Below are 144,179 nucleotides of genomic sequence, written 5' to 3' on the forward strand. Positions count from 1 at the left end.
TGAACTTATTTTTCAGTCAAGCAAGATACCAAGAAAATAAACCTTCCATATATTCTTTCTTACGAGGCTTTTGGAGGATGTGCTTAAGCCAAGGAATGGATTAAGCGAGGTACAGGTTATGGAATACAGGAAAGGAAAGATCTAGGCAGAAAAGTAGCAAAGCAAAGGGACACCTGAGGATGACCCTTTTGGATCTATAGAAAAATCGGTTCAGATTTGAGCAGGACGAAAGAAGGCTGAGAAGGAAGGTCTCTGGGAAAGTAAATGATATTGATAGTTTGACATATTTAAGCATTTGAAAGTTATCTGCCACATATAGATATATAGGTATTTGTCATATCTCTTGGTGCATTTGAGAAAAAAAAAAACCCAAATTGATAAAATAATAAAAATGGATAAAACTTTAAGAAAAATTTATGAGAAAGGAAATAATCAAGGTACACTATTTGGTTCAGTGGTGAACAATCATCTACATGACCATAAAAATGGAAGCATTTTCTATTGACTTTACATAAAAATTCTATGGTGAGAAAAAGTGTGGGATGATGGTAGTGTAAAAGAACAAAATCTTCATTTTTAAGCATCATATCTAAAATTGATGTCAAAATTGTAGTATAAGCAAATCATTCAGAGACAAAAGTAGAAAAAAGCAGGTGATAGGAGAATTAAAGAATAGGGAAGGGTGAGAGGGTGAGGCAGGGATTACTGATTATAAATCATTTAGCATTATCTGACTTAAAATTATGTGCATGCATTATTTTTACAACAATAAATTAAAAATTATATAAGCAGATAAAATACCCAAATATGATGAACATAATTTGAGAGCACATCTATAAATGTTATTTCTTTTCTAAATGTAATATATTGATACTCTCCACAGACTTAAGAAAACAATTAAGTCAATCAGATATTTATAATATTAGCAACATTGTCAATACCAGTTAACAAGCACAAAACTCAATGTGACAGACACTGTAAAAGACAACTTAGTGAGTTTAAGATTAATTGCAGTTAATTGCAGTTGCTAACAATTTTATTGGAAAACCTATTTCTGTAGAAATTAGAATCTGGGGTCATGGGCATGTATAACTTGGCGAAGATACTAGATGCAACTTTCTGGTGGCATTTGTAGCCTGAATTACAAAATTCCGCTCCATTGATTGGGTATGTCTAAAAATGTGGATTAACGACCACATGGATTGTAGACATGAATCTGCTGCTTAGACTCTCATGATCTCCCTCACCCTGGCTGGGCTGCTCAGGTGGTTGGCGTGTCCTGCTGTGCACTGAAGGTTCCCGATCCATGTTTCTCTCTCTCTTCCTTCCTCTCTAAAATCAACAACAACAACAACAAAACATGCCCTTGGGTGAGGGTTAAAAAAAACTGTGACCCCTCAGTAAATTAAGAACATTTTGTTCTACCCAAAAGTGCAGCCCTGAAATTAAACAAGGGTTAGGGATGAAGCATTTGCGGAGAAAAGAAGAAAATCAGACTGGAAAGAAATATTAAGAACAGATGGCCATTGATATGGAGGAAGATTGCAACTTGATTGTTTTGTTCCTAATATACTGAGGAGTAAAGAAATTACTGTCGTGTCAGTGAGCAAGGAGATGCTAGGCCATCCCCCAGGAGGAAAAGAGTAAGAGTTCTGATAACAAATAGTTACTGGACATGGAGTTCCAATTCTGATCTAATGCTGGTTTTCTGAAATAGGAAATTAAGATATTATATAGAATTTATAAGTTATAAAGAACTACCTGATGATACTTTATGACATTCAAAGTATTTCCATTAACTGACAGATTTTGAAACATGTCTACATGGTTTTAGCAGAGATCAATTTGTTATAGGCATTATTGAAGTAGCGCAGAGGAAGGTGTACAATTACTGTGAGCAACTAGAATGTTTAGGCAGTTTATAGAAGAAAAGTACAAGGATATTAAAGTAATAGCTTTCAAATCGACTCCACATTACATATTTACTAACGGGAAAAAGATGACAACTTTGTAAATGCACAACTACATTTTATAAAAGTAAATTTTAAAGAATTAAAAAGATGTTATAAAATATTTGTTCAGCAATTAAAATTCTTCAATATTCTCATTAATAAGGTAGATGAATTCTGTGATATTGCTGTTCTTTACAATTTGAATATAACTTGTACAAGCAGGTTTCAGTAAAAGTCTACTTCATATTTATGTGTGTGACAAAGGTAACATGTGCTTGTTGTATGTAAATAAGTCAATGTACAGGGGTGTAAAAAAAGGCAAATATTTTCTTCTGCCCCATTCAATATCACCAGTCAGTAATCTTTTTTAAGATTTTAAAAACTGATTTTTAAAGAGATGAGGGAGAGGGAGAGAAACATCTATGTGAGAGCAAATATGGGTCGGCTGCCTCCTGCATGGCCTCTCCTGGTGATGGAACCGGCAACCTGGACATGTGCCCTGACCTGAAATCCAACCAGCAACTCTTCAGGGCACGATGCTGCCCAACCAACTGAACCACACCTGCCGGGGCAGTAATCTTAACACACCGAGTGTGTCCATTACTTCATATAAACATAGTGCAATTATATAGCATTGTTTCTTTTTTTTCTCAAAAGGGAGAAAATAGGGTGTGTGTTTTTTGTTTGCTTGTTTTTCATCCTCACCAGAGGATACGTTTTTTTAAATTGATTTTTAAAGGGAGGAAGGGAGAGAAACATCAATGTGAGAGAGAAAAATCGATGGGTTGCCTCCTGTGCACACCCCCACTGGGGATAGAACCTGCAGTCTAGGTATGTGCCCTGATGGAGAACTGAACCCAAAACCTTTTGGTGCATGGGACAACACTCCAATCAACTGAGCCACCTGGGCAGGGCACACTATGTGATTTTTTAAAACTTTAGCAATATTGTAGAAATCTCGATTATAATTTTAGATCACGTGAAGTCTCCGTAACATGGTTGTGTCATAATTTTTAGACCACTCCCCAATAGCTGGGCATTCATAGCATTTGTTTAATATGATAGTATTAAAATAAACTTCCCTTTATATATATCTCTCTACATATTGACTATTTTGTTCTGTATATTCATGAAAGTAGAATTTTAAAAATAATGCATAAAATTATTACTATTGAATACATAGCATGGTAAGAAAAAATTCCATTTCCTTTTATGCTTAAGCAAACAGAAAAGTTTGGAGAGTCTGCTATCTAATATATACATAAACAGCTCAGGAGGTTGGGTTATAATCATTGGTTAATGTATGATTAAGTACTAGACAATATTCAAACTCTGGGTTTACCATGGACATTGAATTAAAATGTGTGGAAGGTTCTTATTTCACAGGCATTTAAATGGATCAATTCTATTGCTTAATAGATTTTAACCTGGAAATTGATATTTTATAGATTACAGACTACCAGATTTTCAAAGAATATGTAGACCATTTAATTTGCAAATTTTCAATCTTATTGCTGTTTTTTTTTATGAAATAAGACTTTGACAAGATGAAACCAGAGATAACTATTTGGCTTCTAACTAACTAGCCTCATGGGGAAAGCTTAAGGAGTTGCTTGCATAAAACAATATGCACCCCTTCCTCCATATTATGACAATGAATCATCACTAGAATTAAACAGATATTTGAATTTTCTCTGATGTGCACCCCTTGGCTAGAGTAGTATCAGGCACATGATAGGGTCTCAATAAATAAGAAGTCAAAGACATTGACTTTTATTTATTTTTTAAATGATTTTATTGATTTTATAGAAAGAAGGGAGAGGGATAGAAACACCCATCGGCTGCCTCCTGCATACCCCCTACTGGGGATCGAGGCTGCAACCTGGGCATGTGCCCTGACAGGGAGCTGAACTGGTGACCTCTTGGTTCATGGGGTCGAGGCTCAACCACTGAGCAACACTGGCTGGGCAAAGACATGGGCTTTTAAACATTTATTTTAGCCCATCATTCCAACATTTAAATGAGCAGTAAGCATTTACTCTAAATAGTATGTATATAAAACCATTCAAACATATTGGAGGAGTAATTAAAGTCATGCCATACATATCAAGTGCATCCCATCATAAGTCAGTACTATTCTACTTTCCAGTTTTAGATTTCACAGGGCTAGGTTAGCAGCCTGATCCTGGGAGCATCTTTGCACCATGACATACCATATTACAGGTGTGTACTACAACTCAATTTACACAGAAAAAAAAAGGAACTGTTATGAGACTCAGAGGCGCATACATTCAATTGGTTTACGTTTAATAAAGATTACAATGGGATTCTTTAGGAAAAATGAAGACAGGTCTCTGGTGGGTTAGATATTAAACTGGAAGCAGACGTATTGCCTGTATTTCTTAAGGTCCTTTCTACCATTTTGATTCCAGGAAAAAAAATTTATTTTACAAATCTATTAATTTTTTTGCCAAATAGAGGTAAATAGAAGTTAATTTGACAAATAGAAGTGGATAGCCCTTAAAACTATGTAAAACTACTAAAAGGCAATTTTCAACTTTTATGTTTTTTGGGTTTTTTTGCACCCAGTGTCAAATTAAGGACATAGCAAATCTTTCAGAAACCCAATAAAACTTATGCAAATTAGGTCCATCTTTGATAACTGGTATTTTCTAAAAGTAGAAAATGAAAACGTTTCCATTTAAAAGCATTGATTAAGCTTATTTAAATATTACCTATGTAATTTTTGTAGAAAAGGACTACCTATATCTATGATGTAATTCTTACTAGACAGACTACATGCTTTTATATTAGGCATAAGAATGAATAATGCTACAAAGAGATATACCAGGGAAATAAAGCTCAATTAGTAAAATTCTGTTCATCTTTTGGAATTATGTTATTCACTCACAAAACAAAATGTGCTTTCAAAAACTTCTGAAACAAATTCTCTTTGAAATTTATTTCTAAAAGTCACAGAAACAAAACTTTAAAGGCGACATTTATACTAATACATGCATGAACAAAAAAAAAAACCAAACAAGCACGAATACAAAAATGAACATAGTAAAATTTAATGGGTACAGTATTCTGGATACAAGCAGAATACCACTAGGTAAGAATTATATTTACCTCAGAAGTCTATGACAGTATAGATTCAGATAAATCAAGGTTTAAGATAGCCACTTCACTATTCACATTTTAATCAGAGCTGACCAGATGCTAAAGCAATTTATTTTAGGATAAGACTTTCAATGAAATTATAGAACAAATCTTCCATTTAATGAAGGTGATATGTACTCATTTAAAAGCAGTTGGGGCAAGTCAAACCATGGAGAGCCCTTACAAAGACAGAGCACCAAATGGATTTCCTGTGGCTTTCATTTAGAGCCACTTTAAATTTATTTTGTTTAAATGTGTTTTCCATTAACATCCATATACAAATTCTTTCAGGCAAAAGTTTTAACATGGAACTTTCTGCTTAGAGATCTTGCCAACTGTTACTTACAATAGTTTTTAAGCAATAAATACTTCAGAACAATCCCAAGCCAATACTTAATTGGTTACAATTCTAAGATGCAGAACTATTTCTTCAAAGGTTTTTGGTCCCTGAAAATTCAGTAGGGCCAAATGCATTAACTGGAAGTAGCATTTGTTTAAAAATAAACCGTGTAACCCAAAAATGATAATGAATAAAATAACTATTTAGGCTCTCACACACAATCTTTCTAAAATTTCACCCTGTAAGAAATTATTACAATGTCCTTCAGGCTTGCTATATGCCCCATAGAATCAAAAGAAACCAACAAAGAATTTAACATTTCAACTGGCTAGGAACTATTTACTGTGAGCATAAAGTGAAATTCTGGAAGACATACTACTATACTTCAAGAAAACACTATTAACAGTTAAGCATGTGTTGAAGGCAGTTTATAAATGAAACATTACAAATCTTATGTTTATGCATACAACTTATAAAATAGAAAATGCTATTTTCCCAAATAGTATATCATCACACTAACACTATATAGTTAAGACTGAAAGCTTCTGTACACACATGTCCACTATACCTCGACAGCAGTATATGCGCCTCTTAGATATTCTCATTTGTTAACTGACATATGCCAATCATGGTTTCACAGATCTGTACGTTTGAGCAGGCTAAAGCAATTATTCTGCTTTATCTATTTAACTATGAGACAAAGTTAACCATATTTAGGGAACAAAAAGTTTTATAATCAAGTAAAGGAACACATTAAACCTCCACAACAGGATGAAAAATGCTTCTATGGGCATGATATAATCCTAGCAGAAAGATGGACTATGCCCCTAGATATGGTGTGTGTGGGAAAGGTTTGGAGCCTGGTAAGATACATTAAGATATATGGGGCCTAAATGATCATCAAATCTATAATAACTACTAGAAACTCAAATGTGAATTATTGGTATTTTTCCAGTGGAACGTCATCCAGTTTACAGCTTGGGACTACTCAAAACTGTTCTGCCACTATAGGTTTGCTCTCAGTGCAAATTAATATCCAAACAATAGGGAGCTGTCTGAATCACATGGAATTTTGAAAAATTAGAATGATTGCATATCTAACCTTATTTTTGTACCCTAAAAATAGTGCTATAAAACTCAATTATTTTCCCAGCTTCTTAGACTTTTTATCCTCATAGATAATTCAAATTAAACATGGTTGCCTGCAAATTCTTTACTAAAAGACATAAAAGCAAAGTACATTTTGGTTATGTTTTGCTGCTGGTCTCCTCATGAATGTGCTTTATCAATGAGAGCACTACTCTAGGCATTTATTGTGCTACTTTTAATATAACTGAACATGAGGAAAATTGGTAGTTCAAATTTTCACAAATGATTTTTTTTTGGTGGCAGGCTTATTTTAAAATTAAAAAAAAACAACCCCAAAATTCACATCAAATCTAAAATCGGATGGACACTTTGACAACCTGAACTAGGAACTTAAGAAATTTAGACATGGAAAGCTGTTTCTGAAAAATATAAAATCTAACTTTGCTCTTATTCACTTTGGCTTTTCTTTTATAAATGAAGATTTGTGGTAAAATAAGCTTAAAGATAACTCCTGCTGTTAACATAGGGCATCATTTGTCAGTGCCTTGTAATAGAAATATATTTTATAAGTATTTTAACTTGAATGCTTTCAAAGAATTTAAGTTTTTAAAGCTCTACTTCAAGTTTTCAGCTGTTTAGTTTTTAAAAAATATAATTTGGGTCTCTGATAACCTTAAATAGTGAGGTTCAGATAGGGATCATTTCTTAACATGGTTGACCTCTAACAGAACTGATTATTGCCTCACCCAAACAGTTATGCAGAATTCTGCCAGATCTCCACTGCAGAAATCTTGCCAGTATTTTTAGACAACTGTTTACTATCCATTTAAAAACTTTGTACCACCAGAGGCAAAGCACATAAAAGTGAAAGTAATCTTGTTTCTAGTCTACTTATCCTAACTAAACTCTTACAAAACTTTATGGAAAAATTAAGGTATAGAAAGTAATTTCCTTATTTTCTGATCTGTCAGCCAAAATATTACTAGTTTTCTGTAAAAACAGAAAGCTCAATAATAAAATGTCTACCTGTTTAAATTAAAAAGATAATCCTGAAGGAAAAAGTTTACAAACTCAAGATGATGCTTGAAATGAAAGCTATGGTTCAAAAATGTGTGTTTATGGTAAGAGACTAAAATCGTGTCACTGCAAAATTCCCTATGGCTTTTGGCACGGACATGAAAAGATTTTAGTCTTTTGGTCACCTGAAGCTGTTACTAAATACAACAATAAGCCTTTAAAAAGGGGGGAGAAAGACAGTGAGGAACTGAAGGATAGTTAAGGTAACTACATCATATACAAGTAAAGCGTAGTTTGAAGTAAACAGTCATTTTCTGCTAAGGATCTGAATATACAAGAACAGTTTACCACTATTACTTCCATTTTGAGGAGGACCCTCTAATCAGAAAGAATTCCTTTAAGTTACTGTGAGTGGTGTTGCCTGGCAGCAGCTTCAATTCCCTAGGCTAGTCTTCAATCCAAGTAATTAAGTACTCTCACAAGGAATAATCATACATGGCAATAGGGTAAAAAAGCAGGGCAGTTCTTCCATGCACAAACATTTCAAGAGAAAAACCTTCAATTTTAAAGATAACCATCAGGTTTAAGGTATTCTAGCACACTCTAAACCCTAAGTTTTGTTTTATACCATTGGTGACTAAAATTAACAGTAAGTTTTATGGTGAATTTTTTTTTGCCTGCAACTATATACACATTGAAAAACTATTCTTCATCACATGATTTTAAACGAAATAAATATAAAAAATGAACCATACAATCAATACATAACTTTAACACTCCACATTATTTATCTTGATCACAATGGTGGTAACCTCCTGGTCAACAATCTTGTGAGTTGAGGAGCTGATTCTCATTCTCATATCCATCAGGCAGATATGCTCTCCTCAGCTGGTCTGACTTAGGTATGGAGCCTCCATTCTTCACATGGCGAGACAGGAAAGCACGGACGGCCGGGTGATCAGCCTTCTCAAGTGGGATGTTGGCTTCCAGGCACATTTTCACAAAGTCCTGGATAACACTGACTTTCTCTGTTTGCGCAGTACTGTTGCACTGAAGGGATGCAGTTAGGGGCCTTTGCTTCTTTCTCACATTCTGCTCTTCAAATTCTGCCTTCCTCTTGGTATGAGTCTTTGACTTGAGGTGGTCACTAATGGCAGACTTGCGAACATGATTCAGAACCACATTGCAAGAAGTACAGAAGAGTTTTCCTCCATCTTCGTGCAGCTCACCTCCAAACTCAGTGACTCGATCCAGGGGAGTCACATACAAAGCAGTCTTAGACCGGTTTCGAGCAGGTGGTGCTGTCACTACAAATCTTTCCATTCTGACTTTGAATAAGGTTCTTCCAAGACAAGAGAAAAGATAAGTGTTATAACAACAGTTCACCTGGGAAGCAACTAATAGTAAAAGAAAAGTTTAAACAATTTTAAGATTAAAGATTTCAGATAATTTAAATTAAAAGACCGTGTGCCCATTAATAGTAACAACCACATTAATTCCTTGAATTTGACGAAATTCAAATAAATTAGAACTATGAGAAAAAGAACTGCACCTATCTCAGATGTCACTATCTTTGAGAAAAATCTAATCACAGGTCAATATTTAGGGTATTATATTAATTTCATCCAATCTAGATATGTATTCAAGTTTAACAGAGCTTCTTTTCCTTCACAGTTCCAGGGTAACACAACCATAGGGAATTGTAAACAAAGTTTGTTCAAACAGGTGGAAAAATAAACTGGCATAATTGTATATGAAGATAAATATAATTTCCATTACTGCTCAGAGAAAAAAAGTAAAACCCAAGAAAGCAGACTAAACATATCAGAAATATTAAATTTTAAAGCCAAAATAGAATTCAAAGTAAATAATTTTTAATGCATATATACCTCTACTAAGTTTTCCAAAAGGTGATGATCAAGATATATGCAAAGCACTTTTTCTAACACTTTTTTCCCTTTTTTCCATTAAAGACTAATACTTACATTTGCTAATATTTATTTCATTTGTTAACTAGTAAGTTAGAACAAAACCAAGAACTCATTAACTTAGTGCCTAGTATATGACAGATGCTCAATCACAATTTGTTGAATAAATAAATGATTTCTTCACTATTTTTTCAACTATTTAATTCAGAAGCAGAATAATTTCTAAATTTATCCTAATAACAGACATTTATGATTATTGCCAAAACCATGGACACTGAAAACTTGAGATACTGAACAAACGTTATTGGTGGCTACCATTTGTTCCCTGGGGCCATGCCTTTGAGTTAAGCTCTTACATCAACCTAGATATAAGAAATTAAAATGAATTTGATATAATTCAAGAAGGAATTCTGTTCTATATAAATATCGTAGAGATAAATTAAGTGTGCTCTGAAGAACTATGCTTTATAAGTGTAATCAGAAATAGTGGTGTTAATCCACACTAGAGAATTCATAGCTGAATAATATAAAATCTCTCCCAAAAGAACTTTAAATTGCCAATGTATTAGACACCTACGGACATAAACTCAGAGGACTTAATGTTTCACAGAAATTCTGGAAAGTATTTTAAAATTTTGGTTCTAACAGGTTTAATTTTTTCTATTAAAAATCTGTTTAATGTATGGCTTTCATGTGACAAATACTGTGTTTGGCTACAGATTTTCAATGGCAGGTAACGCAGATCATTCCTGCCTAATAAATAGTGAATTACCACTACACGTCTGAACTTTAAGTTAATGATTTGTACTTTATACGTCTATGGCAAATCAGTCCCAATTACTAATGGCTCTAAACTAGTTATAAAAACATTAAATATCTGTGCCCAGTAATGCCTAAATCTTTCTATGTGAAAAGTCTTCAGTCTTTAAATAGTTGAATTTCAAACTTGAAAAAAATTCATGTTCCTTTCTCTCTGAAGCAAAAAATACTCAATTACTTGGGAGATAATATGAAAGGCCTATACATTCCAATGTCTTGTAACTTTCAAAAGTCTGCTTGTGCTACTGCAGAGGCAAATATCTACCCAGTAGAGGATGCTCGAGTTTACACATCCTAAGAACAAAAGTGTTTTCAACAGAAGGTAAAGATATTTTAATGCGGAAGTTAAAAACAGCAGGAACTACCCAACAAAAGAGAAGCGGCAAATCACTTACTAGAGCAAAATAAAAGTAGTTTTCAAGTTTAAATGTTTACCGGATTAGTTTCCAGTTTTTTTCGTCTTGATACTTAGTAGTAAAGGGCCCCCAGCGCAAAACCAGAGACGCATGAAATCCTGGCACTTTCCGTTTGTTCAAACCCGAGACGCTTTCAAATCAGTTTTTCAACAAGTGGTGGTGGGGAAATAGTTTCTGGGCTTGCACCCTGTTTTCCCTGAGGTGCTGGGAAGTCATGCCTTTACTGTAAAACACGAAAACAAATGGAAAAAATGGGGGGAGGGAGAAAAAGAAGGGTGTATGAAAATGTGAACATCAACTGCCACCATGCAGGCGGCTTTAAAACCTCTCCCTTTAGGAAACTCTACACCTCGATTCTGGAGCCCAACGTTTTCCCCCAACACTCCTCAACCCACTCCCTTCACAGCCGTCTGTCCCGTTTTGCACCTCGTCGCCCGCCCCAGGCCCCAGGGTTCCGGAGATGGAGGGAAAGGCGGGGCGCGGGACGTCCTCGCAGTCTAGACTCCCTCCTCCGGCGCCAGCCCCTGCACGCCGGCGCCCTAGCGCCCCTGCCCCGCTAGTTGTGCAGGGCCGAGTCCCAGCAGCCGGCCGTGGGCCCGGAAACTCGACGGCCGACTCGGGAGCAGTCTCGGGGGAGGAGGCGGTAGGCGCCTGACGGGGCGGCCGCAGTCAGGCTTCCCGTCTCCTCCCTTTTCCTCCCGCCGACAACGACGCCCCGGCTCCGCCCCCGGCTCCCGCTTCGGGAAGGCAGGCCCCGGGCCCACAGCCTGCACCAACGGCCGGGCCCACCCTCGGCCTCCCTAGCTTCTCGTTACCGTAGGATCCGGGTGGCCTCTAGGGGAAGTGGACGAGACCCGGCCAGAGAGGAAAGAAGGAGGGAAAGAAAAAAAGAGCAACGGGGTGAGGGAGGAGGAGGACGCGTCGTCGCTGCCGCCGCCGCCGCCGCCGTTGCCCGGTCGAGCCCCGCGGCGGCCGCCGTGTCCCCCACCGCGCCCCGTCCTCCTGCGCCGCCTATGGCAAAGCTCGTAGGCGGTCCCCAGCAACCGCCGAGCAGCAGTGACCAATTGACAGCGGGTCTATCGAACCGACGGCCCACTTGGCCAATGGTAGTGGAAAGGCGGGCATGTAAATGATTGGCGACTAGATTTCTCCAATAAAAACTGGGGGCGTGGGTGGGCGGAGCCGGAAGTAGAGCCCCAGACGAGAGGCCTCAGTGGGCCTGGGGCGGAGAGAAGGGGGAGGGAACTAGAGGAGGAGGAGGAGGTTAGCCCAGGCTGCTACAGCGGCGGCGGCGGCGTAGGGGCTGGTACGCGCTGGGCGGCGAGAGCCTCATGGCGGAAGAAGAGAGCGACCAAGAGGCCGAACGCCTCGGAGAAGAGCTCGTGGCCATTGTGGAGTCCCCTCCAGGCCCTGCGGGGCTTAGAGTTGCGGGCGACGGCAACGACGGCACTGGCGGCAGCAGCTGCGGTGGCGGCGTCGTCGGGATCAGCAGTCGGGATTACTGCCGACGCTTCTGTCAGGTGAGGCGTCTGTCGGCCGCTCGGACTTGTCACCCGGGTTCTGGGCCTCCCTGCGTCTCCAGGCCTTCTAGTCCTCGAATCAGGGCTCTGTCCGGTGTTTCCTCCGCCAGCCCAACAAGGAGAGCGAGGGTGAAGCTCCCCCCTCCACCTATCCGGCTTGGGTGGGGGGCGGGGAGCGGGACGGGGGTGACCCGCGGGTTTAGGGTTGCTGAGAAAGTGAGAGTTTGTCGGGGGCAGGGGGGCTGGAGAGGAGGGTCAGCTGGCAGGAAGGCTCTGTAGTACTGACATGCCTCCCCTTCCCCAGACAGACCCCTTTCTGCCCGAGGGTCCCGCCTTCTTGTGCTTCCTACCCAGTTCCTTCTCACTTCATTTGGAATCTCTGGCAACATTTCCTGCCTCCCCTTCTCCGCCCCTTGTCCCCCGTAGTCTCCCCTTTTTCGGAGATCGGAGGCATGCCTTGTCTCTACCGCTCCCCCGCCTGTCATCGCCACCCCTCCCCCTTTGCTAGGGTCTCCTGTCATCCCTTCGCGAGACCCCACTGGGCCAATTCTGTTGGTTTAGGCGCTGACCCACAGTGATTTAGTTACTTCTCTGGAGGTGGGGTTAAGACAGTGTGATTGTCATCTTTACTTTTCTTACCCCCTTTCCTCGACCGAACAGTGACAGCAAATTATTTACTTGGTCGACTGTCACTACGATTTGATTTACTTTAAGGCTTTTGACCATAATTAAATATTATAGCACCAAAGTACTTGTCTCGGGGTAAAAGTTGTGTAATTTACATTCACATCTACATATATTTATAAACATTTTGTTCTCATTCATAACGGTCTTGTTTTGCAAACTGTTTTGGAAGAAAGTTTTACTCTTTTTCTCACCCCGCTTTTTAAAAATTTGTTTATTATCTTTGATGTATAGAGTTCAAATCATGTCTGTACCACTTCCTAGTTGTTACCTTGGACAAGTTACTTAACTCGCCGTCCCTAGTTTCTTCTTCTGTCAAGTAGGGATAGTAATTAAATTAGAGAATATATAAAGGGTTTTGACCCTTTCAGTTTTAATTCAGTTAGTTATTTCACTAAAGTTAACAGGAAGTAAGCATCATCTTTGCTGAAATTTGATTTTTATGCCTTTCCAAGCATTGGAAGGAAAAGGATGGAGTTGAAAATTTCAGGTAAGTTTTTAAATACTTTAAATTGTCTTTTGTTTTTTATTTCATTCCTTCTCACCATAAATAAGTTGGCTTGAAGGTGGAAATTGTCTTGGTATAAAGGGTGTGTGTTTTTTCTTTAGCATTGCTCTCTAGTGACTTTCTTGAAAATGTATTTTTTGCTTATTTATTTTGATATTGGCATTCACTGGATTTAGAGGTTCAGTGTCTTTACAATACTTGTTTTCTAACTATGTTTTCCATCTAGAAACCATGTTATTGGTAGCTTTGTATCTATAGGAATTTTAAACTTCTGAAAATTAGGTTATAATTGATCTTTTTAATTTATTCATAGGCCGAAAGTCTTTTTGTTTTATTTTTTCCTTTGGTTTGCTTTTGATATCATTAATGAGCAAGTTGGTTTTGGTTACCTTTAGTTTTAATTTACTTAATCATATAACCCTTAATTGCTGAAATGGCATTGAAATTTTATTTGAGGGCCAGAACATTTTTGGAGAACCTTTAACTACTCTTACTCTATTTCTTGAAATCAGTTTTAAGAACAGATAAATAAATTTAGCCTTTGAAATAGGCTAAATAGTGTCTGAACAGTGACAGTAAATTATTTTATGAAGTTAGCTATTTTAAAAAAACTCCACTACCACCTAAATATACAAGGAAATAAAACTAAACTGGAAGAACTTAACAAACTTTTATTTTTACATTGCTAAATTATGAGTTAAGTTATACTAACATACTTTTATGCTACCAACTTCTGTGTGAAACCTCATTACATATTTTATAATACTCTAGGTTAGCAATAGATCTGTTCTTAGGGATCCTGTTCTGATTCCACTCTACAGGTGAGCTTTGTGAAGTTCTTTATTGTATTAAAAGTTTTAGAATAAAAGATTACCTGTATTGTTGAATTTTATGCATTGATTAATAAATTCTCACAATATAGTTCTATTTGACAGTAAGGGAAGAAGTGGATTATGTAATCTAATTCCCAAATATTTTTTTTTCTTCTTTTTAACATTTGGTTTCCTAATATTTACTAAGGGTAAGGTAATATTAAGTAACTTGCACTCATTAGTAAATGACTTAATTGTGAGTAATCCATAAAACGGATAATAGGCACTTGGGTGGGTGACAGTTAATGAAATATATGGCTTATACGCACAGTCTTGTGCACTGAAAAGAAAGGCTCCAATTTATCTTCCTCCTTTTAGAAAGAAATCTGAATAAAAATTTCTTGGCTGCTGGTTGTTTGGGTGAAGGGAGAAAGGAAGGAAGGCTTCAAGAGAGGTTCTTGTGTCTTTCACCACAAGGGAAAATAAAACAGAAGACAATAGATAATATAAGTGATAAATTATGCATCCATTCAATGCATTTGAGGGTATACTTCCCTATTTGAGAAACAATACCAGATTTTACAATTTCAAACTAAGGGAATAATCCCTTAGGCTTGAGCTGATTTTTGTGATGATGGATTTGGGAGATTTTAAGTGTTGATTTCCAGATAGTTACATGGTGTAATGTCCACTAACTGCCCCTATCACATCCTCCCTTGATTCTTATTAGTATACTCTCAACAAATGCTTAAATAGAATTGGCTCTTAACTGACATTTAATTTACTTTGAGGATGAAAGGAAGGGGAAATTAATTTTTATTGAGGGCCTACTAATACTCACTCTTAAGGCCTTCAGATAGGCTCTGTTATGCAGGTTTTATAGTTGAAATTAAGGCCTGAACAAGTTCACTGGTCTTCAGTTCTGGTAGGTGGACCAACTGGGATTTGAACCCAGACTTCAATTTCTACTGAAAGGCAGATTAAAATTACAAATAAATTCTCAAATAATTATAAAGTGAATTGTTTATGGCAAGTTGTGCAAAGGAGAAAAATAGTTACTGGATGTACTCAGGGAATCATGGATGAAAAAATTTAAAAGTACTCTTTCATTAGGCCATAGTGTTCAAAATATTTCAAGAAACAGTCTGATTATTATTTCTCTGATTGTTAGTTGCTGTGAACATTTCCCCTATTCTTGAAGACTGTAATAATTAAACTTATTTTTTTGCTAGATATATTGAAATGTTTTGATTATAAATTGATTGTAAACTAAGCAAGTTAAGGTACTTTCGTTTCAGTTCAGTGCTAGAATGACTACAGTGAATGATAAGTATTTCTGGAAACACTTTGATATGTTGATTAAAAGACTTAAACATTGTTTCATACTAAAATGGGGTTAATAGTCATCCCCTGTGGATGTCATGAGTATAAAATGAGAGAATGACCATGAAGTGTTCAGTACTATACCTAGCATGCAGATAGGCTTAAATAGACAGAGGCTGTTAATATTTCTCATGTGAAATCCTTTGAAGGTTTAAGAGGGACTTTTAGAGATAATCTAATCTGTAGGTCACTTATTGTTTGTATCCCACAATAAACATTAGAGGATATTTAGAAATGTTACAATTCTAAAGTTCTGTTATTTAACCAGAAAAGTTAAATGCTTTTGATAAAGCACTAAATGATTTGCAATAGCAGCTACATTTTCTCAGAGATTATGTTTCCTGTAGGGGACATTTGGCAGTGTCTGGAGATATTTTTGATTGTCCTAATTGAGATAGCTTGCTACTGGCATCTAGTGGGTAGAAGACAGGGATGTTGTTGAACATACAGTTGAACCTTGGTTCTTATATGTCTCCCAACTAGAACAGTTCAGGTCTTGACCAAGTTCACAGAAAAAAATGTCTTGGTTGTTGAACAAAACTTTGGTTCTCGACCTGACAACCCTTTCATTCTACCTGTATGATCAGTCAGGCGTCTCTCAGGTGACAGACAAAAGAGAGAATGCACGAGTATGAGTCAGCTTACTGCTAAACCTCGTTTTGTTAACATCTAAGGAAATTGTGCTGTGAATATTTTTGTGGTTTTTTGCTTTTGTTGATGCTTATTATTATTAAATATAAGCCACCACTGACTGGTCCTAAGAAGGTTAGGGATAGCAACAAAGTGAAAAGGAAAGTTGTAAGGACAACGATAGAGCTTAAAAAAGAAATAATTATAAAGTATGATAGGGGTGTTCGTTTGTCTGATCTGGCCACGGAGTATGGCTTTGCGAAATAGATTATTAGCACAATTTTAAAACATAAAGGGGCCCATCAAGAGTGCTGATGTTGCTAATGTGTGAAAGTGCTCATGAAACAACCATCACAGGCACTTGAGAAAGGTTAAAACAGAATAATTTGGAGGTCTGGAATGGGTTAATTTAATTTACATTATTTCTAACGAGAAAAAAGGATTTGGTTTTCGAACAAATCGCTTCTTGAACAGCCTTCTGGAACAAATTAAGTTCATTTAAAACAATTCTTGCTATTAATTGGAATTATTTTAAATTTATTTTTAATTTTTATAAATGTTTTATGTATGCTTAGTTTAAAAAGTCCTATAAGACTTAATGTATTAGGAACTGCATTTTGCTGCTAGTAGAGACCTGTTTTAAGTAGCTTAAACATGACTTTTTACTCAGTGAAAAGTCTTGAATAGATAGTATGGGGATTTTATGGTGGCTTTATCCTCATTGTACCATCTTTTACTCTTTCTTTCTTATCAGTCATCCTTGTCTTCTTATCTCAAGTTTGTCTCATGATCCAGAACAGTTGCTGGAGTTCCAGCCATCACATCTGCGTTCCAAGTAGCACATCAGGGCTTTTTGGGGGGTAAGCCAAAAACATCTTGTTCTAAATCTTAGTAGCTATCCCTATCTGCGAGGAATTTTTTGTATTTTTTCCCCTGATAAAAACGTCTATGATTCTGTTAGTAAGGAAGGAAGGAAGAAAACAAGAATGGATATTGTAGAGACAAACAGTTCCCCCTCCCCACAGCTTATAGTAAAAAATAGCAGTTCATACACTGTTCCATTCCTTTCCCACATATTCCCCAGAGGCAATTAATTGCAGCTACTTAGCTCTTATGATATTTACCTCTGTGGTTATAAATAATTTTTTTCCTAGTTGTAGATATGATCAGTTAGTCTAGTTGATGGAGGAGGTGAAGACTGCTTTACCACCCGTCAGTATGTACACTTTGGTTTTACCCCGTGTTCTCTATATTCCCTTTCCTTCCCTCCAACCCCTTCTTTTTCTGCCCCATTATGAGTTCAGCTTCCCCAGAGAATAGTTTCCATTGATCTAATAGGGAAGGGGATCTGGAAGAGATGTTCAACTGACCTTTCTGTTTTTGACTCTACTTTTACCTCCACTTTTAGAAGTCTGCTGTTTCAGATTTCTGAAATTTTTCTGGAGTTCAGCACAAATCAGCTTGTTCCTGAACTCCCTCCCTCCTTTCTTAAATAATAGCTACCTAAATGTTGTCTGTCATCTCTCCTTTTTCATTGTTTTCCTCCTTAATGGGTTTAGATCTTTTAAAACAAAAATAATTTTTACTGTTATTTTATTGGAGTTTTTGAGTAGGAGCAGAAGTAAGTGTGTGTTCAATCTGCCACAATTAACTAGAAGTCTCAAATTAGTGTTTTAGCTCAATAAAGAATGGTACATATGAAAGATAATGAAAAGTATTGAAATTAACTTATAGTGATTTATTTACTTTTGAAAAAAGAGCATCCTACTTCCTGATTTACTCTGTAATGAATATTTTGAGCTAGAAATAATTTCATTACATGAGTATATGTGTTCCTTTTGTTGAAATTATTTTTATTACTAGATTACAAGTTAAAATTTTATTTTTGTAAATTGTTTTCAGAATTTGATACATTCGGTATATTTCCAGTGTTCGTGAAAGGGTAAATTCTATGGAAAGACATTTACTTATTTGTTATAATTAGGAAAAACAAAACAAAATGAACCTTAGATCTTGATGGCTATATTTGGGGAGCTAAATGCTTTCTTGTTGCTTAATGATTTTTTAGGTTGACTTTCAGAACTGAATTACACTAATTTTTTACAGTGATATTATTTGTAATAGCAAATTATTGCAAATAACCTCAATAACCAAAGTTAGGGGAGTTGTTACATATAATGGAATCCTGTATTCTCCTCCTAACGATTGTGTTTATAAAGAATATTCATTCATATGGGAACCTGTTTGTGGTGTAACTACTGAAAAGACACAGGAGACAGGTAATTTCACTTTTGTAAATAAAATAGTCTGAAAAGATACATACCAAACTGTTAACAATGGATAACTTCTTAGTGATCTGTTTATAGCTGAATTTTATTTTTGTCTTTATACTTATTTTTTGTATTTTCTTGATTAAAGCCACGGCCTTTATAATCAGAGGAAAAATAAAGTACAATCAGAAATACATTTTATTTTTTTCTCTCTATCTCAGAGATTGCGTATTTTCTGTTAATAAATGTGAGAGTATTTTGAGTATGATGAAATTTTAACTACACCGTTTCTTAAAAATATTTGAAATACGTTTTGGTTACATGAACTACAGAAGGTTATTTTTAGGTTAACCAATGAGATCCTAAACTTAAGTAACTTATTTTTAAACAGTTTTGCATTAGCTATATGTCCATTATTGCTTTCTAATTACCACCCTTACATTGGCTGAAAAAAAATTTTGTGCAGTTTTAATTTTGTAGATGAAATAGGAGGCGAAAATATTTTTAAATGAAGTTCACTGCTTTTAAATTTCTTAATGATACTATCATTTTGCAGTTCTGCCAAACAGAAGTCAGTCACTAGTTGTACTATTGCTTGCCCTAAATCTTTTTCCCTGCCAAAATATGGTAAACCTTAACAATTACAAACAGAAGCAAAGAAGAGAAATTTAAATTAAGTTTTAGAAAGCTTTGGTAAAATATGTATCTGATGAGATATTTGAAAAGATAAAATATGATCAGTAAAATATAGTCAATTGATATGCCATTTAAAATGTATATTAATATATAATGGTAAGGATATTAGGTCATTTAAAATCTAAAGTAATTTATTTAACTAAATATTAATTTTAGTTATGTTGTAAATCAATTACAGTAGTCTAAATTGGAGAGTATTTTTAAGTTTTGTAATTTCTAGTAAATCTAAGATAATCTTTAGTTTTCATGTAATATATATTACATTGATTTCTTGGCTCCCTGTTTCTTTGACAGATCAGTAGTATACTCTGTTTAGAATGGATCTGCTCTCTAGGATGAGACCCAATCATTGTCATATGCTTAGAGCCATGGTGGAACACTGGTGGCAACTAAATATCAGAGGAGGTCAATCTGTATAATGTGTTCCGTAGGACCCTAAAGTCCATTGCATTAACACTCTGTACCAGACACTCAGTACTCTCAACTCCAAAGCAGTGGTGAATATGCAAATTGCTGAAAGACTCATCTAAACAGTAAGAAAAGGTGTCGTTGAATGTTAGGGTTGAAGCTTTTTGGTTTTATAAGGCATTGGGCATGTAGTTGTAAGCAAACAGGCATTGTTCTTGTTTTCGTATACAGTTATAACTTTGATAAGTTCTATAAAGAAAAGGTGTACAATGGAGTAGTCCCCCCCGCCCCCTTACCCATGGGGGATACATTCCAAGACCCCCAGTGGATGCCTGAAACCATGAATGGTACCAAACCCTATATATACTGTGTTTTTTTCCCTTTATATATGTACCTCTGATAAAGTTTAATTTATAAATTAGGCACAGTAAGAGATTCACAACAATAATAATGAAATAGAACAATTATAACCGTATAATATAATAAAAATTATGTGGTCTTTCTCTCAAAATATTCTTATTGTACTGTCCTCACCCTTCTTGTGATGATGTGAGATGATACAATGCCTTTGTGATGAGATGAAGTAAGGTAGATACACTGCACAAAGGGATGGTCCGGGTACCGGTGGGAAGGCCCGGGACTGTGCAAGATTTCATCATGCTACTTAGAATGGTGTGCAATTTAAAACTTATGAATTGTTTATTTCTGGAATTTTCCATTTAATATTTTTGGACCACAGTTGACTGTGAGTAACTGAAACTCTGGAAAATGAGACTGTGGATAAGGGAGTCTGGGCACTACTGTAATGTACAATGGAGGCCAATAAAAGACTTGTCTATTTTTGGATTCTTGGGCAAGTTGAACTCTGCTAAGATTCTTTGGTTTAGTTTGAACATGTCGAATTTAAGGTAACTTTCCTTATCCAAGGAGAGATCTTAAAGCTGGGTCTGCAGAATTCAGAGCTTAGAAGTGAGGCTTGTCATCAAAGCTGTGTGGATGCTATTTCAAACCATGTGTGTGAATGAGCTCACATACAGAGAGATAATACAGAGTGGGAAAAGAATACCTAGAAGTGAAGCTTCAGGAACTCCACATTTAAATGGCCTTGTAGGAAAAGTTGAATCTTCAAATGAAATCTGAGAAGGATTAAAGAGGTTGGAGAGCCCAGCTGGCGTGGCTCAGAGGTTGAGCATTGACCTAGGATCCAGGAGATCGAGGTTTGATTCCTGGTCAAGGCACATGCCTGGGTTTGGGGCTGGATCCTCAGTAGGGGGCATGCAGAAGGCAGTGGATCAATGACTCTCTCATCATTGATGTTTCTATCTCTCTTTCTCCCTTCCTCTTTCTGAAATCAATAAAAAACCTTTAAAAAAAAAAAAGATTGGAGAAAACCAAGGAACCTGTGGAGTTAAAGAAGACATGGGAAGGGAATGTTTCAGTATAGAGTGAATGGTAACTGGCATCAAAAGCCATTGAGATTGAACCATTGAATTACACGGAGTTCTTTGGCGACTTTAAGCAGAGCTGTTTTGATGTAGTGATGGGAGCAGGAATCAGACTGGAGTAGTGTAAAGACTGGGAGGCAAAGAAATAAAAACAGTAAAGGAGAAGGGAAAATATGGATGGGAGATGGAGAGGTTGTGAATTGGAGGTGAGGATTTAAAAAAAATTGGTGAGAATTTGATATCATTAAAATCTGATGAGACTGATTAATTCATTTGAAAGGATGAGGTAAATCTACAGAAGAAAGAAGGGTTAATGTATAAAATTTTGAAAAGGGAAGAAGGACAAGAGTTAAAGCACAAATGGAGGGGTTGCTTTATATTGGAGCCTTGAGGTAGGAGGAAATTTCATCTGTTGAGAGTACCTGAGTGTGGGTGGAGATTTAAGGTGAATGGAGGTCTAAAATGGTAGCTTCAGCTTCGCCAGGCGTGGCTCAGCGGTTGAGCGTTGACCTAGGATCCGGGTGATTGGGTGATTGGGGTTTGATTCCCGGTCAGGGCACATGCCCGGCTTGCGGGCTCGATCCCCACTCAGAGGTGTGCAGGGGGCAGCCGATTGGTGGCCAATTGGTGGCTCTCTCATCATTGATGTTTCTCTCTCTCTCCCTCTCTTCTCTCTGAAATCAATAAAGATATACTTTAAAAATAAAAATAAATAAAATGGTGGCTTCATAGATAGGTGGATTGAATTGACCTACAAAACCATTTGAGTGTGCTGATTATGAATGTAGGATGACCACTAGTCTGTTCTTTTGTTCAGCAGTGTTTATCTATGTAGGAGAAGGCATGGAGAACATGATGAGTTACAGTCATTCAAGGTTGAACAGTATACTGTAATTGACCAGGCTCATTTTCTGGTAAAACATAGTATAATACAGAGAAATAAAAGGAGAAAAGATAGAGAAGAAAAATAAGTGGTTCTATCAGTAGATATTAGTAGATAGGTGCACAACATTGCTTTATGTACTGTGAAAAAAATGTGTGTATATATATGGATATATATAATGTCCCAATAAATCATGTACAAAGTTTATTAATATGTATTTCATAACGAGTTTACTAAAATTAACCAGTATATATTTTGGCTACCCCAAAGCTGAAATGTTCTAAATGCTCACTAATCACTGTTCCCAGTGATTCATTGTGTGTGTATGTTTTTAATATCTGGAAGATTATTTTATTGGAATGTTCTGTTGATGTATATAACTCATATTTTTACTGTTTTCCACATATCAGGTATGTGATAAGTCCTTTACCTGTTTTATCTCATTTAATCCACTACCCCACAGGATATGTGCCATTGTTCTCATTTTACAGATCAGGAAACTAAGATGAGAGAGATTAAATGGCTTGAGTAAGTAAACATAGCTAGGATATGATAGTCAGATTGGAGTCTGGCCAGCCTGACTGTCCAGCCAGTGTACTTAGCTGTTCCAGTATACACACATATCATTTTGTATCTAGGAATATGCATTTGGTATCTATTGGAGCATCTGTGCATATCTATTAGACATATACTAAAGCGGTTATTGACTGAGTAGAAGTGATTTTAAAAAAGACTCAAGGCAGCAGAAGCTAAAGATGTTCATGGATGTAAAAGAGAGAGAGGAAAAAAAATCAAATTTCAGCTATCAGAAGTTCTCTTAAGAAGTGAGTCTCAACTGCCCCCCCCCCCCCAAAAAAAAACACTTGAATGGGATATACATACTTCTCTCAGAAGCAGTGGCTCACTATATGGTTATTCTTAAAATACAAGAGTTATGATAATTACAAACCAGTAGAAGTTTTTTATGTTATTTATCTTGTGTTCTTGAAGAAGGGTTTGGCATATATTTTAGATGGCTGTCTTAAATGATTAAATTTTAAAGTTTCAGTCTCTCCATAGTATTTAGATTTAACCTTGAAAATCTGGGAATTTTACGAATCCAGAGTACAGTGGATGTACATTTTTAGACTTTATTATCCTTTCACCATGCTTTGAGAATCTTGCCAATGATCTCTCAGGTTATGAAATTCATTAGTAAAGTCTAAAATTTATATTCCATGCTCATGAGAGTGTGGTGAAATGGATATCTATTTTCAGCGGGTGGGAATAAAAATTGCCACAACTTTTCTAGACCATAATCTATCAAAATATATTAGAAGTGTTAAAAATAATTTGTACCTTTTGACTTAGTAATTTTTCCTTATACATTAATTTCTGAGGAAATATAAATTTGGGCATAAAGCTATATACATCCTAGCATTAATTATAATTAATGAAAGGAATGAACTGAAAATGAAAAAGCAACCAGAACATCTAAAATAGTTTAAAACTTCTCAACCTTTATGAACTAAAATGTTATTCAGCCTTAAAAATAATGTTTTCAATGACTAGGTAATGACCTAAGAAAATGTAATAGGATAAAAATTAGGTGGAAAAATGTGTTTGTAGCAGGATTATACAATTTGAATTTAGGCTGGTCCATTCCCACTGTACTCACATGTGGATTTTAGAGGAGGAAAGTGCTGTAAGGAAAAATCAAATGAGCTGCTTCTCCAGAAACAGGATTTCTTGATGATAATCCTTAGGAGCCATTCATATACTTCTGGAAGTCTGTGAACTCTCTGAAATTATTTGCAAGAAGTTATATTTGCATTTCCTTGGTGAGCAGGGCTAAGGTTTCTTGTTTGTTTTTTGTTTTGAACAGAGTTTCCTAAGAATTTCAAAACTTGCTGAACAAACACAACCCAACAATCCAAACACTAAAAGATTATGGACCTTTGCTGTAAGCTATTGTGATATGAATAGCGCTGGCTGTTTTTGCAAATAAAATTTTATTGGCTTATACCTCTTCATTTTTATATTTTCTATTACTGCTTTCAGGATACAGTAGGGCCGAGTAGCTGGGATGGAGAATGTATGGCCCATAAGCTACTTTCTGGCCCTTTAAGAAAAAGTATGTCAGCTCCTGTCCTAGATTCTAATTTTTTACAACAACTGTGTGAGATAGGTACTATTTTTATCTTCATTTTATGAATGATGCATCTGAGACTCAGAGAGGTTAAACAACTAACATCAAGTTACACAGCTAGAAAAGGGAAATACACCAAGATGATAATAGTGGTTATATGCGGGAAATAAAATGATGGAAGATTTCATATATTATTCAAATTTACTTAGTTTATAAGTGTACCTAACTTATAAACTAAGAGGGGTGAACATTATAGAAAAAAATAGGTAGAACTGAATTGTGAAAATCTTAAAGCTTACTCATGCTTTCTTATTATTTTGATTTCCTACCATGTTATCTGTTTTTATAAACTTAGAATATATATGAAATTTTTATGTCCCTTGTTGGCACTTAACTCTTACTATTCAGTGCCTTCTTAACTCTTGATTTTATGAAAAAATAAGAAAGTATTCTATTTATAGTTTCTATAAAACTTTCTATATTAACTGAAGCCATTTTGTCCTTTAACTCTTGAGATTCCTTGTTCTTTTTTATATTTTGAAGTTAATGTCAACACTATTAAGTGCTAATTATTTAATAAGTGCTTATAAATGCTGCATATGTGTCTGTGTAATTTATGTTTTCTTAATATCAGGTGAATTATTCTTAATTATTTTAGGCATAGATCTAGATAAAGTATGATAAAAGTGTTGTATAAGGTAATCCCAAAAGAAAAATCTGATGTACTATGTGAAAAAATTTGTCCTAATCATTACAGGTGATTTAGGTGGAACAGATCACAAACCCCTGCCCTCGAGGAGCTGAATCATCTAGTTAGGGAGAAAAGGCATATCTGACTGCTGCATTTACTGTTAAGGCCTTGATCCAAACCACAGTCATCTATCCCTGGATTATTTTATCTCCTTGCTTCCAGTTTTTCTCAGTTTATTTTCCACACAGCCAAAGTGATCCTTTTAAAGACATGAGTGAGATCTCTTCTAAACCTTCTGTGCTTTTCTATCTTAGACTCAAAGCTCACATCCTTAAAATGGATAGCGGGACTTTTTGATCCAGCTCCTGATCTAGCTCTTTGACTTGTCTCCTATTACTCTTTGCCTCCAGTACTTACTTTCAGTGACATTAGCATTTATTTCCCCCCTTCAACTTGAATGAGTATGCTCCTGCCTCTTGACCGTTGCACGTGCCTTTTGTTTGTCTGCCAGAAACACCTTTCATTTGGATATCTGTATGGTTTGCTCTAGGACCTTCTTCAAGTATCCTTTTATAAGAGAGATGGAGGCCTTCTCTGAACACTACAGATGAAGATAAAGTAGCATCCCACCTCTAGCATTCTCTTTTCCCCTTACCTTGTGTTGTATTGTTTTCCAAGGTACTTATCACCATCTAATATATATTTTTTACCTATTTTTCTTCAACTAAAATTGAAAGCATCAGGGTATTTGGTACATAGTGAGCACTCAAAAAGGTTTGAATAAGTGAATGAGTAAATATAAATAAACCCTAAAACAGGGAATCGGTGATTAGTTCCACTAAAATAGTGTATACTGATTCCTCTGAAAGTTCACTTGGAGAGATTACAGTACTTCCAATAGAGATAATTTGGGAAAGTTTTAGTGGATGAGATAACATTTGAATTGAGTCTTAAAGAATTGTTAGTGTGGCCCGGCCGGGCATGGCTCAGCGGTTGAGCATTGACCTAGGATCCAGGAGATCGCGGTTCGATTCCTGGTCAGGGCACATGCGGGCTCCATCCCCATTCAGGGGTGTGCAGGAGGCAGCTGATCGATGACTCTCTCATCATTGATGTTTCTCTCTCTCTCTCTCTCTCTCTCCCTTTCTCTCACTGATATCAATAAAGATATATTAAAAAAAAGAAAGAATTGTCAGTATTAAGATGTAGGCATGGAAAAGGAAGTGGTGTGGGTAGGAGGACATTATAAGCAGAGAAGATAACTTGTGAAAAGGTAGATGGCATGGTGTATTTATGAATGGGGGTACGTTAATTGTCTAGAGTTGTGATTCTTTAAAGTATGATTCCCCCGAACAGCTGGAGCATCACCTAAATACCATTAACAATGTAAATTCTTGGCCACACTCCAGACCTGCAGAATCTGACACTTGGGCTGGGGCCCAGCAATCTGAGTTTTTCATAAGCTTTCCAGATGATTCTGATGCATTCTAAAGCTATAGAACCACTGGACTAGAACATATATTCAGAAAAGTATTTGTGGGTATTAAGATTTAAAAAATGGACTGGTCCAGATCTTGGCTTAGGAATTTTAATTTGTAGGAAGATCTCCAGGTTTAAGGGCAAAGCAGTGACATCATCAATCTTAAGAAATTGTTTTAAGATAGAATAAAGGAGGTAAAGAATGAGAGCCTAGACAAAAAAGGAAAGTGATTGGAGTATTTCAGAAAATGAGCAATTGAGGGCCTGGCTGGGTAGTGGCAATGAAAATAAGAGATACAGGAACAGTTTCAAGAAATATGGAAATGAAGTAATTAGCATCTGGTTGAATATGGAGACAAGGTACAAAGAATTTTATGAAATTGCATTAGGTTTCCAGTGTAAATGTCTGGGAATATGGTGGTAGTATTAACAGTAAATGGTAGACGGGATCTAAGTAAATGGGAGTTTTGACTATCAGATTTGAAGAGGTAATGTATTCTAAAAAAATAAAAAGAACAGAAATTGCTAATCATTAGCCATAATGAACATTTTTATTAATCTTGAGGATACTCACCCCCATTTAATACCAGTGTATTTTCAGGTAACTGATGAAGAAGTTGATCAACATATAGAACTCAAAATTTCTTTCCTTTTTTTAGAAATACTTCAGTACTTAGAGTATAAGGCTTTTAAATAGATGCTGCTTCTGTGTTTGAGAGTTAATTTACCTATGATAGCTTTTAAGTTTAAAATGTCCGTTCAGGTTCTAATTTGGAGGCAGGGGACCAAATATCAATAAAAGTAATAGTCTATCTAATTTGACCAAATGAATTTCTGCCATTATCAAGTTCACAAAGCGAAATTAAAATCTAGAGTCCAAAGAGGTTAAGTTCCCAAATTCCTCCCTTCCCAGGATATTGCTTAATCAGAGCCAATGGGTTTGTCACATGCCTCTATGGTTATAGTTGGGGATTTTCCAGGAGCTGTAGCTTGGGTTGTTTTCCTTTGATTGGGAGTGGCTTCTTTTGTACCTCTAAAGGAGAATTATTTGACCCCAGTCTGTTTTGTAGCTTGCTTTTTTAAGAATCAGGAAGGTCAGTAGGATAAACATTTATTACTGTACCCAGCCTAGTACCCATTAGATTTAGAAACACTAGTAATTCCTTGAACTTAAGTACATAGTACAGTTAACTCACATTATTATTGCCAATAGGTTTTGGTGATATTAGGGAAGGTGGGGGCACAGAAAACGTTACCAAGTCAATTTTGGTTTCAACCTCACCAGGGTGCCAGTAAGATGTGCCAGCTGCCAAAGTCTATAATTTGTACTTCAGTTTTACTGGGAAAATTCATCAAGTGGTTAATTGTGCCACTTTATGTTTGCCATATTTTTTTTGGGGTGGGACCACTTCATCTAAATTTATCTACTTCCTTGAAAGTTGTATCTGAATTTCTGTCTTGAAAAGTGTACAAATTTCCGTGGCTGGCAGCCTCAGGCACCATGTCTTACTTCATGTTTCCTCCATTAGATTTCCTTCGTGTTAAAAGGTTTTAATTTCCATTTCTTCTGTGTTGTCCTGGTACTCCTGTGCTGCAACAAGTATGGATTCTGTTTAGTGCTCCAGCTTCTATACTGCCTCTTGCAAAGAGTATATCACTTACTTCTAGTGTATAAAGCTCAAAGCACAGTCTCCACATCCTCATTGTTCTGTCCTTGTCTGTCCCTCAACCTTTTCAGTCCTGTACTACCTTGGTTGTTGCCATTCCCCCTGAAAATTTTAGGCCTACTGAGCTAAAATCACTCCTGTTATGCCCCATATTTATATAATTTGGATAATCATAAGCAGGTACATAAAATAAAACTGCTTTTAATGTTTCTGATGTCCGCTCTGAAGGAGCCCACTGAAGGCAATATCTCTTCTGCCGCTAGTGCTAGTTTTTTGTTTTTTTGTTTTTAAATTCTGCTTTTAACTGTTCTAGGCCTTGCATAATTCTTTCTACTTCTTTGACAGTGTAAATATTCCTTTTTGTCACATTTCTTTCAGTAACAATTTGATACACCATTTCAGATAAACATAACTTTTTTGTTTACATTTTGTTTTGTTTTTTGGTGGTTTTTTTTAGCCTATTCTTAAGTTGGACTCTCCTGTCTTCCTTTTCATTTCTCTTAGCTTTTAGGCCCACGTTTTAATATTCTTCAATTATCTCATATAAGATCTCCTGTAATGTCAGAGATGAAAGTCAGGGAATTCTGAATTCATCAAAAAGCATTCATCAGCAAGCAGCTTTTGCCTACTCTCATCTCCCTGACTAAAGAAAATCTTGCCAGCTTAATATCAAACCTAGGATTGACCTCCTTTTTTTTTCTTCAGTGGGGCATTTCCTTAGTCACACCCAGAGGCCTAACTTTGAGTTCCTGGGCACTTTGCTTTGTGATACCACACCATACCATACACTGCCCTCTGTAATAACCATAGGCAGTCCCTGACTTACAGTGGTTTCACTTACAATTTTTAAACTATGTGACAGTGCAAGAGCAATATGCATTCAGTAGGAAACCATACTTTGAATTTTTAATTTTGATCTTTTCCTGGGCTAGTGATATGTGGTAAGATAGCCCTCTTGTGATGCTGGGCAGTGGCAGCAGGCCACAGCTTCCAGTCAGTCATGTGGTCACAAGGTGAACAACTGAAACCCTACAGTCTCCTATGTTGCCAGTGCTTTTGGATATTGTGTACTTTCAGTACAGTACTCAGTAAATTACATGAAGTATTCAATACTTTATTATAAAATAGGCCTGTGGTAGATGCTTTTGCCCAGTTGTGGGTTAATATAAGTGTTCCTGAGCACATTTAAGGTAGGCTAGACTAAGCTATGATGTTTGGTAGGTTAGGCGTATTAAATGCACTTTTGACTTACAGTATTTTCAACTTACAATGGATTTAACTGGATGTAACTCCACTGTAAGTCAAAGAGCATCTGTAGTAATTTGAAATGCACCTGAAATGCTTCACGTATTTGAAAGTAATCTTCCAGTTTATTTTTATTCAAATTTGTACAAACTTTGCTACTTTATATAGCAGTCTCAGTTTTCAAGGTGTGGTTTTTCACTTGCTGCTGTTAGGGACTTTCTGTTTATTTTTTTAAATTACTTTTAAAAAATATATCTTCATTTCAAAGAGAGGAAGGAAGAGGGAGAGAGAGACACAGATAGAAACATGAATGATGAGAGAGTTATTGATTGGCTGTCTCCTGCATGACCCCTACTGGGGATCAAACCTGCAACCCTGGCATGTGCCCTGATCAGGAATTGAGTCTCGATCTCCTGGATCATAGGTTGATGCTCAACTGCTGAGCCACACCAGCCAGCCTCTTTAAAAGAGCATCTTGCCATAGTTAGATTTCCATTCTGGTTCATTCTGAGATTTCTATCCTACAGTTACCTTCTATTCCTCTGTTAGGTAGCTTTGGAACCAGTCACCCTTCCTTCCTAATGAGTAACAACTAAAATACTCCTTCCCTCCCCCGAATTTCATCTTCAAGAACACAAAAATTTCTTTTTTAAATCTATCTAGTCTAGGTTCTTAGAGTGAACTTATCTTAAGGGACCCCTTCTCTTCTGTATTATTCAACATAACCTTTTTTTTTTTAACTCTCCCACTGTTATTTTAATTGTAAGTATATCATCTTTTTAAAACAAGTTTAGTTCTATTTTAGGCTGATCAAACCCAGTACCTAAAGTTAGTGTTTGAGGCATAGGCCTTTTAAAGTTCCCATTTGGTCTTTGGATTTGCTATAATTTCATTGAGTTTTTCTTCTGCATAAGAAACTGACTTACGCCTATATAATAATATGCCCTTCTTTATCCGTTCACTTGATAAAATCCACTGGCCATCTTTGTTGAATTCAGATAAAATCTTGACATCTACAGCTTTGATTAGGTTTATGTTTTTATCAATCTCAGAAACTACTTGAGACCATATTATAAAAGTGACTCTAGAAGCCTTTGGACAAGTCACATGAATCTACACTTGATCTTAGCCAAAAGGCCAAGAAGCAATAAGTCACATGAATCTAAGAGCTGCTCCTTGAGTACAAAATTAAGAGAGGGACAGAATTAGATCAGCTAATCTAGGACTGATAACTAACAATTTAAAGGCTAGACATTCACATACTAGTGTTATAAGAACCATGTGGAACTTGATGAACTTTCCAGTTTAATCCTCTGGCTTAGAATCATTGTTGAAAAACAAGACAGAAGGAACAGAACAAAAAATTTCCACCTACCAGTGTCTTAAAACCTATATGACTGTAAGACATTTTAAAAAAATCAATAATATAATCAATGCCTCAGCCATACCTGCAATACCATCTGTGGCCAGGCCATTCTAAATTGAAGTTGGAGGCAGAGTTCTGCTTGGCTCACCCTAGTTAAGATACTATCATGCACACACATCTGGATACCACTAGCTACGGGCACACAAACAGATAGGTTCACCCCACATTTTGATTTGATGTTCAGATACATTTCCTTATGCTTACATTTTGGGCTTCCCTTGTCTATATGTCAGTTTTAATGTTTATGAGGGAAGTGCTTGATATATTACTCTCCCTAGTGAGTTTGGAATCAAATGAAAAATTTGGGATCAAAATTTATCTAAAGCCTTTAAAAATGAGCCTACCACTTAACTTCTTTGGACCTACTTCAGAGGAAAGTTGGGACGTGAAGCAGATACTCAGGTAGTCCATGGGAGATCTGCCTGCCTCACACCACCATATGGATGCAGAGAACTCAAAAAGGAAGTTGGAGCCTTCTGGGAGTGATATTCTTGCCATGTATGGCTGGTAGTTTTGACTAGATAATCATGAAGATTCCTTTTAATAATAAAATTATTGGAATATTAAGATTTGGAGATGCTTAGTTACTTCATTTTCCATTTTGTTAAAGGTTTAGTCTTACTACATTTACAGAACCTATTAAAGACCTTAATCTTATAGAAATATTAACTTGAGTATTGAGCTGACCAAAGAATATGCTTTCTTGAGCGCCCAAAAGAACTGGGTTTTAGGTTGCTTGCTACTAAAGATTAGCTCTTTGCAGATTTCAAACAACCTGAACTTACTAGAATCGACTTCTAAATCATCTTGTTGTTTTTTTAAAATATGGCTTTAATTTTAGAGTTTCTTTATATGATTATCCTGATAGAAAAGGTGAAATGACAAGTGACTCTTCTTTTTTCAAATAGAGCTTTTCTTTATCATCTTGATTCTCAATGGAAAATGTGTGTGTGGGGGAAGAATCCTCAGATATCTGTTCAGGCATGAAGCATTTTATTTGTATTGCTGTATCTAGGCTATGCTTAATTTGTCAGTAAGTATTGAACTAGTTGAAATACATCAGTAGCTTTTGAATAGATTTTATTTGGGAGTGGCTGGTCTGCTTGCCAAAAATGAGTAAAATTTGTTGTAATTAATCATACTTGGAGACAAGTAATTAAACAGTTCGGACTGATGCGATGAACGAGTCACCAAAGTAAGCTTAACCTCTCCATTTTCTTAAAGTATACTGGTAATAATTGCTCTTGTTTGTTATGTGCCAGGAATTACCCTAGATTTTAATATATATCTTACTTAGTTCTTCAATAGCTCTGTGATTAAAGTGATATTAAATTCATTTTATAGGAAACTTAGACTGAGAAGTATAATAACTGTGCTAATATTACACAACTATTAAATGACAAAGCCAGGGCTGTTTGATTCTAAAACCTATACTCTTTCTACAGTGTTGCCAACCTACTTGCTTTGTTTTTCATCTGACTGTTAAAAAATACCCATAGGCAAGGGTAAATCTTGATGAGTAGTCAGGAAACAAAGTAGGGAAAGTATGTGTAGAATTGTGCTTATTTTATAAAATAGCCTCCAGAAAATAAATGAGAACATTGAAATTTGAGGTAAAGGGTTGGAACAAAATAGTTTTGTTTTTAAATAACTTTTAAAAATTGAGATAACTTTATACTTAATAGAAAATGGTACAGTTGTCAAGAACAGGAAAATAACATTGGTGCAATATTCACTAAATTATATACATTATTAGAAATTTATCAGTTTTTCTACTAGTGCTTTTTCTGTTCCAGGATGTTATTCTAGATCTAACATTGTATTTAGCTGTTATTTCTCTTTAGCCTCTTCTAGTCTGTAACAATTCTTCAGTTTTCCCTCATCTTTCATGATCTTGACACATTTGAAGAGTACTGGTCAATTTTCTTGTTTAATATCATTCAGTTCGAGTTTGTCTTATGATTTCTCATGATTGGAATGAGTTTTATGCACGTTAGGCAAAAGTACCACAAAAAATGCCATTGTGTCTTTCTTGGTGTATCACATCAGGAGATTTATGATAATATGCTTTATTATTTACTGGTCATATTTACCTTGATGACTTGGTTAAGTTTGTGTCTATTGGATTTCACTACTCCTGAAGCTACTATCTTCCTCTTTGTAGTTGATAAATGCCTTGGGGGAGATACTTTGAGATTACAAATTCTTGCATTTCCTCAAACTTTCACCCACTAATATTAGCATTGATCCAAGGATTTTGCCTGCAACATTGATTACTGTGTATTTGCCTAATGGTGAATCTTTTTCTTTTCTACTCTATTTATTGGGATTCTACTGTGAGGAAGAGCTGTCCCATCTCTAACATTTATTTATTTATTTGGTTATTTGTGTTAGTGTGGACTCATGGATATATTTATCTGGTTCCATGGATTAAAGCCCAATATTATCATCACTTATTTTGTTGCTCAAAATTTTCCAGGTTTAGCCATTAGGTGCCCTTTCGGGCTGCCTCCTGTGTTTTCATATCCCATCACTTTAGTGTTTTGTTACTTTCTGGTACTGCAAAATGTTCCAGTTTCATCTTATATTTTCCCTGTTCTATCCCTGCTAGAGGAGGGCTTGAGGAGCCAGGGCTCCTTGTTCTTGAGGAGCCCAAGTTTATTTTTTATTTTTTTAAAATTTATCTGTTGTTGAGCATATTACAGATGTCCCCCATTTTCCACCCCTGGCCCCCCTCTACCCAGTTCCTGCCTCACCCCAGGCCTTCACTACACTATTGTATGTGCCCACGGACTATGCATATATGCATATACGTTCTTTGGTTATTTTCTGCACCAAGTTTCTTTTTATTTTTGGAGAATAGTGTTTAGAAACCAAGATTTGGGTCCTAAATGTTGCTATTGGAATATCATTGCTCCTAGGTCCCCTCAGGGACAGAACTAGGAAATATTAATATATATATAATAGCTACATTACAATGAATAACATAATCTTATTGAAATGGGTGGGGGAAAACTGAATGTTTATTGCAGTGTTTATTTTAAATATTTAGAAAATTAGCAAATTTACTCAGTGCATAGATTGCACTAATCTTTGTTCAGCAAATTAATACAGGCATGTATACTAGCCATTTTTTGAATCTCTTACAATGGAAGGTAATAGTAATATGTCTTCTGATTTGTTAATCAGATTTAGAAAGTAGATGGATTCACTATATAAATAGTCAATGAATTAACAGTGAACAGCTTGACTGACACCTGGGAACTGTGAGGTGTCTGAAACATTAAAAGTTGATGAGAATGGGAGACTTCAGGTAGGAAAACAACAGGGTTGTGAATGGCCAACTAATAGAAATAAAGTCATGCTTGATATTGTGTTAATGATCTAGTCTAGTATTACCTGGATTTAAAAATAAAGAAGATTGTTTGCTCAGTGACAAATTTGTGTTTGGTAATCCTCATTGTTAAGTTAGAAAAAAGAAGAGCTCAGTTAAGAAACATAACCATATTTTAATTACCTTATGTGATATTTTGGAGATTCTTAAAATGCTACATTTGTATTATTTTTTATACATTTGTAGATTAGTCAGCTCCAGTTGCCATAAGAAAATACCACAGATTTGGTGGCTTGAACAATAGAAGTTTATTTTCTTACAGTTCTTATGGCTGGAAGTTTGAGATCAGGGCGCCATTGGGTTCTAGTGAAGACTCTTCCTGGTTTAGACAGCCGGCTTCTCTGTGGGCCTTGCCATGGCCTTTCCTCAGTGAGAGAGCCCTCTTCCCCTCTTACAAGGCCCACAATCCTATCTGATTAAGACCCCTTCCTTATGACATTATTTAAACCTTAATTACCTCCTAAAAGTCCTATCTCCAAATACAGTTACATTGGGGGTTGAGACTTCAACACATGGATTTTAGGTGGGACACATTTCAGCCCATACTAATTTGGACGATGTATTTTAATGTTCCTAAATAATAAATGTAATTTTAACTTAATAGGTTTATATTAAGCCTGTGTTTTGACAGTTTTGACAGAGAATGAATCTGTGTTCATTCTCACAATAATTTGCCTTAATAAATTAAGATATGGCAGTATATAGTATGTGCTGTATCCCTTACAGAGCAGGGTGTATATGCTCCTTACGTGGGAGTGCTGCGAAAGTGCTGTAGGATCATTGAAACCTTCCAGCATCTTTCTTTGACAATAGCTCTGCTCTTCTCTTCAACTCCTCTTATGTCGTGGCATACTTTTGGCTTTGTCTCTGATTTCTTTTAGCAGTTTTCTTATAGTTTCTATAATTTATAGTAAATTGCATTGCAGTGATGTTATGCCCTTCATAATGGAAAAAAAAAAGGTTTCTACCAATCCCTAATGGACCGCTGATCTTGCTCCTCTGCTTCTTAGATCATTTTCTTAGAGAATTTAGAGGTGTAGTAATACAGTTGATTGTAAAAGTCCAGGTAAATAACTCTTTCTTTGTTTGTTTGCAGCGACTTTACTAGTATTCTGACTGTTACTGATTAGAATACAAAAGAAAAAGAAAAATGGAATATGTGTTGCTTACTGTACTATGGTCAGCTCAGCTAGAGCACATTTAGATTATGATGTTGTAGTATCAGCTCTCGTTAGCCAAATGCTTATGATAGCACTTACAACACAGGAGAAAAATTCAAAGTAAAAGGGCAATGTAATGTATATAGTATTACATATTTTAAGGAAAATATGTAAAAGAAAAATGGTGTTATAGTGTTATGTTAATAGCAGTATCTGACATTAATTAGTGTTAGAAGATACGTAAATTTCAGCCAATTTTGTTTATGTCTCTTCAAGGGTATTGTGGCAAACATTGGAGGTGTTGCCCACAAGGACTTTTATTGTGTTAGATTTGGGCTCAGCAAAATCAGGCAGGGTATTAGTAGCTGAGTGTTGGTTAATGAGAGAAGCTCTAATGAGAATAGAAGTTGAAAAAGTAGAAAGCTTCTCTTCCAAGGAGATAAATCCAGCCCATAAATAGAAAGTGAATAAGGTTGTAAGTAGATATGGATTAGGGCAAACTATTTGGGACTAGGAACAGGAAAAATGTGAGACTGTCAGGTGCCTATTTTTTATGTGATACAAAAATGGTGGTGTGGTGGCCAAAAAGAGGCAGTAAAACCGGTCAAACCCTCTAGTAAAGAAAAGAAAATTTAAAGCCAGGCAACCACTGTTAGTATCTAACATATTTTTTTGGCCTGTGGTGGTTTAGGAAAGTCTGAGTTAGTAGTAGTTTTTTCTTTCTAGCTAGTAAGGACTACAAGATCTGGAAGGGATACAAGTACACAGAGATAATATCCTCTGGCTTTCCTTTTTATCTTACATGGTCCTATAAACATTGGAGACATGTGCTAGCTACCTGATATTGCAATTTGGAATTGTCAAAGAACTGTGAAGGGTCTGAGAGTTTATCTAAGTCTGTGACAGTTTCATGGATGTTTGCAGAAACTCCTGGATTAGAGATAAAGGACTTGATTACTCATGGCCCAGCAAGCAACATGAGCTTCATGTTTATGATGGTCCTCCTTGCCCCTCAGTCTCACAAAGGTGTTTTGAGTAGCTCAGGTGGATCCTGCACTCAAAGTAGGTTTTCACCACAACCGAGGAACCCAAAGTTTAGAGAACCCTTATCTTTTATTATTATTATTATTATTTTTAATACATCTTTATTGATTTCAGAGAGAGGAAGGGAGAGGGAGAGAGAGAGACAGAAACATCAATGATGAGAGAGGTATTGATTGGCTGCCTAGCCCGCAACCCGGGCATGTGCCCTGACCGGGAATCGAACCCTGATCTCCTGGATCCTAGGTCGATGCTCAACCGCTGAGCCACGCCCGGCGGGGCACCCTTATCTTTTATAGTGGTGTGACAGCATGTCTGCCTGACCTTTGCTCTAGAGGGAGATGACATCATGATTATTACTGGACTTAGTAAACAGGCTCACTGATCTGGAGGAAGACATCATCTCTACTTTTTAAGGTCATTTCCTATAAACATATTTGAAAGAATAAAGGCTCCAGAACCTCTTTTTGAAAAACTATAGAAATACAAGACACCAATGGAAAATTGTCTCCCAACAGGAAGTGATTAGTATGAAAAGTCCTTGAGCTCTGAGTGTTCTTGGCTTTTTTACTCTGCACTAGTTTTCCTAGCTTTTAAATCAGAGTTGGAAAACTTTCTGTAAAGCGGCATGTATTAAATATTTTAGGCTTTGTGAGCCAAATAATTTCTGTCACAAGTATTCTATTTGGCTGTTATATTAGGAAAGCAGCCATAGGTAATACATAAATGAATGAACCTGGATATGTTTCAGTAAAACTTTATGGACATTGAAATTTGAATTTCATATGATTTTCACACATCACAAAATACATTTTTTTTAGCCATTTAAAAATATCCATTCTTAGCTTGTGGGTTGTACAGAAAACAGGTTGCAGGCCAATTTTGGTTTGTAGACCATAGTTTGCCAATCCATTTTATATGATAAATTTTTAAAATAATGCCCGGCCGGGCGTGGCTCAGCGGTTGAGTGTCGACTTAGGATCCAGGCAATTGGGGTTCGATTACCAGTCAGGGCACATGCCCGGATTGCAGGCTCGATCAATGACTCTCTCATCATTGATGTTTCTGTCTCTCTCTCTCCCTCTCCTTTCCTCTCTCTGAAATCAATAAAGATATATTAAAAAAAATATATATATAATACATTGTTTTAATACAGCAGTCTTGTATATGAATAATAATTTTATATAGATTTATAGATATAGTATATATAAATATTTTATAGTAATTGATAGTTCTAAAATGTTTTCTCATAAATTATCTCAATTTAACTTCAGAGTAAACATGCAAGATAAGCATTAGTATTTCCATTTTATGGTGAGACAAGTAATGTATAGAGAAGGAAGATAACCTACCCAATGACAGAGCCAAGACTAATTATATTCTGAACTCTTTTCTCCATATTATGGTACAGTTTCAACTTTGAATAGTCAGAGCATCATGCCACTATACCTTTAATACTCATTTGTTGCCAGAAGGCTTAGAGTTCAGTCTTAAAAATAAAGATACTAATAATGCATACTCATTTTTACTTTTCTTCATTACTAAATTCTGCTGTGTAGCTATTTTAATATTAATTGGTATTTTGACAAAAGCTAGATATAGGAGGTGAAGAGTATGTGTTACAAAGTTTGGTAAATATTTGGCAGCTGAACAGTAGTCATTCATATAATATATTTTTCACATTTTCAAAGATAATAGTTAATTTTATTTTTAGATGTACACCATGAAAATAAACAGTAAGGAACCCTTCTCCCCCATCATTTGTATTCATGCTTAACTAATATTTTAATTTATCTACTGTGCTATTCAGATTTTTAAATTGGACATGTTGAGAACATTTTCTATAATGTACTTTTTGGATTGCTACCCTATCAGGTGGTTGAAGATTATGCTGGAAGATGGCAGGTCCCTTTGCCACAGCTTCAAGTTCTTCAGACTGCACTTTCCTGTTTTACATCAGCCAGTGCATCATTCCCAGATGAATGTGAGCACGTACAATATGTTTTGAGTAGCCTTGCCTTGTAAGTACACTTTACTACTTATAAAAATATTACTTATCATGAGGTAATTGAAAATTGTTTTTTGGTTATTTGCGGAAGGCTCCTAAAGTCTTCCTTCAAAAAGAAATTGCCATTTCTTCATTTAAGTATTCATGTTTAATTTTGAACATTTAACCACAATTTTATTTTTAGTTTTACTGTTAAATGGAATTGTTTATAGATAATTATGTCACTACCAGCACTTTCCTTGTTTTTTCCCCTTTCCTTTTTAATTCCCCAGATTGCCTTGGCAAGCTGTAATGGTAACTCCCAGAATACATCAATTAGGGCCATTGTAATTAGCAGAGGGACCTTAAATTAGCCAGAAAGAGGTTAGGAAACTCCTGGTATTAAAAAATACTTGTAGAGGACTTTGAGTTAAAGATCAAAGACTGAGGACTTGCGTTTATCCTTTTTACCCTCGTAGATCCTACTCAAATTATAGTAAAGAAGTATAAGAGAAAAATACAGTGAAAGGAAAAGAGAGAAGAGTCATCAGTAAATGAAAGATTTCAACGGTTTTCTGAGGGACAGTAAACCTAGATGAGTGGTCATTGAAACATGACAGAGAAAGTCACAATTTAATTTGTTTTTTTGTGTGCCTCAAATTGCACTCACATCACAATGGTGGGTTTTTATCAACATTACAAAACACAATAGAAAATATGAGTACGTCTCATAGGACAAGTTTTATTTTGTGAAAATCATATTTTTTTATATACAGAGTGGGGCAAAAGTAGGTTTACAGTTGCGAGTATGCAATACCCAAAGTTTATTCGTATATTTATTAATTATTGTATTAGTTTCCATACAAACAATTGTAAACCTACTTTTGCCCCACCCTGTATTTGTTTTTATGCACAGTCATGCACCACATAATGACGTTTTGGTCAATGACAGACCCTTGTATGATGGTGGCCTCATAAGATTATAATGGAGCTGAAAAATTCCTGTTGCTTAGTGTCTTAGCAGAAAGGTTGCAATAATCATCAAGGCTGTGGTTGAGATGGCAAACAACTTTAACCAGGATGTGCATGAGAATGACACTGAGGAAGTCCTAGAGGTGGTTCCTGAAGAATTGACTAATTAGGAGGTGGAACTGGAAAAGCAATGTATAGCTAAAGAAGAGGAAAGAGAAAAAAAAAAATGCAGAAGAACAGGAAAAAAATTCCCAGTACAGGATTTAGCAAAAGCTTTGGAAGACCTCATCAGGCTTCTTAAAAGTTTGAAAACCTGAACTCTCAACACCACAAGGTTTTCATTAATAGAAAGGAATGTTCATGGTGCATTATCTGCTTACAAGCAAATCCATGAGGAAAAAAAGAAACTGCCATGGACATATTTCTGAAAAGAGTGAGACCTCAAGAAGAGACTCAGACAGGTCTTTCAGGAGGTGTTCCAGAAGAAGGAATTGTTATCATAGGAGAATACAGCTCCATGTGTGCTACTGCTCCTGAAGACCTTACAGGGGGGACAAGATGTGGAGGTGGAAGACAATGATATTGATGATCCTGACCCTGTTTAGGCCTAGGCTAATTTGTATGTTTGTGTCTTAAGTTTGTTGGGTTTTTTTGGTTTTTGTTTGAAATATGTCTTTATTGATTTCAGAGAGAGGAAGCCGGGGGAGGGAGAGAGACAGAAACATCAATGATGAGAGAGTCATTGTTCAGCTGCCTCCTGCATGCTCCCTACCGGGGATCAAGCCCACAACCTGGGCATGTGCCCTGACTGGGAATCAGACCTTGATCTCTTGGATCATAGGTTAGTGCTCAACCACTGAGCCGCACTGGCTGGGCTGTGTCTTAAGTTTAACAGAAAAGTATAAATATTAAAAAAAATTTAAAAATGCAAAAAATATAGAATAAGAATATAAAGAATATTTTTGTACAACTGCACCACATGTTTGTGTTTTAAGTGAAGTGTTATTACAAGAATTAAAAAGTTAAAATTAAAAAGTTTATATAGTAAAGTAAAAATGTTATAGTAAACTAAGGTTAATTTATTATTAATGAAAGAAAAACATTTTTTAATTAATTTAGAGTAGCCTAATGTGTTTATATCTACAATAATGTACACTAATGTCGTAGGTCTTCACATTCACTCACTCACCACTCACTCACTCACAGCAACTTCCAGTTCTACAAGTTCCATCCAAAGTGAGTGCCCTATATAGGAGTTCCATTTTTTATTCTTTTAACTGTACCTTTTCTATTTGTAGCTATGTTTAGATACACAAATACTTACAGTTGCCCATAGTATTCACTACAGTAACATGCTGTACTGGCTTGTAGCCTAGGAGCAATAGGCTATACCTTATAGCCTAGGTGTGCAGTCAGCTATACCATCTAGGCTTGTGTATGTGCATTCTGATGTTCACACAATGCCAAAATCGCCTGTTGACTCATTTCTCCGAACGTATTCCTGTTGTTAAGCAACTCATGACTTATTTGTAAAACATTTTTTAAAACTGCAGGTACCAATTAAAACAGAATTATCTTCTGCCTTAAAAAATAGAAGGAAGTCATCTGCCCTTCCTCCCTACCCCCAGAATCCTAGAGAGGTGTAGAATTTGAACATGCAAGGTATGAAATAGAGAGTAAGGAATGAGATACTTTGGGAAGATGCAGATAAAGGTGGTAATTGCAGTTTTTCCTTTACTTGGCCAGTTACCAGCCTTAGGGCCAAGAGTAGAGTGGGAAATGCTATTGCTACCTTTTTTTTTACATTCTGGCAATGCTGTCTCTTTGAGACAGGTAGTCAGTTATCCTAAAAATAAAACCTCACCAGTCACCAAACTCCCAATTAATTTGCTTATGGCCTTATTATTCAAACAATGTGTGTGGCTGTTTTGTTCTTACTGTATGTCATGTAGATTATTTTGTTCTTGACCTCATTAGAATGGTGGGGTTTTCGTTCTTTTTTTTTTTTTTTTTTTATGGCCTTATTCTTAAACATTAATATGTATTCAGGAATTATCAGACACATGAGGAATTCTTTCAGTATGAAAAAATACAATGAAAACAAGCAAACAGAAATTCTGGAATAAATAGTGTTAGTATTGAAAACAAAAAAATTAAAAGAGAAAAAAATCTACATTTAGTATTTTCAGAGAGAGTTGAGAAAATACGTATAATGTTAAAACATCAACATACCCTGCTGTGTGAAAGGAATAATGAGATACCAAAAATGAGTCTGTAGAAATTAAGAAAATATGATGGTTAAAGTGTAAAGTTCTGTGGAAGTTTGGAAGGTAAAGTTGAAGAAATAGTGCAGAATGTAAATCAAAACTGAAGAGAAGGAATGTGTCAAAAAAAAAAGAATATGGTGGCTCAGTGTAGGAATTTCATTATTTAACTAGTTGGAGTTCCAGAAAAGAACTTAGAGAAAATACATTGAAGGACGTTTTCAAAGACAGTAAAACAGTTTACCAGAATTAAAGTTACAAACTTCTAGGCTGAAAGAAATGAACAGGTGCTCAGCACAATGAATATGAAAGATATTCAGCTAAATACATCATCTTGCAATTAATCTTGAATACCTACAGATGAAAAATTAGGTCATCTATAAAGGTACAAATATCAGATTGATATCAGTCTTCATACAGCCAAAAGTGGGTGGTAAAATATAATTAATCACTATCCCTAATGATTTGAGGGGAAATTATTTTCAATATTGAATTTTATACTCATTCAAACTGTCAGTGGAAGTGTAAGAGTAGAAAGAACATTTCCAGGTATGTAAGGACCTAGAAAATTGACTTGTCCACATATCCTTTCTTAGGAAGTTACTAGAGAATGTGCTCTAGATGAGGGTGTCATAAAAAGACCAGATGACAGTGATTCTAGGAAATAGTGACTTTTACTTAAGATAGAGGGAAAATAAGTCCCAGGATCGCTGCTGAGTAAGGTCTTACAGATATGTCACCTCCAAGAAATAAATATCCAGTAAAAATTGATATTTGAGACTAACTTTGAGAATTTGGAACCATTTAAGGTAGTGATAAAAATAGACAAGTCAAAGGAAATAAAAAGGGAATTAGATACTCCAGGAAAATTAAGAATAATTTGAATAGGAAAGGACACAGAGTCATAGCAAACTACTTAGATGTGTATTGAAAGTTATGTAATTTTCTTAATGTAAATGATATTTATTGACTTTAACCTTTTAAAGTAAAAATAATATAGAACAAAGGGAACGCTTTCAATATGAGAATATTTAATGGAAGTTGTAAGTTGAAAGTGAAGGAAAGAGCACCAATATCCTTTTTTTAATTCTTTTTTTTTTTAAGTTCTTTATCTTTATTTTTGAGAATATTACAGATATCCCCTTTTTATTCCCATTGATCCCCTCTACCCTGCATCCATCCCACCCCCAGGCTTTCCCCATACCAGTGTCTCTGTCCATGGGTTATGCTTCTAAAACATATAAGTTCTTTGATTAACCTCTCCCCACCCACTCCCCCCTCCCCACCTTTCCTCTGAATTCTTCCTTTAATTCTTATTTTACAAAGTGAAGTATCAGTAGTACATGAAGCCATAAATAAAGCTGTAAGTAAAGTTATAAAGATAAATAATAGAGGAACTGATAATATTAATAAATAACTATTGGAAAGTCAAGAGATAATATTTAAAATTGGCAAATCAAGAGGTACTAGCAAAGCTTATTATCAACAGCTGTTAAAAATACTCAAAGTTGTTGATTCTAGGGTATTGAACTAGTGAGAGAGAGCTCGAAACCTTTCTATACCCGTAGCATTTTTAAATCTTGAAGATGTGTCAATTTCATATATTTGAACTATATAATTTTTGTTTTATGTATATATTATAATTTAAAAGAGTACATGTATTTTATGCTTCTTTAAAGGTTTATTTGTATATATTTAAAATTGTAGGGGGGAACTCTGTGAGGTGATGGATATGTTAATCAGCTTGATTGTGGTGATTATTTCACCATCTTATGTGTATCAAAAATCACGTATACACTTTAAATATATATACAATTTCTATTGGTCAGTTATACTCCAGTAAAGCTGAAAAATAATTGTAGATGAGAAGGAACATTTAGGATATAATGTTACTTAGATTTGTAAGAAAAGCACGGTAGTTAAAAAAACTGTGATTTTTATATTTAGTTTATCAAGCCTAAATGAATTTAGGAAATGTATTGGGACTTTTGGGTTATAATTGACAAATATTACTCAGGCTAGTTTAAGCAAAAAAAAGTGGGGAGGGATTTATTAAATGACTAAACCATGGAAAAGCAATGTCTAGAACTAGTTTTGGGATTTTCTGAATCCAGAGAATAAAATATCATCTAGCGAACTATTCTCTCCCTTTCCATCTTTCCCTTCAGCTTTCATTTTCTCAGGGCTGCTGATAATTCTGGGATCAAGCTTAGTTTATTAACCATGAGAGAGGAAACCCCTTCCTCCCACCTCTAATCCCCCAAATATTTGGGGGAGTCAGGCCCAGCCAAGTTTATGTGTGCCCACTACTTGGACTAATCATTGTGTTGAGGAGAATGTGGTAAAATTTTTGACTCAGTCTGATGACAACCCCACCCATGGCTAAGGCAAATGAGTATACTCCGTTGGCAACCCCATCCAAACCATAGAAATGTTGGAGGGATATGCAGTTCCCTCAAGAAGTGAGTGAGGTAGTATATAAGAGAGCTAGGTAGACTACAAGGAATATTTTTATATGTTTATTTTGAAAGCTACCAAAATAGTTTGTTATTCTCTATTGATTTCTGAGGAAAATAAAATAAGTATGAATAGACATATGTTATTTGTAAGCAAGAAGTATTATTCTTGTTTCAGTGCCTATGTGGATTCCCCGCTTTCCTCTATATAATCTTTGATAACTTTAGTGTTATATTGTAAAAATGTTTTTAAGCCTTACAGAAGTACTTTTAAAAAATTTAAGTCATTTGTTGACTTCTGTTTCATTGCTTGCTAACCTTTTTACTACTCATGAAAAGAATAATGTATTAAGCAGAAGCAAATCTTATCTAAGATGGTCAGTGCTAGACAAAAGTAAATTATCTTACTAGTTTGTCAAATAGTAATGTTTCTTGTAAAGAAAAGTTTCTGCATTATTTGAATTTACTTTAGCAGAAAAGTTAATTGTATTTTAAATACCAGAAGGAAAATGGGGAATAGCAACATGGTGGTATTAAAAGAGTAAGTCTGCAATTCTATTTTATTTAAATAAACATATAAGCCAGAAAATTCTTCTAAGAATTATTCCATAATTATTCATTCATTCATTCTGTATATCTCTGAGCTTGGTGTTAGGAATAAAATAGAAAATAAGATAGTTAAGTCCTTATTCTCAAAGACTTGATAGAACTAAAAGATATTTAAAAGTTACATTATTATGTAATTGTAGTCATGAAAGAATTACAAGGTATGATGAGAAAGTATAACAGGGGACTTGACATTGTCTGGGAAGTTAAGGGAACATTTGCTGGGTGAACGGACACTTGAGCTAAGCTCTGAAGGAATGATAGCAATAAATTAGATGAAGGAGCATAAGAGCCTCCCAGAAATGGTGAACAGAATGTTCAAAATGCCTGGACAGGATATCAGGATATTATTAATAGATTTCATTATTATTCATATCTATAGAATTCTTGTTTATGATATATATAATGTATTTTTAATTTTAAATCACTTGTACTAAAAATTTATAGGTGAGCTAAAGAATTAACTTAATATCTATAATATTCTGTATATAAGTATATCTATATCACATATAGATATAAAATATGTTATATGTTAAATGTATGTTACTATATTCTCTGGTAGAAGTAAAATTTTCTCTATTTGCAGATGACATGATATTATATATAGACACCCTAAAGACTACCAGAAAACTGTTAGAACTAATAAACTAATTCAGTAAAGTTGCAGGATACAAAAATCAATGTATAAAAGTCCTTTACATTTCTATACACTAATAACTGTCAGGAATTGAGAAAATCATATTCACAATTTCATAAAAAAGAATAAAAACCCAGGAATAAATTTCACCAAGGAAACGAAAGACCTATACACTGAAAACTATAAGATGCTGATGAAAGAAATTAAAGACAAAAATAAATGGAAAGAAAAACATACTCATAAATTTGAAGAATAAATATTGTTAGAATATTCATGCTACCCAAAACAAAGTACAGATTCAATGCTTATCTCTATAAAAAAATCCAACGGCATTTTCACAGAATTAAAACAATTTCTAGAATTTGTATGGAACCACAAAAAATCCGGAATAGATGAGGTAATATTGAGAAAGAAGAACAAAGCTAGAGGCATCACTCTTCCTGACTTCAAACTATATTACAAAGCTAACCAGAATAGTATGATATTGGCACACAGATCAAACAGACTCATAGATCAACAGAACAGAATAGAGAGCCCAGAAATAAACCCATGCATATATAGTCAATTAAAATACAACAGAAGAGCCAAGAATATACAGTGGGGCATGGACAGTTTCCTCAATAAATGGTGTTGGAAAAACTGGGCAGCCACATTTAAAAGCATGAAACTGAACCACTATTACACCGTAATTAAAATCAACTCAAAATGTATTCTTTTTGATAAAACCTGAAACCATAAAACTCCTAGAAGAAAACATAGACCATAAGCTCCTTGACATAGGTCTTGGGGATCACTTTTTTTTTCATTTGACACCAAAGGCAAAAGCAACAAAAGCAAAAAAAACAAGTTCGACTACATCAAACTAAAAATCTTTTGCACAGTAAAGGAAACCATCAGTCAAAATAAAAACCAAATCAAAACAATGAGATACCACCTCATATCTGTTACAAGGCTTATATCAAAAGATAACAAATAACAAGTGTTGTCAAGGATGTAAATAAAAGGGAAACCTTATACACTGTTGGGTGTGTAAATTGGTGCCGCCACTGTGGAAAACAGTATGGAGGGTCCACAAAGAATTAAAAATAGAATTACTGAATGACCCAGCAGTTCCATTCAGGATATTTATCTGAAGGAAATGAAAACACTAACTCGAAAAGATATCTGCATCTCTTTGTTTATAACAGCATTATTTACAATAGCCAAGACATGGCAGTCACCCATGTGTCCATTGATGGATGAATGGAAAAAGAAAATGTTACACACACACATATACTCGCACAGTGGAATATTATCATTCATAAAAAGGAAGGAAATCTTAATATTTGTCACAACATACATGGACCTTGATGGCATTATGCTGAGTGACATAAGACAGACAACATACCTCACATATGGAATCTAAAACAAAGATACAGAGAACAGGTTGGTGGTTGCCATGGTGGGGGTTGAGTGGTGGGCCAAATGGATGAAGGTGGTCAAAAGGTACAAACTTCCCTTTATAAAATAAATAGGTCATTGGGATTTAAGAGACCTATCTTAACAAGAGATAGAGAGTAATCTTGACAATTCTTATCACAAAAAAAAAAAAATTTTGACTGCGTGGTGATGTATATTAATTAGACTTGTGACAGTATTTTGCAGTATCAAACATTATGTTATACACCTGAATCTAAAATAATGCTACATGTCAATTATAGCCCAATAGAAAAGCAAAAATCCCAAAGGAATCAAGGCACCAAGACAAACTTACTTTAAAAAAAAAAATTAATAAAAATAAATTTGTGACTTGATTGGAGTGTCGTCCTGTGCACCAAAAGGCTGTGGGTTCGATTCCTGGTCAGGGCACATACCTAGGTTGTGGGTTTGGTCTGCAGTCGGGGCATGTAAGGGAAGCAACAGATCAATATTTCTTTCTCACATTGATGTTTCTCTCTTCCCCTTGGGTGGGGGTGCTCTCTCTATAATCAGTAAACATATCCTTGGATGAGGATTAAAAAAAGTATATTATCTATTTGTTTAAAAATGAATAAATAAATAATTATTTGGCTTACGTTGGCTGCAGCATATTGGTTATAGTTTTTTTAAGCTACGGCATTCTGAAAAAGTTTTCCATTCTGATTGTGGAATATGGTGGGGGACAGAATGATTTCCTGTTGGCCTTGTAGGAAATGATCATCAATAAATTTATTTTTGTTTCCTTTTTCATTTCCTTTTTGATTTTAAGATTTATAGATTATTTCAATTATCATCTAGTTAGGGAAATGTAAATCATGCTAGATATTTCAGTAGAGGGAATTTAATTCATAGAACCTCTTTCAGAGTTGTTAGAAGATTGAGAGAATAGACAAGGAGAGGAAGGTGAACCAAGACTTAGCACTCTAATAAGTTGCTGTTCCATTGCCTTAGAAATGGATGGAGGAGGTATTGGTAGAGCTTAGAGAATGGAGATAGTTGATGAGAACAAGAAGCACTGACTTGTGTGAAAGGAGACGTCAGAAAAGATAAAATTACTGTTAAAAAGGACCCTGAAACTACAGATTCAGGAAATTCAGAGAACAACAAGCAAGATAATTTGCAACACACACTCTACCATCTATATCACCTAGGTGTTTAATGTTCAGACTCTGAAAATCACTGAGAAAATCTTGAAGGCCACCAGAGTAAAATATACTACCTAATTTAGAGGACTAAAGAAATACAGCCACATTCTCAGGAACTATGCAAGCCAGAATACAACAAACTGACATCTTTAAAGTGCTGAAAGAAAAAAATCTTTTAACTTTCAATTCAAGAAGGAAAATAAGCATGTTTTTAGGTAAGCAAAAACTGAAATAATTCATTCCCAGAAGGCCTGAACTACAAAAAAATATACCACAAACATGATGCCAGACAGAAAACCTACCCAAAGAAATGAAGAAAACTGGAAATGGTAAAAGCTGAACCATACTTAGAAAATGGAATTTTCCTTATTTTTAATCACTGAAACATAACTGTCTAAATCCGGGGTTGGCAAACATTTTTTTAAAGGACTGGATATTTAGACTTGTGGATCATAGAGTGCCTGTTGTAACTACTCAACTCTGTCCTTGTAGCACCAAAGCAGCCATAGACTACGTAAATGAATGCATGTGGCTGTGTTCTACAAAAACTGGCAGCCAGCCTATGGGTCATATTTTCTAACTGCCAAGACTAAAGCAAAAATTGTAGTGAAGAAAGATTCTGATGGCAGCAGATTAAGTGGAAGCTGCACTGACACTTTCCCAGGACCAAACTGGAATTAAAACGAAAATATAAAAAAAGCATCCTGTATAATCAACTGAAAACTAGCTGGAGAGCACCCTCATAACCAAGGACGTAAAGTGGAGACTGCATAGAGACTGGTAGGAAGTGTGGAGGCGCAAGAGAGCTGGCTGGGCTCTCACAGGCAGCAGGTAAAGTGCTAGAGGGATATCTCAGCTGAGGACGGTTCCCACTGAGAACTTTGGGGCCTAAACCTCAAGCTGAGCTTCCCAGCCCAGACCATGAGAACTGAGAAAGGTGCTCTTATAACATCTGGCTGTGAAAAGCAGCTCGGTTTCTGTCTGCCAGGGAGAGATGGCTGAAAATGCAGGCACCTTCTTAAAGGGCCAACTCACAGAGTTTCGTGTGTAGCCACTGTCCTTGGCTCTGGTGGTGGCGGGAGGGCAGAGTGGACTAGGGCTGTGTGAGGAGTATCCAGTATACAGGGGTGCTGGCTCTGGGGATAGAGCTCAGAGGGGAACCATCTGGATTCCTGTGCTGAGTCATTCCCTCATATTACAGAGGACATCTTTTGCAGGCAGACATTTACCATCCAAGCAACTTTTGCCTATGGGGAAACCCAGTTGTCCCACTCTGTTGGAAAACCTCTCGCCCCACCCTGTGGAGTTTCTACAGCTTGAGGGTCATTAAGAGACTAAATAACAATCAGACTCTGGGTGCTTTGAGTCTTTCCTGATTTGCTCCTGGACTCAGGATCTGGGAAAGCAGATCTCGGTGTGCATCTTGGTCCTTTCCAAAAGCACCCAGTTCCAGCATAGGGAGCCACAAGTTGTGGAGTGCGAAAAGCTTCAAACAGGGTACTAAAGACCAGTCACAAACAGCATTTGACATTGGCCTGGGCCAGAGACCACCCAAAAAGAATGAGAGTTCTAGCAGATCTACCTAATACATAGAAACAAATCCAAACAGGCAGCCAAAATGGCGGACAAAAACCAAAAAAATCCCAACAAGCTCCAAATGAAAGAACAAGAGAATTCTCCAGAAGAAGAGATAAATGAAGTGGAGATAAGTAATCTATCAGATATAGAGTTCAGAATAATGATTGTAGGATGCTCAACAGCATGAGAGAAGATATGGAAACTATGAAGGATATTAAGAATGGCATAGCAGAAACAATACACTGGAAGGAAAAAACAGAAGATTGGGGAAGCTGAGGATCGGATCAGTGAATCAGAAGACAGGTTAGATAAAAATCACTCAATCTGAGAACCAAAAAGAGAACAATTAAAAAACAGGAGGTCAGTCTAAGGGAGCTGTGGAACACCATGAAATGTAACAATATTCACATCATAGGAGTGCCAGAAGATGTAGAAAGTAAGCAAGGGTTAGAAAACCTGTTTGAAGCAATGATGGCAGAAAACTTCCCTAACCTGGTGAAGGAAAAAGTCACACAAGTTCAGGAGGCACAGAGTCCCAAGCAAGAAGAACCCAAAGAGGCCCACGCCCAGACACATAATTAAAATGCCAAAAATTCAAAACAGAATATTAGAGGCAGCAGGAGAAAAGCAACCTGTTGCCTACAAAGGAGCTCCCATAAGGCTGTCAGCTGATTTTTCATCAGAAACTCTACAGGCCAGAAGGGAATGGCATGAAGTATTCAAGGTAATGCAAAACAAGGATCTGACACCAAGACTACTCTATCCAGCAAGATAGATGGCAAAATAAAGAGCTTTCCCAGACAAAAAAAGGCTAAAGGAATTTATCACCACCAAACCAGCACTGCAAGAAATGTTAAAGGGGCTGCTCTAATAAGTAGAAATAGAGAAACTTAGGCATCAGGAATTAAAATGGCAATAGATAAGTACCTATCAGTAATAACCTTAATTGTGAATGGATTAAATGCTCCAATCAAAAGACATAGGGTAGCTGAATGGATAAGAAAACAAGACACAAATGGATAAGAAAACAAGACCCACCTCAGAACAGAATACTCACACTGGCTTTTAATTAAGGAAATCAGCAAAGAGTCTTTCTTGGTGTATCATTTTGCTTTTGACTGCTCTTATGGCTTTTGGTCTGTTGACATTTAAAAGTTTTAAGTAGTCAAATTTATAAAAATAATAGTTAATAGGATATAGTTGCTATATTACATTTAGAAGGGTCTTTGTAATTCTTGTGTAATGCTTAGGTCTTTTATATAATTTTTAATAATTATAGTCTCATAGTTATGTTTGCATTAAAAAATTTCAATCTATTAGTGATTAATTTTGATTAAAGGTAAAAAATGTTTCTAAAAATACAACTTTAGGTATCCTAATTGAGTATCTTCTACATGAATTAAAATTTAAAGATTTTGAGGGATTTGTCATTGAAGATTGCTAGGTAATATATAATAACTTTATAGTTTTCCATACTCATGATTAAGAAATAAGTCATATTTCTTTTTGTATGAACTAATGAATAATTAAATGTATATAAACTATTTAATAACAATATTTTCCAAATAACTTATTTAAAAATGAGTCTTTCATGGTTGGGATAATGATAATTAAAGAAAGCCTAGAGTTTGAGGATCCATGTATCAATAATTAGATACAGAATTGGTGATATTGCTATAATACAGATGTCGGCCAAGAGTTTCATGGTGACTCACTAATATATTTTTGTGTCTATTTATCCATCCCTTATATCCCTCTGAAAAAAAATAGATTTTGAATTTTTTCTGGGGCCCATTGTACTTGCAGTATATGCCCATTTTTGACCATCTTCACATGTGTAGCGACATTTTTGCCACCTGGTGTCCTGTTGGATTTTTTGCATTGTGAACACTAGTAGGCATGAGTAATGTAATTGTTCACTCTGTAGTTGTAGAATTTAAGTGTATTTCTATGTATTTTCCTTGAAGGCACTTCCATTAAAATTTTATTGAAAACAATACGAATCCTAAATGATCACTATAATGTTTCAAAACCAACTATTTTAAACCTAGGTATCTGATATTCCATAGCTGTTATCTCCTGAGATTCTCTTAAATTGGGGCAAAAAAAAAATCAAAGAAGCAATGAAAGTTATCATTCACTTATTCTTCCTAGGAGTTTCTTTGAGTTGCTGCTATTCTTTGGAAGAGATGAGTTTTATGAAGAGCCCTTAAAGGATATTCTTGGATCATTCCAGGTAAAACAATTTACTACTTCACATTTTTACTATATATAAAACAGGACTTTATTGTCTAAAAATAGTATATTGGCTATTTATTGCTTGTTAGTTTTATTTTTTGTTCATTTGTTTTTTCTGTTAATCTTCACCCGAGGGTATTTTTCCATTGATTTTTTAGAGAGAGTGGAAGAGATAGGGAGAGACAGAGAGAGAGAGAAAAAAACATCTGTGTTAGAGAGACATTGATTGGTTGCCTCCCGCATGAGCCCCAACCAGGGCCTGGGATTGAGCCTGCAACTGAAGTACGTTTCCTTGAATGGAAACGAACCTGCAACCCTTCAGTCCATGGGCTGATGCTCTTAACCACTGAGCCAAACTGGCTAGGGCACTTGTAAGTTTTTATATTTACTAAGGTGGCAATATTTAGGATTCTGTTATACTAGAGGGGAAAAAAAATTTCTTAAAATGAACTTCTAGCTGTATTTGTAAGCAGTTAATAGGATTCCAATTCTACATTTGCTGTAAGAGAGCCTACTGCCACAGTCCTTGTGGATTCCTAAGCACATCCTGGACATAAACTCATTTTTTATTGCTGCAGGCTTTGGTTTCACAGCCCCATGAAGAGCTGCCCTTACTTAGACTCAGGTTGTCTGTCCCCTGCCACTTTTCCCCTTGTCTGTACCCTGATTTTCTCATCTGTTTTCTCAAAAGCCTCCCCAAGATAGGCATGTGTTTTTTGCATTCTCTATGAGAGAAGAGACCTTTCCTGTAGATGGCAAGAACATTTGATCTTTTTACCATTTACTTAGTAAGAAATACCTAGTACTGTGTCTCATTAATGTGTCCTTGGCATTAGAGCTTCTCCGGGGTGGGATAAAGGAAGATGTGCTTTGAGCTCCCCCTAGGGGTAAAGTGTTCAGACAATGTATCTTATATTTATTCCTTTGTTATTAAAAAGAAAGGCTGATGGTCAACCATGAGTATTGCTGTCCACCTTTAGGAAGGAGATAAGTAGAGTAATGGAAAAGTCATGCAGTGCTCTCTTTCACCTAGCATTTTTATTTCATATTATTGAAAACAAGCTTTTAGACTGAATAGATTTTTCTGATCAGTTACTCTAGTACATACACAAAACAGGAAAATTACAAGCAAACTTAATTGGTTAAGGTGTATCTAAAACTTCCTCACATTCAGAATCTGAGTCTAGATTTCCTTTTCCACCCAGTCATTGATGTCTGTTTTTCTATACCATTTGTCTTCAGGGACATCAAAAGTGTTGATGTAGCATTTCCTAAAATAATAAAAGAACTAAAAGCCATTGGTACTTGACTTTTAAAAGCTTAAGCTGGCTTTATAGTTCTGTTTAGCCTACTTTTGACTCCTGCTTCAGTGGTGTTGTTAAATTAGATTAATTGTCCTACACCCATCCCATGCCTTTGGTTCCCAACAGTTTAAAAAGTGCTCTGCTAGTCTGGTATTTTATTCTGAGTCACCAGTATACCCTTTTGCAAGTTTCCATGCTGTCTCTTTGAATGTCAATTCAAGCAGAATGACAACTACATCATGACCATTACCAAACTGACATGGATTCTAAGATATCATTGGATATACAACATATTCTGATTTTACAATTGTACAAATATGAAAAAATGCATGTTAGAATCAATGAAATTGGGAATGTTATATTGAACATTTTACTTTATCCATTCTTACATGTAGCAAAAGAGGTAAAAATACCTGTTGTCGTGGAGCCTACATTTTAATTAGAGCCTATCATATTCAAGTATTTAAAACAAATTTTCTGTTCAGTTTTTCCTTTGACACTTGCGTCTTGGCAATCCATTCTTAAACTTTTACTCAGCAAATATTTATGGAGTCCCCACTGTGTGCTAGGTACTAAGCTCTGGGACAAATAGTAATAAGCAAAAACAGAAAGACCTTGTATTGTGGAGTTAATTCTAGTGTAGAAACAAAGACAGTAAACCAGACTTGTAAATTGAGTATTTTAGAAGGAGACAGATGACTTAGAGAAAAATGAAGTGGGCCAGGCAGATAAGGAGTGCTTGGCATAGTGGTATTGAGGAGGAAAGTTCAGGTTTAAATGGGTTGTCATGGAAACCCTTATGGAGATGTAATCTGAGCATTGATAGTAGATGAGAGAGAGTATTTGACTTTTGTGTTAAATATGTGAAATCATAACATTTTGAATGGATATATTCATTTTCTTGTGGGCAGCGTTTCCATTCAGTTATCAATATAATCATTTCCTCAAGTGAGGATGTATGGTTTTTGTACCCTTTCTATCTCCTACTCAAATTCAAAAGCCCACCACCCCTTCTCCTTTTTGTAACACCTTTTTTTTTTTTTTAAATTTCTCTGCCATTTCTGTCATTTCGTTGCTGTGGCTTCTTCCTACTCTGCATTTTCTTGAGCTTTTAACTCCTGCCTCCTAGGAGAGACTTCACCTTTTGTTCCCATTTTAGTTTTACCTGGAGAATCACCCTCCATTTTCTGAACGGAGCTGTTGCAGCTGGTGCTTCCCAGGCCTGTGCCCTTTGAGACCTAGGAAGGCCAACATGTAGTCCATCATGTACATCCCCCTAATACCTTGCATTTACTAAGCTTTGTGAACTCTCCAGGCTTTGACTGACTTTTGATAATCCAGGAACAATCCCAGTGTCATCTTTTGAAATTCTAAAAAATTTTATACTGCTAGTGTAAACTCTTTTTTCCCTGAATGGTTTTCTTCTGTCTGTCTTTCAGACAGATTCCATGAGTCTCTGATCTAAAACCTGAGCAGTTCGAGTAAAAATGTTTAAGTCTTATCCATTGACTATAATTTTTCTTCTGGCCTATTTCAAAAGGAAACTTCGTTCTTAGAGCTAGAGCTGGCTTCTAAAAGCTTGCTTTCTTACACCTTGGTTTCTAATAATTTTTGTTTACCTCAACACAAGAAGATGACACATTTCTTATATGATGCACCTAACTCACTATTATTATATTTAATCTGTTCATTGGTGAGTTCTCTGTAGATTTGTGATTTAACTCATACATTAGGCCTCCAAACCGCATTGATTTAATTCAGTTTTACAGATTCCTAATGAAATGACAAAAATAATATAAAATAAGGAAAAAAATTCCTGCCCAGTTGACGTGGCTCAGTGGTTGAGTGTCAACCCATGAACCAGGAGATTGCGGTTCAATTCCCAGTAAGGGCACATACCTGGGCTGCAGGCTCGACCCCTAGTAGGGGGCGTGCAGGAAGCAACCAATCAGTGAATCTCTCTCATCATTGATGTACCTCTCTCTCTCTTCCTCTCCCTTCTCTCTGAAATTAATTTTAAAAACATAAATTTAAAAAAAAAAGAAAAGAAAAATAATTCCTTATGAATGCTAGAAACTAGCACAAAGACCTGTATCAAGAACTTGGGGAACCAAATTGAGGGATGGGTCAAACAATACTTGACTAGCTGAATGCAATTAAATAGGGGAATTTGAGAGAAAGAGAACTGAGAGACATTCTATCTAGTATTCTGCCCATCCCCCCAGCTTATAACAGCAGGAGCTAGAGGAAATAGTAGATGGTAGGGCATTTGGTATATGGTCAGTGTCATTTCTGTTGGTGCTTTTTTTCTTTTTTAAAGTTTTAGTTTATTAATCCTCTCATGAAAAAATCTACACAACTGCCCCAGATAAAGTCACTGAAGAATCTTTACTCCTTCTGTTGTCCAATCTCCAGCTCACTTTTTGTAGCACCAGCATTGGTCTTTGCAATCTCTTGATCTTTTTCATTCTGTTCTTGTTTCCCTTTTGTGTTGTCTTGAGGTCTTCATCTTGTCAGATAGGCCATGTCTTCTAAGTCTATGTTTGGGTTCATTTTTTTTTTTGCATAATCCAAGGAATCATAAAATCATGCCAAAGCCAGTGGTCTTGCCACCACCAAAATGGGTTCTGAATGGGAATACAAAGATGACAGGCGTCTAATGTGGTCTAAAAATTTGGATAGTTTTTCACAAATGTTCTGTCTTAGGTACTTTTGCTTTCCAAGGGTGAAGGATGTCAAAGACCATTTGTTTCACTGAAGTAGTCTGTTGGTCATGAACGTCCCGATCCTGATAGTTAGTGTGTTGTTCATGATAGAGGCTGATCTTCAAGCAGCCAGGGAGGAAGAGAGTTGTTGGTGCTTTTTGAAAATGTACCAAGTGTGCACCAGAGCCCACAGAACAGGAATCCTGATATGACTGTTATACCTACATTAAAAATGGGATGTGTGGCTCTGCATGAGAGCATTCCTTCTACTGAGAGAATGAAGGTATAACCCAAACAAAATGTACGCTGTCCCAATACCCAGAGGTAACAAAGTCTTGTAAAGGTGTGGTTGTCTCCCACTGTAGATTCCTCTTTACTGCCTCACAGGCCATTGATCTAACAAATTAAAACTTCTTTCTTCTCTCTTGGTTTGGGCTTGGAAGATTTGACAGAGACTTATTTACCCATTAGTAAAACAGCTCTCTGTTCAAGATATTTTAGATAAAGATGAATAAAGAGAGTAATGCCATTTGCCATCAATTACATGGTAAAGTAATACAGTTTAAAAAGAATTGGTTCTGAGCATTATTTACAATAGGCAAGATCTGGAAACAGCTCAAATGCCCATCAGTAGATGAATGATAACAAAGCTGTGGTACATTTAAACAATGGAATACTATGTGGCCATAAAAAAGAAGGAAGTCTTATCTTTTGCAACAGCGCAGACGGACCTGGAGATTATTATGCTAAGTGAAATAGCCAGTCAGAGAAAGACAAATACCATATGATCTCACTTACATTTGGAATCTAATAAAATAAACTGAAGAACAAAATAGAAACAGAGGCATGAATACATGGAACAGACTGACAGCTGTCAGAGAGGAAGGGGAGAGGGGGGACTGGATGAAAGAAAGTGAAGGGATTAACCAAAGAACATATATGCATAACCTATAGATACAGACAACGGTGTGGAGATGGCCAGAGGGAGGGCAGGGCCTGGGTGGAGGTAGATAAAGCTGGGGACAGGGGAATGGGGGCATCTGTAATAGTGTCAACAGTAAAAATAAAAAATATGAATTAAAAAAAATCAGTTATGTTCTTGCTGTGGTTGAGTTCAGGGTATCTTCCTTGAAACTGGAAGTGAAATTGTAAAGAAGAGACAACCCCAAAGAATGTATGGAGGTAAAAAGTTGTATAGAGATGAAACTACTAAATCAAAAGTATAGGTAAAGGCAATCAGCAGCAGATTAGCTCCAGGAAAAAGCAAATCAATGAAGGAGATGATCTCTAAAAATTAATTTTCAATTCAAAGTTATGTGCACTCATATCTGGTATAGTCTTCAATTTTCAGGATAAAGGAAAGTGCCTACAAATGCAGGACTCATATAGAATAAACAAGATTCCCCCAAAAGAAAAAATATTATCAGGCTGGCCATGACTTTCCCATGATAACAAATGCCAGGAATAACTAGATACTGTTTAAGGAGTTTTTTAAAAGGAAAAAAAAAAAGTGTTTAATACAGCTCCCAAGCCCTATAGTTTATGAGAGAGGGCAACAGAAATAAATAGTCCAAATACTTGGAAAACAAACCAGCTACATGTCTTTAATCAGGAAAACAAAGAATTATGATAGCTGATTTAAGAATGATCAAAACAAAGAATTTACGAATAGAGTTGTTATAGAATAAAAGAAATAGGATTGACTTGAGGAAATAAGTAAAATTAGTAGATTATTATTAATATGGCTACTATGAAAATTCTATTAATGTCAGAAATGTCTCTGGAAAAAGAAAATACAAGTTTTAAACAGGAGCATACACACAGTAATCTGCAATTAAAATTTCAGATTATGGTATTGATTGGATTGGGGTAGGAAGATAAAGAAGAATAAGTATATTATTGGATATCTTAAGCCAAAGTAACCACACAAGATAGGGCCATTCACTAAGTGGGTGGTGATTATAGGGGGGAAGAGCAGGATATAGAAAGAAGGTAAGTTCTATTTTAGACACAGAGTTTTATGTATCTTTGGAACATCCAACTACTAATGCCCAATGATGGTTAGACTCATGGATCTGTATTTGTACCTTCCTAGTTTTTTTTAAAACCAAGAACATGTATTAGTTTTATAAATGAAGAGAAAAATAGATGTTATAAAGTTTTTTTTCAATTTAGAAAAATGAAAGAGACTTTGGAATAGTCCACAAAATGCCAACCAGTAAGTAATCTAGAACCCTTACTGCTACAGCTCTGCAAATGTGTGTGTGTGTGTATTTATTTATTTAAAGGTTATTATAAAGTATTAGTTGTTTGTTTTTTTTAAAAATATGTCTTTACTAATTTCAGAGAGAGGAAGGGAGAGAGAGATAGAAACATCAATGATGAGAGAGTCATTGATTGGCTGCCCCCTTATTGGGGATTGAGCCCACAAACCGGGCATGTGCCCTGACCAGGAATTGAACCTCAATCTCCTGACTCATAGGTCGATACTCAACCACTGAGCCATGTCAGCTGGGCTCTGCAAATATTTTGATGAGCTTGCCCTGACCTCAGAGAAGACTATCCCTATCCCTTGGTGGGAAGTGTCTAAGTAAGAAAGATCTTTTCTGTTCAGTCTAGAAGTAGGCCTTAGTTAAGCTTTCTTTCCTGGGACTTCACCCAGTTTTTTAAATCTGCTTGTGCTTCTTTAGGTGAGTGGGGGAGAAGGTGGGAAGAAGTAGAGGGTATAGCCTTCCAAGCAGGAGGGGGCCTGAGGCTATCGTATTGCAGTAGCATTCATAAGAGGAAAGCATAAAATAGTCAAAAGTAAAAGAACCAGCCTCCAGAGAGGAGATTAAATAAATTGTTCCCATCCTATTTCACTGGAGTAAGTGTTGATGTCCCCTAAGACGTTAGAGTATATATTTATTGTCATCATAAACCAACACAACTCCTAAATTTTATTATTTTTAGCTAATATGAAGTTTAGTACTATTGACTTTATACTAAAACCTTCTGAGGGCCATGTTCCTTTGTAGAATTCTTGGAATAAGTTGCCTAAGGACTTAATTTGGCAAAGTCCTAATCATGGTATTCAAAAACACCTTTGTAGTCATGGCTTTTAAAGAATACAACCATAATAGCAAGACATTTTGTGAGTAGCAGTTTCAAAATTGTCTTCCCATATTTTCTTTTCTAATAGAAGTTTGTTCTTATCTCTGCTCAACATTTTTCCTGCATATGGCTTTTCTCCCTTAAATTTTTCCACTGTTAATCAAAACACTAATCCCCCTATATTCTGTCTGTGGTTCGATAATCCCTGTAACTGCGATGTTAGACAGAGGGTTAGAGATAGTGGGCAGAGACTGACTCGTCCCTGTGTCCTGCAGCACTTAGTAGTCTTGGTCCTTTAGTACGAGTGTTTGCCAGCACAAGTGAAGGATAAACAAGTCTCCAGAACTTTTATGTCTAGACATTGCTTTCTTTCTTTTTTTAATCCTCACTTGAGGATATGATTCTATTGATTTGAGAGAGAGAGAAAAATGGATGGGAGAGAGAAACATTGATCATTTGCCTCCCTGTATGTGCCCTGACTTGGAATTGAACCCACAACCTGGGTATGTGCCCTGGCTAGGAATTGAACCTGCCACCTTTTGGTGTACGAAATGATGCTTCCTCCAAGTGAGCCACACAGGGCCATTTCTTCCCTTTGTAAAAATTCTTTTAGAAATCGTTTAAAAAAATTCTTCTAGAGATGTATCCTCTTGCTGAACTCTTTTAAAACACAAGAAACAATGAGGCATATTGTCTAAAACTGTTTACCTCATGGTCCATTGGTTACCACTATGTACAGTGAGATGGGGAGAGATCAACAAATGTATAGGGTAAAACCATCACATACATACTTGTGGATTCTATTTTGACAATATGCAGAAAAAAGAGAAATTAGAAGTAAGCTTAATTGTGAGAAAAGTGTAAGGGAAAAGAACTCGCATTCTATAAAAGTGACATACTTGAAAATTATGCCACATATATAGTACTGGAATTGGTATAAAGTAAAGGTTTCAGATTCTGAAAACATTTTGTAAAGATTGCATTCCTTAGATAAATCTTGTATTGAAATGGGTAAAGCGTTGATATTTTTCCACTGGCATTTATCTTTTTGAAATTGTTACTCATGATTAATAATTCTTGTATATCATGACCTCTGTGTATTTTTTAAATAACCAGTTTGAGAAGGAAACACCTTACTTAAGTTCAACTGTTGAGGTTTTATAATCACTTTGGAGACATGAGAGCCTGAGTTATTTCAAGCTTAAAATAAATAAACTTGAGACATTTAAGCCCAAGGGACCAAGAGCAAGCCTCCAAAAGATAGCGCTGTTACCGTCAATAAGTTCTGTAGTATTTTAGGGAAGGTCAGTGTACCCTAATATATGGAACAGCAGTCATCTAAAAGAGGGTACTGTACATCAGACTGTAGTGTTCGATCATAAAGATCTTATATTCTGAGCATCTTGTAGTCTTGTGTTGTCAGGAGCAGGCATTCAAAATCAATGATAGAATTAACATTTTGAAACTAGCTCTGAAAGCACTTCTGGATCAGTGAGGCATTCATTGTTCACTGAAAGCTGATTTTGTAGTGTCCTGATGCATAATAACTAGACTTATCACTATGTTAGACCTTGGAGTAGTTTATATTTTCCCAGATAAAATATTAGGTCATAGAAAGTTTAGCTTTAAAGAACTGTACAGGGCAGTAAGTCCAATCTAATTTTTAAATAAATGATGAAACCGAGGACCAGAGATATTTATTCGTTCATTTATTCAACAATATTTATTGGAGATTAAGTAATTTGCCCAATTTGTAGCATAGCTAGTACTATGTGACCTGTTGTCTTGACTGATTCCAGTGCTCTTTCTGCTGAATCTGATTTTATATTTATTTCTTTGTGTAGGAATCTGTGCTCAGATCTTGCATACACCTTAATTCTGCTTCAGGGTTTGTCTTACAGGTTAGAACTACAACAATTGCACTTCTCTATTGGCCATATAATTTTATTACTTATTTAAAAATGTTAACGGAGGATGTGTTTTCATTAGCATGGCAACCACCAATTAAATTTTAAATGTGACTATGCTCTCAATTGATGGTTTTACAATATTTATGAGTGGCTTCCCCTCAGATAAAACTCTGATTGCTAATTTAAGTAATAGTTACATTTGTTACCTAAATTTTTAAAAATGTATAAAAATGTAATTATGTTTATTAAACAGGTAACCAATTATGTAATTTAAATAATCATTTTTTCGAAAGTCCCATAAGGGATATGTTAAATAGTTCACTAAGTACATGAGTCACGTTATTTTAAAAAATCAGTTATGTCTCATTCATAGGTTTTCATGGACTTTTATAATTTGGAGACTGGGAATCACCTTGAAAATTGTTTAATACAGTAATCCCTTATTTTACATATCAGAAAAATTAAGCTTCAGTGGAATTGAGGTTTCTAGAAGCAGAACAAGGACCTGTGTCTTACTCTCAACCCAGCATTCCCCTAATCTATTATGAAATAATGTAATAACCATGTGTTTACAATAATGTATATATCAAAAGAATAGTTATGAAGAAATGTTTTAGTTATACTACTAGCTTAAATGCTTCATAGTTTAATTTTTTAAACCTACTAAAAGTTGCCTTACTGGGGAGAGGGAGGAAGAACAACCTTTAACATGGTTATCTCAGGGATAGCAGATGAAGGCCCAGACAAGAGTATAAGCCTATAGTAGTGGCAAGGAGGAAGCAGATCAGCAGATATTAAAGTGACATGAAGTTAGAATCAACAGAAGATGATGAGTTTTGTATTGATTCCAAACACAAATATAAATACAGGTGATACCTAAAACTAGGAGTTCCTAGACTTGTGGTATCTTACCCATCTTTTTTTTTTTTAAGTTTGAACAAATATCCCATATATGTATGTATATATATTTGGTACTTATGTACATTACTAATACTATATACATTATGAAACATAAAATGCATTTTTAAAGGATAAAAATACAATAATATTTTAATACTGTAAAAACTTTAATACATCAGTGTGAATAGGCTTTTTGAAAAAATTTTAACACTTGGTCATACAATAACTCAAAGTCTGATTTTAAGTTTAGTTTACTTTGATACTTGGTTTTAATAGCTGTCATATAGGTGAAAAAGATAACTTTTGGTAGATCCACATGGAAAAATTTTCATTTCAAAATTATGATTCTTAGTTATGCTTTGCACTAAATTTAGAATTGTTGAAATTTCAGTATTAAATTTCCATTGTTCCTGAAGTCATTCAGTGGTTTCTTGAATACTAACCATTTCTTTCTTTTTAAAAAAATTTAATCTTTATTGTTGAAAGTATTACAGATGTCCCTCTCCCCCCCCCCCCATTGACCCCTTCTACCCTGCACCTGTCCCACCCCCCACATTATTGTCTGTGACCATGGGTTATGCATATAAGTTGTTTGGTTAATCTCTTCCCATCCATCCACCTTCCCTCTGAAATTCATCAGTCTGTTCCATGCTTCTATGTCTCTGGATCTATTTTGTTCATCAGTTTATTTTGTTCTTTAGATTCCACATATGATTGAGATTGTGTGATACTTGTCTTTCTCTGACAGGCTTATTTTGCTGTCTCAGAGGGTAAGAGGTCCTTCCCTTTTTTTTTTTTTTAAATCCTCATCCAAGGATATTTTTTCCATTCCTTTTCTGAGAGAGCAGAGGAAGAGAGAGAGAGAGAGACAAAGACATTGATGTGAGAGAGACATTTCAATTGGTCACCTCCCACATGCTCCCTGACCCGGGGCCAGGGATCGAGTCTGCAATGGAGGTACATGCCCTTGGCTGGAATCGAACCAGGAACCCTTCAGTCCATGGGCTGACACTGTAACGACTGAGCCAAACTGCCTAGGGTGTGATCCTTTTTTACAGCTGCATAATATTCCATGATGTAAATGCACCACAGCTTTTTTATCTGCTCATCTACTGATGGGCATCTGGGCTGTTTCAAGATCTTAGCTATTGTAAATAGTGCTGCTATGAACATAGGGGTGCATAAATTCTTTCTGATTGGTGCTTTAATTTTTGGGGGGAACCTCCATACTGTTTTCCATAGTGGCTGCACCAGTCTATATTCCCACCAGCAGTGTACTACGGTTCCCTTTTCTCCATATAACTTGTAGAGATTTGTTTTGTGTCCTAACATGTGGTCTATCATTGAGAATGACCCGTGTGCACTTGAGAAGAATGTATATTCTGCAGCTTTGGGGTGAAATGTTCTGTAAATGTCAATTAAATCCATCTGCTCTAGTGTGTTATTTAGATTCATTATTTCCTTGTTGATTTTTTGTCTGGAATATCTTTCCAGTAAAGTCAGTAGAGTGTTAAAGTCCTCTACTATGACTGTATTGCTGTTGATCTCTCCCTTAAAATCCAGAAGTTTTAAAATATATTTAGGTGCTCCTATATTGAGTACATATATATTTACCAGGGTTATATCCTCTTGTTGGATTGATCCCTTTAGCATTATGTAGTGACCTTTCTTGTCTCTTGTTATAGCCTTCATTTTGGAGTCTTTTTTGTCAGATATGAGTATTGTTACCCCAGCTTTTCTTTTTCATTTCCATTTGAATGGAAAATTTTTCTCCATCCCTTAACTCTCATCCTGTGTGAGTGTTTTGTTCTGAGGTGGGTCTCTTGTAAACAGCATATATTTGGGTCTTGTTTTCTTATCCATTCAGCTACCCTATGTCTTTTGATTGGAGCATTTAATCCATTCACAATTAAGGTTATTACTGATAGGTACTTATCTATTGCCATTTTAATTCCTGATGCCTAAGTTTCTCTATTTCTACTTATTAGAGCAGCCCCTTTAACATTTCTTGCAGTGCTGGTTTGGTGGTGATAAATTCCTTTAGCCTTTTTTTGTCTGGGAAAGCTCTTTATTTTGCCATCTATCTTGCTGGATAGAGTAGTCTTGGTGTCAGATCCTTGTTTTGCATTACCTTGAATACTTCATGCCATTCCCTTCTGGCCTGTAGAGTTTCTGATGAAAAATCAGCTGACAGCCTTATGGGAGCTCCTTTGTAGGCAACAGGTTGCTTTTCTCCTGCTGCCTCTAATATTCTGTTTTGAATTTTTGGCATTTTAATTATGTGTCTGGGCGTGGGCCTCTTTGGGTTCTTCTTGCTTGGGACTCTGTGCCTCCTGAACTTGTGTGACTTTTTCCTTCACCAGGTTAGGGAAGTTTTCTGCCATCATTGCTTCAAACAGGTTTTCTAACCCTTGCTTACTTTCTACATCTTCTGGCACTCCTATGATGTGAATATTGTTACATTTCATGGTGTTCCACAGCTCCCTTAGACTGACCTCCTGTTTTTTAATTGTTCTCTTTTTGGTTCTCAGATTGAGTGATTTTTATCTAACCTGTCTTCTGATTCACTGATCCGATCCTCAGCTTCCCCAATCTTCTGTTTTTTCCTTCCAGTGTATTGTTTCTGCTATGCCATTCTTAATATCCTTCATAGTTTCCATATCTTCTCTCATGCTGTTGAGCATCCTACAATCATTATTCTGAACTCTATATCTGATAGATTACTTATCTCCACTTCATTTATCTCTTCTTCTGGAGAATTCTCTTGTTCTTTCATTTGGAGCTTGTTGGGATTTTTTTGGTTTTTGTCCGCCATTTTGGCTGCCTGTTTGGATTTGTTTCTATGTATTAGGTAGATCTGCTAGAACTCTCATTCTTTTTGGGTGGTCTCTGGCCCAGGCCAATGTCAAATGCTGTTTGTGACTGGTCTTTAGTACCCTGTTTGAAGCTTTTTGCACTCCACAACTTGTGGCTCCCTCTGCTGGGGCCGGGTGCTTTTGGAAAGGACCAAGATGCGCACCAAGGTCTGCTTTTCGTAGCCCCAGGTCCAGAAGCAGATCAGGCTAAGACTCCAAACAACCAGAGATCTGCCTTTGCCTGCAGGCTGATTGTTATTCTCAGTCACTTAATGAGCCTCTGGTTGTAGATCACAGCAAGGTGTCACCTCCACAGGGTAGGGTGAGGATTTTCCAGTGGGGGGCCAGTTGCTTCCCCAGCAGGCAAAAGGTGCCTGAATGGTAAAGGTCTGCCTGAGAAAGATGTCCTCTGCATTATGGGGGAATGACTCAGCGCAGGAATCTGAGCTTTATCCCCAGACTCCCCAACCCTGGAATCTCTTCATGCACCACTAGTCCACTCTACCCTCCCTCTGCTGGATTCCAAGGTGAGTGGCTGCACACAAAACTTTGTGTGTTGGCCCTTTAAGAGGGTGCCTGCATTTCCAGTCATCTCCCTGGCAGACTGAAAGCCTCACTGTTTTTCACAACCAGATGTTATAGGGGCATCTTTCTCAATTCCTGTGCTCTGGGCTGGGGAGCCCATTTTGCGGTTTAGACCCCAGACTTCTCAGTGGAAACCCTCCTCAGCTCAGATATCCCACCGAACCTTCAGTTGCTGCCTGTGGGAGCCCAGCTAGTCTTGTGCCTCTGCACTTCTTACCAGTCTATGAGGTCTCCACTTTTCATCCTTGGTTATGAAGATTCTCTCCAGCTAGTCTTCAGTTAATTATACATGATTATTTTTGTATATTTTAGTTGTAACTCCAGTGTGGTCCTGGGAGTGTGTCAGTGTAGTTTCCACTTAATCTGCTACCATCTTAGAATCCCAAATACTAACCATTTTTAACAAATTAACTGAAAACTTATTAAAATGGTCCAGTTGAAAGATTTTTCAGCAGAGATTTTTAGTTTTAGTTTTTAATGGCATAGATACAAGCATTGTAGGTGACATTGATTTTTGTCAACAACAGTCATAATTATGGACACACTTCTAAACTTTCATTTAAAATCATTTTCTTCATAAGAACTTTCCTTTGAAAAGCAGTAACTTTTTCATTGTTATACTGCCCTCTTTATATGGGCAAACTAAGAGTTTTTTTTTTTTTTTTTTCCTAAAACATCAGGTAAATACTGCTTAGGAACTTAACCAAAGAAAAGAACAGCAAATTTGCAATAACTGTCTTTTTGTAAAAGAAAACCGCATAATTTCTTTCAATTTTACCTTTGAAAGTGCTTTGCCGTAAGATAACCAATGAAAGAAATAATAAAAGATATCATGATCATTCTTATCTCACTTCAAAGTATTGTAAATATTTTACTGTATTTTAGAGGCTCCATTTTTATAAAATTAATCACATTACAGACCTTTATGTTTTTCTATGATTTGTTAAAATAACTTGCTTATGAATTAATATGACTGTGGTGTATTCTATAATTTTACTCTGAAATCTGCATTTTTTAAAAAAGACAGATATTGCACAGTGCTTCTGCTGATACATATTTCCCTATTTTGTTTACAAAGTTATTTATTATCAAGCATTTATCTTCTTTGGCACTCCTTTCCTTTCCTGACGAATTGAAGAAGTTTTTAACTACGTAGGAAGTAAGATGTTAGCAGTAAATAAAGCCAGGCCTTTCTCTACATGATAAACACTGGAAGAGTGGACTGGTAGAGCTTTTCAGTACCACAAGAGAAGGCATTAAGTTTAGTATGGATTGAGGTAGCTAGTGGAGGCTTCTCAGGGAAAAGTGGGACTGGAAAGAGTTAGGAAAGGATTTAAATAGGTTTATAGGAAGTTTTAAGAGAAAGAGCGCGATATGACAAAAAGCATAGGTAAGAAAGTATGAGTTTGAGACACATAGAAGAGACCTGACTAGAGAAAAGACTTCATGATGTGTAGTAGATGAATGAGTAGGTAGATAAGTCCAGAGGTCATTAAGTTGGAGCATTAAGACTTGCATCCTGTGATGAGCTGGCAAAGGGTTCAGATCAAGTTTGCAGAATAGCCAGCACACTGATCTGTAGCTTCATAGACATGTTCTCGTGGCCAACTAGAGTCCAGCAAAGTAGGAGAGAGTTCAGGGAAGAAAACGCTTCTAAAATAAAACATTGCCCATGCCACATGGATTCCAAAAGAAGAGTGAGGGAAGGAGCTGTGTTTTTTCTCTACCTTTGGTAATGACATAAGGTTGAATGGAAGTTTTGGAGGGAATTATATGGGGTGGGCAAAAGCAGGTTACAGTTGTAAGTTCATGAAAGTGTTTATTGTATTATTTATTAATTATTGTCTTTTTCTATATGAACAACTGTAAACCTACTTTTATCCACCCTAGCAGACAGATGACTTATTAAAGGATTAGGTTAATACACAGGTCCAAACCTTTAATTAAGTAAACATTCTAAAACAACCCCCACAATACGTATATATACTGTAGAAAAGATAAGTTGTGGATTCTGTAGTGACTTCAGTTCTTCCTTTTTCACTTTGAAGGCTTTTAGATTGAATATCATCCAAAAAAAGGCACCATACAATTTAAGGAAGGAGGGGCCAAAAGATACTTATAAACTTGTTCTTTTTCATCCCATGTCTTTTTAAATAGAACAAAGTGAAATGTTTATTTAATCTTTATTTCCTATCCCAAGCTATTTCTCATAGATGTGGTCTCCAAAACATGGTGTACTTGACTCAAGAGCACACACACACACAAAAAATTTATATTTATAATTTCTATCTTAGAAAGGTGATTGTAAGCTAACTTAGTAATTTTTAATGGAGGGATTGATGGGAATACAAGTGTATATAGTGTGAATATTTATGAAAGTACACACTAATTGTAGGAGATGCAATAAAAAAGTGTGCCAAAATTGACTGTGGCATAAGGGCTGTTAGATTTACAGATGGATCATCAGGGTTTTCCCTGAGAAATGGCGACTCAGTAGGTTTCAACTGGGGCCTGGGAATCTGTTATTCAACAAGACCTCCAAGTGCTTACTATTTTCAGCCAAGTTTAGGAAATTAGCAATAGACCTATTTCACCATATCCTGACTTCAGCCTAAGTCCAGTTCAAGTTCCCATTGTGTTAATGACTGTATGATTGTTGCCTCACTTACCCTAACACAGCTAGAAAGATGTGTTGTCCAAGGGCTCATCAGCAGAGTTACAGCTCACCAGTGATTCAGGAGCTAGTATTCAACTCACCTTATTTCTTGTGCTTTGATTGGACCAAAATCCAGCTTGAATTTTAGCAGCACCAATGTGTGTGTCTAGTGTAATTTAGGATTTTGTTTACCTTGAGGTTTAAAATTGATGGTTGTTCCATGAAGCTGTTGCCACCAATTGTTACTATGTTCCATGTGTTTAAAAAAGCAGAGCTGATCAATAACTTTATGTCTTATTTTTTGAATGCTATAACATGCTGACACATGGAAATGTAGAAATTAATTTTATGCTGAGGCAACTGTGTGTCCTAAAATAAAATATTTATTCAGAATGTTAAAAAATACAAAAGAAATAATAGCTAGTATTTATTAAGTGCTTACTATTAAGTGCCAGGCATTGTACCAAGCACTTTTCAATACTGTTTATTATTTAATCCTTACAACAATCCTACGAAGGTGGTGTTTTCAGTATTCTTCTTGCAGAAGAGTTAATTGAAGGAGCACAGAGAGGTTAAGTAACTTGCCCATTGTTTAAAGGATTTTTGTTTGCTTGCTCACTCATTTTAATTTGGGAATGTCCTTTTAGATGGTATTTATTTTCATGTTTTGAGTTAAGAATCCTTTGCCTTCTTTGACTGAATGATTCTTTATCTTGAAATCTGATTTCTTCTGTTGCTTCATTCTCTTATAAAACAAAACCTCTTGTATATTTGAACAAGGAATGTGAAGTGACGTATAGACATCACTTTGGAACATTCAGATGATGAAAGAACATGACAATTTAATAAAAGCAAAATGTTTATTGTCACTTTGAATATGTAGCCTGGTAATTTATCCGATAAGTAATATTTGTGATATACATACAGGGGTGGGCAAAAGTAGGTTTACAGTTATAACACAAATAATACAGTAATTATAACACAAGAATAAACTGTGTTTCGAATACTCACAACTGTAAACCTACTATTGCCCATCCCTGTTATTGTTTTATCCTGAAGTTTTGCTTTACAGCTGTTACTAATTTTTGGGGGTGGGGCACATAAAAAAATTCTGGCAGCTGTTTTAATTGACGCACAATTTATTCAGATTTTTAATATGGACAATATTAATACTTAGTTTTTTTCCTTAAGGCTTTAAGCTCAATGTATGCATTTTAAAAAATAAATTTATAAACTTCACTAGGCCTTCAGCTAATCCTTTTAAATTACCAAATTAAATACACTGAAACATTTTAAAACACAATACTGAATGAAGTATATAATGAATCAAAAAGTATAATCAAACAATTAAATCTTGTAAATCTAAATCTAATAAATTTATAAATTCAGTTAAAAAAGTTCTCCTAAATATTAAACAGTGCTTACAAACTTAACTTATATTACATAATTCATATTATAATCACAAGTCTAAGATATGAGGTTCATTAAAAACAATTCAAATATCTTTAAAAAAAACAAACCCAGAATATGCATAGACATATTATCAGTTTATCAGTTAATGCCCAATTTATCAATATATTTTTATCTTACACCAAATGCAAAGTGTTCATATTATAGGTTGGATTCATTCCTTCAGCCTATCATTTCTTTGTCCTAAGACTACAAATGTACTTACACAACAAAGTGGATTAGAATTTTCATCTTTCAGCCTTCTACCACAACTAAGATTATACATTTGGGGTTGGGCAAGGCACCTATGTCTACTTGTCAACCAGAATCTGCACAGAAGCCTTCTACCCCTTTCTTATTGTCAGGCTTTTGCTTGCCCTTGTTAACAGAAACTGTATGAGCCCTCACATAAATTTAAGTGAGCATTTTAGTTTTACATTTTTGCAACCTGGTGCTTTTCCTAGAAATGATGCATCCCTTAAGTTTTTTCCTTACATTTTTGCAACGGGATTTTCTTCCTAGAAATGATGCATCCCTTAAGATTTTTCCTTAGGTTACACTTCATCCCTATTATAATGGGATTTTCTAAGCCCAGTTATGTGCAAACTGTGTAACCTTTGGCATTAAAGTCTATTTGTGTACTAATGGGGTTTTGACACCCTACATAGGTTACTTAGCAACCCTTTCTCTTTTATAACTTAATAGCTGTCTCATTGGCCATCAGTCATTTTATTGACAATGATGATCAAGTTTAGTTTTTACCCCTTTAAATTCACAAAGCCAAAATGATTTTTCTCTCCTAGGAATGCCAGAATCACCTCCGCAGATATGGAAATGTGAATCTGGAACTGGTGACTCGAATCATTAGAGATGGTGGCCCATGGGAAGATCCAGTGTTGCAAGCTGTTCTTAAAGCCCAGCCAGCATCTCAGGAGATAGGTACTTCAGGAGACTTAAATAAAAACCAGTATTTGTGAGAAGCAAACACAATTTCATTTTCTAACTAGAGCAGTAATAGTGATTTTTCTTTATTTTATAATATTGAGTAAGAGTTATGTATTTTCACATGAAGTGTGTTTAATTTGTTGTGCTAACCAGCGCTAAGAGTGATATTTGACACTAGACTTAGGTACATTTATTTCTAATAATTTCCCATTCTAATGGGAATTCAGAGTGTTAACACATTTACTCTCCAGATATTACTTATAGAGAGTTCATGTGCTTTTGTCACTTCAATTATATTTTAAATATCTATTTAAGTAGGCACACTCTTTTAAGACAAAACAAAACACCCTGATTAAGCACATGAGATCTCCCATATACAGAAGGAGCTGTGAGGGCTATAACTCATCTAATTTTGTCACCACTACTGTATATCCTACATCTAGCTCAGTACCTGGTACAGAGAAGGTGCTCAATATAAGTATTTGTTGATTGAATGAATGACCACATGATGACTGTATAAATGAATGAGTGACTACCCGAGTAAGTAAATTTCAGTTCCAAATACTGTAGAGCAGTATTTCCCAACCTTCATTAATAGAAGTTAAATTTTCTCTCATTCCCTTACCTGCATACTTCTTTGACATCACCTCCTCTCAAACCTAGAGGCATAGTGGTTCCTGTGGGCCAAAATTTTCTTTTGAGGAAGGAGCCTCTGCCAACTGCTTCTCACATATTATTCCTGAGCCATAGACCATTTTTTTGATCACCACAGTTTAGAATGTAGATCTGAGCAGTAGTAAATAAACACAAAACTGTGGAAAACATTTAAAAGCATGGAGAGAGTGTACGAGTGCAATTATAAGATAGCCAAAAGGAAAAGACAAGAACTCCCAGCTCTGGAACCATTCAGACCTTGGTCTGGTGAAAAAGACACTTCACACCACAGATTGTGCTGAGCAGATTAGGATCTGCCCATTTGTCCCAGGTTAAGGCACCGAGGTGGGGGGGTTGTAAGTCGAGTTGAGTGGAGGAGGAGTTGTGATTCTTGGTTTTTAGAGGAAGTTGAGCCCAGATACAAGCGTGGAGGTCTACGAGAGATGTGAGAGAAAATGAAGAGATAAGGGCAGCAGAAGTAGTGGAAAGCAGTGGGATGAGATGGTAGGTAGGACAAGACTAGGAGGAAACAGCTAAGGTATGTATGTGACAGTGGTGTAGTGGTATATACCTAAAGGGTGCAAACAAGACTGGAACTTGATGTGAGGGTCTGGGGAAGGAATAAAAGAACTGAAGAGGGAGGTAGCTGGAACGGAGCAGAAAGAGTTGGATTATTGAGGAGAGGTATGTAGAGTCAAATATAGGTAAGGCAAGGTTGACAGAAGGAAACTATGAGGAGACTGGGGAATGGGGCAGAGGGGAAAGAAGGTAGGTAGACAACACAGAGCTTCAAAAGAAGTGAAAACAGGAAAAGAAAGTTTAGGCTTTTAGGAGAGAGGTTTTAGGCTTCTCTGAGTAGGAGTTAGAACAAACATATTGTGGGTTGCTGTGAGGGCTGATGGCCTTAATATATGTATGTATAGTTCTTCATACATAGTCCTTTCATGCTTACATTGACATTACTTCACTCTGGGAAAAACTGTTCTAGAGTCTCATTAATATGGATGACTCTTCTCTATTTTGTGATCATTAGGGTAAAGACTAGTCTGAAGTTTATCTTTGCATTAACTACGAATCAGTGTCTGTTTAACATACGTTGGAAACAGAATTGCAAGGCAAATGTTGAAGCCCAAATAAAACATCACTCATAAGCATTTTAGAAGCTAATGATTAAACATATATAACTAATTAAAATACTTTGGGTCCAATATCATGAAATATGGGTTCCAGTTTCTACTTTGCCACTTAATTTTTGTCCTTGGGCAAGTCATTTGACCTCTCTGAGACTCAGTTTTGTGGTCTGTAAAACAGATACTATGATACCTGTCATAAGGTTGTTGTTAGGTCTGAATAAATTTAGTAGATAAAGGTGTTTGTATAGTTTTAAATTGTGTAAAAGCAAGTATTTTATTAGTAATTTTTCTTAGTGACACATAAGCACATATTAATAAGCAGTCCTTTTGGCTTAATCTTTTGTTGAAAAGTAATAAAATATATTTCTTTTTAATATGTTTTTTTAAAAATTGATTTTAGAAAGAGGAAGGGAGAGGGAGAGAGATACAAAATCAATGATGAGAGAGTCGTCATTTATCAGCTGCCTCCTGCATGCCCCCTACTGGGGATCGAACCCACAACCCTGGGGATGTGCCCTGATCGGGAATTGAACCGTGACCTGCTGGTTCATGGGTCAACCAATGTCCAACCACTCAGACACACCAGCAGGGCTAAAATATATTTCTTTTATGATTTAACTTTTTCATTAATTCAGATTTATTTTTTTATAATTAATCTGAATTAATGTAGTTTTATTGACAAATTAGGATTCAGCCTTTTCATCTTAACAGTAATGAAAATACTGAGCACTTAAGAAGATCTAAGTACATAATCTTAGGCAAGAAATTCCAGACCCCATGTTATTTGAAACATTTTAACATGTTAGTGAACTGAGAAATGAATATTTCAGGTTTTTTACATTTTAGACTGAGAAGAAATCAACATATATTTCTTGAGCACTGTTTTGTTGTCACTTTTATTTTCATTTTTCCAATCATATAATTACATATTCTTTTCACAAATAAACTACTAAGAAAATGCCATTTAATTAAATATCTAGTTAATCTAATTAGATGCCATGTTAGTGATAAAGTTTCAAACAACAAGAGTTTGAGAGAATCTTTTCTTGAGAGTAATATGAGTCTGTTCTCTTTTTAATACAGTGAACAAATACTTAAGTTCGGAAAATCCACTGTTCTTTGAACTACGTGCCAGATACCTAATTGCTTGTGAACGCATACCTGAAGCAATGGCTCTTATTAAATCTTGTATAAATCACCCAGAAATCAGCAAAGACTTATATTTCCATCAAGCACTCTTCACATGTTTATTTATGTCACCTGTAGAAGATCAGCTATTCCGGGAGGTATTATTTAAGATTTTGTTTGCCTATCATCACTTTAACCTTTCAGTTAAAAAAATGTAGCCCATTCTTGTTAAATTCCTTATTATAGTAATACCAAAGGTTTCAGATGACATTATCTATATGTGTTCTCTTTGGCATCATTCTTTAACCTCATGTTAAATTAGACAAAATCTTGATATTAACAAATGAAATTAATAAAACATTCATTAATAAGCATTATTTTAATCTTCACTCAAGGATATATTTCTTTATTTTGGGGTGGGGGGGGAGTGAGAAATGTCAATATGAGAGAGAAACATAGGCCTCCCTCCTATACATGCCCCGACTTGGAATCAAACCTAGCTATGTGCCCTAACGGGGAATTGAACCCGCAACCTTTTGGTGTACAGGATGATGCTCCAACCAACAGAGCCACCCTGCCAGGGCAATAAACATTATTTATGTTGAATTTCTGTTGTGACAGAGGTCATATAAAAACTGAGAAGTATTACGATTTTGCCTTTTAAATAAAATACTAAGAAATTAAATTTTCATGTTTGTTATTTTGTTGTTTCAAGATGGAAGAATCTTTTTCTAATATGGACCCTACTCACCTATAAGTTATAGACATTAATGAGATTAAAAGTAGTCACTGTAAACTGTAGGTGCTACAATAGTAAAACTATGAAACCATGAGAATTTTTCTGTACAATTCATCACCTTCGTAGAAGAAAACTAGAAATCTAATTTCTTTTGAATGTTTAAACATTTATTGCAACTAGCTTTTTAGATATTTTTAATTATATGAACTGATTTTTCTTTTCCTCTTATAGCATTTATTGAAAACTGATTGTAAGAGTGGAATTGATATCATCTGTAACACTGAAAAAGAAGGCAAGACTATGTTAGCCTTGCAACTCTGTGAATCTTTTCTTATTCCACAGCTCCAGAATGGGGATATGTATTGTATCTGGTAAGTGCCCCTAATATAAAAATTGAAATAAGATGGGGAACAGAAGGAGAATTGGTTAGCAGAGTTTGGACTTTATATTTTTTAAAAAGTTATGTGAAAATGTTAAGCGAGAAGAATAGTAGATTGTAAGACCTAAAGATTAAAAAAGAAAATGATCATATATTCTAGTAATTGGCTGTAAATGTTTAAGGTATATGTAATAATGAAACAATTATGTTTTAAATTAAATTGGGAGTGTTAGTTTTTTTTGTGTGTGTGTGTTGTTGTTTTTTTAATTTAAGGCTTAACTTTTTTAGAGCAGTTTTATGTTTACAACAAAATTGAGAGGGAGGCACAGACATTTTCCACATACCTCCTGCTTCCACACATACATATCGGTATCATGCACCAGAATGGTACACTTTTTTTACCAAGGATGAACCTACACTGACTCATCATAATCACCCAAAGTTCACAGTTCACCTACGGTTCACTCTTGGTGTTATATATTCTGTGGGTTTAGACAAATATATAATGACATATCCGTTGTTCTAGTATTATATAGAGTATTTTCACTGCCCTAAAAATCCTCTGTGCTCTACCTATTAATCTTTCCCCCTAACCCCCCACCTCTGGAAAGCACTGATCTTTTTACTGTCTTCATAGTTTTGCCTTCTCAGAGTATCATATAGTTGGAATCATACAATGTGTGTGTAGCCTTCTCAGAATGGCTTGTTTCACTTAGTACTATACATTTAAGATTCCTCCATGTCTTTTCATAGTTTGATAGCTCATTAGTGCTAAATAATATTCCCTTGTCTGGATGTACCACAGTTTATTTATCCATTCACATACTGAAGGACATCTTGGTTGTTTCCAAGTTTTGGCAATTATGAATAAAGCTGCTTATAAACATCTGTGTGCAGGTTTTTGTGTGGACATGTTTTCAACTCCTTTGGGTAAATACCAAGGAGCACAATTGCTGGAATGTATGGTAAGAGTATGTTTAGTTTTGTAAGAAACTGCCTAACTGTGTTCCAGAATGGCTGTATCATTTCTTATTCCCACCAGCAATGCATGAGAATTCTCATCCTCACCAGCATTTGTTGTCAGGGTTCCAGATTTGGCCCTTCTGAATAGGTGTGTAATGGTATTTCATTGTTGTTTTAATTTGCACTTCCCTGATGACATGTGATGTGGAGCATCTTTTCATATGCTTTTTTGCCATCTGTATGTCATCAGGGAAGTGCAAATTAAAACAACAATGTTAAGATTTTTAGCCCATTTTAAAAATTGAGTTGCTTGTTTCCTTATTGTTGAATTTTAAGAGTTCTTTGTATATTGTGGATAACGGTAATTAATGAGATCTATCTTTTATAAATGTTTTCTTCCAGTCTGTGACTTATCTTTTAATTTTCTTAAATTGTCTTTTATAGAGCAGAGGTTTTTAATATTAATGAAGTCCAGCTTATCAGTTATTTCTTTCATGGACTATGTCTTTGGTGTTATGTCTAAAAAGGCATCACCATACCCAAGGTCCTCTAGGTATTATTCTGTCATATTCTAGAAGTTTTATAATTTTGCATTTTATGTTTAGGTCTATGACCCATTTTGAGTTAATTTTTGTGAAGGCTTTAAGGTCTGTGTCTAGATTCATTTTTTTGCATGTGGATGGCAATTGTTCCAGCATCATCTGTTGAAGAGACTATCTTTGCTCCATTGTTTTGCCTTTGTTCCTTTGTCAAAGATCAGTTGACCTTATTTATGTGGCATGTCTGGGCTCTCTATTCTGTTCCATTGCTCTCTTTGTCTGTTCTTTAACAATACAACAGTGTCCTCATTACATTAGCTTTATAGTAAGACATGAAGATAGGTAGATCAGTCCTCCAATTTTGTTCTTCTTCAGTCTTGTTTTGGCTACTCTGGATCTTTTGCTTCTCCATATAAACTTGAGAATCAGTTTGTCAGTATCCATAAAATGACTGGCTGGGATTTTGGTCAGGATTGCATTAAATCTGTAGATCAAGTTGGGAAGAACTGACATCTTGACAATATTTTGTCTTCTTATCCTGGAAAATCTATCTGTTTATTTAGTTCTTTAACTCACCTGAGTTTTGTAATTTTCTTCATATAAATCTTGTATATATTTGTTAAATTTATACCTACGCATTTCATTTTTTAGGTGCTAATGTAAATGGTATTGTGTATTAGTTTTTTAAAAACATTGTAAGAATTACTTAAAAATTTTTAGTAGGATATATGAAGCATCAAGTTACCTATCATGTAATTTAGAATGTAGTATGAGAGTGTTTTTAGTATCTACCCTTAGAGTGCTGTTAAGTGAAACCATGAATAATAATTATAAGAGATTCTAATAACTTCTGCCCCCCCAGTACACACACACACACTTTACCACTTTGACATTTCATTAATTTTGAAGGGAAAACTAGGTTGCAGTTGCTGGAATACAGTAATCTGAAATGATATGGGCTATAAACAGTTTTATCAGTGCTTTTGAATTTTAAATATTTAAAATTATAGCTCAAAGGGGAATTTAAAGCTAAACTCATTTATATTCTTGTTTTATAGATTAAAGTCTTCAGACTAAGAGATCAATAGGTAATTAGTAACAGAGCTAGGTGTAGAAACTAGTGGACTTATCTTCTAGGAGAGTATACTTTTAGTTGGATTATTTAAGTTTTTATTCAAAAGTTTACCCTGTATGTTGAATTTCAAATACACTTAAGTATTATCATTTCTTGATAAGTAGTTACTCCAAAACAGAATATAGTCATTACTGTTATAGTAGATCTTTTCCTTTGGGGATAGAAATGTTTTCTGCCCTTAGCTGTATTATTAAACTACCTTAACAGGTTATCTTCAGTCTTTTCATTTTAATATACTCTTAAGTAAAATGGAATCATATGTGAACAAAAACAAAGAAGAAAACATTTTATTTCTTTTGCTAACCAATTCCTACTATTTAAGGAGAGACCTTAAAAATAGAATAGTGCCTATCTTTCCCACTCCTGGCCATAGTCACCCTCTAAGAATAGAGCTGGGTAATGCAACTCCCAGCTGCCTAACTGGAAAGGAATCTTTTTTTTAAAATGTTTTTATTCATTTGAGAGAGAGCAGAAGGGGAGGGGAGGGGAGAGAGAGAAACATCAATGCAATGAGAAAGAAACACTGATTTGCTGCCTCTTGTATGCCCCACATTGAGGATCAAGCCTGAAACTGGGCATGTGCCCTGACCTGGAATTAAACCGGCGACCTCTTGGTGCATGGGTTAACACCCAACCACTGAGCCACACCATCCAGAAAGGAATCTTTAGCCTGCTTCTTGGTCCTTCCTTCTGAGTAGGCTGAGTTCTCATGGTCTGCCATTTTATTTCTTCTATCTCTCCTCTGTATTTCTTAATGCTGAGATCCTTTTTTCTTCTAAAAGTTGATTTTCATTGTAACTTGAATAACAGGATGCTTTCTAGCATATAAGGCCTGTGTTGTCTATTTCATCTTGGCCTTCACTGTGAACCAGCTTATGCTTTATCTTCCCTCTTTAAGGAAAGAACCTGATCAGTAGTTCAATTCTGCTCTATCTCACGCTAGTGGAGTAAGCTACTAACCCTATGTCTCTTACCATCACTAAATAATAATAATAGTAATAATAATAAAATAATATAGTAATGGTAGCTGTAATAGTTGCCGAGTGCTTCCTATAGTCTTTGTTGTATGTGTGCATTATCTCATTTATTCCAACAATTTTACGGGGTAGATAATATTACACCCAAGCCATTCAACTAGTAGATAATAAAGCCAAGATTCAAACCCAGGTAGCCTTACAGCCTCTGCTATTAAACATTACTTACTATAAATAATTCAAGTATGAAAAAAAAAATCTATGTTATAAGGGTGATTGTAGAACCTGTTATATAGCCTGTTCTCTGCAACTAGATAATTTGATCAACTTGATTTTATTAGTACTTGCTACCTGGTAAATGTGTTTGTACACCAAATTGGTGCTGTGTTTTCTAAAGGACCCTATGTTTGAAAAAAACATAAGCTCCATTATAACATTCCCTTTGGTCTTCACAAAGAAGACTATTAGTGGTTTTTAGTGTGTTTGGTTTTTTGTGTTTTCCTTCAAAACCCAGTGTACACGTAAACCTGAGACTCCTTTGTAAATTCAGTCAGAATGGAGCTTCATAACCATATCCTGGTATTTCTGCTTTTCCTGCTAGAAAGCAAAAATCCATATTGGTGGACCTCTCCTGGCAAATTTAGTAAGATCTTGGTATTACATTTTGTTTACCAAGTTTCCTCCTCAGTTAACAGAAACAAAGAGAAGATCTCTCTCTTCAGAAAAGAGAAAAAATATATATTGTACCTTAAGAATGTCTCTCTAAGGAGTCTCAAATTATTTTTTTGAGTAAGTTGGAGAATATATACATTTCTATAATGTTAAACATTATTTCACGTAAACACTGAATAGAATACTTTCCCTTAATTTCCAGCTATCATTTTTTTTGTCTTTAAATCTGTTGCAGAGATATGCCACATCTACCATCGTCTTTTATCTCATTCCATGTCTAATTTTTCTTTAATATATTTCCTCAAGAGGCTTCTTCTAAATGCTCTTAACATTTAGTAATACAATCTTTTTCAGATTACTAATGAGCATTTATTGAACAAATCTCCTTGCTTGGTACTATTAAGATTATAAAGACAAGGAAACTAGTGATTTATTAAACATCAGTATATACCAGACATTTTACCTAGCTGTTTTTGCTTCTCTCTCTCAGTTCTTTTTATGTATAAGAAAACTGTGGATAAAAGACACAAAAGTCACATAGCTTGTAACAAAATGAGGTTGGAATTAAGCTAGTCAATCTGCAAATGATAGCATCCTATGTCTAACTAGTTGAGGGAAAATGTAGTAGTATAGGCATACCTTGGAGATACTGCAGGTTCGGTTCCAGCCACAATACAGTGAGTATCACAATACAGTAAATATCACAATACAGCAAGTATTGCAATAAAGCAATAATCTTTTACTTGTGGAGGGTCTGCAATTTGTAAAAAATGCAACATCTGTGAATAGCAGTGAGGCAGAGTGCAAAAGAATGAGGTATGCTTGTATTGGAAAGATACTGGGTTATGACATCAGCCACAAAAAGGGCAGGGCTATAGTTGGTCCTCAAAAGAGAAGTGCTACCAGGGACTCTGAGATTGCTAGGATTTAAAAAAAAAAATTTGTTTCTTTTTTGTGCCAGCTGGTTCCAGTCTCTTGTATTGCAGACCAGAAGGAATGCAACAGTCCCCACACCTCATAGTTTAGAACTGAGAACATTCCATAGTTGAAACTGACTGGGGTCTGTTTTCTATTCCTGAATTATTATCTTAAGGAGGGTGAGGAGGATCACATAGGAGACATGGCCACTTGGGTTCCAATCTTGTGTATTAGGGCTATTGCCAGAAAAAGTTGGCTCAATGTAAACAGTAATGCCATGCCAGGTAGCGCATTGTCATATTGATATTTAGGCCTCTCTTATTCCCAAACTCATGTTTTTGCCACTACTTCTATACAGTGTATCACTGAGGAGACTTATAATGTATTAATAGTTGAGGAAATAGGATCTATAGAAAATAAGCTAGGAAATATATGAAAGGCATAAAATCAGTAAGAGGGATAAGATCTGTTCTGAAGTAATTACCACTTTAGTTTGGGATATTCATGAAGGCTTCCATGAAGAGGCACTTGACATGGACACTGAAAGATAAGCTCATTTTAGAAATAAAGAATACTTTACAAGTAGAGCAATTAACATAAAAGTGAGAATAAATGAAACAAATTAACTGTGAGGAGACCAACCTAGAAGAGTGCCCAGAATTCAAATCCTGATGCTTCTGATTTCAAAACTCATGTTTCCATTGCTATGGACACTAAACAGCATATAGAATAAGTACTAAATAAAACGATCTGGAAGGTGGACACAGATCAGTTTAGCAACCCTGTAGAAGTACATATGTACAATTAAAGGGCTTAAGGTGGTAGCACTGAGGAAGAATGGTATAGCTGTGAGGAAAAATATAATCAAAATGTCAAGACTGTGAAAAATAAACAGGTTAGAATAGGTTAGAGGAATGTTTTGTGTCACTGACTGATCTAGGAAAAGATCATTAATTTTACAGGGATATTATTCTAACAGGGTTAAGGTGCTAGAAAGCAGTCTTAATTGAAATATATTGAGGCACGGATATTGGTAAAGAAGTCAGAGCTAGAGATTTGGGAGCAAGGTGTGAAACCTAGTGAACTTTTGAAGGAATACATGTGCAAAAAAAGTGGGTAGTGGACTAAAACTTATATCCACAAAGCTAGTATGAAATAGAGGTAGAATTTTTGTTTTACTGTTAATATGTTGCTTGCCATCATTTTCTGTTTTCTGTATTGTCTAAGTAGACTATGCATATCTTTATATATATATATATATATATATATATATATATATATATATATATATATATAACATATCTTTATTGATTTCAGAGAGGGGAAGGGAGAGAGATTAGAAACATCAATGATGAGAGAGTCACTGATCGGCTGCCTCCTGCACGCACTCGACTGGGGGATCGAGCCCCCAACCCGGGCATATGTCCCGGCCGGGAATCGAACCATGATCTCCTGGATTCTAGGTTGATGCTCAACCGCTGAGCCATGCCTGGTTGGGCAGACTGTGCATATCTTCATGACAGTAGCCAGTCCGCCCTTAGATTTAATAGTTGTATGTACTGGGCTGAAAGTACATGAAATCACATTTTTAAAAAACATTTTCATCAGTTTTAATACTTTTTAGATTATGATGCTTTATGTAACTTTAATGATATAGTTAAAGAATTCTAATTGCTAAAATGTGATATCCAAATATATCAATTATATCTTATGACTTCCTTTGCTCAAAACTCACTACTTCATCTAATAACCTTGGCCATATGTTAGAAAACAATCTACCTGTGAAACACTTTAAATGGTCTATAGCTTGTCTATATTGAAAGTACTACATCATAATGGAAGAGCAGATAATCTAAAACATTTCAGAATTACTACTCTAATATACTTAACACTTTTGATCTGTAATACTTTTGGTATCTTAACAGACTGAAAATGAAAAATATGAACCATTTCTTTGCAGAGTGCCTATAGTATTGATCTCTAAATTGGCAAGGAGGGTATTAACTAATGGCCAAAAAGTTTATTTTTTTAAAGTAATATCATAATATTGGTATATTGGAATTAGAATTTGTTTTGATCAAGTACTAGAGACACCTTAAATTTGTCAGCACATGATTGGAATTCATTCCTTACCACTGCAAAATTACAATTTCTGACCTTCCCCCCCAGCTTCTATTAGTTTCATATAGGTAGCAGAAATAGCCTGGGGGTTAACATAATACCCATTTTTACTCACTTTGTATACATCTCATCCAGGGCACTATAGAATCAGTGAAAGATAACTAATGTCTGTATTTGAATAAACTGTTTTTTTGATATTTCTCTTTTTCTCATTTACAGGGAGTTGATTTTCATATGGAGTAAACTTCAGCTTAAGTCTAATCCTTCAAAACAAGTTTTTGTAGATCAATGCTACCAGCTTTTAAGAACAGCAACTAATGTGAGAGTCATATTTCCTTTCATGAAAATCATTAAGGATGAGGTAAACAGGATATATTTACCCCTTCATTTTAAATGAAAATTAAATGACAGTTCACTGAAACTTGAATGTCTTATGACAGAACTTATTTGACTATAAATTTGAAGCAGAAGATATAATTAAACAAGTTTGTCACTTTTGCAGAATTTTAACTAATTTGCAAACTAACTTTATATATCTATAGGGAATACCTGCTCACTGTTAAAAATAAATACAGTTCATAGTTTTAAGTCTGGTGTTTAGTTGAAAAGAAACCATGATTATGAGGCATTTTTTAAACTTAAGGACACATTTTTAAAGTGTTTATTTTATGTAATAGTATAAACACATTATCTGTTTTTAAAAATAGTTCTGAAGCAAATATTTTATGGGCCACTTCAAGTGAGTACAATTCTACATGACTTATGTAGACATGAAAATAGATCCTGCAGATCCATTAACTTTTCCCCCTCAAATATTAACAAGTTTGAATGCAAAGACAGAAAAGATACATCTTTTCATTTTAACTGAATATTTATGTGTATTACTTTTAAATATATAAGGAGGCATCCATTAAATAATATATTTCATTTTTTCTTACATATTTATGCATTTATCACATTCATTATCACATCACTCATTAGATGTATGACCAAGCAGTGATCATATTCCCATGACATAAAGTTGGCAGCATTGTATCAGAGGTGTTTTTGTTGTTGTTTTATTTCCTATTTATTTTGCTAATGGCCTTAATAGCTTCATTATTAGATAGTGAAATGCCATTCAAGTGCATTGTCGGAAGTTAACCTTTCTTCCTATCAAAACAGGAGGGGGAAAAAACCCAAACAAGTTATGCTATAGAATACTTAACATTTAAAGTGCATCAGAGTCATCTGTAAAACATTTAAAAAATAAAAGATGTATCTGTATTTTTTTACATTTGATTCTCATTTGCACCAAAAATTAAGAGACTTTGTTAAAGAAAGTTTATAATTTAGGTGAAGTTCAGCTAGTTAACATAAAGCTTTCTTATTTTCACAAGTCTGGTCAACCTAAGAATACATCATCAGAGGAAAAATTTGAAGATGAAATAAGTATTAAAAATGTTATACTCTACTAAAAAGATCTTTATCTAATGGAATAAGTCACTCACATGCCTCAGTGCTGTGAAAAGAGGCACAGACAATGCTGTATGAGTTGAGAAGGAGATGTTACAGATTGCATATTTGAAAAGGCTTCACAGAGGAAGATGCTTTAAGCTGGGTTTTGAATGGTAGAGGAAGATAATACTAACATTTGTATTTTACAGAGCGTTTTTGCCTCATTTTATTATTTGTTTCTCAGAACTGTCCAGTGACATTAATAGTGTAGCAGAGAAACCTAGGGAGAGTGTAGGAGATGAAACTAATCAGAGGGACTGGACTGCAGGAGGTGGGGCAGTGCTGGAGATCCTAAAGGGAACTTGAATGCTACATTGAAAGTTGGAACTTCAGTCTGTAAATGTACAGGAATTATTAAAGGATTTTGAGTCAGAAAGTGTCCTGTTCCCCTTCGTCCTTTTGCGATGATCCTGAAATTTTTAAACTTGAGCAACTGTGGGTACATTATAACTTCATTTGGAGAAAGAGAAGGAATTCTGTTTTGAAGCAGTGAATTTTGAATTTGTTATATCTGGAAAATATAGGTGGAAATATCTAATTGTAACAGACAATTAGAAAAAGGAAATTTGAATTCAGAAAAGAATTTCAAGCTGGACATGGTGGACTAATAAGAGAAAACTAAACTTAGTGGAATAGGTGTGCTCCCATTTGCTCTGTAAACATTTACTCAAAGGTCACTATATGCCAATTTCTACACTACCTATAGGAAGATATGAAAAATGAGATACTGTATTATTTAGGAATTCAAACTGATTTCTAGGAATTTAAGAATTCAAAGTTGGGGTTAGGGGCGGGGCACACACAGACTGTTATAAAACAATATATACATGCTTTTTAGAAATAAGTGTAATTATTCTCAGTGGAAAGAATGGGGAATGTTTAACTCTACCCCAAGGTAGGGGCCAGAATGAATGGTGAGAAAAACTTTCAGAGTAGAACTGATTGCCAAAGAATGAATAGATGGGTAGGAATTTACCAGCTAGATAAAGTGGGAATGTGATGTGCAAAGTTAAGGTCTGCTTGTGGAACTCTGTGTAGTGAAGCGGGGTTACATAGCATGTAAACGACTAAGAGGATATAAGTATGGTAAAGTAGTCTTCCTTTCTGTCATCTATAATATGCAGGTATTACGATGTACACACACACACACACAGTGCTTTAAAGATATATTGCTTTTGTGCTTTATATTCAAACAAGCATTCCAAATCATTAGCAGTATTATCTATAATTTGAATTAAGGTGGATAGACAACAGATTCCCAAGTAAAAGCTGATGCAGTTATCTTTGAGTGATAAGTAAAAATTTCAAAGCTTGAGTAATTTTCAGGTAACTTCCAGTAGGTTCATTATTCTGACACCTTATTAGATTTGGAAAGATTGTCATTGCCTTCTTCGTGTGGCCTACCCTTCTCCCTTTATTTGGATAAATAATATTATTTAAGTAACAGAAGTAATATTATTTGGTGCAGCTTTATGAAAGAGTTTCCATAAGCAGTTCTCTTTAAAAAAACCAAACTAGTTATTTTTTAACATCAAAAATTGATAAATGTGTTTAAATACATATAATTTAACCCTTCTGCCACAGAATGTGAGATTAGTACCTAAAATAATAAACAGGATCTAGATTTGTAAGAAACTTTAATCTTCATAAGTTTATGAAGCATTTGTATTTTATTTTTTTAATTAAATTTATGGGGGTGACAGTGGTTAATACGAACATGTATGTTTCAGGTGTGGTTTTCTATGTTATAAGATCTGTATATTGCACTGTGTGCCTACCATCCAGCTTTTGTATTTTATTTTATTTTTTAAATATGTCTTTATTGATTTCAGAGAGAGGAAAGGAGCGGGGGAGAGAGAGATAGAAACATCATTGATGAGAGAGTAACTGATCGGTTGCTTCCTGCATGCCCCCGACTGGGGATCGAGCCCGCAACCTGGGCATGTGCCCTAACTGGGAATTGAACCCTGATCACCTGGATCCTAGGTCGATGCTCAACTGCTGAGCCACGCACAGCCGGGCCAGCTTTTGTATTTTAAATCACTGTAAGGTTATAAATAATTTTGTATTATGGTTAGTGGTAAAAATTAAATAAATCAGAAGCAAAAATGCTATCTTTTCCAGATTCTCAAATTTAAAAAGATTTATTTATATATTATAAAAGATTTAAGTCTATCCATTAAGGAAAATTGTACATTTGGAATACTGTGTTTATTTAGCTTTCATTTCAGAGTTGTATTTTAAAAAGATAAACTAGTTTGTGTAATATTTTTAAAAGGTACTTAGTAGTATTTTTTTCTTATACAGGTTGAAGAAGAAGGCTTACAAATTTGTGTTGAAATATGTGGTTGTGCTCTACAACTAGATCTTCATGATGATCCCAAAACTAAGTGTCTAATTTATAAAACAATTGCACATTTTTTGCCAAATGATTTGGAGATCCTCAGGATTTGTGCGCTCTCAATATTTTTCCTTGAGCGCTCCTTGGAAGCTTATCATACTGTTGAAGAGCTTTACAAACGTCCAGATGAAGAATACAATGAAGGCACCAGTAGTGTTCAGAATCGTGTTCGTTTTGAATTACTTCCAATTTTGAAAAAGGGGTTGTTTTTTGATCCTGAATTCTGGAACTTCGTAATGATTAAGAAAAACTGTGTAGCATTACTGAGCGATAAATCAGCAATCAGATTTCTAAATGAAAATACACTGGACAATTCTACAGGTAATCTAAAAAAGACAGTGGAACAGAAATGTTTAGATGAAGGTCTTGACTCTTTTACAGATCAGAGCACTGGAGAACTTGATCCTGATGATATACCTGGAGTACAGCCTAAAGGCCACGCTAATACAAAGAAAAACCTGACAGCTCTTAATGCTTCTAAAGTAGACCACAGTGTCCCAAGGCATCGGTGTATGTTATGTAACAAGGAATTTCTAGGTGGTCACATTGTAAGGCATGCCCAGGCTCATCAGAAAAAGGGCAGTTTTTCCTGTGTAATATGTGGTAGGAAATTTAGAAACAGAGGACTTATGCAGAAGCATTTAAAGAATCATGTTAAAAAAATACAAAGACAGCAGATTGCTGCAGCTCAACAGGAGGATCAGGAAATTCCTGCTTTGGAAGACATAAATTGTTCCAGTTCTTTAATTTCATTTGAAAACGGGAATTCTGATAATAGAGATTTGGAAGTACAGACTAATAATACTTCAAGTGATGGAAACGAAGAAGTCATCCCTGAGTGTGTGGCTGAATTCACTGAAATTCCCGTAAGTGTATCAGAAGATGTTATTGAAAATGGCAGTCCTGATACTTATGTAAATAATGTATTGGACCCTTTACCTGTGTGTGAGGATGACTATGAGGAGGAAGAGGAGGAAGAAGGTGATTATGAAGAAGATGATTATGACCTGAATCAAGAAACTTCAGTACTTCATAAAATCAACGGAACTGTGTGCCATCCAAAAGACATATATGATACAGATCAAGAAGGAAACTTTAAGTGCCCTGCTCTTGGCTGTGTCCGGATATTTAAAAGAATTGGATTTTTAAATAAACATGCAAGGACTGCACATCCAACTGACTTAAATGTGCGGCAAACAGTAATGAAGTGGAGCAAAGGAAAATGCAAATTTTGTCAAAGGCAGTTTGAAGATTCTCAGCATTTTATAGATCACCTTAATAGACACAGCTATCCAAATGTGTATTTTTGTTTGCATTTTAATTGCAATGAGTCGTTTAAGCTGCCATTCCAGCTTGCTCAGCACACAAAAAGTCACAGGATATTTCAAGCTCAGTGTAGTTTTCCAGAATGTCATGAGCTTTTCGAAGATCTTCCTCTGTTATATGAACATGAAGCTCAGCACTATTTAAGTAAAACACCGGAATCATCTGCACAACCAAGTGAAGCAATTGCTTGGGATGATCTTACAGACTCAAATCCTAGTCATCAGGAAAAAGACTCATCTAGTAATGAGAAACAAGCTATTAGTCTGTCAGTTTCTACTAGCAAATCAAGGAAGGATTCTACAGAACCAAAGACGTGTATAGACAGTATGGAAAAGAAGACAGACAGTTTAGTTCAGAATGGAAATGAGCATTCTGATGACACTGTTTCTGATATAAGCTTGATAAACCAAAAGATGCCTGACATAGAGCCAAATTCTGAAAATAATTGTAGTATTAGTGATTTAGTCAATGGACACAGTGGAATAGAACAGACACCTTTAGTTTCATCAGGTCCTGCTTTGAAAATTGATACAAATAGAATCAGGACAGAAAACGGTTCCATTTTACCCAATGTACCACAAGAACACAGTACCCTGACAGTATCTCAGGCACCATCCAAACCAAATCTGACGAGTGAACATACTTCATATGGCTTAATTGTGTCAAAGCCATATGTCAGACCATTGCCTCCCAGTTACCTTGATGAACGGTACCTTAGTATGCCAAAACGCAGAAAATTTCTGACTGATAGGATAGATGCCTGTTCCGATCAAGATAACATTTGTAAAAAATCAATGAAAAGATTAAGATGTGGCAAATGCCTGACCACCTACTGTAATGCAGAAGCACTTGAGGCTCACCTTGCACAAAAGAAATGTCAGGCACTCTTTGGATTTGATTCAGATGATGAAAGTAAGTCTTCTATCTTCTCAGTAGGTATATCTGTAGAAATAGAAAATGCCATAGGTCTATGAGGTTAAAAAAAATTTAACATTTCTCAACTGATAGCATTTGTAAGCTTTCTATTTCTAATCATCTCACTGGTTTTAGAATTTTATCTTTAAGGAAGTGCTGATAAGTTAATTTGCTTTTAAATTTGAGATATGGGCCCACAGTGTGGGAGCCTAAATATCTAATGGAGATTTGGGGGAAAGCAATGCCTGAGAAATTAATGAGACTATATCAAATTTAGTATTTATATAAAATTTTTAAAAAGTTAACATTTCTATAGCGCAGATGATAAAGCACTACCTATACATTATTTCCTTTATTCTGTACAACCATTATGGGGTGATATTACTATTCTTGTTTTATAGAAACTTAACTGAAATTCACAAGTAATTTGCATAGGCACAGGCCTATGAACTTGTGGGAGCCAGAACTTGTAAACAGGTTTTTCATACTCTTTGATCATTTTCATCGTATCTGAGGCTTTTCTTCATTCTAAGTTTCATGTAGTTAAAGTTCTAGAGACAAAGCAATTATGGAAGTGTTTTTCATCTGCATGCTAGAATATAAACCAAGTGAAACTGAGCCTCTTTACAAAAACAGCTTAAAAGAATCAGAAACTAATTGAAAAACAAAAATGAGCAAAAGAATTTGCCTGCCTTTCTACTGATATGAATATTCTTTGAATGTGTAAGGGTATAATTAAACAGGAATCTGACTTAGAGTTCCACTTGAACATCTATAAAATTTGAATTAATAGACGTGTTCTGTTTTACAGGTGCCTGATAAAAATGTTTCAGAAAGATCTGTCGATCAAGCAGTAGTGTGAAAAAAGCACTACAAGAAAATGCATCATCAGTTTGCTATTTCCCTGATGGCCTTAATTTTAGAGCGGTCTTGGAATACTAAAGATAAAGACAAAGCACATTTTCTAGAATGAACTCAGAGATGTGCTGGTTCAGATTCCAAAAGGGTTATTACAAAACTCCCAAAGTACCAGTTATCCATAAAACCACATTTTAAAAAAAGTTTGTGAGATTAATAGCAGCATGTTCAGTTTCGCTTATGTGAAAACCATGTTCAGGCAACTAGTCAGAAAGACAAACCAGCTATGGCCTTACAGAAAAGGAAAAGTTAACCCAATTATTTTAAAAGGGGGAGGGGTTGGTTTACAATAAAGTATTCTGCAAATGGGATGGTTTTCTTGTCATGTGTAACCTCCCTTCTTGTCAAACATAGTTTAAGGAATCACTACTATTTGGTTTATTATAATTTAGAAACTGATACATGAAAATATAACTTGATTTATCACCATTCTATCCATAAAAGATTGTAACTTGTTTCCAGATGACTGAGTAAACACAGGTGAAAGTTCAGTGCATGGCATGCCAACATTGGAAATTAAAAAAACAAAAGACAAAACAACCGTGCTTTGATAGAACCTTCCATTTTCCATTTTTGTAATACCAATGAATTATATTTAAAAGGCAGCCATGTCAATTAAATAGAAAAAGTACTATTGGTAACTTTGGGGACAGATGGGAGGAATCTAAGACCATTAAAGGCTATCTAGTTGAAGGAAAACACTGAATTGCAAATTCCTCAATGTGAATACAGTAATGGTATAAGCACACTGGGATATTTCTATTTGTATATAGTGTTAGGACATTGCTTGATGATTCATAGTAAGGTCCTTTAGACGTTAATGTGAGTTATCTAAGTACAGTCCTATAAAAATAACTGGCTGTAAAAAAAAATATGTAAGCTAAGAATCGGGTCAAGAATTCATTGGTTTTATTCATTTAGGAGAGTTATAAAATAAGCCATACTACTCATGCTTTCTTATTTATTAGTGATGAATTTGGTCTGAATAATTTTATATATATATATGTGAAAGGAAATATTTACACAAAAATTTGCACAGCAAGAACACAGTAAGATATATTGATGCATTTATTTTCCTTGATGACCAGTAATTTTCCTAAGGAAGATTTTAACTTAATTGTTAAACAAAAAAAATTTTTTTTTAAGAATACCCTCTCAGATGTATTCTCCTTGTACATTCTCTAAAAGAGGAAGGTTAAAGACCTTTTACCTAGTAATGTGTTAATCTATAGCAGGGATAAAATGAACAAAAATGCAAAGGCAGAGTCTTCAAAAACTGAGTAATGTACCAGTGTCAACCAAATATTCCAGTTTTCCAACTGACACATTTTTGTTCAAAGCAGATAATCTCGTCAGACCCTACTATATCCAAATATTTTGAATATTATGTTTTGACCTATTAAAGCTTCTTGAATGAAGTTACCAAGCAAGGGGGGATGCTTCTTCCAGGGCAGCATCCAGACTTTATTAAATTAGGTTTTCCAAGCCACAATAGATAATGGTAGATCAGATATCTAAGAATTTCCCAATTTTATTTGCTTAGTTATCATGGGCATTCACTGCTATGCAATTGACAGTCAAATCCATTCCAATAAAATTTAGGTTTGCTTTTGTTTTTTTAAGTAGCCTACATTAGGCTGTGGAATTTACATTAAATAGCATAAGTAAAAAATCAATTAGCTTTTTTAATTCTTTAAGGTCAACTTAAAATGTTTTCCATACTCCCTGACACTAAAAATGTAATACTTGAGATCTATTTCAGTTTAGTCTAAAATAATCATGTAATAATAAAAAGTCTGTTTGGAAACTAGTTCATTTGGACAATCAAGTTATTTTTGAAATAAAATTTCTGCTTAATTTTCTGGAAGTTTAAAATTATAACAACATTTTTAACTTTTTATTTTTTTGTAAGTTGAAACTATCATGTCTACAAATTATTTTCATTCATTTTGCAGTTCATACCAGGATGTTTTAAACATGTATGTTATTTTTTTGTCTTTGAGGTTTTATTTCTGTTGTGTTGCTAAGGGAAAACTTTCAGAAAGACAGATCAAATGGGTTTATACACAAGTCAAGGAATGTCATAAAATTCTATTTGACCACTGTTCTAACGTCTTCTCAAATAATTGCTATTGAATGTGTACATTTTATGTATGTTTTATAAAACATAAGCTTACATCATTTTGCTTGTAGAGGGTGCATAAACTTCCAACAGCTCGTAATTTGGAATCCAGAAGAAAAGGAAGCTTTCTTCTTCCTCAGTTTATTGTCTTTCTTTTCTACTCCTTCTATTTTGAGGATGTGCTTATCTTACATGGACCAAGTTTCAATCCTTTGTTTTTAAATAAAAAATTGCCTTCAAAACATTAAATATTAACTTTCTGCTATGTTTCAGTAAGGTCAAGAAAGAGCAAATCTGAATCGTTGCTGCTCAGATATTATGGGGAGGTGGAAAAGGAATCTCCGTGGACAAGGACACTGGTACTTTGGGCTTTAGCCATATTCGTTTTTTAAACCCACCAATTATATAATGATAGATAATTTATAACATTGAACTTGTGATTCTTCTGAAGTCACACTTGAAGGTTCAGCCGTACTCCTTTTGTGTTTGGTTTAAACTGTTGTATGGATGAAAAACCTAAAAGGGATGATAGTGTTTTATTTTTTAATTTATTTGGTACTGTAAAACACCTTTTCAGAATGACTAAATGCTGCATATGCATTTTGGAACTGTTAATATGTGAAAGATATTACAGATTCAGCAAGAAAGGAATTTGTGCTTCCTTGTTGAACATTAAATTATTTTACTTTGCATTTTATAAGAGTACAAATTAAAACTGAGCCATTGAACTGCAATAAATCAACGATAGTGTCTCATTTCAAGAAATTTTTTGTACTGTACATAGATCTGTTCAATAAAACATTGTCCTTATTGGTAATGAAGTGTTCATTTTTATGTAACAATGCTTCAAAAGGGAATTAGGCTTAAGATATATTAAGTAAGAAATTTCTATTATGTCTCATAAGAGGCTGAGGTATTTCAGTTAACATTACCATATTCAGATTATTGAGTGATTTTAAAAACATAATATAGAAAAAAATAAACCTAAAAGTTTACATAAATAGACCTTTTTAGAAATTATTTTAATTAATGTCCACACACAGGAATTACACGTTGATAGAATGTTGTTTACTAAAGTCATTTCAAGTACATGGTTTCAGTGTGAGATAGTATCCTCTGTAAATTTAGTAGGTGGAAGACAAATGTCAGAAGCAAGACAGTGGATGGATTTATCTACATTGGTAATTCTTCAAAGATGAAGAGCTTCTGGTGGAAATTAAAACCAAAAAATAAAAACTGAAGTCATTTGGAAATAAGATGTAAATGATGATGAAAATTTACTATCTACAAAAGCATTTCAATGGGAAAATGTCTAGGCCAACTAATCTGTGTCTAAAAGTGTGATCCTTGGGTATGGGGGCTCCTACTTTTTTGGTTCACTAACAAAGGAAACCCCCCTGTACTTTGCTATAACTTGCAAGTGGAAAAAAACAGGCCTGATGTAGAAAAAGAACCTCTTTAATGCAATGACATAATACTGTAAATGAAAGAATATATACTGTGTTAAATACAGTGTTGTGTACGTTACAAATGTTATGCTTTGAAAAACTATGAGAAAGTTGTTAAAGCATTATAGAGCGGAGATCTAGAATTATCAGTCTATGATTTATGGCCATATGATTTTAGACTTAAATGTTTTGAGGTATTTAGATAAAATTATTGGGGTTATCTACACTTTTCATTTTTCTTTTCTGAAACTTGAGGAATTCTGAGAAGCAACCAAATATTACTAAGTATGCTTCCAAGATAAAAAAATAGGTTGCTTTTCTTAAGATCCATACTGATTTCAAGAATCAACTAATAACAGACAAATTTTGGCTCTGCATCATGATTTAAAATAGAGACAACCCAACAGTACATGGAATGAAAATTAAGAGGTTCATGCCTTATTTATAGCTGCTGCACACTGGAGAAAAAATGGATGCTTGTTTTACTAAATTGCTGTGCACCAACTATATGTATAACCCCTAATTGTTAAAACAGTAGATAAGAACACTGCTTTTTAGAAACCAGGGTTCAGAAAGGTGAACTTGACAAAAGTCACACAGCTAATAGGTGGAATTGAAAAATCAGATATGTCTTAAAACCATAATGCCACGCAGTTTTCCATACAAATGTAGGTCATGAGTGGATTTAATACATTCAAATCGAGGGCTAGATTTGCTGGAGGACCAGCGATTTTGGAGAAAGGATGCAGTCGGCTACAGACATAGCTGCTTGCTGCTTTATTCTTGTCTACCAGCAGTGAGTCTTACAGTGTGGTCCTCAGAGCAGCAGGATCGGTATTACCTCAGAACTTGTTAGAAATGCTAAATTTTGGTCAGGTGGGGGACCAATCTGTCTTCCAGGTGATTCTGAAACACACTAAGATTTAAAAATTGCAGATCCTCCAGGTGATTCTGAAACACACTAAGATTTAAAAATTGCAGATCTAAAGCAACAAGGTTCTTCTTACTTCCCTTGAAGGTAAACTTATGTCCCTTTAAATTCAGTCTTTTCAGAAACTCAGTTTCCAGGAAATTTAAATAAGTCCTGTTAATAGGTACATAACTACTTTGGGGTGAAAGGATATTTTAATAGTATGATCTAATACCCAAAACCACTCTAACCTAGAAAACTTTTCTTGCCTCAAAAAGCATTCAGTAAGTGAAACTGCCAGAACATGATTTAATGGAAACAGCTCAGAGATGTAGGGATCAATTGTATTCATAATAGTTTTATGCTTGTGGAACCTTAAGCAGTTAAGTGCATTCCTAAACTCAGATGTCCACATATGTTAAAAGAGAACTGTTCTTGCAAGGTTATAAGAATTAAGTGTGTGAAGGGCCTGAAGCTGAGCCCTTACTGTTAAAATTTTATTAAAGTTCTCTTCATGTTATGGCTCCTGTACTGTCTTTGGCTCTAGCCAAAAAACAGTCATGCTGTTTTATTTCATGCATTTTTCACTACTGCTCCCTTTACCTGTAATTCTTTGCCGTCTTTCTGCCGCATACCTTATTCTTTGTTTATAATCTTGGGCATCACCACTTTCTCCAGAAAGCCTGATCTCGAAAATTTTGTATTTCTCCATTGAAACCTACTTTTCCCAGTCTTTCTCCTTTCAGTAGATGGCAACTCTACTTGCATAAACCAAAACCTTGCAGTATTCCCTGACTTGGTATGTCCTTCACTCTACCTTAATCCGCCATCTCTTCTCATGTGGACTACTGTAGTAATCTCCAAATTGGGTTCCTTGCCTCTCCCCTTGGCCTTCTTCAGTCTGTTCTTCAGACCAGCAGCCAAAATTGATGCTGTTTGAAACAAGTCGGATCATGCCATTCCTTAGTTTACAATCCTCCAATGGTGCCCTGGACAGTGTGGCTTGGTTGGTTAGGGTGTTGTCCCATGCACTGGAATGTCTTCGGTTCAATTTGGTCAGAGCACGTGGATGGGTTGTGGGTTCGATCCCTGGTACTGGCTGGTACAGGAGGCAACCGATCCAATGTATCTCTCTCACATGGATGTTTCTCTCCCTTCCTCCCTCTCTGGAATCGATCAAAAAAAAAAAAAAGAAAAGAAAGGCCTCCAATGGCTTTACAACACATTCATTTATGCAATATTTATTGCAGAATTACTATGCCATGCTCTTCAATAGACAATAAAGATAAAAATCTCTGGCTCACAGAACTCACATTCTTCTGGAGGGCAACAAACTTTACAGCCCTGGCCCATGTGGCTTGGTTGGGCGTCAATCAGTGCACCAAAGGGTTGCCAGTTGATTCCTGGTCAGGGCACAAGCTCGATCCCCTGTAGGGGGAGTGCAGGAAGCAGCCGATGGATGTTTCTCTCCCTTAAAAAAAAAAAAAGTATTTTAAAACTGTATATATATATATATATATATATGTATATATATATATATATATATATATATATATAGTGTAAGTGCTATGGAGAATAAGTAGGTAGGGAAGGTATAAGTAAGCATGGCATTGTCGGTGACCATTTTAAACAGAATCATAAAGGAAGGTCTCTTTTTTTTTCTTTTAATATATCTTTATTGATTTCAGAGAGAGGAAAGGAGAGGGAGAGAGAGAGATAGAAACATCAATGATGAGAAAGTCATTGATCCGCTGCAGCCCGCAACCCGGGCATGTGCCCTGACCGGGAATCGAACCCTGATCGCCTGGATCCTAGGTCGATGCTTAACCACTGAGCCACACCTGGCCGGGCAGGAAGGTCTCTTTGATAAGGTGACTTGAATAGGAATCTGAATGAAGGAAAAGAGAGTCATTCAGATACCTGAGTAGAGACTGTACCAGGCAGAGTTAGCAAGAGCAAAAGCTCTGAGCCCTGGCCTGGTGCCTCAGTTGGAGCATTATCCATACAACAGAAGGTTGCAGGTCTGATTCCCAGTTGGGGCACATACCTAAGTTGCAGGTTCGATCCCCAGTCAGGGCATGCACTGGAGGCAACAGATTGATGTTTCTCTTTCACATCGATGTTTCTCCCTATCAATAAAAACATATCCTTGGGTGAGGATTAAAAATTAAAAAAAAAAGAGCAAAGGTTCTGAGGTGGGGACCTGCATGGCAAGTTTAAGAAACAAAGAGCGCCCTGGCTGGTGTGGCTCAGTTGGTTGGGCATCCTCCCATGCACCAAAAGGTTGCTGGTTCTGTTCCCAGTCACAGCACTTGCCCAGGAGGGGGTGTGCAGGAGGTGCCAATTGATGTTAAGCTTTGACATCGATGTTTCTCTCCCTCTCCCCCTAAAAAACAATTTAAAAATCTTAAAAAACAAAACAAACAGCAAGGACTAGACTGGAGTGAGAGTGAGAGAATAACTGAAAATGAAGACAAAAAGGTAAAAGATAAAAGCTGAAGTCTAAAATGGCAGGCAAGGCTCTAGATCTGCACTATCTAAAGTAATAGCCACTAGCCACAAGTGGCTACTAAAATATACTTAAAATTCAAATAAAACTTAAAATTGAGTTCCTCAGTTGTACTAGCCACATTATAAGAACTCAATAGTCACATGTGGCTGATGGTTATTGTATTGGGCAAAACAGAACATTTACATCATCTCAGAAAGCACTTTTTGGACAGGTGGTTCTATCAGTGGTTCTCAAGTAAGGGTGTATTTTTTGGTTCCCCCAGAAACAATTGGCAACATTTGTACCAAATTGGAGACATTTTTGGTATCCATAACTAGGGGGTGGGGATGGGGGAGGTGCTACTGGCATGTAGTGGGTAGAGGCTGGGGATGCTGCTAAGCATCCTACAATGCATAGGACAGCATCCACAACAAAGAATTATCCTACCCAAAATGTCAATAGCATCAGGGTTGAGAAGCCCTGCTCTGTATCAGTCTTGACTACAACTCTAACCTCACTGCCTCCTCCTTCCACAAGCTGCTCCAGCCTCCTGGCCCCCTTCCTACATGTCACATACTCCATTCCTTCCTCAGAACTTCTACTGTTGCCTCTTCCTAGACACTCTTCTGTAGTTCATGCTCTCATTTTCTTCATGTATTTCCTTCAGTGTAACTTAGAGAAGCCTTTCTTCACAGCTTGTGTAAAATACCAACATCCTCTCCATCACCCTCTTTTTGGTGTGTGTGTTTTGTTTTGTTTTTCTAATCCATACTATTTCCTGACAGTACACAGTTTCTTATGTTTATTGACTGTTTCCTTCACTAGAATGCAAGTTCCAAAGGACTTACGTATTTCTTTCCAGCATAAAGAATAGTGCCCAGCAAGCAGTTAGATGCTCAGAAAATACATTTTTTGAATGACATCAATGAAAACATTGGGCATACCTTTCATGTGGCTCCACAACAGCATTACAAGCACTTACTTGTCATCACTTTACTTGCCAAACTCCCAAAAGGTCTGTATCATTTTTCTGAATCTTCAATATCTAGCATAGTAGGCACTCAGTAATGCTTAATGAAAAATGAATTGGTATCTGTTTAGTAAAATAACATCCCCAAACAACCACCACTGCCAAATTAAATTAATCATGCTTTGAATGCCTATTTTAAAGACTGCATTTACAGTACATTTCATGACATATTTAGCTGTGATTCGTAAAAAAATGTTCAGTTTGCTCACGGGATCTGCAGATGTGTATACACTTCAGCTACTAAATGGCGGTATGCCAATGAAATGTTAAAGAATCTAAAACAAGGCTTAAAAATGGAAGGAGACAGAGGCAAGGGTTCTGCATCTGATTCCTAATCCGGACTTCGTCCAGCAGAGCATGGCTGTTTCCCTCCCGGGAGTGTGGGGTGCTGTCCGTCATAGTAACAACAGCTAACAGCTGGGGGTCAGGCACTGTTCCTCACCCCCCTGCCAACAAGCCTGCAGCAGGTACCTCTTTTAGAGCCATGTCGGTAGGAAGCGGAGGGGGAGGCTGACGAGCTCGCCCACGGTCGCCCGGAGCTGGCGGATTAAAGCCCGGGCCTCTGGCTTCCAGCATTCCCAGCCTTAAACTGCTGTTCGCTACGGCCCCGCCTAGGACCAAGCCTGCGACGGCCGGAACGCCAGCAGCTGCCCACGGCAGCTCGAGGGCCAAGTCAGCGCGCAGGCCGGTAGGCGCGGCACGGCACGGGCGAGCGGAAAACACACGAAAAGCTTTTCGCAGCAAGACGTCAACACCAAGTTATTTTAACGCTACCGCGCAATTTCAGAACATCAAACTACAGGAACACCCAACCGAGACGTGGCCGCGGAGGACTTTCAACCGCTCGCGGGGGCCGGGCCGGCGGGCGGGGAGGAGGCGCCTCCATTGGCCGGCCCCGCGGCATCACGGGAGTTCGACGCACCGTGGGGCCGGCGCCCTCTTTTCACGCACCTGCGCAGTCGCCCCAGGTGCTCTTTTGGGGGAGGGACTCAGGAGGGCGTCGGGGCCTCGATTTCCGCCACCAGCTCCCTTTTGAAAGGTTGATGTTCTTGGTGCGAACGCAGTGCTGTCCTAAACAGAGCCGTGAGACTCCGCTGCGGGTCCCGGCCAGCCCGGAACCACAAGTTGGAGCGCCGCGTTTCCTGATGGGCCTCTTTGGCGTTCACTTCCGCCCAAGGCTTTGGAATTCTCCGGGCGCTCGGGAGGCGTAGAGCTGGGAAGGCGCTTCCGGGGCGCGTTGCCTAGGCGCCGACCCCGCCCGCCTAAAGGAGCGGTGGTATTGGCGTCGTCCTCTCCCCGCTTCCCGGGGGTCGAGATGTCGGGGCTCAGCGCCGCAGAGAGAGAGGGCTGTCGGAACCTGCTCGGCCTCCTGGAGACCGACGAGATCGTGGCCCTGTGCGACACCATCACCAACCGCCTGGTGCAGCCTCAAAACCGCCAAGGTAAGAAGAGACCCCTGTCCCCGCGGGCGGCCGCCCCTCGCCAGGCCTCAGCGCCCCAGGGAGCGCGAGTGTGGGAGTGGCGGGGGTGCGAGGCCTCGCCCCGGGCCGTGCCGACTGCGCGCGGCCGTAGCCCTCGGACACCTCGGCCCCCGCGGCTGCTCCGCGGCCTTGCGACCGCGACGCAGCCTCGGGCGGCCCTGCCGCGCCGGGCCCCGGGGGCAGGTCGTGGCCCTGGAAACGGTTCTGGTTTAACGCGTTGAATAATATAGGCAAGAGGTGGTTTCGAAGATCCCGAGTACGTCAATAGTCATTTTTTTTAAAAAAATTACGGAACCATTGTGTTTCGATCAGCTGAGTGCCAGGTGCTGGCAGCTCAGGCCTTTTCAAGTTTGGAAGAGGATTCCAAACGTTTTGTATCAATATCCTGGGTAAAACAGCTGCTGTAATAAAAGCAGATGGTTTGAATTCGTCTTTTTTTGGATTCAGATTTTTTTCTGAGGTGATTTTGTGTAGAAATACATTACCTTCAGAGCCAAGTAAACATTTCGATAGAATAGATCTCAAGGGTTATTAAACATTAAGCCTGATTGTAACGAGTCTGTATAAGAATGTAATGAGTAGCTTAAGCATTTATTTCATTTTGTATATCACCTGGCCAGTTTTATTTTAAACTTTCCGGATTTTACTTTAAAATGTGAAAATTCCAGCCCCCTATAAGATTCTGCTTTTAAAAGCTGCATTTTTCTACTTAAGTCAGGTTTACACTTTTGTCATTTAAGAAAATCTCTCATTTGAAACTTCAGATCATAAACATTAAAAGAAGAAATTCCTAAGAATTTAGACTGAGAATGGTTTTAGACTTAATGTAATTCTTAAACATTTATATGTTTTACATCATCACCCCTAAAGTCAAGGTGAGTGAATTTAAAATTGTAATAGATTAAAATGCTGGATTTAATTGATGGATGTAAAAGCAAATAAGAAAAATAAAGTTCCCAATACAAAAATGTTAAATGATTTGAGGAAATGTTTCCAAAGAGGAAAAAATAATCACTAAACATGTGAAAAGGTAACCTCTTTAGAAAGCAGTGAAATGAAAACCAAAGCACACGATCTTTTTTTTCCTTCTTCTATATACCAGATAGACAAAAAACTGTATAAACTTCAAGCCTTGGTGATCATGTGAAACAACTTTTAGAACTATTGCTTTGGAAAACAAGTTTGACATTATCTCCTAAAATGGAAGATTTGCTTCCTCAGAGGCCCACGTTCTAGACCTGAGCTTCTCTCAAACTTGAAAGTGCCTGGGAATCACTCAGGGATCTTGTTAAATGCAGATTCTGGTTCAGTAGTTTGGGGGTGGGACCGGAATTCCCAGATTTTTAACAAGCTCCCAAGTGATTCTCATGTGCCTGCCCTTCTGTACTGGGAGGTGTATAAAAGTAATAGTGTTTGTAATTGGACATATGTGATAAAACCCTATAAGCGGAAGGATAGATACCCTGTGATATAGTCATAGAATTAACTAGAGCTATGTATAGTCACAGATTAATCTCAAACAGCATTAAGGGAATTAATCAGTATTCTGATTCCAGAAGACTGTCTAAATTGATGGATTGAATTTAGAGAATGTTCAAACAATAGCAAACTATATTGTTTAGGGATATGTAGTTATGCTGTACAACTATAAGGAAAAGCAAGGGAATGATAAACATTTAGGGTAACAGCTACCTGTGAGATAGGTGGGAAGGGGGAGGGAATGGCATTAAGTAGGGAGGGGTAAAATTATGGCCTCAAATATATTAGTAATTTGCTGTGTCTTATGCTGCATGATATGTACATGGGAGTTCATTTTATTGGTATTCTGTCTACCTCACACACGTTAAAAATAATCTTTTGTCTGTCATTTAATATAAGTTTTTAAATTAAAAAAGTATAAGTCTGGGTTCTCCCAATTCTTAGAAGTATAATTATTGATACCTCATGTGTCCCCAAGTTTCATTATCTATAGAGTGAGGCGATTGAACTAAAAGTTTTTGCACATCTAAAATACTGTAATTTTACCCATTTTTAGGGATTATAACTGAATTTAGGTCTATTGGCCTTATTAGAAAAATATTTTTTCCTCTGGCTCAGATTTTTTTTTTTCTTAAAACACACTATTTTTAAAAAGAAATGCTAAAATTTCACTATATTATGAGACGTAAAAGGAAGAGGGAATTTTAGATAGGGAAGTTGAAAGCATAAAGAAATTTTTTTTAAACCTGAAACCTAACAGTCCACTTCCTGGTTTTTAAAAATGATAGCCATCTCATGCAGAAGCAAAATGCCATGACAGGAGTATATTTGATAGAGTTTCCGCTGACCCTGGACAAATTTATAAGTGACTCATAATTTTCTATTAATCTTTACAATTTCCTTCTAGATGCCATCCATGCAATATTAGTATACAGTCAAAGTGTAGAAGAACTTCTGAGGCGTAGAAAAGTCCACCGAAGTATTATATTTAAGTACTTGGCGTCACAAGGAGTTGTTATACCTCCAGCTACTGAAAAACACAATCTTATCCAGCATGCAAAGGATTACTGGAAAAAGCAGTTACATCTGAAATTGAAGGAAACACCAGAGCCAGTTAAGACCTCTGAGGACATTAGACCCTTTCAACAGGTAAAATTGATCTTACAGTTAAAACGTGAACCATAATTCTGTTTCAGACTCTTTAGATAATCCTAGATCTGGGGTAACATGTTAATATTTTGGTTTTTATAATTTTAGCTTTACTTCATATCTTTTGTATCATAAAGGAAGACCAGTAAAGTATCCAAGAAACAATATTTTGACATTTAGTAATGTGTTTAAAATATTCTGATTTGTGAGGGGGAAAAGTTTTTATCAAAGGAGGACTATTGGATTTTTAAAGAGTGTGGATAGACTGCAGGATCAATTTAATTTTAATTTAGCCTCTAGTTCTCTGTAAATTCTTCTGTGCTTTAAAAGAATGCTGTTGTAAGCCCTTTCTCATTTTGAAAATGATCTCTGGTATTAAATTGCAGAAATTCCATGAAAGAAACTTAAATACTTTTTACATTTGATTTTTTTTTTTTAGTCTAGAAAGAATTTTGTTTTAATTTCCACTGGCTGATGTTGGCTGTTCCTAGTCCTTTATATCTCCACTATACATTTTAGCTATTGTGTGAATATTTAAATGTGTATTGAATGAACCTCTAGGTCATTTGCTGGTTTTTAAACTACATACATGAACTTTGAATTAATGAGGTTTTACAGTGAGAGAGATTTACCTTCACATTAGGAAAGGATCTTATAAGGGCTTTTTTAATGTACTGAAAAGAACCTTGACTTTGAAATCATAACTGTTGTGATTTCAAATTAGAGTCTGCCATATACTTGGTATGAACTTGGACAAATAACCTGACCTTTCTGAGCCCTGCTCTCTTTATCTACAAAATAGACATAAGGATAATATGTGTGTCATAAGACTTGTGAAGATAAAAGGAAATAACACGTAAGTGCCAAGCACAGGGCATGATATATTCAATCACATGTGCTCAGTAAATACAGATTTCATAACATGTAAATGAGGCACTGTGCTCTTGAATGAGTAGATGAATAAAAACCTAGCTTATCAGACATATTTTTGCAATAACATTTTCTTGGGGAGGGGGAAGAGAACTAATAGTGTAAAATTCATCCCAACCATAGAAAATAGCCTATTTCAATATTAGAAGAACCTGTTTAAAGACAGTGATACTACCAGTTTCATTGTGGTATGATTTATATGCCACAGTTATTCATTTAAAGCATACATTTTAAAAGTTTTCACTTTTATTTCTTAACTGTGAAACCATTACCACAATCAAAAGAAAATGCTTATATAAATCATTACTATTGACTGTTCTTGATGGCATTTTAAAAGGCTTTGTTAAACCTTAATTTTTTAGCTGGGTTTTTAGATGTTTATCTGGGAAATTCTAAAATGATTTTTCCCCTTTTTGCAGGAAGAATTTACTATACAGTGAGTTTACATGTAATTCACTTCCTCTGTGCTGTAATTAGTACTACATTAAAACCTAGCCCAGAAATAGGAAAATAGGTACAAGAATTAACCTTGGTTTTATTTTGTATTTATCTTAGGAGGGGAAAGAAGATAAAACTGAAAAAGTTGATTTCCATCGATTAGGAGAAGAATTCTGTCACTGGTTCTTTGAACTTCTTAATTCTCAGAATCCGTTTCTTGGACTACCTCAACATGAATGGGGGCCACAGCACTTCTGGCATGATGTCAAGCTTAGGTTTCATTACAGAACATCTGAACAGAATGTGATAGACTACCAAGGAGCAGAAATTGTGAGTCTTCGTCTACTGTCACTCATGAAGGAAGAACATCTTTTTCTCAGTCCCAACCTTGATTCCCATGGATTGAAATGTGCTGCTTCTCCCCATGGTCTGGTTATGGTTGGGGTTGCTGGGACTGTCCACCGAGGGAACTCTTGTTTGGGCATTTTTGAACAAATTTTTGGACTCATCCGCTGCCCTTTTGTGGAGAATACTTGGAAAATCAAATTTATCAACCTGAGAATTATTGGAGAGGCTTCCCTTGCTCCTGGAACATCAATGAAACCAGCTATTAAATTTGAACCAAGTGATCTAGAGGCCTTTTATAACATATCCGCTGTATGTGGTACCAACTAAGTACAAAATAATGTAAAGCAGGTGGATAGTGGAACTGGAGACCAAGGTTTGTGCAGTGGAAATGAGGTGTTGAACAAAAGAACACTGAGTTTCAGTAATCCTCTAAAGCGCTGAGCACTGTATGTCAGTCTATGTGGAAACTCTTCCAGATACTACATTGACATATTTTAGTTGAAATATCTCTTTTGACTACAGCTAACATATGTGAATACTTGCCTCTTTCTACCTGGGCTGCAGCAAATGTTCTGAGGGCTTAATGCAGTTCATCAAATAAATCCCACTTTAGATGATATAAACGTTGTGCCTTAGAAACCAGGTAATATTTTCATTTTACTGAGTAAATATTCTGCTAATGTGTGTATTCTTCATGTGGAAAGGAATGATGGTGTTAAGGCTTCCCCTTGTCAAGTTTCTTTTAACAATCTGGATAATTTTACAAACATCTCAGTATTTTAAAAATATGCACTTTAAAAAAAATGCATATTTTAGAGATGTTTAATGTAAAATCAGAGTTCTTATTTTAGAAAACTTCAGTGACATTCATATGCAAAAAGTTTAATAATTTAGCAGGTGTAAAAAAGTTAACTTTGCTTTCTTAAAATTTGAGGAACATATTTCAAAGTTACCTACTGTAGTCCAAGTTAAATATCATACCCTGCAACATTTTCTGAACTATTTTGGGCATTGATAAGTGCCCAAAACAGACTTTATTATCTAATAAGGCTTTAACCAGGTTTACGGAGCATTTATTGTAACACCATATAAAGGAAACATACTGTTGACATTTTTGAAAAGATGTGCCCAGTTTCTAACTTTTAGTTAGATTACTGTTTTTCCTCTTGCTTGATCTTGATTGAGGTGACCAAAAAAAAAAATTATAATGTAAGCATATACTTCCTCATAAATTAAAATGATTAGGATTTTTCCACCTGTACTTTGTTTTACTAGATTTGAATTATGAGGTTAAGTTGCCAAATTAATTACATAGTTGCTTTAAAATTTAAATTTTTCATCATCCAGCAGCTATTTGCTGATTCTGGATTTAGTTTGTAATTATGATTTCCAAAATGCCATTTGGAAAAAATTTCAACTGGGAAGTGTTGTGATGATGTATTATATGTGTTAATTTTTTACCTTTAACTCTGCTCATGATCATCTAGGGTGACGAAAGAATTTTGGAAGCAGGAGGAAAAACTTTTTTGTTTTTTTAATGCCATGCCTCTTTTTTTTCCCCTTTAAAATATTACAGATGTCCCTTTTTCTCCCCAAGCCATGCCTCTTATGAGGAGTACAAATTGATGTCCTAAAATAAAAACTTAATAAAGGAGGGAAATCTCTTTTGTCTGCTTTTAGAATTAGTGCATTGTTTAGATTTAAAGCCAATTTTTTTTCCTCTAAGTTGGAAGTATCATTATAGCATGTAATTGATAAATATCCTAAGTAAAGGATAAAAACTATTCCATCGTTTTCTTTGTGCTGTTAATGTCAAGTACAGCAGAAATATAACTGCAGATGCTTAGGATGAGCAGAACCTGCCTCTAGCTATCTTTAATACTAAAGTTTTGAATTTGTGTAATACTCAAGGAAAGCTGTAATCTGCATGTTTGTTTTAATCACCCTTAAAAATTCAGAATCTTCTTAATACACTAAATATCTTGAGGATTGGGCTCTATTTCCTGTGAATCCCCACAGCTGTGCACAACCTTAGGACTTAATGTTTAACTGAATGGGTTGAAAGAGGGAGCAAAGAAGCTTACATTCTGTATAAAAGACTTTTCTTTGTCTGAATTTTTCTTTGGTGATTCTTATCAGCTTTTTGATCTTATTGTCTGTCTGAGTTTTATATGTGGATACACAGAAACTCTTAGGTCCCAAACTCACTCAGCTATTTTAACTTTCATTTAAAATTTGCTGAATTTCAGAAGCCCAAGGTCAGAGTGGGATAGAGTAGGAGGGCCCTAAGACTGCCTAGAAACTGTCATAGGGGAAGTGGATATTTCCCAGTTTGGAAGAAGAAGACCTGGAGGAATGGAAATTTGTTCACGAAGCTTAAAATTTGGTCAGGCTTCTAAGAAGATCCAGAAGCCCAGTGCAGATTGAACATTCCTAGCTCTGTTTTCGTTTGCAAGTGGTAAGACCCCATCTCAGCCTTATGTCTCTTGCTTTATTACATTCAGCTGGTATTTGGAAACCAGTCTTTGGAGGCAAGTGGTAAAGAGTAAAGCATTCTACACCTAATTTATAGTGGTTGGGTGATCAAACCACCGGAGCCTCTGGGCTTTATGGCTGATTTGCTGTAGCCTAATAACAGGGTTTAACATCAAGCATCCTTTTTTTGTGAAAATTAAAAAAAATCTTTAATAGTTATATCAGGATATTTTATTAGTGTCTAGAATGCCCCTTTCCAAAAACATATTTCATGTGTCTCATTAACAATATCAGATAGAAAAAAAGCCATTTCTAATTTATTAAATCAACTTGCAATTAGCAAACACAAGCCAGGAAAATGTTCCTGGGTTTTCAGAAAAGTAACATTTTTATGCTCAAGGAAGGCTAGTTACTTAGTCCCAGTAAGAAATTGTGATAGCACGAGAAAAGGATTTAAAGAACAGTGGTTTAGTTTTTAAAACAGGTAATCAGAAACGTTGTGTTTTAACAGAATGACTCTTATGGCTAAGTAGATCGTAAAAATGAATGAAAACCATACCTCAACGTTTTTCTTAGTATCTATTTTCACAAATTTAGATGCCCTTCACTGGTTCTTAATTTGGGCTGTGGGTGGTGGTCATGGACATTTTGAAAAATGAGAGCTATGTGCCCTCTCCCCAGAAAAAGTATGTCATATAATATTACAATTGTTGCATAATATTTCACTGAGTTCTTGGATTTTCTTAAAGCACATCTGTGACTCCTATAGGAATTCTTATACTCCATGTTAAAATCCTGCCATAATAGCTGTATTTTCCCCCAGACTACTCTACTATATTAAAAATTAAAATTGTTTATTGTTTTTAGAAAATTTGTGCCCTTGCCAGCCTCACAGCTAGAGTACTAAATCTTATAAATGATCTCTAGGAAATCTGTTAATGATAGTTGTTAATGTGTAAATTTTGTTTTTCAAAAGATGTCAGATTTAAGACAAAACCTACTGAAATACTGTCAAGTAAAAAAAAAAACCCGTAAAAATCAGAATTCATTTTATTTCAGCAAGATAAATTTAATGTACAATGAACGTGCTTTGGAGAAAGTGATAAAAATGTGAAAAGGAAAAATATTTTTGAAAATATATTTTCAAGACCTTTACAAAAACTATCCTAAGAAAATGTTTCTTTAATAATGATTGTATATTGCTAATTCTGATGAAGGATTTAAAAACTATGATCATTTCCTCGGAAGGGCCTATAGATGTGACCTACTTTGCACCACTTCCTCTCCCCTCAACCCTATTTATAACCTTTGTATATAGCTAGTTTGCAGATAGCACAGCTGCAGTGCTGGAACAGGATTTTCTGGATCTGGGCTCTGAGTTTATTTGGCATATACTGATTGATCATCTACAGTTTGTAAGTTACTGAATCAGGTGCAAGACAAAATAATCCATTAGTAAGTTACTTCCCTAAATTATGTTTAATTCAAACCACAGTCCCTAGGTTGAGATATCTTAAGGTGAGAACTACTGTAGGCCCTTTGCAGAAGAACTTGGTATTAACCTTTTATGTGGTCAGAACAACAGAAAACATTTAATTGAAATTTTAAATAGCTGTCTGGTTCTAGCTAAGTCATACAGATTTTATCAATACAGAGTACAGGATGTTTTACAGACCACTTTTATTTAGAGCTGGAAGGAAAATATTTTAGAATTGTATCAGAGTGCACTGAATCCTGTTAGCTTTATTTTTTCTAGTTTGAACCTTTCCACTAACTAGTTTTTCAGTAAAAAGTGTGAAAATTGAATGTGATATTTGCTGTGAATTATAATATACCTCAAAATATTAAACCAGAAACTCTAGAATTCCTTGTGTTAGAAACACTGGCCTAGAATTTGGTGCCTCCTAATTTCTGTTCCCAGTACTGCCAAATTTAATTTCCCTTTTTAGTGAGTCATTTAGTGAGGATTCTTTGGTTAGCAGCTTTCATTTTCAGTTTTTAGACAACCTCAATCTCAAGTGTGAAATTACATTTGAATTAATGAATTAAGGATTGAAGGAATCCCCTGCTGCCCACTGCCAACCGTGTTACTTGTCCAATTTGGTGTTTTCTGAACAAAAAATTTCTACTTAAGAAAGCCATTTTCTTGGAACCATTTAGTTGCATAAGTTTGCATCAGTCTTTTTCATCTCCCATCTTTTACTATACTAATGGTATCAACACTTAATTGTCTCAGACTGTTACATGTAAGTTCCTTTTACCTCCCTACATAGATGGTAAATTCCTAGAATTGTTGATTCTTATTTCAGTCTTCCTTTCCCCTGTGCCTTGCACAGGATATATAAGCTAAATTGTGGGTTCTTAATATGCTGGCTACTTTTCTGTGCCTGTTGTGTTTAACTCATTTAATCCTGTGGACAGCTAAATGAGGTAGATACTATTATACTTCTTTTACCAAAAAACAAGGTTGAGTAATTTCTTAGCTTTTGGAGCTAATGGTAGAGCCTAGATTTCAACCCAGGTGTTAGAGCCTTGTGGTAACTACTACACTATTATATGTAGTAAGTTTTTTTTTTAATTTATCTTTATGGTTGGAAATATTACAGATGTCTCCTTTTTTCCCCATTGACCCCTTCCACCCCACAACCACTCCCCATCCCAGGCCTTCACCACAGTATTGTCTGTGTCCATGGGCTATGCATATATGCGAGTAAATTCTTTGATTAACTTCTCCCCACCCCACCCACGCCCACCTTCCCTTTGAGACTGGTCAGTCTGTTCCATGCTTCTGTGTCACTGAATCTGTTTTGTTCATCAGTTTATTATGTTCTTTAGATTCCCCATAAAAGGGAGATCATGTGGTATTTGTCTTTCTCTGCCTGGCTTATTGATGAATCCTTTTTTGACTGGTTTTCTTCAGTGTTAAGGTTGTCATTTGCTGGCACTTATTGCTAAAGCAAAGATGCCTTTACTTTGTATCGTTTATCTAAATACAGAGTAGGAGTGTCAATGTAGGAGTATTGTCTTTTACTTGTACCTCTTAAGTTGCTTGTTTAGCTATTTAAAACCGCTGGGACAGTGTTATGTATGGAAAAGAATAAAAGTAATTGGGTAATGTAACAGTATACATTACATTTCTTGAATTGATTGTCGCACTACAATCTCTAGTCCTCTTGCCTTCCTATTGATACCGTTGTGCTTTCAGCCTCAGAATTAGTCTTTGTTTCACATGTTCAACTTTTTGTTATGTCTGGATGTAGCATATCTACAGTATTGTTTTCTATTTCAGCTACTGCTATAATTAGACTCTCTCTACATAAACCTAGACTTATTTTATTTTTGGCTTTAATATATCTTACATGTTTGTGACATTAAAATCCCCTTAAGTACAGCTTTCATTGTAATCTTTCACGCTTAGAACTTTCAGTGGTGTTGCATTACCTCCAGAATAAATACCAGATTTCATAAACTGGTTTTCTTCACCATCTAGGTTTGATTCCACTAATTTTCACATTTTGTTTGACCTAACAGCTACTACTGTATAGTCTTTGTATTTACTTATCCTGTGCTTACTTAGTCCTCTGCTGTAATTGGCAAGTATACAAAATTGTAAAACTTAATTTTGTTGTTGCAGTCTGATAATATATTGTAGAAATAATTATGATTGAAATGGAGTTTAACAACTGGAAAGGTCAATAAGTCTAGCATTTTTTCTCTTTAGGAAATCAATGTACATCATCTGTCTAGAATAATCTTTCCCCAGCTTTTTGCATGGCTGCTTTATTTTCATTTTGAGGATTTGGCTAAATGTTTCCTCTTTTCAGACCAAGTGGACCCTCTTGTTAATATTTATGAGAGCACCTTATTTGTTTGTCTTAGCACTTAGATACTGTTAATTTATTGATTTATTAATCTCCCCCACTAGATTTTAAACTGAGAGCAGGGTCTGTAACTGTTTCACTTTCACTGTTTCCATTACTTTGCACAGAGACTAGGTATCTAATTTTTATTAAAGATACAAATAAGGGAACAGAAGCTACTGTTTATTCAGAGCCTTTTATGTTCCTAGTCCTTTGCCTATCTGCTAAAAGCAATGTCTAGTGTATATATATATATATAAGATGCTCAGTAAATATTTGTTAAATGAATAAAGCCAAAGTTATCTTCCTGAATACTGGTATATGAGCTCTAATATAATCAACACTCTTTAGTAGATTAGAATTATTAAAGTTTTATGCTTTTGTAAAAGGTGAAGAAACTGAGGGCCCCTCCAATTAAGTAATGTGCTGAACCTTACATAGGTTTGTTGCGGGGATTTTTCTCTGGGCTTTTTTGTTTCATTTACTTTTCAACTACAAAGCCTGTGTTTTTTCTTGCTCTTTATTTCCAGTCTGACTACTGCAACTACTTTATTTTGAAAGGATTTAAACTCATCCTCGATTTCTTCACACATAATGAGCCATTTGATAAGATGATTTTTAAAGTCTGATTTTGAAGTTACATGGTTTTGTGATTATATCTTCTAAGCAGCTCAAGAATATTAAAGGAATTTGTAGTTTATCGAGGAAATTTTTTGCTTCCTCATAAATCATGCTCTTTGAAAAAAACACTTTTCATTTGTTGTTTTTTCTACAAGTATATGTTCTTAAGTGTATGTGTGTAGTGTGTATATTTCTGTAGGAGGGGGAAAACCAAAAGGGTGAAAATATTATATATCAGACAGAATAGATAAGGAAAAAAGTATGAAGCCGTTAAAATATTGTCCTATTTTCCAGTCACTAGAAGTCCTGCGGTTGTTTGAAACTGCCATCCTGTAAAACTTTTTTGCATTGTTGCATATGTTCAAAATATATTTCCATGTTTTAGTGAAGAAAAATGCAAAGTAGTTCACAGAAGGCCAAACTATAGACTGCCAATAATTTCTAGTAAAAGTAAAGGTGTTACTAAAATAATCAAATATAGATGATTTCCTCAGAGAAAATAGGAGTTGGCAGATATTTAAGAGTGACATTGGAGACAGGTGGTAGGTTTGGACAGGATTTTTTGTAGGAAGGATGATGCTGGATGGGTGCTGCTCAAAGGCATTGAGTTAATTCTAGGAAGTTTAACAGAAAACATTTAGCAAAGAGAAGAGGTTTTGCTATACTGACTGCAGTGATTGGACTAATACGTCTTTATGATAGAATTAGCGTAGAGTACAGAAACAAGATAGCAATAGAATTGTTAAGCATTTCAGGGTCTTTAATGCTGAAACTAGTAAAACAGTCACAAAATCATTAGAGCAAATTTTATGGACTCCTAGGAATTAAGAGAAATTGGAAAATGAGCCGTAATTTTAATTCTAAAAGCAGCCTTAACCTACAACAAGAGTTTAGGACTAAGAAAAATGTTGGTCTTAAATAATGTATCAGTGTTTTAAAAGTTCTTTCAATTTGGTAAACATTTATTGAGCCCTTATCATGTACCAGGTATTTTAACGGATGACATGTGGTACATAAAGTATCTTCTAGTTTCTTAAGCTTTTCTCACTTTGTTTAACTTACATAAAGTAATGTTTACTGTTTAATAAAGAGTTTATTTTATTAGAAAGTGCTTCTCTGTGATCTCTCATTGATGCCCTTGTTGCTACATTAACCATTGTTATCTTTTGGTGTTTAAATTGTAGATAAGATCCTAACCTTTGGATTAGAGCAATACTGCCAAAAGAATGGTGATCCTTGGTAAATAGTTTGGCAGTTTCAGAGGGGGAAAAATGCACGACACGTGTTTTTTTTTTACATCCCAAACATGTATTTTGCCAATATGCACATAATTCACATTTTGCAAATTTTAAATATAAGATGATTTTTCTAAAAATGAATTAGGTTAATAATGTTATGTTTTTAGTGTATAATCATTAGATGCATATGTACACGACAAGGACTATGACGGTCAGTTTACTTCAGCCAACGTGAAGTTAACGTGTTATTCATCTTCAGTAATGGACTTTCCTATTAATTTTAATGTTGGTTCAATTTGTGTTTTATGGTTGATGCTCATTTCTTTTATCCCCAGTTCACAAAAATGACTCACTGAAAAACGATGAAAATAGTAACAAATACTACCATTAATTAAATACCATAATGTAAATAGCAGGAAGAACTTCAGTGTGAATGCAGAATTAGAATGTGTATGTGCTGTGCAAAAGACTCTTGAGTGTGATGTTTTCAAAAAATCAGCTCAACTATATCATATAAGGAAGGACAGTGATGAATGTCTGAAGTTCTTTTTGGCCTATAGTCTACTTACCACTGGTCAGTAACTGCACATGGTTTGTCAAATATTTGCAGGTCCCTCTCAGATTTTTCACATCTGGTAAATGAATTTAGTTAGGTAATTTTATTTTTTCTGAACAAGTATAAAATAAACCTCAGTTTAAAATCTGTCATACAAGGTGGAGAAGAGTCCAAAATTACAAGTATCACCTGGAGTTTATTCCTTAAAACCACACATGAAACACTGTTACCAGTTTCTGTGCCAGATGTTTGGCGCGCACAGCACACTGAGCACTTGATGGCAGGAGAGCACCTCCCTTCACATCAGGCACTGGGGTCCCTGCCTTGGATAAATTACTTGGACACTAAGACAGTTTAACATCCCTTGTCTTAAAGATGTCCATTTTTCTGTTTTTGTTTTCTGTGTTGGGTCATCCGGTATAATCCTCAGAAATAAGGTGTGCTAGCCTCTGACAGCTATGAAGCAATCTATTACATGTGGGTCTGAATTTGTAGACTAAGTTCAAATATCAGATAAATCTATAGCAAAGTAATAAAAAAGACAGTTGCTGAGAAGCTTGTAAAAACCATCTCAATAGCAAATAGAAAACAAAGCTATCAGAAAAGTTCTATCAGAGTAAGTTGCATAATTAATTCAGTAACAACATGGTAGAGCAGTTCCTATTCTATGCATACTAGAGGATTTCTTTTTCAAACTATGAAGAAGTTTAGAAAGTCACAGAGGTAGAAGTGAGGTGTAGAAGAAATGGGCTTAGGAAACATGTTACAGAGGAAAAGAAGAGCCCTTGGAGCTTATGGGAGAGAGACCAAAGAGGGAGGACCGGCACAGATGTGCACTGGAGAGAAAGCGCAGCTGGGTCCCTGCCTTAAGGGCTTTTATCTGGAGGTCTCGGGAGGGTCTTAATAGAACATTCATCAGCTTTCCAGGTGTGCCCCCTCGTGGCAATGCAGCTGGGCCTGATGTCAGCCATGGAGACCCTCTCTCAGATTTTGCTGCTTCTCTGGGCCTGGTGCTGAAACCCAGCTGTGGCCTAGGTGTCATCTCCAGGGGCTAATGCTCAAGGAAGTGGTCGTGCAAGGACTTGTAGTGTTGCCTGTTGCTAGCAGCTATGGCTCTCTACCCTGGTGACCTTCTGCACCCGGCCTATCATTCCTGCTCTTCTCATGCCTATCTGCCTACCTACTACATTCCCCCCATGCAAGGATTCTTGGCTCTGAATTCTCTAAGGGAAGCGGGCATAGGGTCTCTAATGTAGCCACTTCCTGCTGGAAAGGGGTGGAGTTTTCCTTCCAAGCCAAGAGACCCTTGCTCTCTGTCAAGGGACAATGAGGCCTGGGCACAGAAACAGGCTTCGATGGTGTCCAGAGTCGGCCGTATTCCTGGAGTACAAATAGGACTTGTAACCTGTTGGAGACAAATTGTGTTATAAATCTTAGGAGGGGCAAAAGCTATAACAACAAGAATTATGGCACAGGGTCCTAGAGGTTATTTTATTTTGCAGGCAAAGCCATTGATGTGCAGTGTCTGAATCATTTGGCATATGTGTGTTACATATATGAGTGAGAAGTCCTTGACTGTAAAACAAGATTACATTAGGAAACAAGTTTTGGTGAGGGAGGACTGGAAAGGATATGTCTATTTTAATGATGGAATACCAATTTGGGGACAGCGATGAAGGTGGTGGTTACGTAAATAAGAAATTCGTACAAAAAGCCAATCAACTCATCCCCTTCTTAAAAGAGAGCAGCTATTTTCCAACAATAAGCCATCAAGATACTTAGTGTTGGAGGGAACAGAAGTGCAATTCGATTTTATCCCTTGCGCCTGCACCGTTTTTTATAATGCTGTATGAAAAACTGAGCCGGACGTTGCAAAGCCGTTTTGTTTCTCTAATACTGCCTGTTTAAAGGAAAAGTGTTTCCCATGAGGCGTTGAGATAAAAGCAGAGATTAAAAACATTTCTTTGTGACATCGTTAATGTCAGGAAAGGGCTTTCCCCTCATGTCAGGCGACTTGCTCATGTGGCATATCAGTCTATCTGCTGTCTTCAAGAGACATCCCTCCAGGTCCATAATGAACTGTGATGGCAAGGAGGTAGATTTTAAGATTACACAACTCTTGTGTATATGGTTCAGTTCTACAGAGCTTCGTTCCCCAGTCTCCCCCCCCCCCCCAAACTCATTTTCTTGGCCTACTATGGAAACCTAATATATTTGGGAACTTATTTAAAACCACATCCAAATAAGGCAACAGAATATGAAAGATTCTTTTCTAAGCCGAATGCAAAGGACAGATTGGGAATCCATTTAACAACATCGGCAGGTAGATTTTTCCTTTGGTGATTGTAGGTAAGAAAATTATTCTGAAAGTATATGACTAAAGAATATTATATGTGGATCAATAAGAAAAACAAAGTTTTGTAAACCACATGCCTGTTTTTAGAATATCAGCGACAAGCTTCCCCTTTCTATGTGAACATGTTAATATTGAACAGAGCTGAGGGGGGAAAACTTGCTTATGTATCATTCTTAGAGAGGTTCAACAAGTTGAACACTAAAAGCCTACGCTTACCCGACTTTTTTTTCTTAAAGCAATAATTTTTACATCTTTTCACACAAGCAATTTAACTGAATACATCACCTGCATTTTTTAGCAAGCATTCAGTGCCCTTATTTTCTGTCCTTTTATTACCCCGGTATTTTGGCAATTTGTCAGAGATGACTTCACTCTGTCCTTTTACTTCCCACCCAAATAAGGCTTTGTTTGAAACATTTTCAGTACTGGAATGAAAAATACTTTTTTAAAAAAAGCAAACTATTTTGTTCACATTCTATGAATTACAGTGACAAAGGACATGTCCCTTATCAGTAGACAGTCTTTTAAAAGTATGTAGTGCAAGGACCTGTTTTCTGCAGTGTGTTAGAGGGAGGGGAGAGTTTCATCAAATAATTTTTATATTCTGTTATTTCCTAGCCAAAATAAAGCTTCTGTTCATTATCATAATTAGTAAATACATAAATGTCATATTTCTATACTTGTATGCAGATGACTGGCTATGATCTTTCTTCGTTTTATAGGCTGGCCTTGGTGAGGCTGGCACTTTTGAAACTCGGACTTACACGTTAGGGAGTCTCAAGAGTTGTTCACAGGTACCTTTCGCGTACTTCTGGTCCCAGTTGCTAGACTTTGCAAGGTGATGAGTTTCATTTTTACCCGTAATAAAGGCAGCAGGCAAGTTCTGTTTTAAACAAGTTCTCAAGGTTTTACTTCCCACCCAAGTACAGTGAGTACTATAAATATACACCACTCTTGAATAACTAAGCAATAGCTAATTTTTCAAGACTAAGTGAACTTGAATTAGAAAAGCTTTTAGGGGTTGCCTAGAACGTTGCAGATGAATAAATAAGTATATTTCGTTTTGTACATTGGCTTTAATGGATAGATTTACTTTTATCCACAAAGTGATTTAATTCTCTGAGGATTTTAATAAAATGTTTGTTTTTACAACTTGTTCCATTTTAAAATGCCTGCTTTCGAATATTAAATGTTAATTCATTTAAACGTGTTTATTGGATTACATATTGCTGGAAACGAATTTGTGAAGGCCCAAATACTATTGCAAAACTACCTTGCCTTTCCTTCTCTACCACATTTTTTTTCTTTTAAAATTAAGACGGAATCAAGGAGGCTTTATCTTCCTCTTGTTTGGAACCCACATGCTGCTGCTGATTATTTTGAAGTGAAGCTTGCGATAGCATCTTAAAGTAGAATGTGGAATTTTAGTGACACCTGGTGGCCAAGACTTTTCTCCTAGTGTCCTATGTCTATGTCACAGAATTGGCTTTGTTTGTACAGTGGGCTTCCAGCTGGAAACCGAGTACTTCTAGGGGTACCGAAAGACTTACGAAAATTTAAGCCTGTATAAAGACTTTTAAGGCAATTGATTTCTTTATCCCCAATCTCCTTCCCTCTCCCTAAGCAGCCTTGACTGTGCCTGTGGTCTAGCACTGTTAATGTTTTTTTTTTCTCAGCCTGCCTTTTATAGTTCCCATTCCTCCACTTTACAAAAGAGAGTCTACTTCTTGCCCCTCCTGAGCCTCACTGGTGCATTGCCTGGTGATAGCAACACCGCTTGGGTGCTAACCATGGGGAATTTTGAATTACTGGGTTGGTGTAGTGAAGGGGATCACTACAGTAGTGTTCAACAAAAGTTTTTCAAGTCAGGTGGCTGCTAAACTTTAAAATTATTCTGTTTCCATAAAATTAAAGAGAAAACAATTACAGTTTTATCTGATAGATCACTCACTAAAATTAAATCTTGGCAATAAATTACCATCTGATTTTTTCTCTTTTGATGTAAAATTTATATATCCTATAATGTGCAAATCTTATTTAGGAATATGTTCAAAATATTGGGTGATATTACTGTTTCATTCCTCTCTACTAATTAATATAATAGAATTGATGAACTTTGACTTACACAAGCAATAAACCCATCTAATTAAATTATGATTTCCCATAAAATGTGGGAACTAGTTATGTTGTTTTGATAAATGATATAAAACTAAATATTTTAACTCAATCCAGAAGAAAATTTTAGCACTTAAAACGTTATAGGGAATTTTTTTTTAAATTATGAATTTTTATTATTTTTTTTGCATAGAAGTGTTGTGATCAATAAGTCTTTTTTTTTAATCCTCACCTGAGGATATGCTTTTCATTGATTCTACAGAGAGAGGAAGGGAGAGGGAGAGGAAAAGGGGGAGAGAGAGAAACATTAATGTGAGAGGAGAACATCAATCGGTTCCCTCACGCACATGCCCTGACCAGGGGTCAAACGCATAACCTAGCTATGTGCCCTGACTGGGAATGGGACCCTTGACCCTTCAGTGCATAGGACAGCGCTCCAACCACTGAGCCACACCAGCCAGGGCCAATAAAGCCTTTTAAGCATAAAATACATCACATTGGGTTAAAATTCTGTGGGACAACTGGAATAAAAATAGAAATGAGAGTGCAAGTAAAATTTCTAACTATAAAGAGGAGCTTATTTATAAATATTTAAATGGATATTGGTGGGTATGGAATTCAATGGAGTTAGGTGCATTTTAAAAATTTAACACTTTTATTTTTAAAGAAAGGAAATCACTTTGTTTCAACTACTTAGTAATGTAATAAAATATTTCAGATGTCAATTCAAAATTTGTGAGGGGATAAAGTTTGCAAGCATTCTTTTAGGAGGTAAGCAAGCAAACAAGTTTGAAGAGAGGACTTTATATTATTTAATTGGCTCAGATAGATAATGTTTGGGAGGAAAACCACTTCCACTCATGCTTTAGATTTGTAGTAATATTTTCTGAAACTCACATCAGGATGAAGTCTGAGTACCTTATAGAATATTTCAGGTCAAAACCATGTTCCTTATATGTGGAATCTAATAAACAGAATAAACTGATGGACAAAACAGATCCACAGTCCTGGAAACATGGAACAGACTGAGGGATCTCAGAGGGAAGGGGGGAGGGGACTACGAGAAGAGATTAACCAAGAACTTACATGCACAGACGCATAGCCCAGGGACACAGACGGTAGTTCAGCGAAGGCCTGTGGTGGGTGCGGGGCGGAGGGGGTCAGTGGGGGTTGGGGGGAAGGGGACATCTGTAATACTTTCAACAGTAAAGATGAAAACCTGCCCGGCCGGGCGTGGCTCAGAGGTTGAGCGTCGACCTGGGATCCAGGCGATCAGGGTTCGATTCCCAGTCAGGGCACATGCCCGGGTTGTGGGCGCGATCAATGACCCTCTCATCACTGATGTTTCTATCTCTCTCCCTCTCCTTTCCTCCCTCTGAAATCAATAAAGATATATTTAAAAAAAACCAAAAACCCCACAACCAACCAAACAATAACATACCCCCAAATATAGGAAGCTGTGGTCATTATAGCATAAACTAGAAATCAAAACAAAAGAAAAATTTCTGATCAGAATCAAAGTGTACTGATTTGTCTTATTGTAAGATTTCACTGATTGTAAGCTACATCATTTATTCAACTATTTTTTGATGCTAAAAATGAGAATTGTGCTCAATGGATAAATAAAGAAAAGAAAAATCCAATGTCAGAAATGTTAAAAGTGTGTATGGGTTGAGGGTGGTGGAGGGGTGGAGGAGGAAGTATTTTAAGATTAAAGAAATAAGCTACATATAACAGGTTTTTAAATAGCAGGTTTTATTATTATTTTTGAATCTGATAATGTTTAATATGATGTGACTAACATCAACATTATTATCTTTAGTAACAGCAAACAGCAAATGCTGGCATTAGGGTTACACAGAGATGTAGAATATGGTCAATATTTTTATATAAACAGAAGAAAAGTTAGTAAGGAAAAGACAGCACAGTTAGTACTAACAGCCTGGGAGCATTTGCAGAGTAGATTGAACTGTAATGAAGAGCGAGGCTTAGAGTCATGTAGAAGAGAGGCTGGCAAACTAACTGGTCCGAGAGCCAGAGCCTGTCCAACATCTGTTTTTGTATAACACCTTGTGCTAAAAATGGTTTTAATATTTTTAAATGGTTGAAAAAAATTAAAAGAATAATATTTGGTAACATGGAAGCTATGTGAAATTCAGATTTTATGGGAGCACATGTATGCTCAATTCATTTATTGTTGGGCTGTTTTTGCTCTACAGGGCAGAGTCGAGTAGTTGTGACCGAAGCCGTATAGCTTGCAAAACCTGAAATATTTGTTATCTGATCTTTAACACAAAAGATCTGCCTATGTCTGATGCAGAGGGTGGGCTTTCCAGGCAGGATGGGTGACAGTCGCGAAGGCCCAGGGGTGATGGTGCAGTGTGACGGAAAGAGGAATGTAGAGTCCGTAGGTTGAGGTGGGTTAGGCTCAGCTTGTGAGACTTTATGTTGGGCACTGAGATGCCTCAGCGAGTTTCTGAGCCAGGGAATGACTGTCGTGGCGCTCTTCAGAAAGATGAACTTGGCAGCAGATGTGACGTAGGTTAGAACACAGTGTTAACAACGGGGGTAGAGAAGTTCAGAGACTATAGCAACAGTGTAAACATGAGGCAGGTGTAGCTGGGAATGAAAAGAAAGGAACAGAAGAAAAACATTAATATTTATTAGTACTTAATAGCAATATGATTTTAAAGATCTTTTAGTCTGGGTTTTATCCCAGCACTAGTAAACATGATTTCACCAAAATCTGTTATATGGGACTATGTAAGTAATAAGATGCTAATCCAAATGTGAAATTGATGACCAATCCCTAAATTCCCTCTTGAGTGCAATGTCAACTTACTTGTCTATTAAATCATTTATTCGCTAATAACTTCTCTGTGCTTACTATTATTCTAAGCCCTAGTCTTGGTGGTAAATAAGAGAGCAGTGAACAAAAGAGACCAAAAGTTTTCAGTCCTCATGGAGCTTAATTCTAATAGGATAAGAAAAGAAATGAACATGTAAAATATGACATAGTCCAGGTGGCGGTGCTACTGGGAAAAAAACAGCAGTGGAGAGGGGTAGGTTGTAAGGAGAGGTTACTTTTTTGAATAGAGTAGTGAAGGGAAACTCCTAAGAAGGCAGCTTTTGCTCTGAACTGAAAGCAGTGCAAGAGTGAATCATGTGGCCCAGCCGGGCGTGGCTGAGCAGTTGAGCGTCGACCTAGGATCCAGGCGATCAGGGTTCGATTCCCGGTCAGGGCACATGCCCGGGTTGTGGGCTCGATCAATGACTCTCTCATCATTGATGTTTCTGTCTCTCTCTCTCCCTCTCCTTTCCTCTCTCTGAAATCAATAAAGATATATTTAAAAAAAAAAAAGAGTGAATCATGTGGCAGTGCTGAAGGCCAGGGGAGGGGTGGCAGGGGCTGGGTGGGCAAGGGGGTGGGGGGGATGAGGGATATCTGTAATAGTGCCAACAATAAAAATTTAAATTATATTAAAAGAGTGAATTATGTGGCTATGCCGATGCAGGGAATAGCAAGTGCACAGCCTGGAGTCGAACATGGTCACAGGTTTGAGAAACATCAAGGAGACCAGTGGCCATAATGAATCAGTGAGCAGGAGATGGAGCAGTGGGAAATGAGAAGTAGCCAGGGGCACAACGCCGCAGCTCCAGAGGTCATCATGGGAGCTTTGGATTATACCCTAAATATCATGTGAAGCCACTGGAGAATCTTAAACAGACAAGTAGTGTGATCTGATTTTTTAAAAGAATCCTTGGAATGAGAATTTGTTCGGGCAAGAGCGGGTGGAGGCAGTAAGGCCAATTATTAAGCTATTTGTAGTAAACTGTGTGAGAGATGATGGCAGCTTAGACCAGGATGGGAGCCGTGGGGGTTGTGAGAACTAGTCAGATTCAAAGGCTTGTTTGAAGGGGGAGGTGAAAGAATTTCCTGAGAGCAAGACAGAGAAGGAACAACGATGGTTTCAGAGCTTCTGGCCGAGCACCCAGAAGCTGGGCCCGCAGTGAACTGAGATGGAGGAAACTACAGGAGGAACAGAGTTGGGGCAGGAGTGATGTGAGAAAGACCAGGGCTTTCTTTTTCTTTCTCTCCCTCTTTTTTAAAAATATGCTACTTTGAGATGTTTATTAAATATCTAAGCGGAGATGTAGTTTGCGGTTGACGATGAAATGGTAACTCTGGAGTTTCTCAAGTAGTGTCTGAAAACTGTCAAGAGGCCTAAAGCATGTGTCTTGTCTAAAGACACCAACCAAAGGTATAAATTTGGAAATCATGAGCATAAAGGTGTTATTTAGTGCCATGAGAATGGCTGAGACCGTCAGAGTATGATGTGAGGCACTGAAAGAGTCTGAGGACTGAGTTCTGGGTCCCTCTGAGTTCTGGGTTAATAGATCAGGGAAGTGAGGAATCAGTAAGGGAAATAGAGAAACAGTGGCCAGTTAGATACAAAGAAAAGCAAAAAGCAGTGGTGTCCTGAGAGCCCCTTGAAGGAAATGAACAGCTGCTTTAATGTCACTGGGTGGCCTTGACTGGGGCCACTTTAAGGCAGTGACAGAGGGCAGAAGCTTGAATTGTATGAGTTCAAGAGAAAATGGAAAGAAAGATATTGAAGTAATAAGCACTCTTTATAAGAATTAAGATCCAAAAGGAAGCAGAGGTAGAAATGAGGTAGTTTGAAAGAGATGCGGGGCCTTTCGTTGGTGCGTGTGAGTAGAAAAAGAGAGGAAGCAAGCTTTCTGGTGCCTATCTTATAAGGACACTAATCCCATCATGAGGGATCTACCCTCATGACGTTATCCAAACCTAATTACCTCCCAAAAGCCCCATCTCCAAATACCATCATATTAGGGACAGGGCTTCAGCATATGAATTTGGGGAGGCACAATTCAGTCCACAGTAGACGAGAAAGGAGGGTGGGATCCAGATCTCTGGAGTAGAGGGGGACAAGGGCCGGTGTAGTTACTGGTTATTGGAGTGATTTTCTATTAAATCACGGGAACAATGTTAGAGAAAGTAATAGTGAGCCAGGATTTAAAATCCTTAAAGAAGGGGGGTGACCTAGGATCTGTAGATCACGGGAACAAGGAGGGTGGTGTCTGGCCTAGTCTGATGCCGTGGGATTCGGAGCCGAGGGTTGTCAGGAGGAGCGAGGAAGCGTGGTCACATTCACGCCAGCCGACAGGAGAGTGTGAGAGAATGCAGCTGCTACTCCAGCAGGCTGCGGGGAAAGCAGGGCCTTCGTTACACTCCGAGCAAGAAGGTCAAAAGATACCAATTCATAAGAGGGGCCCAGTGGACATTTACAGAAAAGATATTTACCTGCGTACAAAAAGCTTCACTGGTCTTGAGGGATCAGCTCAACCTTAACTTGGAACGTCCTCGCCAGCTTTCACTATTACATAAGAATCGCCTTATTGTCTGATTTCTCTCACTAATGTGTAAGCTCCCGAGAATTGTGCGTGATTAGAATGTTAGCAAATAATATAAGATGTTAAGGGCAGTGGGGGAGGCTATTATTTAAAGAAGCCCGATGATAAATCTTGCTGTGAAGTGCTCTGCCTTCCTGAGCGAGGCTTCCCATATTCTCGCTTCACTGGCGGGTCCACCACCAGGGCCCGTTAAGGCCGTGACGAGGGGAATCACCCGTGCCTGCGCCTGGGCGGCCTGGCTCTGCGGGACGGGGACAGGGAGCCGGTGCGGGAGAGCCGGGCCGGATGCAAAAGTGGGAGACACCTGCTGTGCCGGTGGCCGCAGCAAGGGGAATTTTAATCATTACTCAGGAGGAGTCAAGGAGCACGACTGGACCTAGGCAGGGAGAGGAATGCTGAATCAGTATTATTATTATATTATTATTATTTTGGCACTGTTATTATCTACATCTTTTGGTTTCTCTTTTCCAAATTAATGTTTTCTGGGTTGACCTTGCATTTCCTCTTCATTAATTTTATACTGATGGTGGCTGGCAGCTGTCTGCTGAGAGGATGTTCTGGGATGCCACTGTCTTATGCAAATATGGAAAAAAAGTGATTTTTTGCCCGCCAAAATTAACCGTTACTTTCCTCGAAGAGGAGGTACTCTGGAAGAATGGCTAGCAATTGAAACATGAATGAATAGAAATTTTATAGCTAGTCAAGGAGGTGGAATTGAGGGAAAAGCTCAGTGTCGAGTGGTCTATAATGGGGTCAATAAATACTTGATTCCACACTCCTCCTTCCTTCACCAGACCATAGTGGACGTCAATAATCAGTGTTCTCATTTTTTCCCATTGAGCTCAAAGGAGGTCACACATTCTTAAATACACTTTTCTAGGCACCATTCCTAATCAACTGACGTTAGAAAGAGATAAAATCCTACCGTCATCTCTGGCCAATCCCTCTGTGTGTTACAGGAAACACAGCCTTCTTAAGTTCTTCAGAGGTAGCTCCGTCCTTGAACCACAAAGTCAGCATTTGTAAATATGGTCAGTTATTCAATAACATTTATTTTATATTCTGACTGAGAGTTTTATTGTGCTCTAGGAATGTGGGATATATCTTTCAACAGTTTGCAATGTAGATATATTTATATAGTCCCGCTGATATTGGGAGATGATCATTTTGCAATAAATCCTCAGTAGTGATTATAGTGATTATATGTAAGATTTGGTTCAATAATTTGAAAGCCGTATTTCTAATATCATAATTATAATATATAAGTAGACTTCTTAGATAATGACATTATTTGTCTAACCTTTACATATGAATAGATATTTGTTTCTATTCTTCTACTAGTGATTTCAGTGAGAAACTTATCTTTGTAATTTAAATATCTAATTAAAATCCCATTTCATATACATAATGCATATTTATCATATAATTATATGATTTAGTGTTGGAGAGATTTTAGAGATTGTCTATTTCTCCCTAAAACATAAGGCAGAAATGCTTCAACAGCATTTCTTACAGATAGTCCCTCAAAATTTTTAGGATATACTCAATAAGAGGAAGTTTACTATCTCTCTAGATAACTCATTTAATGTGGGATCAACAGTTATTATTAAAAGTTCTTTCTTTTGAAAGAAAATCCAAGATATGTTATTTCACCCTGAAATACTTCAATGATTTTTTTTTTAATGGAGGAGAGATTTTCTAACAGAACAATTACACTAATGTTACATCTAACCAAATTAAAAGGGAAAATAGATTAAATAGTTATTGGAAAAAAAGGTTGTGAGTGCTAATTGGGGAATATTATGCTTTCTGTTTCTTAATTTGTTTAGAAATTTTCCTAATGAAATGATTTAAAAATAATACTAGAAGTAACCAAAAGAAAACATATACACTTCATAAAGAAATAGTCTTATATTGACTGGAAATTTGCCACTTTGTAATTTAAACCCATTTCTTCCACTAAAGCAGTGGTTCTCATTCTTTGATGTGAATTTAGACTGTTGTAACACAGATTTCTGCCTCACCCACAGTCCCCCAAGAAACTTGCCGTTCTTAGTTTTCTGGTGACACTAATGTCTAGGGACTCATGTCACGTGACTTGCCATGCAAATGAGAATTTAAAATACTTATATTGGTGTAGAAAAGCACAATTATTCTGGGACCTGAATTTCTCTGGGATGGATAAATAATTGCGGTGGATGGTAAAACCTTCCTGGATCGACAAGATTAGCACCTCTGTAGGACCAGAAATCATTCCAGTGCCTGTTGTACCTGCCCTCCACTTTACTCCTAGAAGGTTATTTACTCAGTCTGGAAGACAGAGGTGGAAATGTAATCCCTCGCAGTAGCCCCTGGTCAGGAACCTGAAGGAACTGGCTCTACTCATAACTGGCAAAGCGTATAAAACACTGAGCTCAGGAATCATTCAGGATAAGGTCACCTGGAAGGGACTTTCATTCCCTTGTCTAAGTCATATCGAGCACTGTCTAAGTATAAGATACTATGTTAGTATATGAAGTCTGCAAAGATGAAAAGACATGAATCTTGCTTCCATGGTACCAGTGAATAACTAAGATAGAATACGTGCACATAAGTAACTTCAAATTATTTTCCGTGCTCAAAGAGTTCCACAGAAGATGCTGGTTACGGAACTGAAAATGTACTCAGCATCTGGAAATAAAGCTATTACCCGTGGCCAGTGTGGCTCAGTTGGTTAGACCATCATCTCCTACACGGAAAGGTGGTGGGTTCGACTCCTGGTCAGGGAACACACCCAGCTTGCGGGTTTGATCCCCGGTCAGGGTGCGTGGGGGAGGAGACTGATGGATGTTCCTTATATTGATGTTTCTCTCTGTCTCTCTCTCTCTCCTCCTTCCTCTCTCTAAAAATCAATTTTTAAAAAGAGAAAGAAAATAAAGTTATTACATATTCTCAATTCTACTTCCTTGTTTCTTTCCTGTCACATCTAAGAAGCTCTGGAAACTGTTCTCTGTGTTTCCTTGTCTTTCTTATTCCCCATTCACTTCTTAACCCGACTGCAACTTGGCTTCTGCTCAGACTAGTTCACTGAAAATCCTCTCAACAAATTCATCAGTATTTATTTTAACTGCAAAAAAAAAAAAAAAAAAAAAAGCTTAGAGACTTAAAAAATCTTACTAGATCTTTTTTGCTAACTTGACAAATTTTCCTGAAATGTTTATTCCCTTGAAATTCATGACATCCTGCTGTCCTACATTTTTTACTCTTGGTAACTATGGTGAGTGATATCTTAGCATCCTAATCTCTTTAATTCACCTTAATTTTATATCACCCAAAGTTTGGCACATTATAGTTTTGATGTCCTCCAGGAGACATTCACAGCCAGCCCTGAGTCTTCAATAGCAAATGTATCCTGGTCATTTTCTTTATGCAAGTATTCTGTAAAGGCACAATAAAGGAGAAGAAATGAGGAGGAGGGATGTGCATTCTAAAGGAATTTGCAATCTATAGGGTACTATATAATCAAATAACCACACAATTAGGAAGTTTAAAGTACAAGCTATAAAAGAAGGGTGTGTTTCAGTGTATTAGGTAGGCCTGCTAGGACTGTCAGTCTTTTTGGAAGGTCTCTCATGCAGGCCAAGGTGAGATGCTGCTGTGACTGGCCCTGAGTACCCTGTTTGGAGCTATCAACAACCCACAGCTTGAGGTCCCCTCTGTTGGGGCTGGGTGCATTTGGACAGGACCAAGATGCCCACCCAAGTCTGCTTTTCCAAGGCCCAGATCCAGAAGCGGATCAGGTAAAGACTCAAAGCTCTCTGAGGTCTACCTTTGCCTGCAATCTGATTCTCTTAATGAGCTTCAGGCTATAGAAACTCCACAGGGTAGGGTGAGAGGTTTTCCAGCAGGGTAGGGAAATTGCTTCCCCTTCAGGCAAAACCTGCTTGGAAGGTAAATGTCTGTCTGTGAAAGGTGCTCTGCTGTATGGGGGAATGATTTGGCACAGGAATCCAGAGGGGTGCCCTCTGAGCTCTATCTCCAGAGCCCATAACCCTGGATTCCCCTCACATAGCTCCAGTCCACTCTGCCCCCCTCTGCTGGAGCCCAAGGTGAGTGGCTGCACATGAAACTTTGTGTGTTTGCTCTTTAAGAGGGTGCCTGCAGTTCCAGCCATTTCTCCCTGGCAGACAGAAACCCTCCTGCTTTTCACAGCCAGATATTATGTGGGCACCTATCTCAGTTCTGGTGCTCTTGGCTGGGAAGTCCAGCCTGGGGTTAGGCCCCAGAGTCCTCAGTGGGAACCCCCACAGCTGAGATCTCCCTCCGGACCTTCAGCTGCTGCCTGTGGGAGCCCAGCCAGCCCTCTCTCGCCTCCGCACTTCCTACCAGACTCTATGCGGTCTCCACTTTTCCTCCTTGGTTATGAGGGTGCTCCCCAGCTAGTCTTCAGTTGCAGTTGATTATTCAGGATGGTTTTTCTATAGTTTAGTTGTGATTCCAGTTTGGTCCCAGGAGAGTGTTAGTGTAGCTTCCATTCAGTCTGCCGTCATCTTTAATCCTCCCAGGTTAATTTCCTCTAAGGCCTTTTCCATATTTAAGACTCCAGGATGATTCTTCATGTGAAAATAATAATAATTAAACAAATATAAATGTTTTAACCAAATGCCACAGACTTAGAATTTACTAGGATTTTTTTTAGAGAAACACTTTAAAGAAAGAAGCAACTGTGGTGGTAAAGACGTGAATTAGACCATACAAGTATTCTAGATACAGGACTTGAACATATGGAATACCAAAATTATTTTATTATATCTGAGGGACTGGGTGTGTTATGTGCTTAACAAGTGATTATTCTAGTTAAAAAAAGAATAAACTCATTCCATTATTTCAATGGATGTAGCTAAAATAGGTAAACATAATAGGCATTATCACTAAAATCCTGGAGCAAAGTCATTTTTAAAACCTTAGGGCTTTAAAAGACGACTCTGTCATTGGAAAAAAATGAAGCTACACTGTTTCACTACGCTTCATTTGTCCTGTAACTATTTCTGGAAACTACTGTTTGGTAAATGCCCTTAAGACGAGAAAGTCTCTAAAAGAGTGGTAAAGTAGGAATGGAAGTCAGAAACGATCAAATGGAAACCAATGTCATAATTAATTATAACATTAGAAATTTTATGTTTAAAAACTTAGTTATAATTAAAATGTCATTAGAGTTTTCAAACAATGCATTACATTTTTAGCTATTCTTTTAAAACCAAGATCTGAAGCCAAGACTACTCTCTCCAGCAAGGCTATCATTCAAAATAGATGATGAAATAAAGAGCTTCCCAGACAAAAAGAGGCTAAAGGAGTTTATCACCACCAAACCAGCATTGCAGGAGATGTTAAAGGGATTGCCGTAATACGAAATAGAGAGAGAAACATAGTCATGAAGAATTAAAATGACAATAAATAAGGACCCATCAATAATAACCTTAAGGACTTTACCGGAGAGATCAACAGCGATACAGCCATAGTCATGGACTTTAACACCCCACTGACTTCACTGGATAGATCTTCCAGACAAAAAGTCATCAACACAGAAACAGTGACTCTAAATAGCACACTAGATCAGATGGACTTAACTGATATTTACAGAACATTTCACCCCAAAGCTGCAGAATATACATTCCTCTCAAGTGCACATGGGTCATTCTCAAAGATAGACCACATGTTAGGACACAAAACCAATCTCTGCTAGTTCAAGATGATTGAAATCATAAGGTGGGGGAGGGGCAGGGGTGGGGAGAGATTAATCAAAGGACTTAAACGCTTATATTCATAACCTATGGACACAGACATTGGTATGGGGAAGGCCTGGGGGTGGGGTGGATGCGAGGTAGAGGCAGTCAATGGGGGAAAAGTGTGGACATCTGTAATACTTTCAACAATAAAGATAAATTTTAAAAAAGAAAAAGAAAAAGAAAATGATCCTGCATCACTTGATGCATAAGGAATGAAACTTCCAGACAAATTAGGGGGCTAGTTAAGTCACATGACATGTTGACACACCATACGTGGTTCAGAGTTATATAGTTACAAGGAGCAACACATAATAAAATGCTTAAAAAATTACTTGCCTATCTCAGTCATTCTAAATATTAGATTTTCACTATGGACATCAAACTATGCTCGAAGCTGATGGAGAAACAAAAGGTGGTGATCACATTCTCCCCTCTGGGAGGCGCCTACTTGGGGAAAACCTTTGCTGTGCCACATATAGAATCTAATATAGAAAGTCGTCAGCGTTGGATGAAACAAGAACGAATGAGTGATTTTAGCTAACAAAATGTCTTTCCTCTATTACATGGTAAAATTACTAACAAACAAGCCAATCAAGATATATTATATATTATTACTTTTTCAAACAGAGTAGCCAAATGCATTTTTAAGTGCAAGGTGCTTTGAGCCTTCACTTCAACCACAAAAAAAAAAAAAAAAAAAAAAAAAAAAGTCCCAAAGGTTTGACCAAGGAGGATTGGGAAATTTAGTTAGATTTTTCTCCCTTTGTCCTTCACTTAGGAACTCTCTTCACTGGATACTAGAAAAAGAGGGTTGTGCACAAAGGCACTTTGAAGTGAGTATATATGAAAACTGTGGACCTTACATATTTAAACTTTAATTCAAAGTTTTGAAAAAGCTCTATAAAATTTAAGCTTAACTCAGGTTAGCATCTCAGATTATTGTATATTAGATAAATTTTGTGCAAAAGGGATAATGATTAATAAAGGAGCTTATTGCTAAAATAAAGCGATACAGTATAGTTTCATCTTTTTTTTCTTTCTAAATAATCCATTTGAGTTAAAAAAATATTCTTTTGGATGAAGGGAGAGAAATGGACAATTAGAAAGCAACCACAGTAACCATGCCGGCATGATATTAAGCTATGATGATTAAGGGATACTAATAAAATTATGGATTAAGATGAATTTTCAGTTTACTATTCAAATTACTTCAATTTAGTATTGAATAAATGCTTGGGCACATCACCCTTAAAACCAAGCGTTCCCAGGGAGTAGCAAACAATTCCGGATCTGACCACGGTGTGGCGCTGTTGCGACACCGATTCGCATCGCCATGCCCGAGGGATGCATATTCCAATCATAACGGAACGTGGATTTCCACTGTCGGCATTGCTTTTCCTTTCCATTTTATAACATCTTATTATAACTTAGTGCTTCCATTTCTACTATAAGTTCATAAAGGTGTGTGGAACACTATTCTTTCTGGAGAAAACATTAGAATTTCTATGCATCTGGTACCCCTCAATGATCACACGTAATATGATGCTTTTAACTGATTCTTCGTGCCATACCTAGGAATCGATGTAACGCTAAGTTAATCTATTTCAATATACAGTGTGCTTGGAAGACCTCCCAGGGCATATAAAATAATAGCCAATACCACCACAGTCCGTGAGTTTCATTTAAGAATGACCTGGCATTCCTTATAGAAAGCATTCACGATTTCAGTTGCAAATCTAGCTGGTAACTCATTTCACAAATGTGAAGTGCCTGCTCTGTGCCAGGCACACGTCCTGGATATGTAGAGAGAAACAGAGTAGACTTGATACCTATCTACCGGAATGGAGTGACATAAAAAAGATATACAAATACACAATTAGTATGTGAGATAAATGTAATGAGGGAAAAATAAAGAATATCATAAAATATTATAAACTGATTCCGATGGGAAGAGAGGAAGAATGGAGGTGACAAGTTCACCAGGTAGAAAGTGTTCCCAGGTAGAGGGAACAGCGGTTAGAGAGGGGGAAAGGGGTTTGGTAACATCAACAAACTGAAACAATGTTACTAGGTTAATAGGGCTTGATGGAACTTGTTAGGAGGGTGGGGTGAGAATGGCAGGAGATGACCTGCCAAGTCAGCAAGGGCCAAAACATTTGGGGAGTGAGTAAAATGACAAGGATTGTAGATATTATTCCAAGTTCTGTGGCAAGCCGTTGGAGTATTTGTAAAAAAGACAGTAAGAAGATAATACTATGTAAATTTCAACTCTAAATATTAAGAACTTAAAGAGTTTTTTCTAGCTTTATTTTTTCTTCAATTTTATATTTCTTTTCCCAGAAAATATCTTGGACAAGGGATGCTTGAAGTTTGAAGTCTAGAGCTTTTTGGTAAAAAAACCAATATTCTTTGAATATATGTTTGATTCTGCTGATAATATTCTATTATGGTAATATTCTAATTATGTTGTAGCATAATTCTCCAGGCAGCAATGGGTTTGTGTAATTTGATAGTTAAAATGAATTTACTTTATATGAAAAAAATTTGGATCATTAAAATATTAAATTATATTTTAGCAATGTTTATTAAATTTTTTATTTGGGGAGAAAAAGAGCAAAACAAAAACAAAACAAAACAACAATAAAACAACCCCAAAGATTGTGTTTCTTTGTGTTCAATACATAATTTGAATGAATGTAGATCTTTTGAAAAGATCTGAGTATCTTTTGACAGGTAGTAAGCAAACCTAGTTTCTTACTATTAAATGAATTTATGTCACTTTATAAACAATTTATCTTTATTATTATTATTATTATTATTATTATTATTATTATGGGCACTCTGAGCACTCCAGCACTTAAATTCCTGCAGTATGTCTTTTTAAAAATAATAATCCTCACCTGAGGATATGTTTTTATTGATTTTAGAAAGAGAGGAAGAGTGAGAGAAAGAGAGAAACATTGATGTGAGAGAGAAACATCCATCAGTTGCCTCCCGAATGTGCCCCCACTGGGGATAGAAACCAAAACCCAGATATATGCCCTGACCCAGAATTGAACCTGCAACCTTTTTGGCGTATGGGAGGATGCTCCAACCAACTGAACCACCTGGCCAGGGCAACTGTGCGTGTTTTAATAAGTTAAATGTCATCTAACTCACCAGCTGCAACATAAAGTGAAAAGAAACTGAATGATGAAGAGTGGACATTAATTAGAGGGACAAAATCAAGATGCAGAGTTTTCTCAAATGGACTGCACCTGTATCCACACCCACGAAAGGAAGTAGACTATTTACAAAAAGAGATGCATGGGAAACTTGTTTGAAAAATACACAAGACTGGAGGAATTAATTTGCATAATGCTTTTTAATGAAAAAATATAATTGGAGATTAAGGTATTTGGTATTTACTCGCATGCCATTTTTGATGCTCTTGCCCTCACCCACACGGTATCTTGTCTTTGTCCACACGGTATCTTGCCCTCGTTCATCTGGTATCATTTTTCTTCTGCCTCTAGAGCTTCCTTTATCACGTTTTCCCCTTTGGTTCAGGTTGGCCAAGTGAATTTTCTCAGCTTTTTTCTCAAATGTTCTTCATTTTACTTTTAGACTTAATAGATATTTACTCTGGGTACAGAATGCTAGATTGACATTTTGTATTCTTTCCACATTTCAAAGATGTTACTTCATTTTCTTTTTTCTGACAATTAGAAGTCTAAAGTCATCCCTATCTTTGCCCTGTATACATAGTGTATCTTTTCCTTTCTATATTACTTGTTCTCAGCAATTTAATTATGATGTTCTCAGTGTAGTTTTTTTTTTTTTTTTTTTTTTAAATCATGCTTGGGATTTGTTAAGCTTTCTGAGTCTGTGGGTTTATACTTTTATCAAATTTGGAAATGTTTGGCCATCTTTCATATATATGTGTGTATATGTGTGTGTGCGTTTGTGTAGATATATATGTGTATGTATATGTATGTGTATATATATATATATATTCTACTCTTCCCCCCCACCCTGCCCCCGACTCCAATAACACGCAGGTTAAGTTGCTTGATAATCTCCCACAAGATAGTGAGGCTCTATTCATTTTTTAAAATTTTATTTTCTCTCCACTTTATTTCGAACAGTTTCTATTGCTGCCTTTCACCTCACTTCTCTCTACTTCTTGTCCCCTAAAGTGCTTAATTTGCTATCAACTATGTCCAGTGAAATTTTCATGACAGATAATGTATTTTTAATTTCTGGAAGTCTTATTTGACTATTTTTTTTTTAAAAATATATCTTTATTGATTTCAGAGAGAGGAAGGGAGAGGGAGAGAAAGAGATAGAAACATCAATGATGAGAGAGTGATTGATCGAGCCTGCAACCCAGGCATGTGCCCTGACCGGGAATCGAACCCCGATCACCTGGATCCTAGGTCGACGCTCAACCACTGAGCCACGCCCGGACGGGCTTATTTGACTATTTTTTATATCTTCTAGTTATTTCCTCAAATTTATGTCTCTTTTAAAATTTGAGCATATTTACAATATTTATTGTAGCTGTTTTAATGCCCTTGTCCACTAATTCCATTATCTCTGTCATTCCTTGGCCAGTTTATATTGATCAGTCATTTTCTTTCCAGGGTAAGGTTTACATTTTCCTTCTTCTTGGCATGTTTAGTAATTTGTGATTGGATGTTAGACATTGTAAATTTCTCATTGTGAGCCTAGATTTTGTTGCACTCCTTTAATAAGTTCTATATTTTGTTCTGACAGGCAGCTACATTACTTACAAATAAGCATAGTTCATTCCAGGCTTGCTTTTAAGCCATTTTTGGGCGAGTAAATGTAGACATTCTCTAACACTAGTTAATTCCCAATATAGAAGGATAGTATTTTCTGGGTAATCCACAGACTCCCAGTGTGTTAATCTGCTTGGGCTGCCATAACAGAATACCACAGACTGGGTATCTTAAATAACATTGATTTTGTCACAGTTATAGAGCCTGGAAGTCCAAGATCAAGGTGTTGACAGGACTGGTTTCTGGTGAGGCCTCTCTTTCTGACTTGTAGATGGATGCCTTCTCATGTGTCCTCACATGCTCTTCTCTCTGTACATGAGCCAATGTCCTTCTGTGTACTTTCTTGTCTTTTCCTCTTCTTGTATACGTGGATACCAATCCTATCAGATTAGGGCTCCACCCTTATGAGCTTCTTTAACCTAAAATATCTCCTTAAAAGCTCTATCTCTGTATATAGTCATGATGGGGGTTAGGGTTTCACTATATGAATACTGTGGCACACAATTCAGTCCATAACACCCAGCATTTTCCATAAGGCTGCTGCATTCTGGCTGCTGGGAACTGAATGGATAATACGCAGACTTCTGTGAGCTATCAGAAATTTTTCGTCTGATGAGGTACCCAGTAATTATTCTTTCCCTTAAGGTTTTTTGTTTTTTTTTGGCCTGATTCTGTAGAGTTTCACCTCACACACACTCATGTCATCTTCACTGAAAGACTCTAGGATCCCCCTATGTAGATTCTGGAGCCCTTTCTCTCGTCTCATCCTAGGCTCCTGAATTCTAGCTTTCTTGGTATCCCTGAAAGTCAATACCTTGGTTTAGATCTTACTCAGTCCTTATTAGAAAGTCTTTTTGTCTCTGAATCTCAGATTCACCATCTGTAGAAAGGGAATTATAATATATGATTAGCTACTTTGCATAAGTAATATATATAAATAAATTAATTAATATTTAATAATAAACACTACTTTCATTCTACCTCTTTTCTCATACAGACTTCACTGAAAAAAATGTTATACTGATAACAATGTTTGGACTCCTTTAAACTAAAAAGCTTTAAGAATTAAGCAAAAGTCACTGGAGGACCCTTTAGTAGGGGATCTGGGGCATAACAATTATTTTAATCTTCTCAGTCAATTCTGGAATAGTCTCTGAGAAGTTCAGTTGTCCCCTTGTTTTGGTGAATAGTTCTATTGGATAGAAAACATCTTGGATCTTTCAACCGCTTCTTGGAATACACAAAATTTGGATTCACTTTAGAATTAACCAGAATTTTGAGATTCTAATCACTAGAGGCTGAATTATGAATACATCCACCGTGATTATTTCAGACAGAACTAAAAACATTTGTATCTACATTACTGGGCTTTGGTTTACTTCTGGTCATTTATGGAAAATGAACATGACTTCACTTGAGAGTTGACTTGGATGCTTTTGCCAGTAAGATGCATCAGTCTTTAGGAGCTTGCTTCTCAAGACAGACACATTACACAATGTTCTTTACTACATTTTTCTGCTGGAAGGATGTGTAATGTATGTTACCACTTCTGTCATTAAGGGTATGGATCTTGCTTGGCATGACAGTTTGTGGGATCCTAGTTGTGTGGTATATTTAAAGGCATCTAACTGGATAAATAACATCTGATGAGTTCAAAGCACACACATTAGTGGTAGTATGGACATCTTTCTGAATAAACTACAGAAACAGAACCAAGTTCTGTGGTTACGCTTCCATCTGTCCTATGACATTCGTTATTACAGAATATTATACAGTGCTGGTGTCACAAATGTTATGTCTCTGGAGCATCATGTAACCTTGGGAGCAGAAATATCTGAAGAACCAAAGGAGAGTAAAGGCTATAATTAAAAATAAGCCCCAAGAAATAGTTTCCATGTGGTTGCGAGAAGCCCTTGAGCACAGCTGGAAAATTTCAGGCTGAACTATGTTGGAACAATAGTTTACAGAGGAAAGTAGCTGGGTTTGTGGTTATACTTGGAAGTGAAATTTCCTTGCTTGGTCATCATAGCAAACTGGCTATAATGTCTGAACGAATATTCCCTAAAGAAGATTGTTACTCCCTGAATTACAAAGAGAAACACAATAGAAGATCATTTCTTAAATGAGAGTATCAGCTTATACTCACATCAAGCATAGTTTATTATATACAGATGAAAATAAGTTTCAAGGCGTAAAGGAAAATACAGATTCACTTAAAAATACAGGGTTGAAAAATCCAGAATTCAGGAGAGGGGATTAGGACTTAGTCTAAAGTTGTAAAATAAGGTTACATTTTAAATCTTGTGGTACAGATCTCTCCTCTGAGTAGTTGAATATACAGCTCAGTATATTGATAATCAGCTATCATTTCCTTTCAGATTTACTTCCTCTGTATTACCTTTTTGGTTGTCATTGTTGTTACTGGTTTCATCTGCCTTCAAGTCATCTACTCTTGATGTCATTTTTAATTTCTCCCTCTATTCATTTCCCATATTAAATCAATTGCTAATTTCTCTCAGTTCTACTGCTAATAGGGCGTTCACATCCATATCTATTTATTGCATTGTTTTTAGAGGTTTGGATTACTGAAAATAGTCTTAAAGGAAATGCCAGGCAAGTGGAGAAGTACTGTGGAGTTGAAAAGCCTCAGGTGTGCACAATCATTTGGAAATGGGAGGAGGGCCTGGCAGGGTAGTAAATTTGTGGTTGATGAAATTTTAAGAAATCAATGCATTGAAAAGTTAGAGTGGAATCTAGGAGTAGGGATAGAAAAGCTAAAAACAGATGTGTGGCAGGCATATGTGGGTAATCATGAGTAATATTTTAGATGATAGGAGTGTATTTTAGAACAAGAATGTATACTGCTGCTGACAAGCAGTATTATCAAACTATAAAAAATGATGCCAAATATGGGTCTATCTGGGGTGGAAATGCAAACTCCCTTGTAAGAAAGTAGCTTCAATCAGTGTTTCTTCAACCTTCAGACACATTATCAGTAAATTGCTTAGTTGTTAGAATATAATGCTGGAAATTTTGTTCAAAGTTTTTTTTCAAATAATGGTAGAATTTTTGTTACGGAAAAGGAACTTAAAAAGACCAATCCACTCACTTTACAATTGTATTAATGTGCATGTTGGCTTAGTGGTTTGGATATCAACATAAGACAAATTTAAGGACTTTGTTTGAGATCTAAATCATAATCTAAGTTCAGTGGCTCGCTTCCTGGATGCTAAGATTGTTCCCTGTTGTGTTAATTTTCTATTGCTGCATAACAAGTTACCAAAATTTAGTTAGCATCTTAAAACACTCTCCCCCTTTTTAATCCTCAATCAAGTATATGCTTATTTATTTCAGAGGGAGAGAGGGAAACATGAATTGGCTGCTTTCCCTATGCACCCTAAGAGGGGATCGAACCCACAACCTAGGTATGCGTCCTGACCGGGAATCAAACCCGCATCCTTTTTGGTGTATGGGACAATGCTCCAACCAACCGAGCCACCCAGTCGTGCTAACAAAACTCAACTTTTTAAATCACAGGTTCTGTAAGTCAGAAGGCCAGGCTGGTGTCGCGGGGTGTTGGGCCCAGGGCCTCGCCAGGCGGACTGCAGGGCGGCGGGGGCTGGCTTTGCCCTCACCTGGAGCCTGGTGTCTCCCCATAACTCCTGCGACCCACAGGAGTCAGCTCCCCGCAGCTGTGCTAGGGAGGCCCCCATCTCGTTGGCCACACGCTGGAGGCCACTGGCAGCCCCTGAGGCCGCTGCATCCCTGTTCCCTCCCAAGTGGCTCTCCCCTCCCAGCCCCGCATCCCTCTCCGGCTCCAGGCCCCTCTGACTTGCCCGCCTGCCACCGGCTGGGGAAGGCTCTGCTTTTCCGGGCCCCTGTGCCCCGGTCAAGCTCTTCGTTTTAAAGTCACCCGTGCCACAGAGCATAACATAGCCGCAGAAACGCTGTCTATTCAGATTCCGAGCCTCTGGGCCTTAGGTGGAGCTATATTTGGGGGAGGCGCCTTGGAGCAGTTTTCCTGCCCCTCGTGGGCAGTGTCAGCAAGAGGACCGTGCGGTGGCCGGGCAGGGCGACCCTGTGTGAAGGACACGTAGAGCCTTCTCTTTCTCATTCCTAAAAAGGCGACTTTCTTTTAATGTCACAGGCCAGCTCTCCTCTTGCAGAATATAATACCATGAATATATTCTTATTCATGAGAAATGCTGTTCAATGATCTCATTTTAAAAATGCTTATGTGAATTAAATTTAATGATTTATCAGCACGCATAATTGACTTCCAGTTTAGAATAAACCGTAAGTAGGGAAAAACTCATTAATCAGAATGTCATTAATTCAAAATGTGTAAACACTCCACTTGGACTAATTGGAATTAACTTTTGTATGATCCCTTAAAATATAATCAAGACATTTTATTTTTATATAAAGCCAACATTGAAGGCAAGGGAAATATTTAGCCTTATATGAAAGAGAATAATTTTTTTCTTAGTTCTTTCACATATATCTTTTAAAAATATAGTTCTTTTAAAACATCTTTTAAAATATATAAAATGTAGGTAAAATACAGAACGTCATGTAGAAATAAAGCAATGCCTGACTTTTGTCATTCATTCACCCAATCATTAAATACTTACTCAGCACCGACTGTGTTCCTGGCACTGTGCAGGAGACAATAATAATAGAAATACCAACAGAAAATATATGTTGAGCAGCTGCTACATGCCAGACCATTTGCTAAGCTTTTAACATGCATTATTTCATTAAGTCTTTACCACAATCCTATTAGGAAGGTACTATTATTGTCCACATTTTTGTAATAAGGGAACTGATGCATAAGAAATTAAATAATTTCCCCAAAGTCAGAGCTAGTTCTAGATCCAGAACATGTATCAGATAGTCTGACTCCAGAGGGAAAATTTACCACCATTATACTCAAAATAGTTAAAGAAAAAAAATAATACCCTTGACCTCATCACACTTACATCCTACCTACTGGTGACAACATAAAAGAAATAAACAAACAAATACATAATTACAATTAGTAATGTATTTTATGAAGAAAAATGATAATTTTCTGAGACAAAGAGTTATGGGAGGACCTGATTTATGTAGACAGGTGAGTGAGGTGGTCTCTGAGGCCATGATATTTGAGACTTTAGGTAGGGTAAGTGTGAGAGAGGGAGGAAGGGAGGGTGGCAGGGAGGGACGGAGGGAGGGACAGAGGGGTGACATTTCCCATCTGGAGAGATGAATATTGAGAAAGATCTTAAGGCAGAAAGAGCTTGGTGGATTGAGGAACTGAAAACAAAGGACAGTAAAGGGGAGAATGGCATACAGTTGGGTGGGGCAGGACTTTGTAAAATTTTAAGTTTTATTTTAAGTTCATTGGAAAATAATCCAAGGGTTTTCAATCTTTAAGTCATTGTCCAGGTTGTAATTTGAATCACAGATTAGAAGTGGGAAAAAGCGTGTGAGTGAACACCGGTTAGGATGTTACTGCAGGGGATCGGGTACAAGAGAGGTTTGGTTTTGACTAGATAAGCAGCAGTAGAAATGAAGATAAACGAATGAAGTTGATTACTAGTTGAAAGATAACAGCTGATGTGGTGTGTGTGGGAAAAGTGGAGTTGATGGGGAAGAGGAACATGGTAAAAAAAAAAGGGAGGGACTAAAGAAGAAACAACCAGGGAGGCAAAAAGCACGGGGAGTGTTTATTGAAAGTGTTAAACTGTGTCAAACCCCCTTAGAAATAAAAAAAAAGGGTACTGGAAATGTTCTGTTATATTTGCTATTGGGGAGATCATTAATGGTTTTTGCAAAAAGAGTTTAAGAGAAATAATGGGAGATAATACCAGATGAGAGGCATTTAGGAGTGAGTGGACATGTGCTGGGTAAAGAATTATTTTGAGAAAATTTATGGCCAAGGCAGTAGCTAGAAAGGGATATAAAGCCAATGACTTACTGACTTAAGAGATAGATTAAAGGACACACATTATTTGCTACTTGTCCCACTGAGAACTCAGTGGTTTCTAATTGTCCTCCCCTTGTTTTTAGGTCTTGCTTTAGTGACTTACTCAGCAATATAAATACGGCAAAAGTGATGTTCTGGGGATTCTGAGGATAAATCACTAAAAAACCTTGCAGCTTCTTGTTGGCTTTTTGGAATACTTGCTCTTAGAGCCACGAACTCTCATATGAAAAGTCCAAGAACTGAGAAGGCAACCCAAGGAAACCCCAGTTAGCTGCATAGAGAGGCCACGTGAAGAGAGAAAGCCAGCCGGCTGTCCCAGCCACCCCACTGCAGGCCACAGGCCTCGAGTGGCGGAGCCCTATTGAACGTTGCAGCTTCAGCAGATGTTATGAGGGGTATCGAGAAACCCAGCTGACAACCAGAAATGAGGCTCTAGAATTATGGCCTCTCTGCCTGAATTCTTGATCCACAATATAATGAGCTAAATAGTTACTGTTTGTGTTACTAAGTATTGGGAGGTTTTTCCATAATAATAGATAACTGAAACAACTGTAAACATAGCAGTGTTCAATAAATATTAGTTGAATAGTACAATTCACCAAAATTTTATTTAGAATTTTATAGATGCACATGCTTAAAACTGAACACATGGGAAAATTTACAAATTAAATTTGTACAAATTAAAATTTTTCTGATATATAAATCAGAGTTTCAATCATTTAATTGAGTATTTTATCTACTAGTCAAAATTAGTGAAAACTTTTATATTCATAAATTATTTATACTCAAATTATTTAAACTCAACAATTTCAAGCAACTATTTTATCCCTAAATTTTGAAAAAACTTTCTGCATCGACTTGCTATACACTAACTTTGTCCCAGGCATTATTCTAAGGACTTTCTGTGTATCAAATCACTTAACCTAAGAATAACCATGTCAAGTAGGTCTGATTTTTATCTTCATTATATAGAAGAGCAAACTGAAACACAAAGAGGTTCAATAATATCATCGAAGTTGGACAGCTAATACCTGATGAAAGAGAAATTTGAATCCAGAAAGTCACAGTGCTTGTGTTTCTAACTATTCAGTTATATGAGAAAGGCTGCCTGATTGTTTTAAAGCAGACAATACTGCCCCTCACTCCCAACACTCACATGTTGTTTGGGTCCTTTCCTTTTAGTGTCTGGTTGAGAAAGGTTCTGTTGGAATGGGCTCAGGAAACAAGTTATGGAGGCAAAAGCAGGGCCCTTGGAGTTTAAGAGAAAAAAGAGAAAGGTAAAGGTAACACTCCTGGGGGGAAGAAGGGGGAAGGGGAAAGGTGTGGGCATGCTCCTGGGAGGAGGAGCAAGCTGGGTCCTCCATCCTATGGGCTTTTAAGGGCAGGGGCTTATTAGTCCTTGTAGCTGGTCCTGAGGTCAACCATGGCATCACTTGTCTGGTTTTGCTGCTTTTCTCAGCCTGGAGCTGAAACACAACTGAGGGCTAGATGTATTTGAAATTTTGTATGTAAGGTTGACTTTATTCCTTTGAAAGTGGTAGTGTATGAAATTAAAATATCTTTTTAAGAATGAAATTGCATATAGAATACAGTGTCTCTTCTATACATTTATTTCTTTTAGCAGGTAAGAACACTATTCACCAAATAATGTTTTCAATGAATGTTTCAGTTTAAGGGATGTAATTTCTAGAATAATATCTTTAGTGAACAGCAACACCCTCACCATCGTGGATGAAAAAGGGGTTCTACAAAAAGCAGCCTCACAAGGTAGCCTCATGGGGGACAGTCAAGACCCAGGCATATAACTTCTTTAGTAAGAGCCTTATCTTTGCCTTAAGGGAGCCCTGTCCATTGTTCTAGTGCATCTGGGTTAACACATCTTTGAAATAACAACTCTCAAGAGAGAGCATGATCTGGTTAGTTATCCTGTAATCCAATCCCTGCCTTGCTTTCTCCCACCTTCATGTAATCTTCCTTGTCTCCTCCATTTCAAATGCATTAAAGAAAGTACAAGACTGTGATTTTGTGGAGCTTTGAGATCTTGCTTCCCAGCAATTGTCATCAATTTTGGCTCAAAATTCTCTAAAGGTTTAGATGTTCTTACACTGACATCATCAGTCATGCCTTTGGTGTAATTCCCTTTGAATGGGGACAGAAGGTGTGGCTATAATGTGCACGGTGTTTAATGTGAATTTATCATATTGTCTAGGAGAAAAAAATTTTCCTCTACCCTTCAAAGATTTTTGACTGGTCTAATAATCAAACCAACATAAGACAGATTTAGCAGGAGAAAATCAAATTGATGTTTAATAACATGTATACTTCTTGTATCCATGGAGACACCCAGGAAAGCTGAGTAACTTGCTAAAATGATGAAAGCCATCACCCTAAATATCACCTTCAGCTGAAGACAAAAGTAGATGCTGGGGGTGGAGAGTCAGTTATGGTACGTTGCCAGGAAAAGCACAGTAAACGGGTAAGATTGTTATGCAGCTTTAAGCGAGTGCCTTCTTTCAAGGACGACAGACCTGGTACAGTGAGAGAGACACCCTTATAAATGGACGTTTCCCTTACAAACATCAATGTCTTCTACTTGGTTTGCTGAACTTTTACATCTGCTGTTTCTTAAAATTGATCAGCCTAAAATAATATCTCCAGAGAGGCATATTTTGGGGTGACAAAAACTCTGCTTCCCCTTAATATGGAGAGAGAAGCAGGGTAAGGAAAAGGGAGGTAAGGTCACCCAAGACCGGCACTAGGTGATATGCAACGGAGCAGGGGAGCCCAGCATGTTATCATGGAAGTGGGGTACCCCCTTCCCCACTGGGTGCTGGGGGTGGGGTAGAAGGATGAGTGATTTTTATTGGTGTGGAATTAACATCCCTGGGTTTCCCAAATGCCATTTTCCTTAATCCAGTTCTGGAGGAGCTGCAGCTGGGGATTCTGTGGAGCTAACAGCAGAGCCAGTGTCCAGAGTTTCCGTTCCACGCTGGAGTTGGGTCCGATAGGGCATCGGGCTAGTTGCATCCATTAGTCCATCGTGTGTGGGGCCCACATGGCTGTGGGCCACGTGTGCGAGTGCAGGAGTGTGAGAGCTCTGCAGGCCAGGAGCCAGCCAAGAGAGACCAAGAGAGACCAAGAGAATGTGAACCAAGAGAGGGAACTTATTTTTTTAGGGGATTAAATATGCCAAATCTTCCCTCGATTGCAGTGGCCGTGCCTACTCTGGCCAATGACAGTTCCCAGGTGTGACAGTCAGGCAAGCAGCTTTCTGTTTCCCAGACGTTACTGGGCCTGTGTCTGCTCTCCCCACTGTCCAGTCCCTTCCCCCAGGGATCTGCGGGGAATAGACCTGTGGCTCCCTGGGGGGTGTTAAACTGCAGCTCCTGGCAAAGCTGCACAAATGGCATGCTTATAACGTCTGGCCTTCCCCTTGCTCCTTTCCTGTTATTAATAACCAGGCTGATTAGGACAGTATCGTTCTCAGAGGGCTAGGGTGGTGGTGGTTAAGTAATGAAATCGTTTCTGGGGCCTTCTGTGAGGATTAGAGAAATTTTTACTGATGGGTTACCTAAAGGTTTCTCCCATTCTCTTTTCATATCAAGCAAACATTACTATTTTCCCTTTTTTTAAGAAGCCTTTAGTTTCCAGACGATGATAATTTTCACCTCATGAAAAAGGTACATGGACTTCTCACTAACTCAGCTACCTAACGTTACAAGATCCTGCTCTCTGGTATGATTTCAGGTGCCCTTGCTATAGCATTTTGTTTCAGAGGCCATTTTCTTCTTTTTTAGGTCTCTGCCATTCATTTTCTGACCCTGGGGTACGGAAGGCATGGGGAGCAGGCCCGGTTGGCTGCCCCGGGCTTCTCCCCGAGCTCGCGCTGTGTTTCCTCAGTAGAGGGAGCTGGCGAGACGCTGCGGGAGGAAGAGGCCCTTGCAGTTTGCAACCTGAGCTATGGATGTGGGGACATTGGGTGGAATCTTTCTCCTGATTAGATCCAGACTGCTACAGGGAGTTTCTGGGACATGGTGTCTGCACTCATAAAAAGCAACGAAAGAATCCACGCTGCGTTTTTCTGCCTCTGAATATTAATACATGTAACCCCTGGAACTGGACTTCAGCAGTTGTTTTTGGCCAATGAGAAGAGACAAATGGAAAGAACCTGCAGACTTCTTATGTGAGGTGGGGTAAAAATATTCTCCTGTTTAAGCTACCTTTCGATGAGATTTCAGTTACTGTGCAGCACAAAGCTGTACACAAATGTACAATATCCCCCTTTCCCCAGTCATCATTATATCATTATGATGAAGTGGTTTTGGGTTTTGTTTTTTGTTCTTTTAAGAGCAGTCTCATTATGTCTGGGCAATCCTGGGTGGTGACACTGACTGTTACTCTTTTGAGTCATTAAGTTGTATTACCCATCTTGCTTAACAAATTCACCGTTATAACCCATAGGACTCTTAGTTTCCTTTCACAGCTATACACTTTCAAGTCCCTCATATCATAAAATTGTATAGGCATTTCTTTTTTAAAATTTGTTTTAGGTTTCCTTTCTGATTATGTTGAATTTCTATCAGCTTTGGTGGCAAAAAAAAAAAAAAAAAAAAGCCATTAATTTGAAGGCCCCATGTGTTGTTTTTTTGTTGGGGCTAAAATGCCTCTTAAGTGTCAGTCCTTCCTAAGAAACCTAGAATGGCCTTTTTCCTGAAAATTAGACACTTAAGCAGATTTCTAGCTTCTCTGCTTGCATGCAGCTGGTTATAATGTTTTGATGTAAATCTGTATGTAGAATTAATAATATATGCATACAAGAAAAACAGAAATACAGCACTCTAAAGACTATCATCTCACATTGCCTGGGTCCTATAATAAGTACTTACAAATTTCCTCTTTGATTAAAAGGAAATCTTTCTAGAGTGGGGTGGGCAGCAGGGAAGAAATGGCCACATGGCTTCTGCAAGTGTGCTCTGCTTATCGCCCTGTCCTTGCACGGCCACTTGGCTCTCTATTTTCCATGTGTGGTTACTGGAGTTTCCTTTGCTTACTGTGACTTTTCTGAGGCTTTCTCCAGAAACATGTCCAGCGCTCTAGGTGTCCACAGCACTGCTCAGTTGGAGGTAGTGATTTTTCTGTGGAAGAACAAAGATCTAAAAATAATTCACCCATCACACCCCACCCAGTGGATCTCCTTAACCTTCTTTCCTTACGGAAGATAATGCATCTGATTATTGCTCTATTGTCTCTTAATGCCAAGATCTTTCCATGAACTGGGTGTTTTTATTTTCTCTTCTTCCCCACAAAGGGGCTCGCTCTGCACTCCTTTAAAGTGCTGCTGCTATTTTGGCCCTTGAGGGACCCAGCATCTCTGAGTCCCTTCACAGACAGACCTGGTAGCCTGCATACATATACATACCTCCAACTTGCACACCATTCTAGTAAATGACCATGCACATGCTTTCTCAAGGAGCTACGCAGGCAGCCTGGCTACTACTGAAGCTTATCACTGCCTTAGTCACAGGAAGGGAAGGTCCAGGCTCTTAATGTAGAAGATTGTATGGAATTTGTCTCAAAAGGAATAGAATTCAGCATGTAGATATGGTTTAAGGGGCAGGAGAAAAGTGGGAGAAAAAACACACAGGACTTCCTGTTATTGCCCACCTTCCATAACCCACCCCTGCAATGCTCAAGGACACCTGTTATTCTAAGAAAGTGAAGGTAAAACCCTGGATATTTAGTGGGGTCTGAGAGGGCGGAGACTCTCAACATGGCATTGTGAGGCCCAGACACCAGGAGCCCTCAACAAGCCTTCCCTAGGTAAGTGGTGTCCTCCACATTTCCACTCTCAACCCTACAGTACAAAATTGTTATAACTGATGGCCTTCTGATCAGATTATGTCTTCATATATGATGATTAAAAATCAGGAAAATAGCCCGGCTGGGTGTGGCTCAGCAGCCGAGCATCGACCTAGGATCCTAGGTCAGTGACTCTCTCATAATTGGTTTCTCTCCCTCTCTCTTCCTCTCTCTGAAATCAATAAAGATCTATTTAGAAGCCACCAAAGGTGAAGCATGAACTCAAGGGCTGATTTTGAGAAACTATTCATTTTACAGTGGGGGCAAGGAGCCTGAAAATGAAAACCAACAGCATTGCTTCCTTTAGTGACTTTATTGAAAGGACTATCTACATTCTTACTGAGTCCTTGCCTCTGTGATCTTTGTTGCTTTCTTCTTAGGAAGGAAATGAAGAACTCCCAAAGTAATGATGGAGATGTTGGTCTCTGTGGCCTTGTTCTGCTTCCACCCAGTAAGTGCCCTGCCTCCGAGTGACCTGCCTCACTTCCATCTAGAACTGAGTGGTGATGAATTAAATGAGACAGCTGCTGTCTCCCTGTATCAAGACACTTCACAAGTTCACCTTGACCTCTCACACCTTAGCATGGCCAATCCTGAAGCTGTCCTCAAGAGAGAGACCTCTAACCTTAAAGCCACTAGGGTCAAGAGGACAGAGGCTTCCTCACTTCCCACCTCCCTTCATACTAGGGACAACATAACTTTATCCTAATTGTATCCTAGGTTCTTAATAAAGCATTAATTAATGCTTGAATTTATTCATTGCTGTCTTGTCTTAAAATTTTGCATAGCATTCCCATACTATTTTTTTATATCTAGGAATTGTACCTAAAATTATGGAGATATATATATATAAAATTTAGCTACAGGACTTTTTAAAATATAAAATTACAAAACTTAATGAATATATACATATATACACTCACATGCTTATATGGAACCAATCTATAGATAGCATATATATGTATAGTA

The 144,179-nt window shown here is 36.7% G+C and overlaps 3 protein-coding genes and 1 long non-coding RNA gene across 6 annotated transcripts; 2 read left to right on the plus strand and 2 right to left on the minus strand.

The window, feature by feature from the left end:
• Positions 1-4,887: 4,887 nt before the first annotated feature.
• Positions 4,888-11,666, minus strand: CGGBP1 (CGG triplet repeat binding protein 1). 2 transcript variants are annotated; one of them, XM_016196539.2, is made up of 3 exons: positions 11,539-11,666; positions 10,703-10,946; positions 4,888-8,902 (listed from the first exon to the last, which is right to left on the minus strand). In XM_016196539.2, exon 3 carries the CDS (start codon positions 8,881-8,883, stop codon positions 8,380-8,382), a length of 504 nt encoding a protein of 167 aa, XP_016052025.1. In that variant the 5' UTR covers positions 8,884-8,902; positions 10,703-10,946; positions 11,539-11,666; the 3' UTR covers positions 4,888-8,379. The 2 variants fall into 2 exon arrangements, with proteins under 2 accessions (XP_016052025.1, XP_016052024.1); XM_016196538.2 differs by having other exon boundaries at positions 10,743-10,946; positions 11,539-11,661.
• Positions 11,667-12,042: 376 nt separating this feature from the next.
• Positions 12,043-91,287, plus strand: ZNF654 (zinc finger protein 654). 2 transcript variants are annotated; one of them, XM_016196541.2, is made up of 9 exons: positions 12,043-12,243; positions 38,069-38,214; positions 51,451-51,532; positions 69,795-69,930; positions 72,807-73,009; positions 73,822-73,961; positions 81,511-81,652; positions 85,096-87,427; positions 88,242-91,287. In XM_016196541.2, the coding sequence occupies exons 1-9, from the start codon at positions 12,055-12,057 to the stop codon at positions 88,247-88,249; spliced, it is 3,378 nt and encodes a 1,125-aa protein (XP_016052027.1). In that variant the 5' UTR covers positions 12,043-12,054; the 3' UTR covers positions 88,250-91,287. The 2 variants fall into 2 exon arrangements, with proteins under 2 accessions (XP_016052027.1, XP_016052026.1); XM_016196540.2 differs by lacking the exon at positions 88,242-91,287 and having other exon boundaries at positions 85,096-88,233.
• Positions 80,607-94,309, minus strand: LOC107524600 (uncharacterized). The gene is made up of 3 exons (XR_001601989.2): positions 94,142-94,309; positions 87,376-87,457; positions 80,607-80,734 (listed from the first exon to the last, which is right to left on the minus strand). It is a non-coding gene; the product is annotated as an uncharacterized LOC107524600 (long non-coding RNA).
• Positions 94,310-97,383: 3,074 nt separating this feature from the next.
• On the plus strand, positions 97,384-105,705 carry C6H3orf38 (chromosome 6 C3orf38 homolog). Its single transcript, XM_016196543.2, has 3 exons — positions 97,384-97,791; positions 100,217-100,458; positions 101,944-105,705. Exons 1-3 carry the CDS (start codon positions 97,665-97,667, stop codon positions 102,499-102,501), a joined length of 927 nt encoding a protein of 308 aa, XP_016052029.2. The 5' UTR covers positions 97,384-97,664; the 3' UTR covers positions 102,502-105,705.
• Positions 105,706-144,179: the final 38,474 nt, after the last annotated feature.

This window comes from Miniopterus natalensis, chromosome 6, assembly GCF_054644295.1.
Source record: "Miniopterus natalensis isolate mMinNat1 chromosome 6, mMinNat1.hap1, whole genome shotgun sequence".
NCBI classification, from domain to species: Eukaryota; Metazoa; Chordata; class Mammalia; order Chiroptera; family Miniopteridae; genus Miniopterus; species Miniopterus natalensis.

Bases quoted from the DNA above. Each gene is read 5' to 3' on its own strand.
- CGGBP1 (XM_016196539.2), bottom strand. From the start codon at position 8,883: ATGGAAAGATTTGTAGTGACAGCACCACCTGCTCGAAACCGGTCTAAG.
- ZNF654 (XM_016196540.2), top strand. From the start codon at position 12,055: ATGGCGGAAGAAGAGAGCGACCAAGAGGCCGAACGCCTCGGAGAAGAG. The intron at 51,533-69,794 runs GTAAAACAATTT...TTTCTCTCCTAG, and splicing joins ATATTCTTGGATCATTCCAG to GAATGCCAGAATCACCTCCG. The intron at 81,653-85,095 runs GTAAACAGGATA...TTTCTTATACAG, and splicing joins TGAAAATCATTAAGGATGAG to GTTGAAGAAGAAGGCTTACA.
- C6H3orf38 (XM_016196543.2), top strand. From the start codon at position 97,665: ATGTCGGGGCTCAGCGCCGCAGAGAGAGAGGGCTGTCGGAACCTGCTC. The intron at 97,792-100,216 runs GTAAGAAGAGAC...ATTTCCTTCTAG, and splicing joins GCAGCCTCAAAACCGCCAAG to ATGCCATCCATGCAATATTA. The intron at 100,459-101,943 runs GTAAAATTGATC...TATTTATCTTAG, and splicing joins ACATTAGACCCTTTCAACAG to GAGGGGAAAGAAGATAAAAC.